We start from the raw sequence: 121,896 nt of genomic DNA, 5'->3' as shown, positions 1-121,896 counted from the left end.
ATACAGAAGATTATAAACAGCTAAGCATTCTATCATTTGCAGTTTCATTCCTGCTTTCCCTTTGCTTCTCCTTGTTTTAAACTTTAAACCCCCACCCCCACCCCCCCAAACCCACTAAGATAAAATAGATCTATTTGTAAATGCCTAGATTTTGGTAATTACTTTGCTTCATGTTTTAACTAGAGAGCCTCTGTGAAAAAGTAAATTACTATAGTTAAATAAAAAAGGGCAACAGAGCACATACAAAAGAATCAATTACCTGCAGAAGTTTTTAGCTGTTCTCCAAGAATAGTATTTAATCAGAGAACAGTTCTAGTAGCTGAGCAAAGCAGTTAAAAGACAACCAGTTTTAGTACCCAAAGTGATTATGTACTTAAATTGTAGAGGTTTTCTTAAGGAAAAAAAAAAGCACTTACATGAACGCAATATATGGACTATTATTCTAGTGCTTCAAGAAATTGGTTATATTACAGAGTAGCTTAACAGGAGCTTTAAATCTTTGAAATGGTTAAGAGGGTAAAATATAAACTTTGAGTACTATTTGAGTTCTTTCTGGAATGCCATCTTCCATCAGTTTGAAGTGTAATACAGAAACTCCAGTTACTTCACATTCTTTTAGATCAGTTATGTCAATGCACAAGTGCAGCTAGCTGTCACAAATCCCACACTTTGAGGGACCACCATTAAAATTTTGGTAAGTTTGATCACCTTTAAGTGCAAGTTGCTGTTGTGTATTCATTAGAGTCAGGGCAATCTCACAGAGGGCTGCCATGTTGCTGTTGCACAGTGAGAAGGTGGAAAGGAATGTATGTGGCTTTCCCTCTTCATTTTCCATTCCTAAAGTTTTGGTGGGTGATGTACATCCTGCTTAAAGTGGATGGCTAATAATTATGTTTGTTAAATATGATTCAAATATTTCAAGGGTAATACCATATTCATTTTCTACTATTTTGGGGGTGTTAACCTACATTTTGAGCACTACTTCAGTCTGAGGAGGTGATCTGCTAACCTGAACACAGGAGGCTCTTGGACATGCACACACATTGGACCAATGACTCATGAAATTACTGAAGTTGGGACTAGGAATTGTAGAATTTTAGAATGAAGGAGAACATACCTGTTTTGCATGAAATGCAACACTTAAAAGTAACTTTTACTGAAAAGAAAATCCCCAAATTTCTGAAAGTCAGTGGAAAAAATAATTTATTGCAACTTTTTTTGCACATTAACATGAAACATTTATACATATATATTTTGTGCTGATAAGATATACTAGATACAGACAATTTTTTTTTTTACACAAAAGTAATTGCACTGTCCTATTTTATAATGCAAATATTCAGAAAATATCAGATAAGAATGGATATTATTTGCACAAAAATGCACTGTACATTGAAGCTATGGAATGTCTATGTGTCTGAAACCTTGACCGCTTTCACCAACTGTATCAGCTGGTCAAATAAAAGATACTAGGTCTCCTTACAAGCCCTACATCCCTTAATTATGATGTGATGTCTAGAATATTACCAGATCCTTCCAAGGAATGAAATAAGATTATTTCTGAAATTAGAGAGACCAAAACAAAAGGCAACCATGACAACCATGTCCCAGCAGTATGCCTTTCAATTCTGGGGGCTCTATCAGAAAATAATCAAAGCATTACAGGTGGTCTAAAATTGTCCAGCAATCTATTATTAACAAGGCTACTTAATTTAGTTAATATAAAATCAATGAGAAATACATTGCAAGTGAACAGTGTTTCAGTAAAAATACATTGGCACATGCTTCAAATGGCAATATCAGACAAAAAACTGCCTCCTTTTAATATAGAAAATGTATACATAGTGTCTACAAAGGGAAAATGAAGGTTGACCTCAAAAGAGGCACCTTGTTCTGACCAGGAATTAACACAGTGCATCAAGTGTTATTCACAGGATGAATGTAAAGCATGATGATAGCAGAACTAAATCTGATAGACAACATTTATACAATAATTTTCATAATGATGCTTTATGTATTATTATTATTAAAAATATTAGGTTTTTTAGGTTCATCATTCTGCCCAACAATGGAAACACCTATCTTTCCAGAAATGTCACTGATTCACGCAACCATTATACTGCAGAAATGAAGATGAAGAGCACATATGTGAAGCACCAGACTGAAGTGGTTAGCTGTGGCAAGCATATTACAAAATGGTATTTGGTATTATCTAGTGGTAAGAAGGGCCACATGACTGACACACATGCAGACACATCTTAAAAAAAAAAAAAGCCCAAAATACATGCTCACTGCAGAGATATAACAGCACAAAACACTAAGACAAAAAAACCAAAAAACCAAAAACAAACAAACAAAAAAAACCAGCAAGAGACCCTGGAGGAAAATGGTGAATATGATTTCAGGATTGGGACAAAAGACAATGATATTGCACATGGCAATGGGAGATATGCAGTGAAGTACCAAGTAATATCCGTAACAACCTTAGTGCCTGACCCGCTATTTGGAGACAGTAACGCACCCTATTCAGTGTCCTCTTCCTCTTCCTTCAGCTCAGAAGGCATCTTGCTTTGTTTCCTTGAGTGCATGCAAGTAAAATTTGAAAAGTGAGGGAATTTCTTTGAAGCAACAACATGGTGGGTCAATGCAGTGACAAAATACATTTAAGAATATGCATCTATTATCAGTAAATAATAATAATAAAATAGATCATTGTTAGCACACACATTTCTTTTGTATGTTTTATGTAGAAATGTATCAACTCACACACATTTCTTGAAGAAGAGAATAAGCATCTAAAAAGATAACCAAGACTAAACCTCTGTGTAAAGCAAAGTGATTACTGTAAAGTGATCAAATGTAAAAAATTGGTTACCTGATTTTTGCTTTTGGATTACAACTATTATGTACAGCCTATGCAGTGCAATGTGAAAAGTATGTTCATGAGACTAAGAGAAACTACAAACAATTTAGAAAAATCTTAGAGTAAAGCTCAGTGCAACTTCTTGTGCGTGGACAGATGAAATTGTGCAGGGAGTGAAAAAGAATGAAGAATTCTCTAAAGGATTATCTTCTTTCAGCTTTCAAAATCACCTCAGACAAAATGATCATCAGTCTAATTACCAAATGAATGCATCCTAGTCTCCCAAACATGCTACAATATAAGGTAGGTAGCTGGGAGATGGGAGAAGTCCCTCCATGTATGAGAATTATATGTATATCCGAATTTAGGAATTAACAAAAACTAACAAAATAAATTACATCAAACAAATTACTGAGAGTCTGGTTTGAGACTTTGAGTGTGATTGAACTGTGATTTTTAAGTGCTCCTGAAAATCAGGCTGACAGTACTTTCTTCCATGTTTCTTTCTGCCTCTCTGTCCCCCTATATGAAGCAGGATTATTAAGTAGTAATACGACCAAGTACCTCTCAGGGCTGCAGTGAGGATTAACAAAACCAACAATTCTACAAGATCTCTAAAACAAAATTGCTATACTTAAAATACTAAACTATCTGAAACCTAATTTCATAATAAGCAGGTGTGAGGCTGGAGCAAGGAAAATACCCACTTGACTGAGTAAGCCTCTGAAGTTTTACATTTAAAATTACAATGTGCCCTTCTATAAATCATAGAACAATTTATAATGCAGAAAAAAGTCAAAGGTGTCTCATTGAAATATGGTTTAAATACAACTGTACGTTTGAAAGAATGGCAGCCCTGTGAAATCATAGTTAATCTTGCAGTTGATACAAAACAAAATTAGAAAGGACTATCAAAAATGGCACCCGGAATATTATTACAAATAACATATACTAAAATATAGAATTCAGCTGAGTTAAAGTACAGACTCTCCCCTGAAGTTTAATACTGTGGGATAATATTGCAGGTTACCATTAAAAAGTCAGAATTCATATACTTGGGGTACCAGTGGCAATAAATGCAGTCTACACTTTCTGAAGAGCCTACGTGGTTTAACAGGCTAAATTTAATTTTCAGAGGCATGTGAGAATTTAGATGCACAAATAATTTCTTGCGACTTAAAAGAATTATCAGGCATTAGTTGAGCCATGGTAACTAATGAATTATATTATTTTAGTCTAGTGTATTTTTAAAATAAAAATGAATTATCCTAAGTTTCTCTCTTTTTGTATGAATCCAGGATAAAATTCAAGCTATGCGAATTACTTTTACTCTTTCCTACCTGTTTGCAATAGGTGAAATGTATGCATCTGCTTAAATCATCTGGTACACAGTAACCAGATTACATGTCCAAGTTTGTAGTGCACTTTGAGTCTAAAATCTCATTGACTTCTGGTGAGATTTAGGTTACTAGGTGCCGAAACTTCTGAAACTGAGATATAAGCTCCTTAGCCCTTGAAAATACTTTACCCTATATGTCTTTTTGAGAAGAGGATTTAGGTTTGTATGTCATTTAGAAGACGTATTTTTCACCTTGTGTATTTCTAAACCAGGACCTCTATCATGCAACAATTTCTGAGCAAGCATATCCATTTGGGGATAACAAACCACACACATCAGGAGGGAACCTGGCTGCAAGTAGTTGCTGGAGTGTTGCCTAAATATTGGAAGGTACATTTATTCTCATTGCAAGAAAGCAAATGGTAACTTTTCAAGTGGTAATAACCAGACATGTCAGCTCAACAGAAACGGACATTATATTGCAAAATCTAGTACATTGGAGAAATCTGTAGGAAGAGAGAGACAAAAATATTTAAACACTTGTCATTCCCTCAAGGACTTTTTAAAATACAAAAAGTATTCTTTCAGGGACTGAACAAACTCCAGAAACAAATCATCAAGGACTTTAATCTGCTGTAAAGATAGTAAATGCATTAATGAAACAATGTTGTACAAAATGAACCATTTCTTCTAGTGAACATTTAGTTTTGCAAAGGCAAATGGATCTCAGTGGTTTAGATTAAACTTGTAGTATTTATGCCTTGTTTAAAAAAAAAAATTACACTTTGATTAGTCATACCTCTGTCTCTGTACTCTTTCTGGACAAAAACCAAACCTGCATTGGTTCTTTTTTACCCTTCATAGAAACTGGACCCCTGTACTCCAGGTGGAACTGAGGATCTGAATTTTCTGGTGCCATAAGACACCTGAAATTGAAAGAGAAAACATGTAAATGTATTTACTATGCATGCACGCACTGTATAAGATATTAAACATGCTACAGATGCGTATCATATGAAATAGAATGGCAGACTTCATTAAGAACTCATGTACTTAAATAAAGTGCCAAGGGGGTCCTGTCACTATCACCTCTAAAGACACTTTGACATTACACTGACAAAGTGGTTTCTTTTAAAATGTCAGCGTCAATAAGATACTGAATCACTCACCTATAAGTATACTCAGAGACATTGATCTTCCCCTTTTCTCCAGTAGTTTCTGTTCTGCTTGTTAGATTGACAGTATTTCCAAAGAGACAGTAACGTGGCATCCTTTGGCCTATGACACCTGTGACTACCTCACCAGTATGGATTCCTATTGTTATCTTTAGAGAGAAAAAAAAAGTTTGAATACTCAAAAATCAACATAACTAATTTTATGTTTCTGACAAAATACAGGTATTATGTAGCTTCTATCCACTAGTTTAATTAAAGTGCACCAGTCCTGCTTCTTCAAAGTCTTCATTTTGTAATTTTGTGTCATGTTTTGTTATGTAGTGTCGCAGCCCTTACTCTCACATGAAACAACAAACCTCATTTTTTTCCCTGACATGCATCATGCCATGCTGCTATCGCATACCCAGAAAGAAAAAAGTTGAAAGAGTGGCATGCTCTGTAGGTCTGTGTTTAGGTCTGAGCATCTGTGTAGGTCTGAGAGCTCAGAAGGTGCAGAAATGGATGGTATAGGCCAAGAAAAAGGCTGTTTCTCAGAGGAAAAGCATCACAGTATTTTGCCCGTGAAAGCTCAAGTACCCACACTCTGTATATGTCTAAGATGTAGGATAGGGGTTTTGAGAAACTCATTCTTACAGCACAACATTTACGGCAAAGCCCCAAATCAAACCTCACTTCTTTGTCCACTGACAAAGCGATATACACAGACTAGGTGTTAGGAGGAACAATGTCATTCATGTAAATAGAAATATGCATCATACACGTTACTTATTTTGCCCTCAGTGTCTTCTGAGGAAGACAGGTCAATGCAGCCTCTCCGATTCATCTTCATAAAATACCACAATGAGTCAACTTCCACTAATGTACATTGTTGCCACTAATCATTGCCATAAATTCCTATGGAACTGTACTTTTCTTTTTAACAAAGTATTTTCACATGCTGACTTGAGGATCTGAAGCATGATCAAAATGTCAAGGAGGGAATACTATTGTTCTGTTCACTGAGATGAAGGAGACCCAACTAATTGTATTTGATGTGCAGAGGGGATTTTTACAGAAGTAATTAGAAAACAAACATATGTGATGTGGACCAAGTTTAGTCCTTTAAAATGTTAGGCACAATAATTAGCTTCTAAAGGTCTGGGAGACTGCATGTGACTCTTCATATTATTTGTACAGATCCGTCTAAATCTAGCAATAACAAAGCTTGCACAGACTGGGACTTTAGCATTATCATATTTCAAAGCACTATCATTATATCAAAGAATGAGTTCTTCATTCAAGCTCACACATTTACTAACCTGTACAGGTTCACCATCTACTTGAACTTGGCCTGCTATTTCCATCATATCCAATGCCAGGTGGCAGATAGATCGTGCATGATGAATGCAAGGCTCTGGTAGACCACTCACTGTCATATACTTGTCCCCAACTGTTTCCACCTATCAAGACATACATTTTTTCAACTACTTTACTATCTTGTGCTTCAGAGTGCTAGAATGGATGTACTGCTACCTTCAAGACTGCCTGTCCTTTCAAATAGTTTCCCTTCACTTTCATTCAGATCGTCCTAATTCCCCCATCCCTGCTCATTACTGAAAAAAAATTTATTGTATGCCAAGAATGTAACAAACACTAAGATTACCTGAACTCTTTTGGGGTTTTTCAGTTTCTGTGGATACTGAGCTCTATTTTTGTCTTGTTGACTCACATCCTTAATTCACTTGGTTCAGGACATAAAATTGATTCCTGCTAAAAGCTAGGAATCAATTTTACACACAAACACACATGCATATACATGTACATATATACGGGATATAGTTTCAGCTTTGCTATCAGGCATATCTGCAACTACACTTCATTCCTAGTGAAGGAATGAAATTCACATTGGAATAACTGACTAATAACTTACAATTTACAACCAAGAGAGCCAGGTATATGGCTGAGAAACCTAAAGCACAAGGTGAGGAGAACTACAAAAAGCTTCCATAAGAGTTCAAAATCTGCTAAATGTGGATACAGACTTATGTATCCATCTAATGGGTACCTGTGCAGAGTCCTGGCTGAGAACTAAACCCTTTATGTTCCCTCACACATTTAGAAATAAACAACATAGTCTTCCTTAGATATTTAGTATCAGGTAACATAATTCAAACATTTCCTTTCTCATAGCACAGTACAGCATAAAAAAAGTTAAGAACAGAGCTTTCAAGGTGTCAATAATCATAGGATTTGTGATTAAAAAGTTTGTAATTCCTGGCTCTGAAAATGTACCCAAGTTACACACCACATTTGATAGCAAGGATTTTACAAATTTAGAATATCTTTATTCTTAAAAAGAAAACCACTGATCGACATGTTGGTAAAACAAGCAATTAATGTGGGTTTTTGTCAAAGACTGAGAATATAGCAAGTATTTTTGTTTTTTAAAAAGCATGAAGCTCAAAGGATGAAATAGAGTGACATGATAGTAAATTATTGAAAAGTCACAGATTAAATTATTAAAAAAAAATCTTTTGTTTACCTTATAAACAAATGGATTCCTTCGTGAATCGGTCAGAATATCAAATCTTGTGTAAAGATCATTTAAAAGATTAACAATCTTCATTGCTCCCTCTCCAGAGGCATGTTTACTACAGAAGGTATTAAATCCAACAATGCCGCTAAAGAGAATGGTCACATTGTCATATCGCTTAGCTGGAACAGGGCGCTTGTGCCTCAGCTCATTTGCCACCGATGGTGGTAGAACAGAGTACAGTAATCTAGATATTTAAGAAAAGAAGGGGATAAGCAAAACAGCACATGGAGAAAGGTCTTTATATAAATACTTTCAAATATTAAGTTAGTAATTCCCATAGGGTTTATAGCATACTAGCATCATTAAAGAGTGATATAAAAGAGTTTCTACTAAAGTATTTGGTATTTGGGAAACAAGACCTGAGCTACATCAGTATGCCTAAAGCCATGACATTTCAAACACATTAATATGTCTAACTTACCAACTAAAACCCCTATGTTATTAATTCTTCTGACACAATCTGTTAATAGTGCCTTGGATTATTTTTGCTTAAGCATTTCTGCCACATCCTCGACTAACATATTCTGGTTTTGCTCACAGAACCATAAAAGCTGCATAGAAGAACCTGAAGAGATCACACAGTTCTCCACCTGTGACCCACTCCTGAATTGCTAAACATTTCCTCTTCTGTTGAGAATGTTCTTAGGGTTTAATGCATTTTTTCCAATTCAATTAATAGTCCATATGGCACATTAACACTTGCAAATAAAATCCAAACCACACACACAGAGGTGCACCCTACTCTAATGTGGATTCTGTCAATTCTTTATCTACAGTCATATAGTACATTTTCCCTTCTTACACAGCTGAGTAGGCAAGCTGAAGATCTCTGAATGCTTCAGAAGTCCTGAGCATCATGTGGGTAGCCTCCTGCACAAGCTCTCATTAGTTGCATTTTCTTTTTCTGGCAAGTTCACTACTGCGTGAGTTATAATTACTGAATACTTTTGGCACATGGTATAGTAACTGACACTGTCTTTTCCAGTGGCTGCCAAACAGGTTAGAATTCCTGAAGATAAAATGGCTCTACAGAGCAAGTCAACAGGAATGAATAGAAAAAAAAAATACTTTTAGGCTTCTTTGCTTTCCAACTCCCTCATCCATTCCTTTGAAGTCTTATTACAATAGTTTTCATTACTCCACTAAAGATTAAAAAAGAAACCCAACTGTAAATAGATTTCATAGCAAACAAATGTTAATTTTACTACTAAACAAACATAAGTCACAAGAAATCTTGCTATTACAAAGACAGGAACTATATTTTATACATGAAAGTTGACCATCAAAATCCATGCTGGTTATCACAAATGTTTATTTAACATGCTTGCCAATAGTCCTTGTTCTGAGCTCTATATATAGATAACTATTTAACAATAATAATGTATATGCATTATGACCGAAATCTGTCTTTACAGAGAACTATAAAATCCATTTTTACAGGGAGCTATAAAATCAAATTCACAGCATTGGTCTATGGCAAAACTTATACTATTTTTGAGGGTTATAAGACAGTAAACTCTGATTATTCTTTCTGCCATTTTTGCAATTTTTTTTATAATTAATTTTTCATAAAATTACATGCTGTTTTTTCATCAGTTCACTTCCTATTGGCCTGCTCCATTCAGTCTCTCTTTGGGAGCTGAAGGGCCCAGTCCAAATTATAAAAGAATTTCTGAAGCATCACCACATGTATGTTGGTCCTGGCTACTGGCCTTCAAAACAGTGTTTTTCTGTTTTGTTAACCTGTGATCATGATGGTCAAGAAAGACAGTAAGTGGTCTGTAGGTGGTTTACAGAACTCTGTCAAATAGTAACATTTGCACAATCATCAAATTCATCTGGGTACAGAGATGGCATGTAAGCATAAAGTTTGAAAAACTACTGTTTTAGGTCATTTGCAGAAAAAAAGAATTGCCAGTTCACTTCCCTTCATAGTTATCTTTATCAAGGAAGGAGTCACCAAAACACCTGTGTATGTAACAGACTGCAGATGACATTTGACAATCTAGCTTAAAAACAACACTATAAGGACTGAAAGAAGTGTTCTTTCTTGACTCCAAATTTATTGGCCCTGAATCTCTCTTAGTTTTTCCAGAACTTTTTCTTTTTTTTTTTTTTTTGAGGAACTTAGCTATAAATAATTCAAATAATTGGTTCTTACGTGTCTGTCTTTTTCTTCTCATCTTCCAGTGCCCGTAGTGTGTGTTGCAGTCTGTCAGTGAGGATCTCAAGCTCTTGAGTCAGCTTATATTCCTCTCTGAACTGCTCTCCCAAAAGAACCAGATCACGGGTAGCATCATGCAATGGAATATCACTCAGATATAAACCTCTTCTGGTTAAGTCATCCAAGTTCATCACGCTGTAATATGGAGCAATTTATTACAATAAGTACAGAACCTGAGTGCAACTGAACTTACCTAAGGAACATTTAAAACTCAGATCAACAGCAGAGGCTGGGCCTAACTGTGAAAAGATTATGCTTTAATCATCAGATATGCTGTACAACAAATTGAAATACAAAATATCTTATTTGTGTTCACCTGTGCCAATACATGGCTCTTGATTTTTGCATTTGAATAGAGAATTCTCACTGAGGAGTTTTATGAACACGTGAAACACACATTCCTCAGTACCCAAATGAAAGCAAGATGATGTTAAGGTACTCTCTCCCATTACTTTCTCCACTCTCTCTCTCCCTTTTTTACATCGGAGATTAACATATTGAAACTGTGATATCTGGTATGTTAGTTCAACAAGCTGTTAGTTAAAGAAGCCCTCCATTCAATCCCCCATTCCAACCCCTTCTTTATAAGCATCTTTACACTATTACACTGAAACTACTGCAAAAATATATAATAGAAAACTGAATTAGAGTGATAACTCTTAGCATCATCAGATTAAGAAACAAAAGGCAAAACTTGTTAAAAGTCACTGAGTCATGAGGAATTCTCATTCTTAAAAACTGAGCCAGAGCATCTCAATGTTTATATTGAATTATTTAATAATTAGTCAAGTTCTAATATTTAAATATCCCTCCTGCTTTTAGTATAAAACCAAAGTCACTGGGATCAATGTTTGAGCCAATTAATCTCTGCAGCCCTACCCTCATAAGTGTTCTTAACTGCACTAATGTGTAATTACATTAGTGGCTGCAGAACTGAAGGCAGTATTACAGAACTCTTATAGCTTAAAGTACCTGGGCGAACAAAGAAAAAGAATGCTGTCTGCTTCTGGCAAGTATATCATTTGACCTTTCAGGCGTAAGCAGCTGATTTCTGTGCCAGTCAGTTCATCTTCACACTCTAGCTTTTCTACATCCAACAGCCCTTCCTGGTGATGAAAAAGTCACAATCACTATATAAGGCTAATGGTATGTGTATTACTTATCAGGCTGTGTATGCAAATGCCTTCATTATGAAGGCAGTCAGAATGCTGGAACAGAGCTGCAAAGCACAGCCTACATTAAAAAGCAATTAATTTATCATTTGACCACTTTACCTTTATTTTATTGTGACTTGCTACCTCAGGCAGCATCCTATCTTTCTTTACCTTCATGTTCACTGTTTCTTGTTTTCTTCTGTGTGATTTCATCCCACTAGTTTGACAATAGGGTTGCCTATTGTCATGTACAGTTTTCTATAAATAAAGAGATGCCTTTACATGGTAGGTACTATTCTACATGCTGCACTGGTTTATACTCCTCCTCTCTTGTCCTCTCTAGAGGAAAGGGCACAGAAATGTGTATGAATGTACAGGCCCAAACAATGATACATCTCATATTTGTCTCCTGTATTGTAATGAAGAATAAGAAAGTGCAATTACTCTTCTATGCTTACTTCGGTACAATGCCATCCATATAAGAGGGTGGCCCTTTACGGAGACGATATGTGAAGTACATGCACTTCTCCATTCCTATAAAGCGTACCACTTCACTGCTACACATGAATTCACATCCCTTACTTTTTTGGGCTCAAGACTCAAAAGGGACTGAGCTTACAACTGTGTAAAGTATCTTCTCTGAAGAGTTCCGAGTTTTCAGCACTTATTCTTATGTCTCCAAAGCATAGTTACTTAAAGAAAAGCCAAGTGAATATTCTCTAGTTACCTTGGTCCTCAGTACAAAGACAGTATTGATATGCGAGAGGATCCCATGGAAACTAATATCAATATGAGGCCGAACCAAGGAGAAAACTGACAACAGACTGCAATTTCCCGGCTGCAGCTAAAATGTAAACAACAATGAAACAGGAAACAAAGGACTTTTTTCATATATAATAAAAATACACATGGAGTACTTATATTCAATTTGCTTAGATGACAATACCAAATAGAAGAGAACATATACTTTATACATTTATCCATTAAAACACAAGGTTTTTAAATTAAAGTTTTCACATCAGAAGTATATTGACTTCAAAGTACAATTCTAATCTGCAATATGACATAAAATTGCATTGGACTGTTTCACATTGGTTATCTGTCAAACTGTTCCCGCTTTACAGTAAAAAGAATAAAAATGTCTTTTAGTGTTTTCTTCTTAAATGTCCTTCTCAAACTCCCCTTTCAATAACAAGCCATGTTCTCTTATGCATCATCTCTGCTAATAAGGATTTTATGGCCATTATTGAAAGCTAATAGTTATAGCTGTTCAGTGAATGCCATTGGGAAAAGTCTTGAAGAGCTACTTACAAAGCTCTTCTTTCAAATCCTTCTGCAAAACCCAGAGAGAAAATGCATAGGGAAAAATGTAAATAAAATAAAATTACATTTTAAAATATGTCAGTGATTCAGATGCAACATGGTATGTTCAATATTAGCCTACATAATTGTAAAGATCATTTCATGTTTTCACCATCCTACTTCTGTTTCTCTTATATTACTGCTTTTACCTGTTGCTTATTTTTAGAAACACTCTGCCAGTTCCTTCGACAAGAACTGAGGTATCCTATTAACATACAGAATTATGACACTAAGTGGACCTCTGAGTGGACCTTCTACTGTAAAAAAAACAGAGGAAATTGCACTAACACTCAGTCAGAAACACGGACATGTATCACAATCAGAATTTGGCTCATCTTAGCTAATACTGATATTTTTGATGCACAAGCAAAAAGAGTATACAGCTTCTTCTGTTATGCTGCATCTGACAGTTCTGCAATGCTAAAAAGCCTTCAAATATTTGTTATTGCCAATTTATATATATAGACTAAGTACCTGCTGCTACAGTATACAAGTAGTACGTGCAAGACCATTTCCTGACCCCTGGGCCAAGTTACAGAATGTCTCTTGTCCACACTAGAGAGTTACCTGCCACTTTTATAGCACATATATCTTGGAGTGGGCTAGCGGCAAGTCCAAAAAGACTCAAGTATCAAGCTAACACCTCAGTTGTGTGGGTAATCAGGTATTCTCTGCTCAAGCTTATTCCTTGGTCTCTTTTACATCACATTATGGATGTACTCATAGGGAAAACAGCTGATGTAGAAAAGGGCTAGTTTTCACAGTCCTTTTTCAAACAAGAGCAGCACTATATAGCAAATGTTGTTTAGACAGAAAATTCTAAAACTATTTTATTAATCTTCAAAATAAATCTGTTCACCACCTAGCATAAGGACTCTTTAGGACTATTCATGTATGAGAATCATCTAACCTGTGGAAGGACTCTGTATATAGCATTACCACACTGCGTGACCACCAGATCTCTGTCAAATATTATGTGGAAAGGAAAAGCCTTGCAGAAAGTATAGGGACTGATGCGAGATTCTTGGGTACCATTTTCTTCAAATCTGTCAAGGTCTTCATAGTAGTCCTCCTCTTTAGACTCTTTCTCTTCAATTAAAAATTGAATGTGGTCACACTCCTCATTTCTCTGTTGAATAACCTAGAAAAACAAGGGAAAAGATCAAAGACTGCAATCTCTGTTACTCAGTAATAATTGGAATGTTATTATGAAGACAGGAATACATTAGAGCACAAAGACAAATTAAAAAAATGACATTTGCATCTTATAAAAGTCTGTACTCTAACAAGTATTTCTGATTTTAAAACATCTTTATAATTCCAGGGGAATAATTATACCTTTGCTTAGCCACAGTTGCTCTTCGCATGAAAAGCATATTGAAGATCACTCAAACATGATCTATAAAGCCTGAGATGTATTTCCTAGAACCAGGTGTTCAGGCTCAGATTATGCTTGCTTTTACTGGACAACAGGACTCCCTCCCTTGCCCCCCACCTTTGAACAAACCTGTGGCAAGTCTTGAATTATGCAAAACGCTTGAATCCTTATTTTGATGAAAGCTGTATGCAAGGTCAGTAGCACAACAGCAAGTAGTACTGACGAGGGGGTGGGCATGTCATAGCCAGCCAGAGGAGAAGCATATGGAGCAGAAGTTTGAATCTACAATCCTTACCAAAGATCAGGTCCAGTAGTTAAAATTAAAAGCAATTATAATATTCTCCCAGCTGCATTCCATATTAAATGAAATCACAGCAAAACCAGAGTCATCTGCCTCAGTCAAATCTCAAATAAATGCTTTGAATATAGCATTTCACTTCAGTAATTTTACTTAAAGTTAGTCAAAATAAAAAAAATAAAAGGGATAATTTTGTTTGTAAGGAGAGTCATGTATTGCAGTATAAGTAAAGCAAATACCTAATAGAAGAATGTAATTTACCTTGAGAGGCCAAATTCACCTCTTCTCAAGCCTAATTAGATTTAATGACTGGAACAGAACAATTCTATTTACACAGTATTGTTTAGAGGCAATTTTCTGGAACATGTTGCGCCTGATTCTACTTTCACATAGAGACTGATACTAAAGTCACTGAAGCAAAAAAACAAAAAATAAAACAAAAACAAAAGAAAAACAAAAAACAAAAAACCCAACCCCCCAACTTTCAGAAGTCTCTAATGCACTCTGATTCTGCCCTTAACACATAATGTAAGCACATAGATTAACAGCTGCAACAGGAAAACAGAAGAATGTAGATGCATGCAAACACTGTAATGCAATCACTAAAATGTTTAGCTTATTAAACATTTTCCCTCTATGATTGTCAGTCAGCTAGCTGATGGGTTGGGGAAAGTTGATACCTGTATTTGTTTCCATTTAAATGTAGCAGTGTAGAACAGCAAAACAATATTTTATTGCTAAAAGGTGCTTAATTTAGGGAGGTAGTGCTCCTTGATCTCCTATTTAACTATTCCTTTAAGGGAAAGGCAGAAGCTTTTCTGGAAAGCAATTTGGAGCAGAAGCACAATTCAAGGGCTCTACACCACGTGCTTGATTCTCTATTTGCTTATGTAAGTAATGTGGAGAAAGACTGGCATACTAAAGCTGCCAGCTAACGTAGGTACCTAAAGCTGGACGTACAACAAGCTCAAATATTAATGATGATGACTATTTTCCTTAAAAATATAGTGGTAATCTATGTGGCAGTGTGGCGAAGAGAAGTGGGAAATTTTGAGTAATAAGAGGTAACCCAGAGGAGGAATACATGGCAATCATTTGATGAAAACAAATTATGTGGATTTGTCTAGGAAAATGGAACGTAATAAATGCATACCTAGTTTTCTTGCGAATTCAAGGCTTAAAAGACCTCCACATCTTCCTCTTCATTTAGATCATTATCCTTGCCATTGTGAGAGACTGCGGCCATAATGAGGACTGACAGAATGGAGTTAGAATCTTAGCTACTCTCATTCATACACATGCCCACAGGTTTTATTTTATTATTATTATAATTGTGGCCAGGGATAGCTGAGATTATACACAGTAACTTTTTCCAAATTCTATACAGTTATCACTAGAATTGAGCTATGCTTCCAGATGATTTCCAGAGTCTTAGATCTCACTTTAAAGAGTCATTTTTGTCATGACTGGAAAAAAATACATACTTTGGATGAAAAGCTTCTTCATTTGGCAAAGCAGTCCTAAAATTTATTATTAAAAAAACCTAATATTTTTTAAGGAAATGTCCACATTAACAGCACATCACTTTCCAGCAGTATTACTGGTATCACCTAAAGACCATACTAGTACTCTGCTACCATGCTCTACCTGTACTTACAGGTTTTTCTGCTACCATGCTGCATCCTTCATCACTTCCTATTTTTATTAGAAATTAATGATGCTCCAACAAACAGGACTCAAGTGTTAGTTAAAAAGAACCTATAAAACTAGAACTGCTACATGCTTCAAAAAACGTCTAGCTAATGTTGATATGACCATCCACAGACACTGCAAGCTTTCACAGTGTAGAAGTCAGTCTGTTACATGACGTGCTGTTTTCCTAGATTAGAAATGTGCCAGTAACAGTACAAAGCTGCAAGATTCCCAGCCATCTTCAAGTTCATTTGCAACACTATTTTTGACTAGACTCCAGGGCATCTAGAAACGCTTGTTATATTTATGCATCACATTAGTGCAGCAAATGTACAACAGGCCTAACACATGGAAATGTGTCAGATTTACAGGATAGCCATTGTGCCAGCTGCACGCTCCTGGTAAACACGATATGCTGTAGATATGGCAGATTTACTAAATTTGGTTTAGGTCAACCATGCAGAGACCCTTATTAATAGCAGCTAAAATCATATCCTTCTCCAAGCTAAAAGAGCTATTGATTCATCCTTAAGTAACTCCCTACTGGATATGTAATTTCATGATGTCTTTCCTGTTCACATTTTTTATGCACTAGCTGCACACACTACCTACCTCATGATTTTATCTACCTCAAACAGCTTGCAACCCTCCTCTTTTCTGAGGCATCTGAGATATAGATAAAACTCCATCTTAAAAAACTTGAGAGAGATATCTTGGTTTTGCTATCCTAAAAAATAAAAGCCATCCTAAAAATGTAATGAGGTATTTCTCCTCCACAGAATAACACGAGCTTTCTGCAGATAGTGTTGTTCAATTATATTCATATTCACAGTACCTAAATTCTGGTCATTCTTCCTTGAGCTCCTTGAGCTTTTAACTTGTGAGCCAATTTAAAACCAATATTTCCAGCCATTAACATAACAGATTAAATTCTACACTTTCACTCTTGTAAATACAGGTTCAACCTAATTGGCTAGATACTGAGTTGGCATAAAGACACTTTCAAGATTTTAGCCTAACTGCTCTGGAGTAAATATAACTAGAACAGAACTTGACAAATGAAAGTGCAGCAACAGCAGTGACAAAGGCAGGAATCACATTAATTCTTTTGCCTCCCCCTGTGGTCTTAGCTCATGACTGACATCAGCTCACCATGTTGAAGAGCTCAATCACCATAGTAACTCAGTTAAAAACTGAAGACAAATCACTCTCCTGATTTCAAAAAGAATATATAATATCTAACTGGCTACCTGCCTGTGCTTTCCAGAAGATGCAACTTCAGAATTTTTCCTTGGTTAGCTAAGTGAAAAGCCATGTCAATATTTCAGCGAGGGACAATTCAGACAATGTACAATTCAGAGAACATTTATTTTAAAATGACTATTACTGGTTTAATATATTTGATGAACCTCATACAAGAATTAAATCAAGCAGTATCATCATTTGTCTACATACAGCAAGCATAATGAACATACGCTATTTGTTAAACTTTCCCTGACGTACCTGCAACATGAGACAATGCTACAGATGTGTCCCTGAGATATGCTCACATCTCGATGCCAAGAGAGCGACAGAGTATCTTTGGACAGGGATCTTTTTCCCTCACTTTGTGAAGATTAATACAAAGCGTAGTAGGTGTAATCCATTTAAAGCTTAATACAGGATGAAATCTTTGACCTCTTTCATCAAAACTGGCTGTTTAATGCCACTTGACAAGTTTGCAGCTGTCTCAGGGTGGTCCTGAGCCAAAGCAGTTCACTGTAGAAATGATACTGTCTTCAGTTTTGCACAACAAAGGTTAAAGCTGCAGGGATGTTCCCACCTGGCAGTTGGTTTCAAGGCAAAGACTGCCTCACTGCACTGCACCTCTGAGCCTGGAGCTGGTGAATTTCTGACTGCTCGAGTCAGAATTACAAGCTGATTATGCTTCATGATTGCCTTATCTTCATACACAGCTATCCCTTCAATGTCTGGCTCAGTACCACTTGGCCTCCATGATGACTGCCTAAGTAGTTTTTAGGTCATCTCTTCAGCTGGTCACATTCTGGCTTTGCTTTCTGATTGCCGTTAGTAATTAGACAATCAGAAATTATCACCTTGTCAAGGATTTCCTCTGGCCCTTTCTCTTTTGGTATTGTAAACCATCTTCCCTGCTTGTCTAAAAGACGGATTTTTATGGCTTGCTATCAGATAATAACAGGACTGCAGAAGTCTGTTTTCTCAACAGATTTTTGGGCTTTGTAGGATTTTACAACATTCTTCATTGTCCTTTACCATTTGTAGCCCTGAGAGAATCTCTGTGCTGACTTCACCTTCACAGGTCACACACATTTATACACAAACCCCTGTGACAAGTGAAGCAAGAGAAGGCACAGCCAGAAGGCTACTAACACAGATCTCATGCCAAAGCTGGTCACCAGTTGCGTGAACACTTTTTAGTTCTCATACTGAGACTGGCAGAAGTTAAGTATTCTTAGTGTGTTTTCAAAGTCAGGAACAATTCTTAGGACAGGCTGAAAAATGATATGTTCCTACCTCTATTTAGCTAAAATGGACTAAAATAGCAGGGAAGATAAGGCAAATCGGATTTGGACTAATTAGCTGATTAATTTCAACCTAGGCTTTCCTGAATTACTTAACTGAAAATGGGAACCCAAGTTCAAACCAAATTGCTAACACAGTTCAGAGACAAACTCAGAGCTTTTTCATCCCTTCAGCATACACAAACCCTAGGTCTAAAAAGAAAAGGCACGTTTCCTGAAGGTCACCACTCGGGAACAAGAAAGTCCTGCTGTAATGTACAAGAACATATACATAATGGTTTCTGGGTGAAAATCCAGAAAATTGATTAAACTACACATTTTTTTCCCTCTATTTAGCTATTTCTCCACTCAAAGAAACAATTTGAGACAAAACAAGAACAATATATTTTTCTCAGTATTTCTTTTTGCCATACGATCGTGAGATTCCTTAGGTTTTCTTTTCACCTGATAGGGCAAACATTGGAAATGTCTGCAAATTCTATTGTTGCAGGAACTCTCAAAAACAAACTAACCAGGACTGTGGTCCAAGTAACTCATGAAAACAAAATCTAATCACTTAATGAAATAAAAGCTTTATTATTGTAAAAGATCAATTCAACTCTGCTACCACCTTCACAGAAACTGGTAATGTGTAAGACACCTTCAAGCAAAATTTGATGAAAACACTTAGAAAATGAAAAGACTTAAAAGCAATCTGCTCTCAAGCAGACTTACGTAAGCATTCGTTCTAAACAGCTGGAGAAGAAGTGGGTAATAAAGTAATTAAACATCAGATTGCAGATATTAACTTTACACTAATATAAAGAGAACTACAGAGAGATTTTAGTAAAACAGTCCCATGCTGGATTGTAATGTAATGGTAAAATCGAAGATAATAATTGAATAAATAGATCTGGGAGAACAACTAGGAATCTCAGCATTCTTCTTGCAAGTAGGAAGGCACCTCCCATAATAGCAACAGAAACACAAGCTAAGCACTAAGGCTCTTACCAGTTCCTAAAATAATCCTTCCTTAAGCAAAATTCTGACTAAAGTCCAAAACAAAACTTCATAGAAGAAGAGGCAATGGTTGGTCCGCAAAAACTTAGGGGATGAAAAGCAAAACCATTTTTCTTCTATGCTTTGCCATTTCAAACAATGCATTACTAGCAGACTGAAACATGCAAGCACTAATTTGCTAAACTATGGACCAAGGGATTGAGATGAAAGAAAGCTGTCTGATTTTTTTTTCCTGTTCTCATTTTTCTTCACAGTGTAAAACTAGCCAGGTACCACAACAGCAGACTTAATCATTTTGCTGAGGTTTTAAAATGTTCACTATGCAGACATTAATGATTAATAGTTGACCTTCAGTGTAACGAAGGGAGATTTTCATTGTCTATGTGGATAAGCTGCAAATTTTGGCAGTCTCACCTTACAGAAACAGAGTAACTTTTTATTCCCAGCATATGTACCACTGAAGTTATTTAGGAACTATGGAGCAAAGTATTATTTAATGTCATTATAGGTGTTAAAAGTTAGGCTCTATTAACAAGCAGAGATGAGAAAAAGTTCAGGGTTGAAGGCACACAACTTTCTGATAGCGGTAAGGGAACAATATTTCATGAAAAAAAACACATTCGCAGGGTAACTGGCACAACAAAATACACACACTTTCTACAGTTTAGAAGTAGCATCAATTTTTATGGGCCTATATGCTTTTGGCTCTGACAGTCTGGAAGAACAGCTTTGATTAAACTTTGTGCCCTCTTACAATAGATTGGACTGATATTATTAAATTTCTATTTAATTACAGTATAACAGTAAAATCTCCAGAAAACCCTAACAAAGTTAAATGAAAATTAAAAGTAAATTTATAATCAATATTTAAACCTCTTTGGAGCATTTATTATTTGTGAGAAGTACTAGATGGATATCAGTACTGCCCAATACAATCTTCTCAACAAAATAACAGACTATGGAGACAATTTGACAAAAGTATGTTTTGATAGCTGCTTTGAGCAGCCACCATTTCTTGTCTGCCCCACTGATCACTTTTGTCTCTGCATGACTCTGGCTGTGCTTGCAGAACTCACTGATAGTCAGCAGAGCAAACTACATAAGGGAACAGATATGGGTAAAAATGACCCAGGAAAAAAAACTGTTATTTTGAACCCAGTTTGCTTCCTCAATCTAGTTTATTTTATAGCTTCATGGCAGCTAGAAAGACACAGCTGAAGAAGCTATACTAGGACAGCTTGAGCAGAAAGAGCTGGGGGGCTGTGTAAGCTGGCTGTGCTACCAAAAGAAATGCTTGTTAGGCAACAGCTTCAGCACTCTTACAGCAAACTTTCCAGCATGGCCCTCCTAGTCTGTCTCAACACTGAATAAACAGGAGCCTAAGAAGGTTGTTTGTTTTGATTCTGTTGCATCTTTGTCTAACTGCCTACTAACACCTGCTGTAGAAAGTCTGAAATACTTACAAACCAGGATCTAAACAAATAACATCAAGTATGTCGCTACTGCAATATAAAAACATTAATTCACTATAAACCTGAGCTAGCTTATAAAACAAGATACCTAAAAGGCAACACTCCAACGCAGCATTACAAATACCTTTGTTATTGAGTACCTTGTAAATATCTTACATAAGCTAGATCATGTTTTTGTGATACACTCATTGAATTGGAGCTTTTTGAGCAAGCAAACAAACATATTTTATGACAATGACAGCATGAACATTACACTCAAGTATTCTTTTGTTTTAGGCTTTAGCCAGATTAAAGCTAAAGCAAAGTATTATTACTTCAGGTGAAATATACAGTGAAACTGCACTAGAAATGTAAGATGACTAGAGGATATTTAAGAAAGCTTGTTGTAGCTGCTTAGACTTTTGTATACTTGATGAAAAGTATTTGGTATTAGTTGCAAAATTTCTATCACCAAACAGCTTTTATATTGCTGTTTTTCCTCCAGATCCAAAGGCTAACTATGCCTTGGACCATGCCCTGATTTTAGATATGCAGAGCCTGTTTCAGCAATCAATTAAATCTTTGTTGCTCTATACAGACACAAAGCAGGGGCCTCATTCCAGTTTCTCAAGTGACTTAGCACACATGGCTCTATGTAAACTGCAAGACTTGGGGATATTTCTCTATTCTTGGGATAGAAGATATATCCAGCTGCATTTCCACTCCCTGATGGTATGAGACCCACAAACACATCTTGGTTCTGGGAAGTAAAACCCGGCATGAAGACTGGAAGGAAACCATTGTGCCTCAGCCAGGCCCCATCAGTGCACATCAGCCTCACGGTTTACAAACAGATGAAGAATCTAGGACACAGAAACAAAATGTCCGTGTTCTCACAGAACACACAGTAGACAGTAAGAGATATATGCCAAATTCAAAAGAAAGTAGACAAAAAGTGCCCCAATAGCTCAGTACATAATTTCCATACGTGTCTTCTTTGAATAACAGGGTAGTGTCCTGAACTGTTACTGATTGGGCCTGTTTGCAAAGTAGTGCTGGCCTTCTCAGTACATGGTTGACCTGCCTCTGAAACAACCCAAACGATGGTGGCTCTTCCTGCATCAATACTAAAGCAGTGCTTCACAGGGGTCACTGTGCTGGTATGAAAATAATTCAGAGAAGCAATAAGATAAAGAAGCAGTCCTGTCATTCTAGATCCTATGGTGCTTTGTCCAAGAATGAGCTTTTGCTTCCCATTTTTCTGACTAAACTGTGGTTAACTTAAAGTCTAACATCCTGCAGTTCTCTTAGTAGCTTGACTACTTGAAAGCTTGAATACATACTACCTGGCTTGGGACTTCTGAGAATCTGTGTTATTCTTGGTGACAGAAAGCAGACTTCAACCTGTCATATACAACAATGGGAGCTTCTTCTAGTGCAAAGGGATATAGTTGGCATGGTAGCTTTTACATCATTCTATTTTTTCACAGCCAGCATTGATTATGACTCAGATGAAGGTTGGTGATTACAGAACAGGGCTGTTAAGGAAAGTGAGATGTCATGGTCTGCAGTTGATACATAGACTTGTTCAAAACCCTGACAGCTAGAGCCCTGTAGAAAGAACAAAGGATACAGAAACAACAATAATGACTGTCTGCCACCATTTGTTTTTCTTGATTTTGTCTTAATGACATAAAACTTCCAATGCGTACATGCCTTCATACCTTCATATCTATTTCTGTACCATGGATCTGTTGAGCTACCGTTTTGATGATTCCAATGACAATATCCTGAAGACCTTCTCTTTCTGAATAGTAGTGCAGAATGAGTCCCTTCCCCTTCTCTGCATCAGTGCACCTAAAGGAAGGGGCTCGCATACCTGGGTAAATAGTAGCAAGGTGGTCATGCAGAGCATCCAAGTTCTGGAACAAGAAATTAAAAACATGATTATAAGCGATTCGCATATTTGTTTTAAAGAAAGTAAGTGCATGTCATGTCTAATCTGGCCATCCCCTTTCTCACACTGGACACATTGTGCATTAGCTGTGTTATTTCTAGAACTATCTTAATAGCAGCCCTCTCAGGCAGCTTTTGATGTTCTCTCTGCCTACTGTACAGATGTCTGAACAATGAATGGCATCAAAAGTAGAACCAATAAAAATTACTCTAGACAGTAAAAACTCAGGCTTGACTATGCTGTATTCCAAAACATTCAGATGATTAAAGACCTCCTACATGTTTCTCAATCCTGTTCATCATTCATTTTCCTCCCTTCCTAATTCTAGTCTTTATAATCTCCTCTTCATAAGTGAATTTAGGTGTGAAATACAAATAACCTTGTCTGAATAACCACAAGTCTTTCCCCTTATTCTGAATGAAACAGGCTTGTTCTGACATCATAACAGTCAATGCAAGTGTATAAGGCCTAACAAAGTTACAAATTCTAAAGTACAGATTTAAATAATTAAAAGGCCAGGCTCAAATGTATACTTTCTTTGAGAGTAAGAGAAGGAATCCCACAGAACATATAGAACACCTCACAGCTGCTGTAAAAATGTTTCAGAAAAGGTTGTTCAAGAAAGGGAAATAAGTCTTTCATTTTTCCAACTGATGTCCTAGACATTTATTTAACTTTAAATTTTGACAAAACAAATTACTACCTGGAGAGGAAAGCTAAATGACTAACTGATAAGCAGAATTTATGAAGAGATTGAAGAGAATAATGAGATCAAAATCACACAGCTCCAGCTCCAACTTTGATTATGAAGTAATTATCATGGCTCCATGTTGCTATTTACTGTATATTTTAAGACAGAAAGCACAATCTGGTTTGCTGAATAGTGTTGCAGCCCAAATAACCATTTACCTATTTTGTAAACTGTATGCAATTCCTTCATATCTTAAGTCCAAAACACTACTACACATTTTAAACATTGTCCCTCACCCCCAGTCATTGTTAACATCAGGTTTTGTGTATTGTTTTGTCCCAGGCAAGGAGAAGTGAAATGAAAACATTTTCAATGTGCTGGCTGAGTCATTGTCCACCTTTCACAAGCATCTGTCGATCAAAGTTGTGGAAGCATGCGGAACTTGATTTCATGCGAGCTGTGAAGTGCTCCAACAGCTGCCTTTTCTCTTGGGAGGCCTCCAGAGGAAATGAGGCTCTTATAAATGAATTCCGTAGGAACATCCTCCTTCATTTTTTTCATTTGTTTTAAATTCATGTTTTTGTTGCTATATCAACACCTCTAAATTAAAACTTGAAGGAAGAGTCTGGGACTCAATTCATCCCAGCTGTTAGTGGGCATTCAAGAGAAAAAAGTATAATGCTTGCAGTCAAATTCTGGAAATCTTTGTGGGATTCAAGAAAATGAGATTGAAAGAGACTGTTCTGAAAGAGTGTGAATGAGGGAAAAAAACAAGAGAAGTGACTAGCTCTAAGAGAGTGCCTCAAAATCTTAATCAGGTGCAGAACTACAGTGTGTGCTCCTCAGAAACAGCTGGGATATGTTGACCTTTTGGAAAAAAACTCTTAAGGAGATGCATAGAAAAGGCAGGTAATCTTCCAGCTACACAGTCATCAACACCTGAAGAGTTTCAGAAGGAATTTGCTATGGGAGATGGCCAATGTCAAGTACAAATTTTTTGTAAAATGGGTATCTAAGTATGAAAATTTAACTCCAGTACAAGTGTTGGTAAGGCAGTAGCCCCATTGTGCAAGACCACTTTGCTACCATACCAGCCCATTACTGGGGGCTGTTATGTCTGAACAGTGGGACAGGTAAACCTTGTGACATGCCCTTCAGTCCTGACTCCCTAAACATCCAGGGTGGGGGACTGGGCCAGGGTGTACTGCAGCTGCTTTCCAGTCCCCAGTGTCTCTTTTCTTCTCATGCATACAGATCAAAGGGTGAGGAAGGAACTTAATTGTATCCAGGTCCTTACTCCAACACAGAGTCCAGAAGCAGTGAAGATGGGCATACAGATTCAGGAGCTAAAAGCACTCCCAAGTCTTGCCATTCAGGTATTGTTATTGTCTCCTCTAAACCCATTCTTACTCCTTGTTGTTTTTGCTCCTTTCTAAATTGATATTGCAGCTTCTGGAAGAAAAATGTTTCTTTTTTCTGGTTTGTTCACCTACTGTGGGCCAGAAAAGCGATCAGGTACAGGTAATGCATCTTAAGCTCTCTCCCTGAATTCTTGGCTCCTAGACCGCTCAGATGTATGCCAGAGCTTGTGTTGGGACCAGAGACGCTACTTCTAGAGCTGCTGAGAGCAGTGACCAGCTCCTTGGCGAAACACAAAGGGATCTCTGAGCAGGAATGAGCAAGGACCAGTGACACTAAAACAGGCAGGTCTTGGCCTGTCTGAAAGTAACCAAGTTGTGACTGGCACCTGACATACACAGATATGCCATTCAGGCCTGTGCTGTATGGCATTTCTGGAAACTTTTCCAAAAGAGAGATTAACCTGCTTACATTTATTGCACTGCAATTATGAACAATTACATAGCCAAGTAAATGATTCCCTAAATTGGACCATATTAACCACTACTCCAGTGTTTGATTTTCTTTCAATAGAGAGCTACTGAACATAACATAAAAGCACACTTGGGATTTCTTAGGAGGTATCTCTTTTCACACTGCATCTCTCTGGCATAGTGTCTTTCAATAAGATTTGTACTTTTTCCAGGCCTGTGTTTTTCACAGAGTATAAATATTAGTTTTGGTTGTGCTGTCTTTTCCTCCTTCTTGAAGCTTGAAGTACCTGTGTTTCATCTACGGATAAACTAAATTCTCTCCGAGACACCAAGGGAAGTAGAACATAAATGTCAGGCTTATTTTCACAGGCTTTAAAAAACTGAAGCCCTCAATTATTTCATAAATTCTGGGCTCAGTACAGATTTCAAGATGCACTTTGCACCTTTTGGAACTATCTTTATTATGCATTTTAAGAATCTGACAAAAGCTCAGCACAATAAACTCAATCTGTAAAAAGGTTTATTTTTTTAATAGGTATATAAATTAGTTTCCTGACCTAGTCTGATTGCTGGAAGCTGCAACAACAATAAATCACAGATAATATTGATTTTCCATCATAATAACAAGCTAGAAAGTATACTGTTGGCACAGCTACTAATACATTAGTCCAGCCAGAATTTACAGGAGTACATACTAGTGAATGTCCTCTGTTAACACTGAAATTCAAACAAAGCAGCCTAAAATATTATCATTACAAGAATATAAATGTAAACTGTTCATGCTTTTACAGAGGTTGGGTGCACACTACAACGTGTCCAATTTTCTCATCATCATTCTTGGTAATGAACAGAAAGAGAAATATATTGTTTGGAAAAGGGGAAGGGGGAAAGAAGAGGAAACGACTGGTCCATCACCTTATAAAAGTGATGGAGCAATGGGTCAGCTATATCTTTTAAATGTTTTTTTCTTCCTCCTTTATTCCTACCCAACCCCTAACTGCAACTTCATTACCTGACTCTCCTTTAAAAATTGCATTTACCTAAAGGGTTGCTTTAAGGGCAGCTTGTGAATGGAGCTATGAAATAAGGATGTCACATCCCACACACAGACCATGGACCACATGTGGCATGCACCACTTGGAGGATACACATATCCTGTTAGCCTGCCTAGCAGTTACAGTCCATGGGTTTTGAAAAAGAAGTCTGGATTGACTAAACCTAGGATGTTCTGGAATAATACAGATTTTGCAGCAGGTAGTGAGACATCTACACTAATAATCCAGTATTTGCATCACAGAGAAGTATAAGCAAACTACGCACTCCAACCTTTCCACTTACTATTGGAGAGATTTTCAAAGGAACAGACGACAAGAGTGTAGTAAGTTCCCAGCGAAAAATCAACAGGCATTTGATACTCAGCTACTGGGCAATAGCTCTCCCAATTCTCACTCCCAGTCTAAGCTGTTGACTAGACCATATTTCTGTCTTGTCCTCTGTATCTGGAATACTTCAGCAAAAAAAACAAAAAAACAAAAAACAAAAAAACAAAAACAAAAAAAACCCCATCAAACCCACACACTTACCTGCAAAAACTCTCTGACATTCGAGCCCAAGACACGTAGAATTGTATCATAACCAGATTCTTGACAAAACACAAAAAACATCTTCCCAAACATCTGAAGGATTTCCCCAGCATTTAGATCTAGTTAAAACAGGAAAATGGGATTCAGTACAAATACTGTATTTCATGTTCTTCACTTACCACTTTAGTCTCTTTTGCATAAATAAAAAAAGACAGCGCCTAAACTCTACCCAGATTCAGCAAGTCAAGAATATGAGGAAAACAAGATTCATGGTCAATGTACCAAATAATGTGTGTTAAATATAAGAATTTCATGGGGATTTACCAATTACCATTCTGATTATGCTGCATTTTGAAAATGTATAGCATTTTAAATGTTGGTACAGATAAGAAAGTATTCATACTCATGAATAAAAGAACTGCGTAGTTGTTAATGCAGACTTCAGAGGAGTTTTCTGGTTTACAATAGTGTGAAACCACATCAGTTGCTCCAATTCAACGCGACTACTACAGCCATCATGGCCTTATGGGTTCTTGGTTGACTACTGATTCATACTGCATTTGGGGACTGTAAATAAAATAATGCTGACAGGCATAATTCTACTTTTTAAATTCCAGTCCGAGCTGCAATGACTGAAAAAATCAATGCTACCCAAATCAGTGACAGATATGAAATGAGATGTACCCATGCCACAAACAGCTTTGTAATGAGGCATGCTTGTTTGCACTTCCAGCAGAGAGATCAAGGATCAAGCAGTGATGGACCGCTCTTGCAGCTGGGGCTGGAACATGGGTGTAGCAGGAGGGTAGTTTTGGTGGCATATTGTTACTTGTACTGCTTGTAACACTGTCCATGCTCTGTGGATGAAATGTATTACTGTAGTTTAAGCTGTACCTGATGATCTGGAATACTTTACAAGTAATGAAAATCATTTCAAGAAATAAAAGGAATAAAACTATTTCAGCTAAATGAAAAAAAAAAAAAAACCTTTCTTCCAAGGACCATGTTTCACATTTCAGAGAAGTGCACTAAATCCTGTTTCGCTGTGCTACATGGATGCGTGATTATTATCTTTTATGTGGTGAGAGGGAAAACTAGTGCATTTAAAACTATGAAGAAATCGGACCAGGAGCTGGCCGCTAAGAGCAGACAGAATTCCTAGAAGATATTCCTATTACTTACTAAGGACCTTGCTAGCAGCTGCAACCAGATCATAGGTTTTGGAATCATCATAAATTATTCTGACAAGAAATTGTCCTTCTTCATCCAGCTGTGCTTCCTTCCTAAAAAGAAAATATGAAAAAATTTTTTTGATTATAGGAGAAGCACCAAATCTATAAATCAACTACTATCATGTGGAATTTGTCCTTTGAATAGAATAAGTGTGTAGGTTCCACCTCTGAGAAGTTACTCACTTTTGAAAATCAGAACTAGATTTGTCTCCTATCTCATAGCAATTAAGGTACAATACGAAACCATTACTACCACTTGTGTTCTGAAAAAAATAATGAATTGGGGGAAAATAAACATGATTTTTCAGTACAGAGCTTCACAAAGAAGTTGCTGAACTAATAAAGATAGAATTTGTATTTTACAATATGCAAATATCCAATAACCCAGCTCAAGATTTTTTTTTTAAGTGTTTTTATTCTTTCCAATTTTGATTACATTTTATTTATAGAAGGCATGAGATGTTTTTAACAACCATTTGCTTATATCTTCCAAGAGACTAAAATCAAGATGTAGGTACCTAATCAAATGGCCTAATCAAATACCCCTTTTTCTGAATTCTGGACACTCCTGGTGGATTAAAAAAAAAAAAAAAAAAAAAAACCTGCAAGGATTTTGTAATGCCTTGTTCACATGTCCGTTTTTCATAAGTAAAGCATTACCAGTTATTTAAAGCATAATAAGAATACACATTCTTTTCACTAAAGAAAACAATTCTCAACCACACGTTTAAAACAAGACCACTCATATATACAAGCCTTGTATTTGACACAAGTGAATAACTAGGAAGGCTTCACAACTGTCTTCCTCCTTGTTCTGCCCCACACAGTTAACACAGGCACCAGGCCACTGCTGCTGCACAGCAGTGCCAGAGTTCCTGCTCTCTGTACAAGGACAACGACCGCCTTTGTGGGAGGCAGTCCCCTGGACCCCCAAGTGCTAGCTGCTCTCCACTGCTGGCCCACTGCGCGCAGAGCGTGCCAAGGGACGTACTCCCCACCCTGCCCTTTGGTAAGGGTAAGTCACAGGCTGAATTTGCTCAGCATCCTGGGGCACATCCTCTTCCAGCGGTGAGATGTGGATGCTCCAGGGGGATGCCCCGGTCTCTGATGCAGTTGTGCTCTGTTTGCTGAAGTCCTCATAGGTCTCCCCAGGCAAATGAGCAGCATCTCCTCTGCCATGTGCAGCAGCAGCACCTTGAGTTTGCCTTTCTCATGTCCTGTGCATAGCCCTATTTCCTTTCTCACTATATTTTTATAGTAGCTGTTCACCTTCTGTGGTCTTGCCTATGATGACTCCCAATAGAGACAGTGTCCTTTGCAGGACCAGTGAAAAAGAGGAAGTATTTATACATACTCATTCTTCAATTCATGCACCTAAAATGTATTTTGGCTCAACAAAACTAGTATTATCATGGCATCAGTAGTATTTTTGCGGGTGAGCGTCACAGCTGCCTCATTAGAAGAAAAGATATCCTTTCATCTAAACACAGCTCCGTGCTACAGATCACTTCAGAGAGACAGAAGACAAAGTAGTAGCAAAGTCTACAAGAGAATGACTGAATCACACCATCTTATGTTACCAAAAAAAACCCCCAAGCCCCTAATACAGAGAGTTGTTCTTTAGAAAAAGCCTTAGAATTAGAAAAAGTATCAGAAAGGCAGATGATGATTTGATGATTTATAAAAACTCAACTTATGTCATATGAATTAAGACACATATCAGCTTGGGACTGGAATCATCACCTTTCTAGTGTACAAATGAGAGAGAACCACAAGTAAAAAATTATTTACTAGTACTATGGTAATGAAGGGCTTTTACCAGAGTAGGACAGAAGCACTACTAGCGACATAGCTGAAACATACTGTTTAAGAGTTGGTATTTCTAAGTGCTCTAAATTTCTAATGATCATCAGAGCAGTTATATAGCTTTAAAAAGTAGATTCTAGATCTACTATTTAAAATCCTCCATTCCCTTTCCATCAGTATCTTTCTCTCTAACATCATAACATGAATAACCACCAATCAAAACAAAACTCTTTGAAATTTAAATTATAATTTTCTAGAACTGGCATAACCTGCTTTAAAATGAAATAATACAAAGTAATAATGCCTACACAACAAGTAGCAATTCAAGCAATTACCTTTACACTGGAATTATCCAGTCATAAAAACACAGAAACATTTTTTGTTTTACTCAAAGGGGAGAGAGTTCTGAGAATTAACTATTCTTGTTCATCTTAAAACTGCTAAATGACAAATGGTACTGCTGATCAGGCCTGATTCCAATCTTATATGGTATTATTCTATTGACCTAAATGAAATTGCTCCTCATTTTACCCTACAATTAGTAAATCAATCTTTGTCAATCTGACCACTTATCAATGGAAGTCTTGAACCCATTCTTTTCTTCTTCCTCTTCATCTTGATGATGTTTGTTCATCACAGTCTTATCACTTACCAACAAATATGCTACACTATTTCAAAAATCTGTATTTTTTTAAATTAATTAATGAAGCCTCCTAACTGCTACATGGCATGCACATTTATATACCTACTCTACAAACGGACATAATGAGCTAAAAACAAGTTAAGCAATCTTCCCAAAGCAACACAAGGCCATAGAAGAGGTGAGACGAAACATCCTATAGAATTCAATATAAAAAGAACCTCACGAGGCGGGGCACGCAGGTCTTTGCCAACAGGTTGGCCAACCTGGTAAGGAGGGCTTTAAACTAGGAAAGATGGGGGAAGGGGAGAGTTATAGAGACAGGGTAGTTGGCAAAAGACTGCTCAAGTCAGGATGCCTCCAACAGGTGAAAGCAGCCAGGGAAGCGCGCATGGGATGTGGCTATGGAGGACCCTCTTTTACCCCTCCTGGGAAACCTGCATGCTCGATCACCTCCCTGAAATGCCTGTACACCAATGCACGCAGCTTGGGGAACAAACAGGAAGAACTAGAGATATGTGTGCGGTCGCAGGGCCATGATCTCATTGCCATTACAGAGACATGGTGGGATAGCTCGCATGACTGGAGTGCTGTCATGGATGGCTACGTGCTTTTTAGGAAAGACAGGCCAGGAAAGCGAGGTGGTGGAGTTGCTCTTTATGTGAGAGAGCAACTGGAATGTGTTGAGCTGTGCCTAGGGGTGGATGAAGAGTGAGTCGAGAGCTTATGGGTAAGGATCAAAGGGAAGGCTAGCATGGGTGACACTGTTGTGGGTGTTTACTACAGGCCACCTGATCAGGAAGAGGAAGTCGATGAGGCCTTCTACAGACAGCTGGAAGTAGCCTCACGATCCCAGGCCCTGGTTCTCATGGGGGACTTCAACCACCCTGATATCTGCTGGAAAGACAACACAGCTAGGCACAAACACTCCTGGAGGTTCCTGCAGAGCATTGGTGACAACTTCTTGACACAGGTGGTGGAGGAGCCAACAAGGAGAGGTGTGCTGCTGGACCTTGTACTAACAAACAAAGAAGGACTGGTGGAAGATGTGAAGGTTGGGGGCTGCCTTGGCTGCAGTGACCATGAGCTGGTGGAGTTCAGGATCCTGCAAGGAGGCAGCAGGGCACCAAGTAGGATCGCAACCCTGGACTTCAGGAGAGCAAACTTTGGCCTCTTCAGGGACCTACTTGGAGGAATCCCATGGGTGAGGGCCCTAGAAGGAAGGAGTGTTCAAGAGAGCTGGTTAATATTCAAACATCACTTCCTCCAGGCTCAAGAGCGGTGCATCCCTATGAGTAGGAAGTCAAGCAAAGGAGGCAGGAGACCTGCATGGATGAGCAAGGAGCTCCTGGCAAAACTCAACCAGAAGAAGGAAGTATACAGAAAGTGGAAAGGGGGACAGGCCGCTTGGGAGGAATATAGGAACGTTGTCAGAGTATGCAGGGATGCGACGAGGAAGGCTAAGGCCCATTTGGAATTAAATCTGGCTAGAGATGTCAAGGACAGCAAGAAGGGCTTCTTCAAATACATCAGTAGCAAGAGGAAGACTAGGGAAAATGTGGGCCCTTTGCTGAATGGGGTGGGTGCCCTGGTGACGAAGGATGCAGAGAAGGCAGAGTTACTGAATGCCTTCTTTGCTTCAGTCTTTACTGCTCAGGCCAGCCCTCAGGAACCCCAGACCCTGGAGGCAAGAGAGAAAGTCTGGAGAGAGGAAGACTTTCCCTTGGTGGAGGAGGAGTGGGTTAGAGATCATTTAAGCAAACTTGACACCCACAAATCCATGGGCCCCGATGGGATGCACCCACGAGTGCTGAGGGAGCTGGCGGACGTTATTGCTAAGCCACTCTCCATCATCTTTGAAAGGTCATGGAGGACAGGAGAGGCGCCCGAGGACTGGAAGAAAGCCAGTGTCACCCCAGTCTTCAAAAAGGGCAAGAAGGAGGACCCAGGGAACTACAGGCCAGTCAGCCTCACCTCCATCCCTGGAAAGGTGATGGAGCAGCTCATCCTGGAAGCCATCTCCAAGCATGTGGAGGAAAAGAAGGTGATCAGGAGTAGTCAGCATGGCTTCACCAAGGGGAAATCATGCCTAACCAATCTGATAGCCTTCTCTGATGGAATGACTGGCTGGGTAGATGAGGGGAGAGCAGTGGATGTTGTCTACCTTGACTTCAGCAAGGCTTTTGACACTGTCTCCCATAACATCCTCATAGACAAGCTCAGGAAGTGTGGGCTGGATGAGTGGACAGTGAGGTGGATTGAGAACTGGCTGAATGGCAGTGCTCAGAGGGTTGTGATCAGCGGTGCAGAGTCTAGTTGGAGGCCTGTAGCTAGCAGTGTCCCCCAGGGGTCAGTCCTGGGTCCAGTCTTGTTCAACTTCTTCATCAATGACCTGGATGAAGGCACAGAGTGCACCCTCAGCAAGTTTGCTGATGATACAAAACTGGGAGGAGTGGCCGATACACCAGAGGGCTGTGCTGCCATTCAGAGAGACCTGGACAGGCTGGAGAGGTGGGCGGAGAGGAACCTCCTGAAGTTCAACAAAGGCAAGTGCAGGGTCCTGCACCTGGGGAGGAATGACCCCAGGCACCAGTACAGGTTGGGGGTTGACCTGCTGGAAAGCAGCTCTGCGGAGAAGGACCTGGCAGTGCTGGTGGACACCAAGTTAAGCATGAGGCAGCAATGTGCCCTTGTGGCCAAGAAGGCCAATGGTATCCTGGGCTGCATCAGGAAGAGTGTTGCCAGCAGGTCGAGGGAGGTGATTCTCCCCCTCTACTCAGCCCTGGGGAGGCCACATCTGGAGTACTGCGTCCAGTTCTGGGCTCCCCAGTACAAGAGGGACATGGCACTACTGGAGCAAGTCCAGCGAAGGGCTACAAAGATGATTAGGGGACTGGAGCATCTCTCTTATGAGGAAAGACTGAGAGAGCTTGGCCTGTTTAGCTTGGAGAAGAGAAGGCTGAGAGGAGATCTTATCAATGTGTACAAGTATGTGAAGGGAGGGTGTCAAGAGGATGGAGCCAGGCTCTTTTCAGTGGTGCCCAGTGACAGGACGCGAGGCAACGGGCACAAACTGAAACACGGACACTTCCATCTGAACATGAGGAAAAACTTTTTCACTGTGAGGGTGACAGAGCACTGGAAGAGGTTGCCCCGAGAGGTGGTGGAGTCTCCTTCTCTGGAGATATTCAAAACGCGCCTGGACGCAATCCTGTGCAATGTGCTCTAGGTGACCCTGCTTGAGCAGGGGGGTTGGACTAGATGATCTCCAGAGGTCCCTTCCAACCTCAGCGATTCTGTGATTCTGTGATTCTGTGAACGTTCTCTATTAAATGGCATGAAGAACATTAATAAATCTGATGTTTTTCTTGAACTCTCAGGGAGTTTCCCAAAGGGGATGAAAGAACAGACACTGGTAAACAGGGCAAACTGGCTGCAAGACTGTTCTCAAAGAGACAAAAAAATAAACATGGTACATCTTTTTTGTAAACGATCAGTTACAATAATTTTAGTGATTACTTGAAGAAATAGTGTATTTCTAAAAAAGCAAGCAGAAATGGTATGTGTACACACAGTCCCTTAACATACTCTTCTTTTCATAGTCAAGAATAGTACTTTTGGTCCTTTCTCCCCAGCTATTCTCTAAAAACTTCAAATCAGCCTGCAGGATATCAAACCTCACTGACTCCTGAAATCAGCTCCCATACCACATATTCCTTCTTCTCCTAAGCAGGAGAAGAGCTGGATTTGTTAGTGAGAAATGTTGTCTTGGACCATATGAGGTCAGTCAGGGAGGCTGGCGTTTACAATTCCTAAGAACTGAACTGAAATTAATGTGAGAAAAGAAAACCATCTTGATTCTTTCATTCTTAGAACATGGTATGCAACTAAGTCAGATTTAGTTTAGAGGAAAGCTTGCAAAGGGTGAACAAACTTTCCTACATTGCTGATATACACTGTGCTTTCTCTTAATCTCTCCTTCTCAGCCAAACCACAAAGGATAACACACACATCTAGAAATGCAATGAACATCCTCAAAATAGTGGATACTTGCACAGTCCAGTAGACATTTTTTTGTGTGTGAGAATTTTCTCTATTAGAAGTTGAGCCAGTTTGATCACTTGGGTATCGCCTTCAAAACTTCTTACATTTCCTCCAACTACACTGACTGAAACTTCTCCTCTTTCCATCTCTGTGCTTTTTTCTTTTTTTAGTTGTCTTTCGTGTACTTTGTCAAAGTTTTCCTTCAATGTCTGCAGCTTCTCTAAGCCACTGCTTTTTAAAATCACCATCGGTTATTTTTATGCCTGCTCCATTTAGATTACTTCAGCCATTTTATTTTTTCTCCGGTTTTCTCTAGATGCTTTGGATTACTCAGCAGCCATCTACACTTCTCTGTAGCCTTAATTTTGTATTTTCCATTAAAATAACTTTATTTGCAAAATAAAGTTGAACAAGAAATAGTTCAATTAGCAATCAAGTCTGCATTCGCTGGATATAATTTTCTGGGGCGAAGCTCACCTGCCCCTAGGCTTCACTCTCACTAAGCATCAGCAGTCTTGCTGGGCATTTAGCAGTACAGGAAAAGGACCCAGCATTTGTACTGGAGGTTAATCACGCAAGAGAGATTTTTTAGTTACTTTTACTTAAAAGAGACAGAGAATAATATTTTTAAAAAATTGTAATCCAAAAGAAATCAACCTCATTTAGAGAAATTTCTTTTTAGAAAATTCACCAAATAAAGATTTGCTCCTGCAGGGGACTAAACTCCTCACTCAAAGCCATGTGGTTAAAAACATTTTGTTCGTCCTACAGTTATGGCAAATCCTTACAACAAAGTCTGATCTAAACCTGCAGCAAAAGCTAAAAAGCTTTTTAAAAGCCAATGCTTGAAAATTATTAGATCCCAGAACTCTCTTTTTCTTCCCTGAACCATTCCTTCTCTATACTTCTCACCCATTTTGTGCTGGTACACCCCAACTCATTTGACTACATGCTGAGCTGAAAAAATTATTCAGCCAAATAGTTATTTTTCTGGCTTATTTTTCTGCTGGATGGATTTCCCAGTCAGGTTTGTCACCTGGTCACAGAAGCTGCTGTGCACACAGAACAATATGTAGCTAGCTAGATGGCTGAGGACTTGACAGGAGGTTCAGTGAAGTCAGTAGAAGGCTTTCGCCTGTCTCCAGTGAGCTGAGACTGCAGCTTTTGAAGCCTTTCCAGCACCCTCGCTAATCTGATGGCAGCGAGAACTTAGAAAAATCTTTCTCTCTGAAATCCATGATTAGCCTGAAGACTACATGAGATAGGGAAATGCTGCTGTAAGCTTATCCAAAATGGCCAAAGTAACATGAAAACACTCTTTTTTTCCCACAAAGGCATTCGTTCCTCAGCAAATCTACTGAATTGCAGGTCAATAATGCCTCTTCCTGCATGCTTCAATACAATACAAACTGCATTAGACCTCCTATAAACCTAAGTGCTGCAACTGCCCTTCCCCTGTGGGTACACCTAAAGTCTAAATAATACAACAGTCTGGAAGTGGCTAGAATAGCTATCAACATAATAGCTATCAGCACCAGAGAGGCTGACTGTGATGTGAACACCAGTAGGCTAGAACACAGGACAAAACCATTGAAACATTCATTTAGGTGAACAGACAATCCCCAGGTGGTTTCCTCACGCCTGCAGTTTTCTCACCTAATTACCTGACCCCTGATCTATCAGCCTACCTGCATTTACACTAAGGAACTGCAAAAGAAATATACGAGAGTGTTTTGAAAACAAGTATACCCAATACTAAAAGTGAGGCTGCTTTGTCAGCTTTGCAGAGAGCTATTGTGATTGGCTGGCCATCGATGGCAACTCCTCCAGCGTGATACAGCTGGTTTTACTCCACTATCTGAGTATCATGTGTGAAAACACATCAGTCAGTGTAGAACAAGGTATAGCTATAAACTTGAAGATGTGAACTTTAAAAGACCAGAGGCTGCAACTGTTCTCATCTGAACAGCTTCTGCCTCCTAGCTGACAGATGGTTCATAAGCTGAGAGTACAACTGGGATATAACACGGCACCCTTAGACACACAGAATTTACATTTGGTTGACTACATATTATAGAAAACTTCATATTTCACAGCTTAATGGAAAATTGGGAAATTTCCCTTGAAATGTTTTGCTGCAATCTTTATTCCCAGTTTTGGACCAGATAAAACAATCAGAGCATGTTAGCATAGCTATAACATTTTTTGCGGACCCTGGTGTCTGACCACAAAGGTATTAACACAGCAATAACATGCGGTGACTTTAACAGCTTGACTGGAAATGAGCCAACAGCAACAACTTTTGGCAAATTCCCAAGTCTAGCCTTGGTTAATTCCTTAGTGAAGTAGCAGCACTACAGTAGCAAACTTTTAACTTTTATATGGCCTTTCTTTCAAAACCACTTCCAAGTCAAACAGAACATGATTACAATTCACGTCACATTTACATTTCTAAAACACAAAAGAAGGGTGTGCTTTGTTCCCAATAAGTTTATGTACAAAACTTTGAAAAATTCCAGGAGACTGATGCTCTTGCCTAAACTGACTCCTCTTATCAGCACATGGGCCACGGTATTTCATGATTCAGAATTTACCTCCCAAGTTATGCCTGTCCTAACTGTTAGGGTCTGGCAACCCTTTCTATTCACTCTAGACTAATTTTAAATGACTACACAGAGCTATCCAAATTGAGGGAAACAAAGATTTCAGCCAAGTCTTTTCTAAAATGCATTACTGAACTCCAAAATGTATGTATTAGCCAGGTTAACCTGAGGAAGTTCACTGTGGAAAAAAGAACCTTATCTGTTGCACCATGGAAAATAACACTGCTACATGGAGGACAGATTTCTCACGTACATGTTTGACCTTGACACCATTCAAATCAGTGGAAAAAATCCTACTGAGTAGATCAAAGCAGAATCAAGTCCTAAAGGAGCCTTTCCTCCCATTATCTGGAGGAAGGGAGGCTGCTATTGGTCATGCTAACACCCCTATAATTGCTATTAGTCTGGCAGCACAGAATAGCATTACAGGTGATACTACATGTGAACAATGGGCTCTTTGAAAATCTTTCCCATTGTAAAGGCAGTTTATTATTTGAAAACACACTACTAATGCTCAAAGGCAATGTTAATAATTCACAGAGAGTGAAGAAATATTAAGTGCTAGCAAACTAAGTGCAGACAAAAATCATCCTTAAAATCAGATCAGATCTTGCACTACAGATTTTTAAACTACAGACTGTGCACATTTTTATTTCTCAGATTTTACACTGTAAAGCTCAATGAGATGTGATCTAGAAGTGATTCATTTTTGCTTAGTACAGAGATTCCTAATCCGTATGCCTAGAAAGAGACCTGCTATTTATGTGGGTCTTTAAAATTCTGAAAACACAGAGGAAATATTTGTTGATGTGGTAAGGATTTTTTGCCATTTTGAGATTTCAAATGCAACTTAGTTGGACAAGATGCCATGTCAAGATGGTCCTGTACACCTTTCATTTACTTATATAGTACACCCTACACAAAGTGGATTTTAATGTAGTTTTGCTGTCAGAGTGTAGCATGTAAAGACAACTGGAATAAGTCATAATCAAGCTGAAGGCTGCTACTTTCAGAACTTTTATTCTTTTGTAGTAGCACTTGCTGGTCTAACTCTGTAGTCAACCATAAAGCTGGAATTTAGAAAGAACATTTCTTCCAGAAAAATACATTTTCTCAATATTTACTGCAAGCACAGTTCCTTGATGAGAAAGGTAATGCATGCAAACAGGAAAAAAATATGATACAAAACTCTATGGAACAATTTACTTTGTATTCTGAAGATACACAGGCTTCTCTGTGATACAGCTGCATTATTATTTAGAAGCTGCTGAGATCACTTTTACAGATCATCTAGTGCATCAAAAATACAGCTGGACCTCTTCCTATCAAAACTAGTCTTAAGTGCATGCCTTGGGTGTGTCACTTGAAAACCTCACAACAACAGCTACTTCCAGCACCACCTCTAGGACTTCTTCCATGATAGGCATTGTTTCTGCTGGGACTTTTGCCACTATTGTGCTTAACTACACTTGGTGCCAGGGATGGAAAAAGTGCTCATTAAATTGAAGAGACCAGTCAAAACAATATTAATGACAAAATAACACTACCGCACCTAGACATCCATCATGATTCTGATCTCACTGATGAGAGCACGTCAAGTTTCATTCAGTTCCAAGAGTAACACCATTAAATAATTACATGTGTCATAACTAAATTTGGTATCAGTGAAGTCAAAATCGGTGTTTCTGCATCTCTTTTACATTAAAATGGCAAATTCACTGCTCATTACATTACTTTACTGATGGTATGTGTTATTTAAAATGCTACTAATCTTTTTTCATATATTTCAGAAAGGTGCTTTGCTAAAAATTATTAAAAATATTGATCCACTCTTCCCACTCCCCCCAGAAATAAAAAAAAAAAGGGGAAAGAAAAAAAGATTGTGGATTGTCTAAAGATACTTGAAACACCACTGGGAAAAAACATAAATTACATGGAGTTACAAGATTAAATAAAAATGGGAATTTGTCCAGGAAAATGATGTTCTGGCTAAAGTAAATAGGTATATATATAGACTTCAGAGCTCAGAGCTGTTTCGCAGTTTTACAGGCTGGAGATGAGTGTTTAATGTAGGCTTTCAAAACAAGATAATCTTAGAGATACAGTCAACTGCAACAAACGTACAAGTTCTTTGTTACTGCTCCAAATACTAAAAATATTACAAAAAATACAAAGCTAGTAATATTTTGCTTCCCTTTACCTAAGTGGACTAAAAGGAATGCTATTTACAAAATAGTCTTTTAAGCATTTCATTTATAAGAGCAAGTGATATAACAGCTGGTATCCTGAAAGATCTCAAAGTACTTCCCAATTCTGGGAAACCTGCAAAGTACCTGAGAGAGAGCACATACACACCTCTGTTTCACATCATGCCACTAGTTTTTTTAGCCAAGCCTTTCCCAGATGAATTAAAGAATTTGACACCCACACGGTTTAATCTCCTGACCTCCTTCAAACTGGTCTTTCCACTGTGAGGAACTGAAGGAGCAGGAAGTATAGTGTCCAGACCCTACAAATCCTGTGAATAGTAACGTCCAGACCCATGGAGAATCTATTCAACACTGACTATTTGTTTTAAGAAAGCTTTTTTAAAAAAAATGTTTAAAACTTTGGAATAATATGAAATAAAGACTTAAAAACAAACACTTAGAAACATAAACAACAATGTATGTTACTAAAAGCCACTTTCTGAATAAACACTTACTAATGTTAAGAGGAATGATGGGTTAAAAAAAAAAAATCTATTGTTCTTTCATCACTAATGGCTTTTCAAAGCCCCTTTCTGACATCTATGTACGTTTAACTCATTTTTTTTCTTATGAGATTGATTGAACAGATTAATCCTCCCTCTTCAGCACTGGGTAAATCCACACAGTACTCAGGAGGCAACAACAAAAAAAAAAAAAAAAAAAAATTCATGGCTTTTCACAGATCAATGCAATTATATTACGCCTGAACATATTTTGTTTTTTAATCAGGTCCCACACAAACCAAAATAAATAAGGTCCTTCAACCTAAAACTGTAGTCAACGGTCTATTTTTTCCTCAGTGTTCATGGTGAGATGATGATTAAGATAATTAACACAGCTTGCTTGTAACATCTTTGAGCATGATGGAACCAGTAACTTTAGGTACACTGTAAAGTTCTTATAATAAATTCTTTCTTTAATAATAAAGTTTTTTTTATAAATTCTTGTTCTTTATAATAAATATATCAAATATCTTTATAATAAATTTCCCTGGGAAAGGGAAATACAGAGCAAGTTCCCAACAGTTCAATAATGCACAAGAGATGATTCACACAGGACTGATCATCAAGCAATATATAACTACACCTGTTTATGTAGTACAATCCATAACCCACTTAGGCACCTGGGCTTTTTTATAGACCATGGGAAGAGAAGTATATAAGAAGGAATAAGAAAGCCAGCAACCTGACAGGAGAAATACTGAAGGCATCAAGACATTCAAAGGAAATTCAAAGTCCTAGACATATCCAAACCTAGACTCAGGTGTCTAAAAGAAGTTGACACCAAGCTTCTTTGCAAATCAGGCCTTGTTGAAAAATACCACAAATAACCAGAAGGACTCTTCAGCGCTTCAGCTACACATGATGCCTAACTGAAATGCCACGCCTCACATTTTGCACAGATCTTTGATTCTTATCACCTATTTGCTTTGCATTTTTATTGCCCAAGCCACACTGTGGTTAAGTAGATATAATAGACACACACACACAAACATACACATACATGTATATACACACAAATGCATATTTATATGCATATGAATAAATATATGTATATACACACCTACACACACACATGCAAATACATTTTCTCCAAATACATTACATTCTAAACTGATGATTATCTATCTTCTCTCATATCAAAAGTGACACTGCTACAACTGTAGACAGATTGGTACAGATTATGGAACTGTTTTACATGCTTTTTAAAGGGTTTCCTGATATATGGAAACTACAGTCAGGGGAAATCTTAGAGAACGGGAAATCTTCCATAATGTCTATGAAGAAATAAACCCAGTGTCTTATAAAGAGCAATAAGCATTTGATGAGCTTTTTTTCCCCCTGTGCAAGCAGCAAAGACAGACACACACACTACTCATAGCAACCGCAGCGAAATTTGCTCCAAACCACATTTCACTGCCCCTCCCTGAGCCTGCATGAACCTACCAATCACATCTACGTGCCCCCAGAACCCCATTCTTTTCCCCAGGGCTGCTGCTTCTTTCAGTACTGAGGAGAGAGCCTACTCAGTTAATGTGCAACTATTCAATATTTTATTTTATCCCATTGCTCAATATATAACCTCAGGCCTCATTTACAGGACAGTTTTCAAACCCAGCTCTGAAGACAGAATTACTCCTCTCTAATAAGCCTTTCTGTGGAACTGGTCCCTATAATATACTTGCATGGACAAGCATTATTCTCTCTTAACTAGCTAGTGAGGCCAATTATACCTTTTCCATTTTAAACTGACAACACAGCCAAGCTCAAGAAACAATCTGAGAGCGTATGTAATGATAATATAATGTATCAGATGTAACGATAAAGGGTCAAAAGGCTTCACTGACTTTTGGGTGCCCCATTTGAGACACGTGGATGTATTTTTTCAAGGTATTTAGCACTTTTTATGCTCAAAGCACAGATTCCATGCATTTGAATTGCTACCAGCCAATCAGACCTACAAGCCACCTTAATTCCAGCATCTCTGAAGCCTTAAGAACTTATATTGCAACTTGTAACAAGTCTTTCAACACAGCTTCTCTGCATAATTTTCTACCTTTCTAAAAAGGCAAACTGTAGCATAGTTTAAATTACCACTAACTCTAATCATTTTGCTGAGCAGCAGTAATAGGTCAAAACTTTGATTTTTCACAGGATTTGTCAACAATAACAAATTGTGCTTTTCCATAGAAGCAGAGAAAACCATCTTTGACAAGTTAACATTCTGAACTGAGTATACACACACAAGACTAATGCAGTTATTTTGTAGACACAAAGACTACTATTATTTAAGAAGCATAAAAGCAGACAGTTTTTGCTATGGTAGAAATTCGCAGAAAACAATGCGAGTTCAAAACAAACTTGACTCTTTTCCCTGTAAAGAATTAATACATATTCTTAAAGGCATAGTTGATTAGAGTTTCTATTATTTAATTCTGTATTATTTACTGTTTTGGAATATAACTGCAAACAGAAAATTAATCAGAATATTACATCCTTCCAGACAGTTTGGAAGTATCTAAATTCCACTGAAAGTCAATGGAGAACATTTTAACAACATAAATGAATTATCTTTGACTTAATCAGCTAATCTGCAACAACACTGATGTACCTAAGTGCTAGGAATGCCTTTGAAAACTTATCCCCCAAAATGTATATTCTTAAATCACCTACGTTTTACTGAAAAAGCCCACACTGAGTAACTGAAATCTAACATATGCTAATCTTTACTGATATGAAGTAGAAGTTGCTGTGTGTCTGTATAGTTTTCTAATGGATATAACAGCACTACAGTTCACTTCCCCAAACCATACAGGCCTTTCTACCACTTCAGCTGAAACCAATCTTAAGCAGAGGACAGAAGCATTCCACTTATATTACACCAGCATAATTATCCAACCCTCAGTGTTTCACCATTTTAACCATAACACAGCAGTTACAAAAGTCAAACTCTGATGAGTGAACTAACCTAGAGGCTTGGTAGGTGACAATGTGCAAAGTCTGAGGGAGAACAACAGAAATTTCCTTCCTCAAAGGGCAAGCAATTGAGTTTTGCTCTCCCTTTGTGTACACTTTCAATCACTGGGTCCATATATATTTATCTCATGCTTCCCAGCACATCCTACTGTAAAGCCCAGGAATCCAAAGGGAGAAATCTTTGATCCAGGATCTGCATATCATCTTTTTATCCTCTCATTCCTTTCCAGTGGAAATCAGGGCAGTAAGAGTGTGACTGTGCACAATGAAGTCTCATGCTAACACACAAGAACATGGCCAGAGCAGGCATGACAACCCTAGGGCTGAGAAGGGCTTACCCATCCTGCTGTTTAGTTTCAGTAAGGAGATGATCAAGGACAACTGTGCCCGTCAAGCAATGGGACGGCCTGGACATGGGGGTAGCTTGGGAACAGTTTGCAAGGAACATCAGTGTAGGATTTGCTATGCAAGGAGCCCAACAGTCAGTGGATAAGGCAGAAGGATAGTGGGATTGGGGAAACAACTACTTCATTCCCTGAAAAACGTATTAGAAAAATGGCATCATTTATGTCAACATTCACCTACACAAGGTTGCAGCAACCTACTACTGCCACCATCTACCCTTTTAGTAGGTGAAGGAAATATGCCTTGAATTCAAGGGACAGAGGACAGTCAAATGAATCTAGGGGCTCTTGCCCTATGATAACAATAAAGGTGCTAATGTGGTTTCCAAGGGCTAAAAGACTTCCTTTTGTAGTAAGATTATTTTAATTAGAAAATTACATGCCAGAATTATACTACAATTAAAAGACAGTGCTCAACAGTCAGGAAAGACCAGCATTATGATTAGCTGTGCAAGAGAATTTCATTCTTCTCATCCTCTTCTTCCTGCTTATCCTGCCTTCCTTCACCTTACCCTCTGAGGGACTTCAACAACATGACCTTTTTCCTTCTCTTCTTTCCATTCATTCATGTGGCCTTCATTCAGTGAACGCATTTGTCTACTCAGAGCTGCCTGAAAGACCCAAGATTTGTCCAAAGGACAGAGGGGATGAAGCTGAGGCTACGGGCTGCATGGATAAAGCCATTTGGGGATAACCTGGAAAATCAAATCTTCTACTTTCTTCTGTCAAGGAAGGTTTTTGCATCTAAATGAGTTACTTGAACCACATTTTTTCAGAGCAAGTGAACTGTCTGTTCACTTTGCTCACATTCAGGACAGCATGGTTGGGCTTGATTTATAAAAGTGACAAGGACAGCTTCAGTTTTAATTTGAAATAAGATGGAACTTGGACAAAACACAATAGGCTCCTCAGACCTTGAGTCTTGGCATTTAAGAGCACATGCCAGCCTGATCCACAAAAGCAGTACAAAAAAAGGCAAAGGAAGGATGATGCCTTGATTCCACACTAAGCACTGAGACAGCACCAGGAAAACACAATACTATTTCTTGTTTTCTGCAAGCCAGACTAAGGTACAGAACAGCAAAGGAGACGTTGCTCTTGTGGCATGAGACGCCTGTTTTGCTTTTGCACAAGTTTCAACACAGATATTCTTTTCTAGAATCAATTACCAAATGGTTTGACTTCTTTAGGTGTTTGGTTTTTGCAAGCACAGAGTTTTCAGCTTCTGGTCTATGCTCATCAGGCCACATATATTTTTGGGGGGATCTCTATCATAGAAACAGAAGGAAGAGGGAGATTGCAGTTGAATAACTGTCATTTCATCTCCCCAAACCAGATCTTTCACACACATATGGTAAAATACTAACTTATTCCACAATCTTGTGATGAAGCATTTTAAATGTGTTTTTTAAATAAGACATTTGAGTTCTCAGTCCTTTTCTTGACAACATATTTGAAAGCAACAAAGTTTGAGCATCTAACCTGGCCTAAATTCATATTTAGGAGTCAAAGGGAAAATCCTGTACTTGTTTAACAATAATCAAACTCAGAGGCAAACTGCTGGGAAACACAGGATAAATTATGTATATATTCCCTGCTTGTAACATTGCCCTAGCTCCCACGTATGGTCCTGAAGCTGTGGTTACTGTTTCAGGAAGACATTCCTGGTAATGCTTCAGTTCATTAAGTAATTAAACCTTTAGAGCTGCTGAATGGAGTGCTCAGGATTTCACATGTATTGGCTGTGCAGCTCAGCTAGATGTGATAACTGTTGCAGAACAGCTCACATTTTACTATCATATAAGCACCTTTTAAAAGCATGTAACCACACACCTATTTAAATATATTCACCACAAGAACATCTCTTGAACATACCAGAGAAGACAGAACTTTACAAGCCTTCCTTATTGGTTTTCTTTTTTGTTTGGTATGTGGATGACTCTTTTGTTTTGGCTAGATACCTACACAGTAGTTCTATGAACACCACTTACTATCAGGTTCACACATTACTGCATCACCCAGCAGTACGAATTTGATCTTGATCAGACACGAGCACACAACTGCATGTATGTGAAATCGGTCAGTGCTCAGAATTTTTTTGTTTATATTAGCTAGTGTTTATGTTGGCTGCAGGAGAATTAAAGCTATCTAACACCGCGGGAATCTTGAGAACCATCTTTTCAAGCCAGAACAATTGTGGCCGCACAGTCTGAAAAACTGTCTACATGTAACAATGACAAAATAAGGGATTTGAGAGAGGTTCTTTCTTAAAGAAGGGAAGCAACAAATCAAAAGCACCTTCTCAGCAAAAATGTGGTAACAGTTCTAAATAACAGTTCATTTAGCAAGAAAATGACTGCTTGCAAGGTTAGCAGAGAGCTGATTAAAGGAGCATTTCTCCATGTGGATTCCAGGTCCCACATCTCTCCTTCCCAGGGCTGAGAAAATAAACTGAGAAGTGCAACATGCAGCTTACAACTGCCAGTAAGCAAAAGAAATTATGCTGAATCATCCTCACTTTCCACTAAAGCAAATCTGCTACTGTAGTATTCAGCAATTGCAGAGGGATTCTCCCAAGTAGCTCTCACTCGCCTCCCTCAACTATCCTAGCTATAACCCTCTAATGCTATAATAAAGTAGGAGGGCTTCAGAATGCCCTTCAGAAGAATTCAGAAGAAACTGTCTATCAGCCCAACTTCTCAATTCTGTGAGTGGTAGTCAGAGAAAAACTAAGGAGAAAAACTTCCAGGACTTTGAATAAAGACTGATGATAAATCAAGATTACTTTTCATCAGTCATATGCCAGCTGTCTTCATCTTACTTTGAACTCAACCTCTTCAGCTAAGTTCAGGCCCTGAATTGTTTTTGTTTTTTTATGCTCTTCAGTTTTTTGTGTTTTTTTTTTTTTTTAGCAAAACCAAGCCACATTTCCACTGAGTCATCAAAACTGCTATTCACTCAAATTTCACAGCATGTACTGTAATTTTTCCATGAGCTTAGTGTCTCACCTTAAGTCATCTCCTGTAGAAAGAAATGTGCTTTGTTTAGTCATACTCTGTTTTATAAATGGATGAAAACATGCAGACTAACTTTCCCAAGAATTCCACTCTGCGACATTTAGAAACAAAATCAATACACATCTTTTTCAGACTGATGATGGTTTCACAAAAGTGTTAAAAAGCTAATGAAATACCAGAAACAGACTTGAAGTTATTATTCTGACTATAAATTAATAATAAATTATGGCAATGAAAACAGCACTCTCACAAGTGTATCAAATTCAGCTATTTAGTCTCCCAAACTCCATAGTTAAGAATTTCATTCAGTGTCACTTTTGATTGAAGAAGCCACAGAAGACAAGAAGGAATGCTTTTGATTCAGTATTTAACTTTTCCAAAAGTACACATCTGTTTCAAAGAATGACCTGTTTTCATTACTTCAGTTTATTCAGTTGCATGTTTTCCTATCACTTCTACCGATGTTAAGTAGAAATCCACCCACTGGCATTTGAGAATCACTCAGCAAGCACAACCCACCACTCTGCAATGCTGATTCATAGCTTCTGCAGTGACTTTGGGAAGAACAAAATAGCAGATCAGTTCAACATGGAAAAAAGAAAAGATTCAAAGATAAACTTAGCCATCTAATTCTGTACTGATTCCTGCTACCAGAGGCCTTTCTGCTTCACAGAAATGCTTAAGTTCTTGCAAATTCAGTCATACTAACTGTGCAAAGTTCCTTTCATGCCATTTTTTTAAACAGATTGTTGACTCCAACAATTACCCATGTCTTCAATCATCAGTGATTCAATCCAGCATGCCTCAAAATTGGTCTATACCTTCCTAATGCTTCCTAAGTGATTAACAGTTTTAACAAAAACTTTGCAAGAAGTCTGTATTTGCTTATATACAGTAAAACATTTAACCTCTTCTGTGACCTCTTTATGGTAAGTATACCACAGGAACTTATTGAACCTAAAACAAGTAGCATTTAGTGGCTACCAGTGGACCTTCTAACAACCCCTAAACCAGCACACTCACTCTAATCTGCTCCAGTGAGATATACAGGTGTTCATTTGCTGGTTTCTAAACTCTGGGGTATATTAGCTTTTAAGATGAATCCTGTTGAATAAATACTCTGTTGCAAACACCTTTTGCATAAGGAGCTATGGCTGCTGCTGCATATACATTGGCTTTCTCACAGATCACATTCTATTCTTCTGTTCAGGTGGTGTTATGATAATTTCCTTCCAGTAAGCAATCTTCTCTCTGAGCTGATAAGCACAGTCTAAGTATTGGACTGTTACAAGACAGAGAGCAATGTTTCTCAGCTGAAAGACAGAATCTGGATGTAGCAGCTTCCTGAATTTTCTAAGCATAACTAACCTTCAGCAAAACATTTAATATCTTTCTATTAATTTCCCCAAAATGTTAAGTGAGTAAAACTCCTCATATGCTTCAGAGGATCTTCATTATTCTATCATGTGTGTGTAATATTTTAAAAATAGGATGCATCAGGAATCATGACTGGGTTCTGACAGTCTTCAGCATGCTTTTGTATTAGAGCAGGAGACCTCATATCTTCTCAGATGGACTCGTCTCAGGTGCAAGCTCCCTTCAATGGGTAATTTGGACAAAAGGACCCATCACAATCAAAAGCATGTTGGTAAGGGATGACATGCTACGGAATGGTGAACAGTCTTTATTATATTTACATGTTTTACCATAATTTTCATGAGAAATGATTAATGTCTCACTAATTTTTTTTTGGACTAAGTCTAACTTACATGTGTCAAATAAAATCGGTATCAGGTCATAAGAATTCAAAATAGATTGGTGCATTTAGGTAAAGTATGCAAGAAAAATAAATGTATACAACTCTCACTTAACTTACAGTCCAAAACTATATGACATTCACTAAAGACTCATCTATGGAATCTGTAGAACAGCATTAACAAAGTATAATCCACAGACTAACCATTACGGATTGCTGGAATAGTGACTATCTGCAGAACCAGAACCATGGACTCTCCATCCTTGGAGGTTTTAAAGACTCAGCTAGACAAAGCCAAAGCTAAGACCTGATACAGTGTTCGTAACAGTCCTGGCTGGAGCAGAGATTGGAAGGGACTTCTGGAGGTCATCTAGTCAACCAACATCTCTATGATTTTCTGATTTCATGGTACTGTGCAAGACTATCACATTTTTAAGGAACGGATTAATGAAAGAATGTGTCACGGTCACAAAAATGTCACAGTGAAAAGCAGTCCTTTGGCTCCAAAATTGTGTTAGGACTATGGCAACACAGCTACATTGATATATTATTAAAATTGGACCAAAGTAAGCGGGAGAGAGGAATATGGGGGAACGTGTCCCATTGAAAGATTACTTTTTCCAGGTTGGATAACTTACTTCTCACTTAAAACATACTGTACCTACAGATCACACCCAGTCATCTGTTTTTCAAAGGTTTCTCCTAACTACATAGTTACTTGAAGCCTTATAAAGTAAGCTTACAACTCCATACGCATTTATGCCTTTTTAAAAATATTTCTATATGCAGTGCCTTTTTTAATTTCAAGCTGAGTATATAGAAATATATATACATCAAAACTTATGTTAGCTTTACATAGAGTTTATTAACCAAAAACTATACTTCCATTCCTTCAGGAAAGGACAGAGATGTAGCTGTTGCATCCATCAACTAGTAGTGTGACTCCAGGGGGACTTCCGTGGCGTCTGGGACGCTCTGCCTGCTCATTACTTCTGCCATATACTTTGTATATTCGGGGGAACGGCATGGACCTATTTTATCTCTGTTGCGACTCCGAAACTCTGGACAAGGCAAGTCGCCGCTGCTTTAAGCCAGGCCCCAGGCACCAAAAGGCGAAGAGCCATACGCACAGCTGAAAGACCTCTGCCAGCCGCTGGCAGAAAGCACGTTTGCAGAGACCCCCCCGTTAGCAAAACGCCGGAGCGGGCGGCAAACCGGGCCCCACCGGGCCGCAAGCGCCCGGCCCGGCGCCCCCGGGGGGCGGAAGGGAGCGGAAGGGGGGGAGGGACGACGACGACGACACTTACTTGATGTTCTCCCAGACGGCGGGGCCGTAGTTGCGGATGACGAGCAGCTCCAGGGCGTGATTGACGAAGCCGTACTGCGGGCGGGGAGAGGCGGCGGCGGCGGCACGGTCAGGCCCCCGCAGCATCCCACCCCGGCCCGACCGACCAACCGACCGCTGCGCAACACCGGTCCTCCCCCGACCCTCCCCCCAAAAAACGGCCGGGGCCCGGCTCCCCCCTCCCCGCTGTCTTCCTCCGGACCCGGCCGAGCCCGCCAAGCGGCGCCAGCCTCCCTCGCCTCCCCGCACAGACGCGCCCCGCCGGCCCGCGGGGGCGGTGGGCCGCGGCACCGGCGGCCCACGGCTCTCACCATGCTGCTGCTGCTGCTGCCGCCGCCCCGCGCCCGCCGCCGCCGCGGAGCAGAAAAGCGGCCCCCGGCGCCGCGCCGCCTCCCCCAACCGCCGCCGCCGCGAGGGGAGGCCGCCGGCAGCCAGTGGCGGGCGCGGCCGCCGCGCCGGCAGCCAATCAGGGCCGGAGGAGGGACTTCGGGGGCCGGGGGGCTGCGGGGGCGCGGCGCGCGGCGCCGCGTAACGACCGCGCACCCGCGCGCCTCGGCAGCCGGGCGGGCGGCGGTTGGGGCCGCCGCCCTGGCAGCCAAGTGGGCTACCTGGGCGCCCTGCCCGGTGTGCGGCGGGGCCGGAGCGGGAGGAGACGTTTGCAGCCGCCGGGGGTGTGGGAGAGGGCAGGAGGGACGGGCCGCGGGCTCTGTACCCCTCCCCCCCCCCGCCCGGTTGCGTTTGGCCCCGTGTTACAGAAAACGCTGTTAGCCGCGAGCCTCGGGAGCACGTGCCCCGCTCTGATGTTTCCCCGATGTGGTCAGCAGGGAGCTGCCCGCGCCTCTGCCTCGCCCTGCGCTTTGCATCAGCAGGGCTTTCACCGGTGCTCTGAGGCCAGCTGGAGACACCGGGACCCGCCTGACGCCGAGCCCGAGCCGGGTGCCCGCAGCTAGGTAGGTCGGCCCGGGCGCCCTGATGCCTTGGCAGGGACAGAAATGCTGTTGCATACCCCGATGCGACCACTTAGCTTTTAGGAAGATACATGTCCCCCTAAAAAGTGAAGAATCTGAAGGCCACACTGATAACAGATGTATCTGTCTCTGTGCATTGATTTTTAAAAGATAAATGGAATGAAAGCATAATAATAAATGCTTTATATATATATATATATAAAATATGTGTGTATATATATATATATATATTTGCATTGGCAGGTCATTTTCAGTAGCCAATGTAAAAGAAACACTGCATCGTAGCAGTAACCTACTGAGAAAGGATTGTCAAAGGTTTCTCCAAGTGAGGCACAACGCTTACAACAGGAGTTTTGAATAGAGGGCTGGGGACAACATGCCAAGGACAGTTCAGAAATAACACACTGTCAGCATTTGTGATAATGTACATGGAATAAAAAAGATAATGTGGCACACTAAAAACCCATTTAGTTTAAACCGCTTTGCACTGCCTAAAGACCTGGCCTCCATATGAAATCAAAATCATAAGGAATCTGCTACTTTTTTTGCTCACTCAAGAATAATTAAAATACATTCTAGAGATAATGAAATTATCTAGGGATTTAGGGAACCAATATTTGCTGGCCTACTACAGTAGTGATTCTTGAGCAATGATCTTGTTACATAGAAGTCAGTAGAGCTGTAGATGCTAATGGATCCAGATTTTCACTTTCTATCTTTTTCTAGTTGTAAGAAAAATTATAAACGTTCAGACCTTAGTAAGATATAGCAACACTTACACCCAGAGACAGATATGTGCACTTTCAATACTGTAATCATATGCGTTGTGTAAACAGCAGGACCAACTACTGATTCATGGTACAGAAAATTATCAGCAAGTAACACAAAATTAGATAGTTTCTTGTTCTACCATCAAGGAGGGACTTCTGTTTTTGAAGTTCATGCTCAAAAAATATATAGATATTTAAATTACCAGATTAGAACACAAAATTTTTTGGTTCCAGTTCAGCAAAAGTAAGAAGATATCTAATTAATGCTGAAAATAGATTTTCCAATGTCTGCTAAAATTCACAAACTGAAAAACCATTTTATTTGGCTTGTAGAAGGATAGATTCTTCAAAAAACGTTTCAGGAGATAGTGCAGCTAGTAGTGGTGTATTAATTCATCCCTAAGGCAAATTTCTTTTGGAATACAACATGTTTGAATTTAGGTTATGAGCCAAAATATGAAGATTAAAGTACTCATGAAATAATTGTTTCTCCTATTTATATGCCTTTGAATACTCGTATTACCATTTGAATTTATTTTTGCAGTGAAGAAACTGGAAAGAGCCTTCTGCAATATGCGTCTGAAGTTTGATTACTTAAACTATTCACATGCTTTCTGAAAAAATAAAGATAATGTGTGTTGGAACTTAAGTGTAATTAGCAAATGACAGCATTTAATATCTTTTTCTCTGCTGCTAAGCGAACTTTTGAATCTGTGTTGAGACAAGATCTGTTAAAATTGTTAGTAAGTGAGAAGAGAAATTATGGGTGGATAAGCACCAGAAAGCTGGCAAACCTCATCTCAGTGGGCATTCAAAGGACAGCAGAGATAAACCCTATTTTTAAGCCAGGCATAATAATCAATTCTGCTTAGTTTAACAAATTCCAAATCTACTTGGAAAGACAGTTTTAGACTTGTTTTGAAGAGTGACCAAAACCACAAGTTTCAGTTGAGGCAGTTAACACCATACAATTAATATGCTAATTTTGAAGGTAAGAAATACATTTTTAAGAAAAATTGAGGAGACTTTTGTAGAGAACCAAACAAAAGAAAGAGATACAGATGTCCAGGAATCTCTTCAATCTCCACAAATTTCTTTGTTAGAGGTCAAGTAATAAATCGTGCTGTTGTAGTCAGGCAAAAGGCTATGTTTGCCTGTAGCTTAGGAAAGATCAGCTTGTCACCAGTTAACTAGGATTTGAGTACCTCTGGTCTTCGCAATGGGAAAACATATCCTGCAGTACTATTGTTATAGCCCTCTATAATCTTCCTGTGCTTACTGGTGGTAGTGAGTCTACACCACAGGAAGAATCTAAGACAACACCTAGGAGTTTTCCCCTCTGATGTTGTGTAGCCTTCCTCTTCACATACCTATAAAATGATTTTGTGGATACAAAATGGCAAGGAAGTCCTGCCAGCACATCTCAAGCCAGAAAAGGACAAGGCTGGGTTGAATATCAGTATTAACAACATCCTTATTCTGCTCAAATTTCAAGGGAACCTACTTGTTCATTCTGTATATGGGATAAAGTCTCATGTTCATAAAATTACACTAGAGAAATTACATAAAATTCTTTTCAGATACGCTTTTCAGGAAGTAGATTAGCCTGGTTGTTTGGTATACCTGAGTTACACTTTTTTCAAAGTGCTAATATCTGCAAAAGTCAAAATTGCTTCATACAGTTGTGAAATTGCCTTTCTTTTGCTTTGATTCGGGCTTGCTAGGTTGTTTTGCAGCCTATTCTTGGTGGTAAGCCATTATAATACAAGTGGAAGGTTTAGCCTCTGAGGTGAGATTTGTAAAATGTAATCTGAAAATTGGTAGACTATTATCAGCATAGGCAGAGTTGAAGCAGAGTTGAAGTTGAATGATTGATTTCATTTTCTAAAACAATGTTCCCCTTTTAAAAGTTTGGAAAACGCTGACTTAACAAATTCAACCAACCAATTTGCTGAGAGGGGCCAGCCTCCATTCCAGGTGCCTGCTGAATCTAGAAGATTATCTGGTAGGTCCTTGGCATGATTTGGTTTCAGCTAAAGGGCAGATTCTAAATCAGCGAAGTAAAGTACATGTGAGACACTTAATCTGTTAATACTGAACTGTGCTTTCAGGGCCCAACCCTACCAGTATCAGGACTGTCAAGTCAGATGCACTGTGCAGATCACTCAACTGTTGGGCTGTATCTGATACACTTCCATAAAGTCTGTAGCTCATTCACGATAGCATACAGTCTCATTCCCATTTTGGGACCCCTCATGCACTAGATGCAGCTCTTGACCTCCTTCCCAGCAGCTCTTTGGTATTCAGGAGCAGGAAAGTGGCCATGGTACTGAGCCACAACAGGGACATGCATGGAAGGGGATGGTGGGGTGAAAGGAGCCTGGTAGAAAGTGTTTTCCGTAATTGAAATCTCACAAAGCAGCTTCTCTTTATTGTGTCCCCTGAACCCTTACTTACTTGTCAGCAGGAGTTTCCTGCCTTGGCCAGCAAAAAGCCAAAAGGATTGCTGTCTGACTGTAGGAGGAAAACAACTGCTGTACTTTTTAGGTGGCAGTGCATATGTTTTTTCGTGATGTGAGATGCTAACTGCATTTGAGAATTGCTGTTGAGCTCCATGAAAGCAAAAAGTAGCATAGGATCCTTTTGTGCTGTATGAAAGGACAGTTGCTGAGACAGTAATTCTGAGAAAGCCACTAGCTGGCCAGTAACCTCTACATTCAGTTCAATGTGGTTTGTATTAATATGCAAGTACTGTAAAACAAAGTAAGTATTTTAATAACTTACATTTTTTACTTTGAACTTTGCTCTTACAGTTTATATTGTTACTAAAAGCCTGAATAAAAATGCAGCCTTATATGGTATTGTTGGATTTCACTTATTGAAGATTGAGTTACTTTACCAACATCAAACTGAACTGTGGTTGTTTTCATCTATTTCAAATCATAATGGTCTGAGACTTGACATTTGGGATTGTCATAATGTATTTCTAAGGTGTGCAGATATGCCTTTATTTTTTTAAGACCGCTTCAGTAATCATTTCTACTGAAGCAGCATGCCATTAAGTTCTGTTTCTAATACTGGTAGTGACAAGCTGTAACTGAAGCAGCCGTCATGATGTCATACTTTTCTGTGATGCAGTAACCCATGTAGATTTGGGAAACTCTGTGGGCTCTCTTAGATCCTCCTGTAAGGGTAATAGTTAGCAACAGTAAAGTTAGCAATCTGGAGCTGCATCATATCACCAAATCTTTGGTAACACCATACACAATCAGTAGGAAGACTTCTGTTGATTTTTGTAGACTCGTAGTCCAGTGCTCCTGGGAGCATTGTCATCCTTGGCATTTCTTTGCAGGTTTTGTCTGGGCTGAACAGATCTAAAAGAGTGAAAGTGTATCAATGACTTAATCTTTTCACATCCCTGAATGTTACTGCATGTATTCTACTAGGTTATTTCTCATTACATGCCTTGTGTGTGCAGGATACACTTGTAAACATGGCATTTGTTCGTGTAGTAGCAGCATTATCTCAGTTTCAGAAATGTATACCCTTGTACTATTCAGAAGATGAGAAACAATTTCAGCATAAATCTTCAAAGGATGCCTTATACTGGGGCTGCAAAGCAATGTGCTTATTTCCATTTAGATTAGGAAACTGCTGGCTCCACTTGACTGTCAGCATTAAAGATCTGAAGCACACGAGACTCACAACTTCATAAAGTTGTTTACTTTGTTTTAGATTCTTTCACAGTTTATTATTTCTTTGACTGGCTCTCCAGTTTCATGTTCCAGCCTAACTGCATAGTTAACATTCAGATCCTACTGTTTGTGCTCAGGAGAGTACATATCTTAACCTGTTGTGTCTGCATGTAGCAGAGGTTCCAGAAGAACTGATTATCTTTCATCTTTTATTTGTGCTTCAGTATCTGAGCATTGCTGCGTAACATAAGACAGTGAGTTTTACTCTCTCCCTGTGCTCTGCAGAAAAGAACTGCCAGTGAATTCATACAAATAGAATTGGGGGGTCGAACAAAAAAGGCTTTTATCTAATTTTTCTCCTCCCTATGCAGCTGTGAGCAGCCATACCATCAGAGATGGGTTTCAGGGATGTCTAAAGCCTGTTGGTGGCACACATCTTACAGGTTTCAGAGGCAGAAAACAAAGTCCAAGTTTTCATTTCAGAGAGAACCTCAAAGTTCATGTGGTTCCTGGCAAGCTGATTCCTGATAAACTGGAGCAGGCTTTGAAATTAACTTAGTCCCTTGTATGCTATATGGCAAATAGCCACAAGAATTATTGCTATTCCAGGAAACAAATACTCCACTTCCACTGCTTTTACAGAACAATGAGCAGGCATAAAAAATGGTAGCAGCTAGCATAGCCCAACAGATTATAGGATGGGTGGGGTTTGAAAAAGGGTCCCCTTGCCAAGATTTAAGAGAAATTCCCCTTCATTCAGATGTCTTTCTGCTTTCAGCTGGAAATACTGATTTTGCCTCCTGTTCTGTTGCTGCTGCTTCTGCAGAGAATGCAAAGGAAAGTGATGGGAGAAATAAACTGGGTTTAGGGAGGTCTGAATTCCTCCTCTGTGTGATTTCACAGGAAGAAGTAGATCTGGCCCAGGGCTGGACTATCTGTGCACTTCATTGTTTTGTTGGTTTCTGTGAGTTCTTGTTTGCTTTTTTTTGCACAGTAGTTCAGGGAAAAAGAAAACACCAATGCCAGACTAATTGCGCTTCCTCTGGCACCAGCAATGAGAAAAATTCTTCCAACATTTCCCTGAAATCCTATCAGGTCTTGTCTGAATGAAGTACAGTTAAAGGAATTCTTTTGCTATATCTTTTACTAGCTATATCACTATTAGATTCAGAGGACCCGATTCTTATTTATTCCAAGGGTCATTTACACCTTTTCAGAAGAGAACTTACAGTGTGCTAAGAGCATATCTTCCATCACAAAGTGTAAATGTGAACAAAAATCAGCCCCACAGAATCTTCATGAGATAATAAAATAAAAATTCCCATAATATCAAAAATGTTTCTGGGCATAATATTAAGCTATTTTTATATTTATATCGATGGCATTGCATAATCTCCGAAGACTTTCATTAGATGAGCCAACACAATAGTATACAAGGCATCAGCTTAAAAACAACTCTTTTATTTGCTTGCAAAATCTCCTGATACTATATCAGTTAAATTGTCTTGCTTTTGTTTATCTCAAAAATTTGCTTATTGGCTTTCTGATTCCTTTCTTTCCATTGGCTTTAATTTAAGTGAAAAGATTAGTTACGAAGTGAAAAATTTAGTTAAGATCTAAGTGTAAAGATTAGTTTAAAATAATTGCCATGTATTAAATACATATTCATTCAGCAAAGAACTTAAACAGAAGAGCAGCTTCAGTGAGACTTAAATTCTTAAAAGTTGCACTTAAAGCTAAACATAGACTTGTTTTGTTTTGCAGAAGGGATCTGGACACAAGAATACTTTATACCATTTCCTGAATCAGTGTCTTAAATATGCGCCTAAATCCTGTCTACCTCACTGAGAATCAGGCATATTGCATAAATTTATGTGTATGCTTAAGCACCTTAACAGGATGCTTCTCTGAAATAAGGCTGAAGAAGGCGTGGGAATGTTTTGACATTTTCAGAAAAAAGGTCACTTAAATAAAAAGGAATTCTACAGCAATTTATCCTAGCTGATAATGCAGCCTAGGATATATTAATAAAGAGCTATAAAAAGAAACATAGAAAGATGAATTTGGTCTGCAATAAGAACTTTGTCTTAGGGCACATTATATTTTACAGAGATACACTTAGGAAGGGGTCAGGAGCCTCCATTACCATCCTCCAGTCCAGAAGCAGTTCTCACACAGAGATAAAATGGAATTCTTTCCTAAGAGTCTTTCTCATTCTGTAGATATAGGGAAAATAATCCTTTTTATTTAAAAGCCTATTCTTTTTTAATGTTCAATAGATGACTTAGGGAGGGATAGATTCCTACTGACTTCAATAGTTACTGGATCATGTCTTAATATCATGAGCCTATTAAAGAGTCAGTAATATAATTTCCTCACATTATTAGGTCTAGGAGCACCCACATGAGATTACTACTAGTCTATGGATATTACTTTAAGCCAGGAGAACTAAAACTTCTCACCAAAATAATACTGCAAAGATCACTCACCAAGATTTGCAAAGTTCTTGTTTTCTTGAAACACTGCTGTTAAAACACTATATATATGTGTGTGTATGTATGCATATGTATACATATTCTCTTTCGGCTTTCTTTTTGTGTTACACAGTTGTAAGCATCTTGGATGGATATAGGACATCTCAAGCAATAGCAGGATACAGCGTTTCAAGTCTCTTTCATATGATCCTTACAGGAAAATATGAATTAAAATATGCTTTTAAAATGTTCTTAATGTTAGGTCCCTTGTAAGGACCTTTCTCAGGCTCTGATGGTACATATTTTGTAAAAGTTACTACTGCAAAACCAAAGGACAGAAACAATACAGCTTCAGAAATGAAGCAGTCAAGGTCAGAAAATTAACAGGATGGCAGCTTAATCTAATATAATTGCTCCCTGTAAATATTCACAGAGGAAATGTCATTCAGTGGCAAGTAGTGTGAAGACTTATATGGCTTGGTATGATAAAAAGAATTTAAGAGATTAGAGTAATAACTAATAGTAGTTGATACTACTGGAAATACTTGTACATGTGTAAGCAATGTAGTTCTCCAGCCTGCAGTTGGGGCGAAACTGTGCCACACAGACAAATACCAATGCAGATGAATCTGCTTGTTACAGAGGCAGAGTCCTAAACTCAGGTCTCAGTAGCTAACACTGTTCTGCCCGCACCAGAGGCAGACCCCTCAGGGGTCTCCGCACATGTTCCACCATCCACTATGGAAAGGCTTCTACTGTAGTAATACTAATACTTCATGTATGTGTTCATATATTTTAAAGCATTTCCCTTCACCTGTAGTTCCCTCGATGACTTCAGTCAAAGTGAGCGTACCATGTCATGTCCACGTTCCTCTCCTTGAGTAAGGATCGTAGCTCTAAACAAGTGTGTTTCTGTTCCATATTATACAGTCTGGCTGGAACTTATTTTCTAGGTAAACACTCCAAAGCATGTTTTATTACCCTCCTTTTAAAACATTTTCATTTTAAATGGCCACAAAAGAAAACATTTATTGCTATAATATGTAATAGCAGGTTGTTATTATTATTTTTTGTAAAGTATGATTTAAAAACCCCAAGAACTAAAATATTGTTTGGTGAGTACAGAGACTTTAGCTGTGATTATACAGTGTTTTAATCTATAAATATTCATTTTATGCACAAAGAAAATAAAGTTCAGGAAACAGTAGGCAGCAAACTCTGTTATGTATATGTGTATTAGTTACAATTAAAAGCCTTATCCAGAAGGTGCTGAGCACACTCAACAAATTGACTCCAGTAACTGTTAGGAGATGGTCAGCAACTTCTAGGATGGGACCCAAATGATGCACTGGAAGGAGTATGTGATAGCAATGACAATATTTCTATGATATTTTTCTTATGGAGTCACTAAGAAAATATATTTTTAATAGTCATTGGTAAGCACCAGCTCACAACACTGCATGTGACTGCATCACTTGCACATTACATTTCCTGACACACTGCATGTACAATACGTCTAGAATTCTCAGCACAGGTAGAACTGAGACAGCTGTTACATAGCACACACTTACACATTACCACAGGGAAAATACTGTACTTTTAAGTAGCATTTTAAACAGTGAAGTTGCAATATTATTTCAGTGACTATATTTCTTATGAAAAAGAAGAAGAAAAAGTCAGTGACATACTTCCTGAAATTTTAATACTGGCTTTCAGGTATTAACAATCTAAAGTGCTTTCATGTTTCATACAGTTTTTAAAATTTTCAATTTAGACAAAAAATCAGAATATTTATAAAATTACTCTATACACTTGTGAATGTACACTTTAGTCTATTCCTGTTTCCTCGCCCAAGAAATTGGCATTGCCGTCTCCAAAATCTCTCTTTTGAAACCAAGTCTGTGAGTTTGTTCCTTGAATATAAGCATCCAGAAAATAACAAATTCCAGGGATATTGCTGGGAAAATTTGGTGGAAGTTCTTCTCTTGAGCGAGGTGTGAACACAAAACCTGGATAGTCCTTTAACAACCTGTAAGAAAAATGAAACATCTTGATGAAATATGAATCAATCACTAATTGTTACTACAAGTGCAGACTTTCAATAATTCTTCAGATATTCTTTATAAAACAGGACAGAATCTAATGTAAGGTTTATATACTATTTACTGAAAAGGTTAAATAAGCTATTTATTTGGTAACCCATAAACTCATGTACCCATGCAGACGAGAATATTGCCTCTTTTTTGTTTTCTCAATGCTTTGAACGTAGGTGCTACGTTTGTTGTAAATATTTTCAAATATGATTTAGTACTGAAAGCTAGCTCAGATTATCACATGAACTTGGCACCAGAATTAATGTTTCAGCTAGTGAAATATTGAAAGGCTTATTAACTAAACTATTCAGTTCCTCTTGCTAATTCTAATCATTTTGCTATTTCACATATAGGTCCACTAAACCCAGTGATCTTCTACACCTAAAACATACATTGCCACTCCTTAGGGATAAATATTGATAGTTGGTACTTAAGCTTCCAAACAATTACTGCAGTATATAGGAGTTGTGCGAGGTGTAGTAATGTTATCAATATGTGATTAGAATTAATGTATGAATCAAAAAGAAAAAACACTAAGCACAAAGGATGTTAACATATCATTCACTCAGGAAAAATACCTACAGTGTCAGTAGTAACAACACTTTACCTTATAAACAAATTGCATATTTTCTAGATACTCAGAGAACTAATTCTCTTTTTTTTGAACAGCGTGCTTATAGCAAGAATTCTCTTGAGATGAAATACACAACTATGCAGAGACCTGCTTATGCCTTAGAATATGCTTTGCCATATGGATATGGAAAAAAAGAATCACTGTTGGCCATCACTGTTATTCTGACATACAAAAGCCAGGGGGATGCTAAAGCTATGTCTTTATTTCTTTGGAGTGCCTGATCCAAAAGCAGGTTACTTACTATGTGGTCTAATGCCTGTGCTACATGTATCTGAATCACCTAATGAGATAGTCTGTGGCTTGGCACCCTGCAAGTCACATAGCATGTGCTGCAGGTCATGTCAGAGGATCCTGTGCCAAATGGTCTGTCTGACACTGGCCACAGGCCCTTGCCACAGGGCAATATCAGATACATGGCAGTGGGTAAAAGCTGATTAGGAACAGCTGACTGTCCAGGCTACAGTGAGAGGTAGCAGAGCTTCCTTAAAGGGAAACAATTTCTGTCATTATTTCCAGTTATTTTACCTAGCCAGCATTATCACTTCCTACCAGTGGATTCACTCTCTACCGTTCATTCTGATAAAAACTTTGGCCACTCTGGAAGAAACAATAGTCTATACCAGCTCAGTGGCCTAAATTTCAGACCTAGACCTAGAGCTCAGACATAGACTACTGTTCAAATTCAAAAGTTTCTTACTATTTCCTCTGGCAGCCATAAGACCCTAGTACTTAGCCATGAACATGCTACAAGATAATTTGTAAGTACAATTAAAGGGGTAATGCAAAGAGAGTGTTAGGTTGGGAGGATGAAGGAAAGAAGAGAGCATGGTTCTTCATGCTGTATTCCCCGTGGGAGAGCCCACTAGCTGTCTGCATAATCACCTAATACCCATCACCAAAAAGTGTCTGATCTGAGTGGATAAACAATACAGCCTCGGTTCCCTATTACAGGATTAAACGGAATTGGGATCAGTATAAACTAAACACTAGCACAGTTGATTCATTGCAACTTATTCATTCACCTTCCCTAAGCAAGGAAGAATGAAGATGCATAAGGAGAAGTTAAATAATTGTTCATTTAGGTTGTTAGTTTCAAGGGCACCTGTGTAAGTTTGACACCCAGTTCATACAGAAAGCCACATGGTACAAAGAGGAGCCAACCATAAGAAAGAAGAAAAAGCAAGAGGTATACAGCTTCAGGGTAAGAAGCAAAATTATCCCAGATCTTCAATTTATTTTAAATGTAACATCTGAAAAATACATATCAGCTGTTCTGCTTCAGCCTTTTTCTTACTGCTGCTGGCTGGCTTTTGACTAAAAATAACCACAGTGTGATCATGAGCAGTCAGATAAAAAGAGAAAAAGGAAAATAAACAGCAGTACTGTAGAGGAGGGGAAAAAAAGAACAAGAAGATAATGAAGAACTATTACATTAACTATTTCTGGTGGATGTTTTACAGATGTATATTGTAAAGCACTGTACCTGTAAGTGGTTGGGCTGACATTTATTTTTCTCGGTATACTGCAAGATTCAAATTTATTGGCAAGGGTTACATTATTTCCAAAGAGGCAATAACGTGGCATTTTAACCCCAACAACTCCAGCAAAGACAGATCCAGAATGAAGGCCAATACGCATCTTTAAATAAAAGACAGAAGACAGCATTATTAGGTAAAATAAATAAAACTGTTAAAGTCAGTTGGTTTATAAATTCTTCCTCTATTAAAAAAAAAATCCTGAGATGCTAATATAAATTCAGTTAGTAATCTTATTAAAATATCTGTGTTTTCTGGTCATTGCTGCTGCTCTAGCCTTACTTTGTACTCATAGTGAATCATCCTTCATCTGACATAATTATGATAAAGTTGGTCTCTGTGGCAGTAAATTGATCTAGAAACATCAGCAGGAGTCACTACAACACTTGGATGCTTTTCTGAAAGAAATTAAACAGTACAATGTTAGACTGGTGACAGGGTTAATGAGTAATACTGGCTTTGTTCTTAAGGTCAGAAGATTAAGTCTTAGGCAACAGCAAAGAAAACACATATATGCTGCAGTTCCAGTTGAACTCTATTGAGAGTGTCCCACCTAGAGTAAATCCCAGTCACAGGGTACAGAATTTAGGTATTTAATCAAATTTATGCAGCAATTCAAACATATTGATACCTGTTTTTGCAACTAGTACTCAGATGTGTGAATTTTGCCTAGCTGGTGCTGCTTTCTATGTTCCTTCTTTTTAAAATGTATTCTTTTCTTACATGCATTATACATACATAGACATGGTTTCTTCAGAACAGCACCCTGACAATACAATGGCATGAAGTTTGCTACTCTGTACTATTCTTTACATATCCAGAGAATTCCATATCTTTATGAAGAATTTGTAATTTCTAATTTTGAGTAGAAAAGCAGAAAAGCCTGCAACAAAAGCAAAATCCACCCAAACAGCAAAGACAACAGATGGCCGAAATATGTATATTGATATAGAAGTCTGATTTAAAGTAAGCAGTTTGCAGCCAGGCATCTTTCTTAGAAAATTCATATATAAAATGACAGTAGACTGTGTGACAGATTTGTTATTTTGCAAAACCACCAATGCTTTCATGAAGAGATTAAAAATAGAGAAAGATTCAGTTTTCTTCTAAGAAGCTTCTACTAGGTGCTTATACAATAGAAATTATTTCCCATAATTTTTAAAATACTATTTAAATGCAGTAGCATTCCTCATTCAAAATTATAGAAGCAGAATTTGTGTGGAAATTATAAACATGTTTAACATTGTCAAGATGTTTCCAGATTTTGTGAAATACAGAATGTCATTTATTTATAATACAGTAGTGCTGTTCTCTGTGATAGATGTAGAGCATGTAATCCTCTAAATAACCATTTTCTTGGTCATTGGGATAAGACACATGAATAGTCTTTAATCTAGAATCAAAGAAGCCTGAAGTTTTTTAAAGGAATGAACAGGAAAATGTTAAAAGTGAGCAAATGAAAGACATGATGAACTGAGACATCTGTATACTAAATGTAACTAGGACCCCATTCCAAGACCTTTGAATTTAGTAGAAGGCCCACATCATTTGTCATGCACACAGGTCTCTCTCTTTTTTTTTTTTTTTCCAATGAGAGGTAAGCCTATATGTAAAATTCAGTACATGCTTCTGTCTTCATTGAAAGCAGGTCATAATATAGCTACCACTGAATCTAACTGTAGCTTTGCCAGCATTAAGGCTATCATTTTATGCCAATGGTTTAAGTATCTGACTGTAAAACAAGAACAGCAGCAGAATACTTTCACGATGTATGCATTACTGCAATCAGACCATGTCTTTGGTTATTCATATTTATACCTGTTTTCCCACTGAAGACTTTGATGTTCTCACTGGTTCTAATTTTGGGAGAGGATTAGTCTCCTAGTTAGAACACGATAACAGAATATTCCATGCCACTGGCAGATTTATTGCTACTGAGACAACAGCAGCAGCATGTCAGTGTGCCGCTATTGATTTCACTGCATTTAAGTCTTTTGGATTGATTTTCAGATCTCTGTTTCATCTTTGCCTCTCCAAAAAGCTCTCATTCATAGAAATAACAAAGTCAGCCTCTCTAGCTGTACATACTTGCCTTCCCAACTTGTTTCAGGACGTTAATGAGAAATTTCCTTGATGACAAAACCCCCCAGACCAACCAACCAACCAAAGATGCCCACCTTTACCACGAAGCCATATAAAAATACAATAAAATATATGACCTTGATAGGCTCTCCATGGGGAGACATCACCTCATCTGACAGCTCCATCATCTTCAGGGCCATCAATGCTATTTGAACAGCATGGGTTTCACTTTCTTTGTGTAAACCTCCTGCCACACAGTAGGCATCTCCAATAGTCTCCACCTAAACAGGCATATTTGTTCCTTAGTGTTACACTGTTTGATATATAGTAGAATAGTCTGTGGCTTTAGTAGGAATTGTATCTTCATATAGACTGAGTGCTATAGACTTGTCATGCTAAATTATATAAGTCCTAGGCAAATCCTGCAATATCATTCAAAAGGAAAAATTGCACAGTGCTGGGCATGACGCTAAAATTCTTTTCCTTGCTTACCTGCTGTCAGGCGCCAGTAGCTACTTTAATCACCTGTTTACTGCAGAATCATAGCACTGTAATTGAAACAAGACTTTTGACCTACAAACTCTAACTTTTGATAGTTTTCTCACTTGGCTGCATGCCTAGCTGTTTCTGTTGATAATTTTTTTTTGTTTTGCAGCTGATCTTAATACAGTTTTATTATAATGAATGCTTATGGCAAAATAATTTGGGGGCTTCTATTATCCTCTGTGCCATTTAGTCGCTCTTTCTCTTCCAGCCTCAGAACCCCAGAGAAATGTAATAAATTCTGTACCTTGTAGACATCTAGCTCTCCACACTGGTAATCAAAGCGAGTATAAAGCTCATTAAGCATGGTGATAACCTGCATAGGTGAACACTGGGAACAGATGGCAGTGAATCCAACAATGTCAGAGAAGAGCATTGTGACATTATTAAATTTCTTGGCTTGCACAACTTGTCCCTGCCACAGCTGCTGAGCAACCTCTCCAGGAAAAATAGAGAACAGAAGATCTACAGTCTTCTTCTTTTCCTCTTCAAGTGCTTGATGGGCCTGCTCAAGGGTTGCTTTTAGCTTTCCTAATCTCTTCTTCAGTCCGTCTTGAGCTCTGGCTTGCTCTCCTATCAGAACAACATCTCTCAGTGCATTGTGAATTGGAATATCTGAGAGGTACAATCCACGTCCTGTAAAATCTTCTAGCCTATCCACACAAGGAGATCCCAAGAACAAGATGGCACTGGATTCAAAAATATAGATCATTTGGCCTTTAAGATCCATAACCTGAAACAGTTAAAGAAACAAGAATTCATGCGCAATGTTCACAATTCTGGCAATGGTTTAGAAACAAGATTTAAAGGAAGTAAGTTTTGTTGAAGCATAGGAGAATCAGACAGGTCCTTAGTCATTACATTTTCATTTAGTCACTTAAAAAGAAAATACGTGGTGTTAAGTCATAGCACTGTTAAAACTATCAAATAAGTTAAATTTGTTTCACTTTAGATTTTACTTGAGTCTTCTGATGCAAAAGTTAAACCACAGCTTAATGATAAACATCTAATTATGTTTGGGTATCAGTAAGTATCAGTTTAAACTTAGGAAGAAAAGAAAAATCAAAAGAAGAATTTTGTGCATTTTATCTGTATTTATTGATTAGTAGCCTATGGATTAGTACTAATAACTGTAGTGTTTGGTTCATGCACTACTCTTTCTTTGTAAGATAAAGTGAAAAAATCTGCTTCCATTTTATTAGAGAATCTTTAGGAATTGCTGCAATTTAAAATTAAAAGGCATAAATATCAGAAATAAATATACCATTTTAATTATCTAAAAAAGCAAAAAGTATTTGTATGAAGTGCTGCTTTTAGCTCTCTTCTATATTCAATCGTGTAATGTGCAAGGTGCTGTAAAGCACTGCTTAACATTGCTGTGAAAGACCATTTTTTTGAAGACAATCTCTGTTGCTTGCTAATAGACATTTGCATATATAACTACCTGCAAAAGCAAAGAAGACTGTACTAGCCTTGTAATCATTAAGCTGTTGCCTAACACAGAAGTGGATCTTAGAGAAAGTAGCTAATCAGTGCTACATTTTTTCCCATTTCATTAATAACCTGGTGAAACCTTTATTACTTTTCTTCATTAAAATTCTTGCAGTGTTATGTCTGAAATGGTAGTTCATCCTCGAGTGCCTCACATATATTTGATTTGGAATTCAGCTGAGGTCAGTGATGAATAAAAGCAGTTGTTGAATATTCAATGCCCTATATTGTCCCAGGTCATTTGCCACAGACTGTGTCTGCACAAATAATGAATAATCCCATCAGCTGAAACTATGTGGTATTTTTGGTGATAGCATGAGTGAAGATATCAAAATATCAAAGATACCAAGATAACAAAGGCTAAATGAGCACAGGAAATATCTACTCCTTCCCCCAAATCCTAGAGCTGTTGTTTCTAGACGAGTTAAAAGCACTTTGGTAAAGCTTTTCCTGCCACTAGCTCAGTGTTGGAGACATTTTTGTTATCAAGAGCATGGCTCATCATTGGGTTTATCTCAGTTTGTTGACTTTATCTCAATATTTAAGTTATTCTTTTTTAATAAAGTCAAGTTAACAGTCAAATTTTACTTGAGCAAAGAATAATTTTGACTGAATATTAGCTTCAGAATCTGAATTACATTTTGTTAGATTAATTTAAGAACTTTGATTAGCATAGACCCTAGTCTTAGAGTGTCTTTGTAACAAATCATTATCATTTAATTGTATTAGCTGTTGCAAAATTCACTGTTATGTTATTTTTGTGGCTATTTATTTTAACTGTATCTTGCATGTCCCAAAACAAGAGAACAAAGTACTCACAGAAGTAATAGTTATGAAAAGCTGCTTACCATAGATGATTTTGTGTCAGTATTATCCCATCTTCTCACTCGTACAGTAAATTGCATATTCAGCATTGTCATAATTCCACTAAAAGTGCAGCTTATTTTGGGGGTAAGAATTTCAAAATACTCTTCAAAATTAGGCTTCGCTTGAAATTCTCTCCTAGTCAAAAGTCTTCTTATCCCATTTCCAATTTGTAGAACAGACATATCCTTGTCAAACATAAAGTGAAATGGGAAAGTCTTACAGAACACAGAGGCAGGAATCACAAGGGAAGACTCTGGTTTACATGGAGATAAGGAAGGTTTTGCATTTTTAACTTGAATAGAGTACAGCAAATAAGGCTGATTAACAAACTCAGTGCAGTCATTATGGAAACAAGGAGGCATGAGCATCACTTCTACTTCAGTTTCATACAAAATATGAGCTGCTGCTTTAATAATGCCAGATAGGATAAGACTCGTGATTTTCTTAGGAAAGAAATAATACACATTTAAGTAGTCTTGGTCTTTCTCCAGGCATAATATAGAGGCTTCTTCAAGCCTGTCCTTTTTTCCTGCTTCTTGGCTATGGCCACTCTGCTTCAGCAGAGTAGTAAAACTGTTCAAGAAGTCCTTAAGAGTTCCTCCAATAACCCCTAATATGTGTTCATCCTCTTCATAGCATATTTTGAATAGCTCTTCACCAAGAGATTCCCTTAGACTGTCCACGGGAATACCTGCATGGAACCACATTTCAGTCAGAACTGTGCTCATTGTGCTGAATCTTAGACTTTCCCCAGCTTTTTCTGTCCCAGACCAAATCAAATTAGCAATATTCTTCCCTGGTCCAGCACCAGGGCCCTGAGGGGCCTCTTATTTAGGAGGCCAGCTGTGACCGATGAAGGCGTACTACCTGGTGCCTAGAAAACAGGGAGACTAGAGGTTGTAGTTTGGAAAGATCCAAGACTCAGTGTTCTTTGTCAAGATGTAGACTAAGCCAATTTCAGCTAAAATTGAAAGCATATTTTGGCATAGCCTTTAACCCAGGATATTAAGCTTGCTATAAAGAAATAAAATAAGAATAAAAAATAGAAAATAATAAAATAAGGATTAGAAGTGGGAGTAAAGTAAGTCATTCAGTTTAGTGTTTGTGCACGCATGCAGACATAAGTACTATGCCTGATGCAGTGAATTAGATGACCCTAGGAACATTTTCAGGGCACTGAGGCCAATGGACACAAAAAATTTCACATCTTTGCTAGTAAGCTCTTTTAAACAGGATAGCTGCATGCAATCTGACTATTGGGAATGTCCCAACTCCCCAAACACTTCCTAGGAATCATTTGGGAAGGTGCTATCTGGCATGGGTCATATGTGTGCCAGGACCAGTTTAACAGTTTAAGAGTATAGAAGACCATGTTTCAGTTCCAGCAAATGTTAATCTAGTAGTATAGATGAAGTTAAGGGGGTCCATTATTGTAAATTAAAGCAATTCTCTTCCCACAGATTAGAATAAATTGGCATTCCTTCAGAAGATGTAATGGATCAAACAATAACTTATTACTGAATGTATATTACAGCTCCCTCTAGACGTTGAATCTTAGAGGTATATGAATCTATGACAGCCCAGGCTTGAAAAACTTGGCTCTTTAGCTCAAATTTTGACACTCTGGGCTGTTAATTGCAGAGATCGCAGATTAGCCTCCATGATGTCAGCCATCACTGCAGCCATCACATGAAGGAAATTGTTTGTTAGAAACAAGACTAGGTTTTTTTTATATTATTAAACAAGCTTACACTACCTGCTGCATTAGCATGGTCACTGATTATTTTTTCAAAATCTTCTCTGTCCCCAGTGTTTCTGTAAAGATCAGAAAAATATAAATAAACCCCCCTGAAAATTAAGACAAACATTATAGTGAAACTAGTATGTAAGAGAAGTTATCTATCCTGTTCTTACTGTGTCAAGATCAAGTTTTGCTGATGAAATAGGCATTTTTTTATTAATACAAAATAGGGTCATGATAAGATATTAGATTACCCTATGCATTTGCGATAAATTTCACCAATAATACCAATAGCAGCTCTACTTCAAAATTACCCATTCATTGATAGTAATCCAGATTCCTGAGATACAAGACTGTAGCCCTCTGAATTCTCTGAGGTCAATGAACATCAACCCAAATGTCAGACCCAAAATGATGAGAAGGAGATGTAGCTTAGATCAACCTGCATATAAGTGATAAACCTTTGATACATGTTTTCTGAATATCTTCACCCAAAATATCTTATATATATTTATATACAAAAGCAATACATATGTTTAGATGTTTGCATTATTACTTCATCTGGAATAGCATACTGATTTTCAAACTAATACTCCAAGAAGCAATACAGAATTAAAGATACAGGAAATACTCCTATCAATAACCCCTTCAGCAATTGTAATATAGTATCTGACTGGCTATCTTTGATTTAGTCAATATATGTAAAGTACTTCGAAAATATCAAATATAATGTGCATGCTATATTGTAATTATCTATTCTTATTGTGGTGTGTCGTTTCCAACTTGATTGTTGTTCTCCTCTTTGGAAAGAAGGTTTAAACTAAGGTGCATTAAGTAAAGGACATCCTCAGTATATAATGAGATGCTAAGAATTTCTCACTCTGTATTGCGGCTGAAATGATTAATTTTGGGTTAGTACTGAGGAGTGCTGAAAATCAAGCCCAGAGTTCTTCAGAAACAGAGAACGGAAGCCAAGTGAGCCCAGTGAAAACAAGTACTACCTCAGTGTCTGTAAGTGTATGATTGCTCATTGTATCAGAGCCAAAATTTTTCTTTGGTACTGTACATATAAATAATAATCATCTGCATTTAAATGTCTTTTCTGAGTATCTTAAAATACTGGGCTATATTCGTATGTTCTTTTATTTACTATTAGAGGGTCATCGGACTGTTGTGAAATAAGACAACTATATCCACCTTTCCCTCCCATGTCTGAGTAGTCTCTAAGTTCCTCCAAAACACTTCCCATTCTAGACAAGGAAAGTCCTTGCCTTTGTCCCTGCACAAATGTGGCTAAATTTGCCCATTAAATCAACTTTGTCAATAATTTAAATATTTGTGAATATTTTAAAATAAACTAAATCATAATTGATTTACATGACATGAAATGTCACATACCAGATTAACAAGGTAATTTAAAACAGATTCCAGAAGTCCTGCTTCCCGGTCACTACCCCAGTCCTTAACAAACTCTGCCAAACATTTTTGCTGTGAAGTTTAGTCGCAAACCCATTACACATACTTACCTGCTTTCTTTTATTCTGTGTTTTGCTAATGTTCTCTGAAGTGCAAGATTTAGCCTTTCAAACTGGGGAAGAAAGAAAGGTATGTTGATTAAAATGTCACTGCTGAAAATCTAATCATGAGAGTAACATTTTTATGCAGAGAAGAATTAATTTGCTTTATTCAGGACTAACATTTTTTCAAGATGGTATAGGTATTAAAAAGGCATACCCTTTCTATATTTGTGGTTTGGTTTATGCTGATGTCTTCAACTCCAGTACCACTATAATTAACCCCTCTTAGCTGATGTGCCACTCTGGTTGTGCATTTTAAATACAGTGATGTGCTTTACCTCCAAGTTGTCAGATAACAATAAAGACAGTGCTGCTAAAAAACAAATATAATCACCGCAACTTTACATTATCACAAAGCACAAATCAAAAAAAAATTACCCCGCAAAAAACTACCATAAGAAATACAAATGCCATGTAAAAAGAATATGTTTTCAATTTAAAGTATATTCGCCTAAAAAAACTAGTTATATTCTGAATTGTACCCACAGCAACACACAATAAAAAGTGGCTCTCCTAACTACTAACTTTTCTTGGAATATTCAGAGTGAAAATATTTTTCAGGGCAATTTTAGAAAGTGTCAAGATAGAAACTGGAAAAGTTAACAAATAGCGTTTTTGAAGTAGCTATAAAAGATCAAGAGAGCATTCTGTGCTTCAGATCACCTCCTTTTCTGTTTTCAAGACTATAACATTTCAAGACAATGTTTGAACCATTTATTTTACATTTGTATAAAAAGAAGAGTTTTGGTTGTATACTCTGCAAACCCAAATAGCCTCCAGATGAAAACCTAGTCATAGTACATAACCTTTGTAAAAGGATTCAGTAATAAAAGACCTTTTATTACTTTATCATGAAGATACAGTACAATTTACCTCAATTCATGCTTCCATATCCTTTCTGCAATTCCTAACTGATACAGATGTTACGCTTTCCATACATGCATATTTCAAATAGTTTGGGGCCAGTGAAGCTGTCTTAGGTATGTATTCTCTGAGCATTCAAAACCCAAACTTCCCACACAGACACGGTCATACTGCTATGTTAGAATTTGTCTGTGAGGGTTTCTTTGGTCTGGCTTTTCTCTGGTTCTCATTCCCAGAGGAAATTAGCCTTCTCTACTACATCTTTTGCTTGTTATGTTTCCAGAAGGAAAGTTCCCACACCAGAAGAAAATACCATATGAAAGAAAGGTGATATATTCTGAAGTCTTTTTCCAAACAAAATTTAAATGGAGCAACTGTTCTACCACATATGTAAACACAATGTAAATCACATCTGTGTATAAACAGTTGCAGTAAGTGCAATGTCATCCAAATCATTACCTATCTCCAAGCAGTGTTCTCTGTATTCCTGGAAAAACCCCAAACAAGAAAATAAAACAATCACATGTATGACATTTTATCTTAAATTTGTTCAAAAGTTATTCTGGATTATGCTCTGCCCTGGTCTTCCATGCACAACTCATTGATGTCATGAGAAGTTCATGAATCGATTGGGGTCATGATATGGTTCCATGTTTGGGAATTTCCAATTGGAAAGAAGGTAATGCTAGTCTGTCTTGGTAAGTAGGGCACCACAGAAGTGTCTAGGCAATGAGAAATATGCTTTTAAACAAAATAAACCCTTCTATGAAGGAGGATGATTCAGTCAAGATGCTTAGGTCTTGATCCCAAAACAGACAGCAAATGGATTGCTATACTTGGATAAAGTTCCAATGGATATGATTTCAATAACTGCAAATAGCCTTGAACTACAGCAGCTCCTGGGTTAAATAATCCTAATATCTTTGACTTTACCCATCTTTTGTCCCGGTTGATAAACTAGCCTACTGTGTTTCTATAATAAGCAGTTGCATACATTTATATTGCTCTTTAAAGAAAAGATATCAGTTATTTAGTAAAAAAGCCCACCAAAAACTATATATTAAAAATAAAATTAGATGAAATAGAAGGTTACAGAAAAGATCTTACTTAAAATTGAAATCATCACACCGTAGAAAAGGGCACTTTGCCAGTTCATTTGTGAGTCAAGAGTCTTTTCCTTTACATTTACAAGTTTAAAGTAAAGATTGGTTTAAAGGGATTAATGTCTTCTATGTAAATACAGCAGACAGAGGTAAAATGTAGTCTATCAGAAACTGGTGGTGTAGAGTTATAGCAAAAAGACAAGAGGTGAAAGAATTGCAAAACAGATCTGCAAATGGATTTAACAACATTCCAGCACTTTTAGTAAGATATGTTGAATGTCTTTAGTACAAGTAACAGAATTACAACTAACTTTGTGATTGTACAGTGATGACCATTCACTGTGCAGTCCCAATATGTACCAGAGGCTTCCTTCACACTTCCCACAGAACCTGAGGCAAGCTCCAAGTATTGAATATTATGCAGGTGCTTTTTAAATACTGCTTCACCAAGTTCTTTTGACAAAGGCAAACAACAGTATTCGTCTCTACTCAAGCAAACCACTGTGCATGCACTGTGCCTGTTTTTAGTGGAGTTGAACAGGGACATAAGAATCCCTTTGTGAAACCACTGTAGGCCTTTTTCATTTTACTTAAAAGGTATTATTATTTCAGTGTTTCAGTATTACTGTTGCATTTCCTATTTGCACAACTATTCTCTTCAGTCTGTACAGGACAGAGAGTAAGAAATGGCTCCTGCTGTGGGGAAACAGGAACCTAGGTGTCAAGTTCTGTAATCCTTACTCATTTAAGTCTATTAGCTTCATTAAATCTCACTCAAGAGGGAAGTTGTTAGTTTTAATTGAACTATTTGCCTGAATAAATGCTTTGTATTTTCTCTTGCATTAAACAGACAATGAAGGTTTTAAAAATAATATATCAGAAGTCTGTATCACAGCAGATGAAAACAGCTGTTTTAATTTTTTTGTGATAAGGGCTAATTTTCATAGCAGTATGGATTCAGTTATGTGCATGTAAGTTAAGTAATTAGGTAACGAGGTGGTGTTTCTCTCACTGTATCTATACATTAAAAAACTGTTACAGAAATACATGTTTTAAAGAAACAATTAAGATGATCAGCGGAAGGTTGCAAATACAGTGTAAAAATATAGGGAAACTTAATGGTTGGGATGGTATGAGAGTGGACAAAATTGATTGTGGTAAAATTGTATCCAGAAAGAATGGAAAAGGATGAAATGAGGGTTTAATATATGGAGAACTGTATAAGAACACAAACTTTGAAGCCAAAACAACTTTGAAAAGGCTTACATCTAAAGGCTTGTATAAAATGTATTTTAAATATTTTTACTGAAATGCTAGTAAAATATCATTATCAGTATGAGTATCTATTTACCTCAGGAAAGATTAGCTTGCAGATGCTTTCCGTTAATGTATGCAGATACACTCTGCTTCTGCTTGTTTTCCTTTGTGGAAGGTTTCCATGAGCATCTTGTTCATGGACTTCTTTGCAGATGGGCTGAGCTGCTTTGGAGCTGTCTTCTGTGCAGTCCTTCTCATGTTCATCAGTAATGTGACTTTGAGTCAGTAAGGAGAAAGGACATTCCCCTGTGATCTTCAAGTCTTTCAGTTTTGTACAGAACATACTGTATGAAGTCTCTCTTTTGAGAATAAGAGTAGTTGGCTTTGTGTTAAATATTTCTCTTCTGTTTACTAACAAGAGCAGAATAAACCAGAATAGTAGATAAGGCAACCACTGTTCAAGATTATTGGTAGTTATAAATCACCACAGGAACAAATGCATGCCCCTACAAAACAAGAGAAAAGAAAAAAATTAAAGAATGAAAAAAAGAAATTGTTTATTCTTTTAAATTCCTGTGATGTGCCAGTTTTACCATGCCTGCATTAAAATAATGGCTCTTCTAGGACCTTACTGTGGAAGGCTACATTTAGGCTCATGTAGCATTTTAAGCATGTAATAATCCCTATTGACTTCAATGATTCAAGTAATTAAAGTTGTGTGCATGGTTAATTGCTTGGCTGAATTGGGGCTCTAGTGATTTAAGGCAGAGGAGCTGTTTTATCTGCTTATATCTTTGATCACATTGATGAATGAGGTTTCTGAAAGAGCAGAGAGCAGACTGGTAATTCTAGCCAGAAAACATTTTAATTCTTCATAAGCACCTATTAAAACCACTTGATATGGCACAATGAAATTGGTTTGTTATGGACACTTAGATCTCCAATTACTTGATGCCCGAGGTATACTTTCTATTATAGAGAAATGTATGATTAAAGTTAGTACTTGCTGGAACAAGTAGTACTAGTTAGTACTACTGGAACAGCAGACCATCCAAGACCAGGGGTTAGCACCCCTCATAAAAGCCACTGACTGGTAACAGCTAATACCATGGGAATCTGACCACATAACTGGTGCAGTTGCTTGGAAATACCAAGGGATTTTATGCTTTACAGATGATATCTTTCAGACAGCACACTGAAAACACAGTTGAACTTTGCATTTTAATAATTGTTCCGTTTGTTACATTTATTTCAGTAAGACTTAATCTGAAAAGGCTCTTTGCTTGAAGATTTTATTTTCTATGGACTATCTCATTGAATCAGATCCCCTCATCCTTATATAATACTCTTAACAAGGTAATCCTTGAGAGCCCTTGGTGAGTCTGCAGCTGAAATGTTACATTTGTCTCTCTGGAGATACAGTACAAGTATTTCTTTCAGAGGCATTGTGGCTTTAACCTGCCTATGCACCATAGCACTTATTCCTGCCCCTGAGACACCCAAAGGGCTTCTAGGGTCACACAGCCACTGGACCAGGGTTAAAAATAACCCATTCCCTAATACAGATTATCCACTGCATTTTTTCAAGCAGCTGTAATGGCACAGCAGAGGAGTGCTGCAGAGCCATCACAGGTGGCATGGATAAGAGGAGAAACAGGCAGAAGCCACTTCAGCTGGACCTGCTGCTGAAAAAAATGTTTGGCAGAAAAGGCCCTTGTAAAATATGCCATAATACTGATGTTGTCAAGCCAGCTTCTAGGGGACATCTATCAAAATTATTAAAGTATTATTTTAAGAATGAATAAACAGAATGCTAATGACAAGGGAGCAAAGAATGCTTAAATAATATTCTATATTTCTGATTTCAGTTTTATACAGAAAATGCTCATTTGTTTCTACTGCATGGATATCAGTAATGTCTTATTTTTTACTGCTGCATGCGGGGCAAATGAGGCAGTGCAAATTTTCAAGCAAGAACCACACTCAATATGTATATATTTATTTATATATATATATATATATATAAAACTTTTCTTATAGTATAAGTATTGTTATGTCTATATAAAAGCATTTTTCTTCAGGAGTCATTACATAACCTCAAATTACTTCAGTAAAAAAAGAAAAGCAGAAAAAAAACCAAAGATCCACCTTTTCTATACTTAATTGGATTGATCTGTGTACTGAAATAAACTGTTAATAATAAATAATAACATAAATATGTACATGAACCATTGTTGAGGAATAAAAAGTTCTATGGCCTTGATGGGTCATATTTTTATACTGATATGCTTTGCTGAAATGCGGCCTTAAATTTCAAGATAAAGTTTTAATTTATCAAATGCCACCACTGAAACTTTTTTTTAAATCAAGTCTGCTAGAATTTCGGGGGGGGAGAGAAAACTTTCTGAAAGATGTTTTTGAGAAAAAATGTTTAAGTATAATAAGATAATAAGACATTTAAAGTATCTCCCAGTGCATGAAATACTACATTTGCATGTGCTTCTATTAAAAAAACAATGTTATCTGTCTGTGAAAAATGAAAGACTGCATTAACAATGGTTAAATTAGATACCAGCAAATATTTAGTGCATTTGCATAAGAACAAAGGCAGTGACTAACCTTCAGCAATAACCACTAGATTCTTTTCCTGCAGGTGGAACTATTTCTCTGTTTTGAGAAGACAATAATCTGGAATTATTTTGGGATTCACTCCCACACTACCATATTGTTTTTTAATTAAATTATATTTGATGTGGTAGGAAGAATGTCTTGCAAGTAGAATCATCTCAGTGAAGGCAAAGATGCCGTCATTATACTTCTGGAGGCCTGGAGCCTCCAGAAGCTGCCAGGCTGGAAGCAAAGGTCTCAGAGGGTGGCCATGGGACAGAACTTCTTTGGTTAAGTGGCATGAAGATCCCTGAGTCAGCAGAGCTGCCTGACATGCAGCTACTGTGGCTGCAGCTTCTTGTTGGGGTGTAGTCGGCCACCCTGCAGTGCTGCAGTGGCCTTGGCCTCCTCATCCCCTGGTGGGGACTGGAATCTGTGCCCTTGCTCTGAACATGACCTTGGGCTCCTGCTACTTGCTGTTTATGACCAAATCATCATTGACTTGCAAGAAAGCGCAGTGAGAACCATGAAGTTTCTAGTATTAATACTCCTGTACAAAAATAGTATTACTACAATACAAATCTTTAAATTCCAAATAATATCAACACAGTTCCTAGTGGAGGTTCCCTGCAGAACTGTTTTGTAACTATTCTGAAGTTCTTGTTTTTCCAGGAACATGGCACGGTCCTTTGGCATCATATATCCCAGTTCTGGGATAAACTGGCCTCTGCAATGACAAGACACCCTAGATCAAATCTTCAAGAAAGCAAAGTAGAAAGCCTAATTCTGTGACACTTCAGAGGATTCAAATAGTGAAAAAACATACTAACTCCTCCTTAATTAAAACACCAGTTCTGCATTTGGTATCTTAAATGCATCTTGCACTTAATATAACTAAAATTCAGAAAAATGTCTATTGTGTTACAGAAGAACCTGCCTCACTCAGTAATGAGACAGTGATGTTTAAAGGTCTGCCAAGAGAAAGGCAGTGAATCACCATTGTAGAATTCACAGAAGGATTTTCAGAAGTAGAATGGTCCTTAAAAAGGCATGAGAAAGATGAGATATGGGATTCATCGCAGGTTAAATCAAACCGTTCTTGATGTGTTTCCAGAATGATGAACCCCATCCCTCCCATTGTTCACAACATTTAAAGAAATTTTCTGACCATAAAAACAAAATGAGAAACATGAGGAAACTGGGAAAAAGTTTCTGTGCATACATTCTCTCCAAACATGCACAGCTGGTTGCACAGCTGTTCAGAGGGACTTTGACAGGCTGGAGAAATGGGCCAACAGGAATCTGTTGAAGTTCAACAAAGGGAAATGCGAAGTCCTGCACCTGGGGAAGAATAGCCACCTGCACCAGTACAGGCTGGGGGCCAACTGACTGGAGAGGAGCTTTGCAGAGAAGGACCTGGAAGTCCTGGTGGCGGAGTTGACCATGAGCCAGCAACATGCCCTTGTAGCTGAGAAGGCCAACAGCCTCCTGGGCTGTATTAGGCACAGCATTGCCAGCAGGTCAAGGGAGGTGATCCTTCCCCTTGACTCAGCACTGGTGAGGCCACATCTGGAGTGCTGGGTCCAGTGCTGGGCTCCCCAATACAAGACAGACATGGACAGACTGGAGCAAGTCCAGCAAAAGGCCATGAAGATAAGGGACTGGAGCATCTGTTATATAAAGAGGCTGAGAGAGCTGGGACTGTTTAGCCTGGAGAAGAGAAGACTGAGGGAGGATCTCATCAATGTGTATAAATATCTGATGGAAGGATGTCAAGAAGACAGGGCTAGACTCTTCTCTGTGGTGCCCAGTGACAGGACGAAAGGAAATGGCAACTTAAAACACAGGAAATTCCATCTGAACCCAAGAAAACACTTCTTTACTGCAAGGGTGATCGAACACTGGAACAGGCTTCCAAGCGAGGTTTTGGGCAGCCTGCTCCAGCTGACCCTGCTTAAGCAGGGAGCTGGACCAGGTGATTTCCAGAGGTCCTTTCCAGCCCTACCTATTCTGTGGTTCTGTGAGAGAGTTCATGCCAGGGGAGCAGCAAGGTTTGATGTGAATTCTCTGTCGCTGCCATAATAATTGCTGTCATATTTATATTTGGAAGCAAATTGAAAATTAAAATTAAATAATCTGCTCTAAAATCAAACTACAAGCAACCAGTGTCTGGCTGAATCCAGCATGGCACTGTGCCACACAGAAAAACGAAGACAGATGACCTACATAGTATAGTCATGGCACTACAGTAAATTACTTAACAGTGCTCAAAATGCTTTATGTAAACATTTCACCATATACTTACATCTGTACTTGTCCCAGCCAAAATGCTTTTCTATATGCTTATTTGTATTAGTTGCTTCTGAATGTTTTCCTCTACTAAAATATTTCCTTGATAATAGCATGAAATACAACACAGTGAATCAATCATACAGTAAAACTGCCTAATATTAAAACATCCATTTATAAGATCTAAGCCATACTGCTTGCTAACAGTAGCTAAAGTTGTTTTATAATCTTAACTCATAGAAATGGGACAAAAATTAGAAGTGGTATTAAACATCTTTTTCTTATTACAAGATGAGTCCTTTGCTTAAAATGGGACAGAGTATAATATTATGCTGTACTGTCACTTTTTTATTTTGAACTGTACCCAGCTACCACTTTGTTAGGTAAACTGCTGCATGTTGAGCAACAATTAAAAAAAAAAGTTTCTGAGTTTGTTTTGCAGTACTGGGAAAATATCACTGATTGAATCTACCTTTCTGCAGCACCGGAGATACTGCAGTGCCTGCAGGAACTCAGCGTGGTCTGGGAGCTGTTGCTTCAGTAGAAGTAATTGTTGACTTCTGTCTTGCCTTTATATAAGACAGAGGCTTCAGATTCCCACTGAGCTCTAGCCTCTGTGGCGTTCAGAAACCACTGCCCCTTGCCAATAGGCCAGTAGGCCACTGCACAGAGCTAGGCAGGAACTGTTACTTTATGCATAGGCAAAAACACAATCGGCCAACTCCTTCTAGCCATCAGGGTACGCGTCATCCTATCTCATTGCAGATTCAGCACTTGTGCCTGTCAGCAAACAAACTCAGGGAGAATAACTACATCTTATCTTTTTGTGTTATTAACCTGAAGTGCAATATCTGCACTTTCCTTTTTCTGCTTCAAATACAGCACCAGAACCAGAGCCTTAGTGATCTGAAAATACGTGAGAGTATTTTGTCCATTCCCAAGGATCTTAAGCAGGCATCTAAAATAGAGAAAATTGCTCACGTCCATATCAGAATATAAGTTCATACTTTAAGAAGTCACAGTAAGCATTTACTAGTGTTGTTAAATCCTGTGAAAGTAAGTTAACTTTCTTTAGCTGCTTCATTGCTAATTTGAACACATTCAGAGTGCACGCACTTTCAAAACGTTAATTTGTTTGGCTGTTGATGCTTTGGAGAGCACAAGATATAAATAACTGGAGGAGGTAGTCAAATCTGTTTACAAATTTCTAAGTTCTAGTGCATCATATCAAATAGAAAACTGCCAATTGTTGAATTAGGTAGAGGACATTTTGGAGAAGATGAGTCCTTGTGTACAGGAGTGAGATGTTTTCCTGCATCTCCCCAGCAGGAGATTAACCCATCCACTGAAGTCTACCTCTTGCCAGGAATTTGGTCCTGCCTTTAGCAGAGCAAATACATTCACTAAACTACCTGAGGACAACTTTATTATTATGCAAGAATAATTTAAAAAATATATCATGTGTGTAACGTGCCTATTAGGTAAACGGCACAATAGTGATGGGGTTTCTAATTCTGCAGCTGCAACAAAAATGTAATTAACATATTCATCAGACCAAATTAGATACAGAATACAATTCTGTAAGAAGTTGCAAAATCAAGGACTTGAGCTCTAGGAATTCCTAAACATAGGTGACCATTCACTTACAATTCATTACTGCTCTTGTGTGGGTATTACTGCACAGGCTTTACTTTCATGATGGATAGTGCTTTTTTTTTTTTTTTCAGCAAGACTATAGGCTCTTTCACTGCACAGATTTTTGCTACTTAAGCAAAGGCAGCAACAAAGTTGTTATCCTCTCTATAGATCAGGCAAGATGAAACATGCTATCTGACGGTGGACTTCCCAATCAGTCAGTTTCTCCCCATCTAATGTGGAATTTCCTCACCTTTCTGCCCTTTTTATTTATGAAATATGTTTTAAGAAATACAGAGAAAACACAATCAAGATTTTTTTCTGTGCTACATCTCTAATGGATTGTGTTCTGTGTTTCTGCAAAACTAGACAGCTACCAAGCCAGGAGATTAAGAAAGTAAGTACATAGGTTTTCTGAGAAGAAAATAAGTTATCTCCTCTTCCCCCTGTGGAATCATCTCCTGGTCCCTATTGCAGTCAGCAGAAAATAAGTTTTGTGGAATATATAAGTAAACATTAAAATTGGTAATGTATTTCATCTTAAGGTCATCATGAGACATACATTTCTGCTGCTTGGATACATTATGTTAACATTTGTGTAAGAACACCAAGCTCTATACCTTGATTCCAAAACCATTCTTGGAGACAGACAAAAACTCTAGTTTTAAAGTATCACTGTATTTCTGATACTGATTTTGTGACTGACTCATTTTCCTCTAATTGGCTGAAGTAAAGCCCTGGATCCAAATATAGCCGAGAGAGGCCCAGACTCCAGATGTGAGCTACATTGCAGCCACATCTCTGGATTCGATTAAAGGCACAGGGGAACTCTAGTTACTGCACGCATGTCTTGGCATGTGGCTAAAGGAAGGACTGATTCTCAACTCTTACTTATATATATTTGTCATTTTAAGTATCACATGTACTTTCATAGGGTAAATATTTTTTCCTATGCTAGGACCAAATAACAGGGAGGCATGCTGAGAGGATAGCGTGGGAAAAATACTCTCTTCCTTTGAGTCAAAGCCTAGCTGTGAAAACAGTCCATAGCGAGCCCAGCAGGCAGTCTCATAGCACCTGATTCTCCGCTTCCCCCCTCACGCTCCCCGGGGGAAAACAGCAGCCTTTGGCTGTGGCACATTCTCTCACCCTCACCCCTGTGGAGTGTGGCTAGCTCCACACAGCTAAGCAGCTTGTAGTGGAAAAGGCCCCTGGAAACCCCAGCCTCCTTACACCATGGGAGCTCTTCGAATTGCCTGTTCACGGACATTTTTGCTATTGCTGAGGCAGAGCTAAAAATACCTCATAAACACTACAGACAACCCCTTGTGTGTGTGCACAACACATTGTTTCAGTCGATTTTTGGTTTGAGAATTCCTGTTTCTGATACCAAACCGACCGAACTGGTGACACCACAAGTGATCCAGCTACACAGATGAGGAAGCAATCAAAACAGAGGGGGTGCTGCAGTAAAGACAAGCAAAAATAAAAGCAATCCAAATGTCTGGAAACTATTCTCACACTCCTAAAGGAATGTATTTTAAATACAGTATTTCCTTTTTCCTGTATTTGCAGTCTGCAAAAGTACAATATGTTAATGAACATTGTAAGAGGAAAGGAAAGAAATAACTATATAAATGTTCAGAACTGTTTCTGGCTTTTCAAGATTTAAAAATTGTCCTGAGGACGCAGAGCGTTCATGGCAGTTAGCAGGAATTAAATGAAAAGATCAGCGTTTTGCCCATAGTCAATGAAATGTAAATTAGAATCCACAAGAAACAATGTGGTTCTAAAATATGAAGTAATTGTCAACACTTCTGCTTACTGATTCTTTCCAAATACCTACTTATAGCTGGTTCTCTCAAACTGACCAACACAAGTAACTTTATTCATTGGAGTCGACCTATAATTTTGAGTGTTTGCAAAACTGATTTTTGATTATCTCATAGATTGAAAACATTTTTCTAGGAACAAGGAAAGTAAAAATTAATTGCAATTATTCTGCTATAATAAAATTGAAAGCTACTGACTTCTTTTCTCATAGTATTTTTCACTGAAATCTTTAGCTAGTATTCATGACATCTTCTATAATAAATGAAACAATAAACTGTTTTAAAATTCCAGATTTCTAAAGCATAAAGTAACTTTTCCTTTGAGACATATTCTGGGTTAACTGCGAAGCATCTGCTAGATATAAAAATAATTCTACAGCTTCTTCAAAGATGCTTATCCTACTGAGACTTGTACATGCATATATTCATTTAATTGAAGTTGAATGTGTATAATTGTTTACGCACCTGACACACAGGTTTGCACAAGTAGCATTGTTGTTATTGTTTTCCCAAAGATACCACAGCATTGTAGAGCAATATAAAACATTGACTGCAGTGTCTGATGACAGTCCCTATGGTTAAATATTTCCTTTGTCATTGGTATTGTTTTCATAGCTTTAAATTATAATAAACAGCAAGTTTTGGCAATAATGGAGTACTAAAAGTTTCCCTGAACTGTACAGACCTCAGAGAACTGTTTTCAAAACTTGGTTCATAGAAAGCAGAATGTTTCATTAGATTTCAGCTGCAAAATTTTCTGACTCGATATTTGCCACCTGCCACTTCTGTTTATAATGTCTACAGTACAATTTTCACACTGGAAATCACTGGCAACTGGCTTTCATATTTATTCATAGTTAAGCACTCATGCCAACTCCCATTGAAGTCAATAGCAGTTTTCTGGATATAGTAGGGATTGGACTAGAACCCTACTAGTTCTGCCACTGTTGTCATAGAAATACTAATTTGCATGTTTTGTATTTTTGAAGCAAAATGCACCTTGACTTCTAACATTCTGGGATTTTGCATGTAGGTGTGTAGATGTGATGGTAAATGAAGAATTGACCTCATTTGAGATTCTAGAAAAGTTATATGCTAGGCTGCACAGAAAACTAATAAGAGGAATTTCTAATTAGAGAAGATGGTTTATCCTGCATCAGCAAGGACATGGCCTTGTAATTTTTCTGATGAGGAAAAAAAAACTGATTGAAGGGGTGTATTCAGCCAGAATAGATGGTTGAAGATGTGTTTTCACAGCCATCATGCAGCTACTGATACTGCTTTATGTAGAACCCAAGGAAAAGAAGGCAGCTCTGAAGAAGAGGAGAGACTTTTCCAATTGTTCTCTTCCATGGTATCTTCAGTGCCGGACCAGCAGGCTCCAGATTAGCAATCCTTCCTTTTGATTAAATGGTTATAGATGGTTTCTGCTACATGACATAGTTAAAATAATCTAAATTGCTGGTTTGGTCATTTGTACTGTAAATTAGTACCTTCATTTTTTATTTCACTGACTGGCCTGTCACTTTTCACACAATGCACTGGGCATCTATAGTTCTTCAGAGCCCATCCTTTTCAAAATCTGCTGATTTTAGAAAGGATTTGACTACACATCTTAAATTTGTAAAGCACAGATCTAAAGGCCATCAACACATCCTGTGAGACTGAATGCTCTAAGAATACATTACAATACCAATTTCACTGTTGAACTGTATCATTTAGTTGCCTTCTAATACTCTTCTGAAAAATGGAGGAAATATGCAATTAAAGCAGTGAATGCTGGGTAAGTCTGTGAATGTATATTGTATTTAAAACAACCAGGTTTCTTTTTTCACTGTAATAATGAAGCAAAGTAGAGTTGAGATGTTTCATGAAATACTGGGATACTTAATGTCTTACACATGTGGTATTAAGAGGAATGAGTATGGTTAATTAGTCACAGTAAATATGCACTTAACGACTAACATTAACCTTCAGTTAATGTATACCACTTCTGTAAAAACTGAAAATTAAATAAATCAAGAGGCAAATCTTGGCATCCTGTAGAATGCTGAATTTCTCTGATGTTTGTTATTGTCTCCAGTGCAATTGCTGCAGTTATCACAGCTGCTGATCTTTCAAATCTTTCCATTCCGTATATTCTGCTTTTCTCTTAACCATGTGAAAGAAATCAAATAGCACAGTGCATTTCTCAGATGACTTTTGCACAGAAAAAGTCAGCATATGCAAATGACAGCAGCAGGCAGAAGGCACGCAAAACTAACCCAGTGCTAATTACCGTATTCACCCCTTGTTCTATATGTGGAGCTTCCCCTTGGCATCGATAGGAGTTTGGTGTAGACACTGAGGTGAAAATGTGGCTCTGAGGAAAAAATATGCTGAAAATACGTACAGGTGGCAATTCAGCTCTGACACTTGAATTTAAAAACAGAAGGAACCTGTGGGAGAGACTATAGCAGAAACCTAGCTTATTCAGGTCTAGAAACATGAGATTCTTTACAGCAAATTTCTCAAGTCGCTACTAAAAAATGGCTTCATGTTTTAAAAATATTTTCAGTGAAAATCAGAAGATCATTGAAAAATGAGGCAAATGAAGATACATGACATATATGCTACTCTTTCAAATTTTCAGATGTCCTGAACAACAGACAAAAGACTCATCCTTATTTTAAATCTAAAAAATATTATCAAATGCTAGGAGCTTTGATCAGTGCTGCCTTCCCAGCTGTAAAAACAAACATATTTACAAACATTTAGCAGGTTCCAAACACGCATTATACCAATTCAAGTGTGTTATTTGTTAAACTGCAGTTTGTTGTAGCAATACTGAATTTGAATATTTAATCCACAGAAATAATTTGGAATGGTAATATCACCCAGCCTTTTTGAAACTCTAGTTTCTGCTTCAGTTCTGGATATTTTAGTGACAGATTGCCAGGTACAGACTGGCTAAGAAACATAGCTTAGCTTAGCTTGAAAAGCTTTCCAAAGTTCCTTTGTGGCATGCATTTCAGTGCTGTCCTGAGCAAGCATGCTTCCCTGAACTGGAGCTGGAGAAATGCAGAGAAAAGGAAGCTCTACCAAGGGAAACAAAACAGATTAAGATTTGGAGGGATGGAAATCCAAGAAGGGGTTAACAAGAATACAGTGGAGAATCTCTGACAGGGACATACCAAACACTGGCTTCTAAGTTCAGGTACCAATTCAGGTTTTAATTATGGAGGTAAATGAAATGTAATTTAAGCATAAGGATTCTCCTGCTACTTTTCCCACAAGCTTTTGTGACTTTCTGGGCAAGGCTCTGAGGTCTTTCTCCCATTAGTAAAATGCAGATAATTCTTCCATAACTCAGAAAGGTGATTTCACTAGAGGACTTGGATTTTTCAAAAGACTAGAATCATATGACTAGCTTTTAGCAAGAGGTATGTTTGTGATCAAAACCAATGTGTTTGTAGGATACAGAACCTGAACTTTGTCTATAGCGTAAACCACAGGGTAAGCTTCCTAGAGCTATTCTATATAGAAATACCTAGAACTGTCCACAGTTCTTGATGTCACATGTATAATTGCCTTGACTGCAATGATATTGACATCGTTGTAAACTTACCAAAGTCTGAAAGATCAAAGCTCTGCTCCATTTCTCAGATAACATAGCTTTTCTCATTTATCATTGCATTATTTTGCAATATCTGCTGCTTCTGATGGTGAGAGAGAAAAATGGAGAGAAAGCAGATAGAGACAGGATAAAGGACCAAGAAGGAAAAGCAGAAGAAAGTAGAAAATGAAACCTAGAGGACATGAAGATTAAAAAATCCATAAGAAAGCAGGAAAGCATGGTCAATAGAACAAAATAATTTGCAAAAGCACAGACAGTTCCCTTACTGATATATTGCTTTTTCTCCACTATGATCCACAGATGTGCTATGGGTATATGCAAATCATTTTTCTATAATCTGTCAATAGAGCTGATAAAAAATACTGAAATTATCATTTCAAGGAACTTTGCAGCAATGTTTAGATTTTAGGGGGAGGTTGTGGTAATTACAGCTTGTATTTAAACCAGTGCTGTTGGCTGCATGTTATTCTCTGTTGCATGATTATGGGAAGATACAAGTTTATCTTCCTGATTTGGCTGCTAACATCCAAATTCTAGGTTCAGTGTTTTGCCTCACTAGCTTCTAATGGGAGGCAGGGAGTGAAGTACCTTGTTTTGTTGCACTGCTTAATGAGGTAACCCTGTTTTAAAAAAGAAGTAAGAATTCTCTGGAGCTGGACATTTCATATGTTATTTTCTAGTATTTTGTTTTAAACTACATTGATTTGTAAGCTAAAGGCAAGGTATACGTTGTTACTGATTAAGATTTCATAGGTTTACATTTTATTTCTTAAAGATATTTCACTTTGCTTTTATAATATGTCCATAAGGAATCTCTTTCCTCTCTCTATCAGACTTTCTGAGATAACATTTAGTACTGCACATGCCTCTGACATCCCAGGATGGAAGAACATGATTTCCTTAAAGGTTCTGATCTCCACCCCAGCAAGGCAGCATGAACCTGCTCTACCATCAGCAATCACCTCCCTGCCACCACAGAAGGTAGGAAGCTGTAAGAGCATGTGGTTCTTTGTCAAGGTGTGGTAATTTATGCTTCAGTGCTGGAATTCTTTGGGTCTCAGTTCCAAGGCAAAACGAGCAAGGAACAAAGTTTGAGAGTCTTGCTGTAAAGGCTCGGGCTCCAAATAAGAGTGTTAGCTAAAGAGAAACAGTAGCATATAGGCTGGTGGAAATGACAGCTGACCGATGGCTCTGAACACTGAAATCTGAACCCTAAAGTGGCAGGCAAGGACTCTAGAGTCCTTACCCTTACTAAGGTAATGCTTTCATCTCCTATTTACTTTTTTTTTAAATTTACATTGTGAACCAAAAGTAATATCAAATATAATTGGAAAATAACTTCTTTGTCTCAACACTTAGCTTGTGCAGTGATTGATGTGCTACCCAAATATCATAAGACTCACCTGTAGTGCAGGAGCTGTTCCACACCAAAGGCCCTTCAAGCACTTTTTGCAACCAAAATGTTAAAGAATACTCACTCTGTTTGCTGTTCTCTAGATCTCTTAACAGAGCTAGATCTGGACGTACCACAACTGAACACCTGTTTTTTTTCATTATTCTGAGGAACCATGTTAATTAAAAAAATCTTACCACATTGGAGAATGAAATAATAAGCTCATATCTATTTGAAGCTTTGTTATTAAAGACCTAAGTGGTTCAGGGAGCTGTCACTGACTTTCCTAGGTACTTACGCCAGGTCACTTGTAAGCACCAGTCCAAGGCAGAGACAAATTTTAAATAACCTTTCATGAGGGTGGCCCATACTAGGAGGTCACAGACTTGCAGTGTTGCTTTACTGACTCATACTGGTGCTCTGAATAGTAGCTGCAAGCCAGCAGGAAAAACAGTTCAGTTGTTTCTGAGGTTAAAGGGCAGGGAACTGAACTGTGGGAGAAAACTCTAAAAATGAACCAAAATCAAATTCTGGCACTAGCAAGTCCATACATACTCAGAACACTTCACATAGGTTTCAAATGTCATTTATCCATTGTCATTATCCAGAAAAGAAATGTTCCTTTGTTTGAAAGTAGAAAGTTAATTTTATTGTTATCTGAGTTCTTGATAAGAGAAATTGCACAACAAGTAATTAGGTTTCACCTCTGTGTTTGTATATGTGCACAGAAAGAGGATGCTACGTAGAAAGTTCTCTCTTTTTTGAGAGATGCATGAAATGTCACCATGGAAAGGCTGACAAATGATGTGTATAGCTGGGCTGGAGGAAAGGGATTGAAGGCATGGCCTAAGCTTGAGTTCCTAGAGGATAAAATAGAGACCTAAATTTCAGGATAATGAGAGGCAGTACCTCTTTCATGAACAATTTCCTACCTAAACTCCAGATGCCAAGATGAAGACAACATCTTTTTTAAGCCTTTTGGTATACTGGGGCATCTGGAAGCAGCACAAATCTTGTGAAGTATGCACTGTCAGCAGGTTTATAAAATGGGGAGGAAAGGAAGTTTGCTACACTGTGCCTAGTCTTCCTTTACACGGGGTCAGAAACCATTGACATTTTTGCTTGCAGCTTAGGTGATGCTGAAAATTCAAAACATTTGTTTCAAATGTTTGTACGTGGCAATTTCTAATGAGACAAAAGCCTTAATTTTCCAACTATCCTGTGACAACAGAGAAATGAAGTTCTCACAGTATTAGAAGTTATCTTTACAGGATATTCATATTGTAAACCTTTGTTCTGAGTTTTCAACTCTGTTTATGGCAGACAACTAAATCGCACACTGACCATAATATATCAAACTGACAACAGGATTGCATTCCAAAGTAATGCAGCTCCTTTGCTGGAAGCCAAATTACCAAACCGAAGTTTAGCGTTAAAGATCTGAATGCAATTATTAATATTTGAGTTAAAATTATGAGTGTTTTCCATGGCTGTAGAGTAACAGTTGTGGAAAAAAAAGTGAAGAAATGTTATATAAATACCTGTATAAGAACTCTATTTCTTGCATATTTTTGCTAGCATTAGATAGACTAACCATTTGCAATATAATACATTACAGCAACTGCAATAAAACCCCAGCTGTATCTTTTTTTAAATGATATCAACACTGCTAGGTGCTTTTCTGACTGTTGCTCTCAATTTCTTATCTCATTTTTTCCACTATTCCAATTTATTGCTAACCAAAATCTGTGCACAACTTGAGCAAGGATGGATGCTCTTTTATAGCTTTTGCTACACAGAAGTAATAATCCTGTATCTCTCCCTCTGCTCCTTCTTGCTCTTTACCAATTCAACTCCTATTTGAAAAGATTCTTTTACCTTTTAACTCCCCTCTTATCTATTGTTTAAATCTATTTCTGTATTGTTTAGAACTGCAAATCATTTTCAGAGAGAATCTGGAGGGAAGATATAATGAAACCATATTTCATATACTATATTAATCAGCAGTAAAAAGCATGCACATATTTTCTAGTGCCAGTATCTGCTCTTCTAAGAGAATAATATTTACTCTGTCAAGATGCCCACCATTATCTTAAGCACAAGACACTTGCACTTTTCCAATTTTGACTAAGCCATGTCTCTCTTATTTCTAAAATTTACCATTGTTATGGTCAATTACTTATTCTACAAACGCTCAGCTAACATGCTGCATCTCTCACAGACCTGGAGCATGTGACATGCAGAGTAAGTGCAGGGCTGATCTAAGCTGATGCTCATTTTCAGATCAGCTGAAGCTTTTCCGTGTCAAAGTACAAATAGAGTTTCTGCCTCATGAGCCCTATGAAAACATTTTGCAAGCCATGCCTAACTCATGAGTGAAAGATTGATCTCCTCTATGTTATTTCATTTCCTCCACACAACTGAATGTTTTTGGCTGGGAAAGGAACTACTGAATTACTTCTTAGCATTCATGTAGGCCACCATTCAATCAGTGAGATTGCTACTTGGTCAACATATGAAAATTCTTTTGGAGCCTTTGCTTAAACTGAAACATTCTTGTTTAACCTTCTGTCTGGTGTAGTTTATGCTTCTTGGACAGATTGCTCAACTGAGAAATTGTGCTAATATTATCTTGAATTTTGCTGGAGTTAGTGTTTTTTCTCTATCGCCATTGCTAGGTGTATTATTTGTTTGTTTTAACATCTCAGAAAGCCCAAATTATCATCAGGGCCATACACAAATATATACTGAAGTACAGTGTTTGACCTGAAGAACTTACCATCTAAACAGCTAAGACTGAAAAATGGGATATGAAAGGAAATGTCACTATGCCTCTTTTAGAAGTGCGGAAATGAGGCACGCTGGAGACCACAGAAGTAAGACTACAGCAGAGCTAAGAGTCAATCTAAATCTCTTGAATAGAGTTGCACAAGTTTTTTGGTCAGGAATTTATTAGATCTGAGCGATTTACAAAATCAGGTCAAATCTTACTAATCTTTGCAGCCAGAGTCTAAAAATAAGTAATGGAACAAATCACTTGCACATATCTACAAGTGAAACTCAAATAGATTTTGCAGGTAGGATTCACAAAAAGATGTAGGTGCTATTCATAAAAACAGAACAGGGAAGGTATCCTCACCCTGTGGCTTCATGCCTAACTCACATCAGTGTTAACTTCATTCTCTCATTCTCTCTTCATTGCATGAAGGCCCTGCATTTTCATATAAGAGGAAAGCATTTCCTCTTGGCTGGTTTTATTAATATCATATAACCTGTTTGGGAAGCTTTATCTTTAACGGCATCAATTAAAGCATTTAATTCAATCTAAAATTAATTGTAATTATTCCTCTTGTGATTTGCTGAAAATGACAAGGAGAAAATTGGTTTCACTTTAACCAAAAGCCTTACTAAGTTTCTTAAGCCACAAAACTATCCTTCCCTTCAAAACATTCTTCTTTGGAAATGTTAAAATTCTACTTCTAAATATGCTTTGTGAATTCTGTGGACTTAGGCTATTTTCACCAACATTTGAAGTGTTTCATTTCACTAAATTTTTTTCTCAACCTGAGGCAAATGGTTTTACACTTTCAGCTCTCCAGTGCAAACAGACAACTATGAAGACAATTTAGGCAAGGGAAAAAAAAAGAAAAAGAAAGGAAATTAAAAGTTAGATTGATATGTGCTTTCTCCAAACACATGGAAATTTGGCCATTTTTAGCAGTGCTATTTAAAACTGGAACTGCAATGAGTATTTTAGGCTCCAGAGTGCCTGCAGTCAGGACTAGGGAGCCACATAGCTATTAGTGTAAGCAGGCACCCCTTCCTATGAATAAGAAAGCAGCAACTGGCAATGTAGTCTTGTATTTTCAAATCATAAAAGTAATTATGGGCAAATGAAAAACCCCAGTTTTTCCAAGCAACAAACTGGAAGTCTTGCTGAGAGGTTCTGCGCTTGTAGTCAGCCTTTTGCTAATGCTCTTTCGTGTGTGAAGGGTTTCTGTATTTGCTGAAGAGGGAAATCAGCTCTCCCTGAACAGCTTTTGTCAGTTTCCATCTGTATCAAGTGCCAAGTGAAATGCAAGGTTAAAATGAAATTAAACACACATTTACCTTGGTCAGCATTAGAAAGGCAGTTGTCACTACAGCACATTGCTGTCTAACATACCATAGAGAAACCCGTGCCTGAGATCTCAAAAACAATCGTGCTATTATAATTGAGGAGTTTAGCAGCAACCACTGCGTGTGATATCACAGAAACCATAAGTTTTACTGCACCCCCTGGAATCTGTGACATTATGGAATTACACTGCACTAGAATCACCAGGAGGATTCCCACAAAATGTATTTCCCCAAAAGAGTCAGATGTTTTTGTTCTGAATATCTTTAGAATGTGGTTAACGAAGAGATTCACATCATAAGTGTATACTTATTTCAATTTCCATTTGAGGAAAAAATAATTGAAGGATTTTAGCACGTTGCCTTATAACAAGTAATTTTTATCCACACTAAAACAGCTGGATGACTTGCATGGGATATTCCCTGTATCTCAGTAATACAAATAGCTCTCTAAGGGCTAGATTCTACAATGCTTGATAAAATCTTTGGACCTGGCTCCATCCCCCTCCATGATGATGCACACACCCTGCTTTCTAGATTACAACCCACACAATTAAAGCTCTCTTTCTGAGCCACTGCATGGCTGACCTATTTTCTATATGGACTGAGAGCGCAAGGCATAGGCAGACAGTCCCAAGATAGGGTGCAGACAGCTCCATGCCCCATGGCCCCTTGCTGGGATGCAGTTCCTCAGGTGTTTACTCAGGTATTTCTCCTCTTACCCTAGGACAGTGAAAAAGTGGCTATGGTACACAAGCAGGGACAGCATCGCTTTCCCAACACATCCAGGCAAATACATGTGCATGGGAAGTACATCCAGGGGTCTCACAAAAGAAGTGCTCCCTCAGAAATAGTACCCAAGGTCACAACTTGCTTCTCACATATATCCTAAAGGCTTAGTGTGATACCTACAAGAAATTAGCCTACTGGTGCTGACTTGCATGAGGGGCTGGCTTGTTTGAATACTTCTGTTAGCAGGCCACCATTCACTTTGGAACAGTTACTTCTAGGATAAATACACAATAAAAAAAAAATCAATTCACAGCTTAGCTTTAAGTAACACAAAGGAGCTAATATAAGGAGTGAGAGCAGCCAGATCAAGAATAATGGTTACCACATTATGGCTAGGTTCAAGGAGCAGGGGGGTTGCCTAGAAGTAGCATTGAGACTCTGTACTGTAGAAGGGGGCAGGAGAACATTAGTCAAAAGACTCTGCACTTCAATGTGAAAGCAGTAATGTTCTTAGCAGGGGCATTGATTCCACTTAACAAAACTACCATATCGTAAGAAATGTGAATGAAAAAATAAGTGCAAGTGAATATCACAAAAAAATGTGCTCTGATACAGTGAGATTCTTCCAAAGGCTGAAGGCCTGTGAAAACTCTAAAGCTCAAATTTACTTGAGGTCTGAAGCAATGAAGGGGACTTGGTGAGGTCTCTCTATGGTGAAGTAAAATTTATTCCTAGAGGACATCATTCCTCTGACTTAGGTCAACTGACAGCAGTGGCATTGGCAGTCCTTAGCAAAACACCATGAAGGGAGTAGGTGTCAGCTTTCTCAAAGCTCCATATCCAAAAGTAAATGAACATCCCGTACAAGCTATAGGAAATAAATGAGGAGCCAAAATGACCAGGAAACACTAGCACTGATCTAAGAGTGGCATCACCTGAGTAGGAAGACCAAAAGACTGGAAGAACAGCAAGTTACCAAATCAATAGAAATCAATACCTGTTTTACAATAAAAGGCTTCATTAGAGGTATTAATGTGGTCTTTTCAATTGTTTCATTGCAGGTGGGTCAGTAAACAAAAACCTAATCAAGAAACTGCTGTCTGTCTAGCAAATTTGCTGTCTTTATTACAACAAAATTACGGGTTTAAGCCCTAGCCCAAGAAGTACATACACATGCACTGAAAACCTATTGGAATTATGAGATTAAATTCTGTCCTGAACATTGTTGCTCTCTTGGATAAAGGTGTAAGCTCCAAACATTGACTTAAAGATACTGTACCTATCCAGTGATAAATTTGTTTCTCTATCACTGGTAGATCTAGTCATTGAAGACTTACTGAATATATGTCATACAGCCACATCTTAAATACTCAAAACATGCCAGAAGTAATCATCAAAGTAATGTCAAAGTATCTGAGATTTGGCTTACTTTAAATTTGAAGTGCTAAAAATCTTAATTGCAATGTTAAGATTCTGAATAAATGCAGTAAATTTTAATAAACCTGTAGACAGTAAAGATCTTAAAAGAGGAGATAGTACAAAATGCTCAAGGAATTCCAGCAAAGAAACTCTAATGGGAGCTGTGAACAGCTCAGTTTTTGTTTACTAATAAAATCAAATATGCCATGTGCCACTTAATGATTTCTAGATATCTTTACAGTAAAATTCCTTAAATCATATCCTATAGTTTCCAATAACTATTTAAAAACACTTAGTTTTACCTCTACTGAAGTATTCTTAAATAAAGAAATTTGTATATAAAATGCAAATTGCTGTATATCTACAAAGTAGATACAAAATAGTGCCAAATACTTTCTAATACGTTTTTCCTTTTAAATTAAGACATAATTTACAAAATCTTTCAGTTTTAACAACCAGTTTTAGTTAAAGGAAAAATAATCATGTTTGCTATAGACAATCCTATCATGAGTTTTTGGACTGCTTGTTTTGCTTGCTTGCATTATTTTTGTATTTCGAATAGATGGCATATGTCTTCATAATGGCTATGATATTTTACCTTCTGTTACATGACATAATGAATGAGGTTTGGATTGTGTTACTGATGCTTTGAGTATTATATTTATTATAAACTCTTTCTTATGTTTTGATTTCACTATGGGATCTGTTTTGAAACAGGCTGACATAGAATGGTTAAAGACAGATTATTTAAAAAACATTAATCAGAATTAGACAAATATGCAAGACTTTTTTCCCTTACATATTTACTTTTTATGGACATGATACAAATATTAACCGTGAGTTCTCATTTTTAAAGGTCTTTTTCATCAAAAACTTAATTGCATAATTTAAGTGAATACTCAGATAGCAACTGAATCAGTGGTAGAAGGGATGGTGAGCTATTTTATTGATAATGTCAAAAATGGATAAAAAGCACTGTATGACAAACTTCTTCACTTTCTCCTGTGACGTTTGCTTCATGGTCTTGCACTGTCATGACTCATAATAACTGCAGGCTACATAATACCACAGAACAAATACAAATGAGAGGTCTCAAGATGTGATTTCCTTCTTTTCTCCTTTCTTACTTATCCTGTCTCAGCAAGATTTCAGAAATTGCTTTTCTCTTCTGAGAATGTGGAGCCTAACATCCTTTATATTGCCATTACACTATTCCTCAGGCTTCCTTACAGTCATCTACTTCACTTAAAGTTCTTGCTCTTTGTCAAAGCAAAGAGAATAGTCATCAGGGATGCAGAATCCACAGCCTTCTGTAGGGCCCCAGAGCTGCACACTCCAAGGAAGAAACTTCTTTACAGTAAGGAGAGCATCCCATGATTGCGTTTATAGCCTGTTTGCACCTATTTTCTGGTTGCTTAAATGGCTTAAAGTCTCTCATGGGTAATTATTTAAACTATTCTGTTACTGGAATCCATTTCTAGCCTGGCTGTCACCGCCTTTTGTCCCTAACCCTAGAAATGCAGTAGACCCATTTGTGTGATTTAAAGTGCGTGTCTCTTTGCCTCTGCATTCTATGATTTGGAAACAAACTGCCCTGTCCTAACTACAAGAAAAGGGAGTGGCTCCACTGGGAGTTTTGCCTTAGGAAAAACTATAAGATTAGACCATTTCCAAATAAGTAAAACACTTTGTTCTACTAATGGAAAGATAATTAACACCCACACTTGTTCTGTTACAATTTATGCATTCTTACAAAAAATTCCTCCATTAAATGCTTCTGCAGCTCTAACCCTGAGACTTCAGAATGGAAAGTCTGAGTAAGTAAAGATTTCTTTTTTCCTACTAGAATTTCAACTATCAAAAGTCTTACTATTTCTCCTCAGACCAGCCCAGATACAGTACAGCATAACCTGCAGCCCAGTGAAAGGCTACGGAGGCAATACAGCATCACAGAGCAGTTCATTGCACCGTAATACTCATTTCTGTTAATACTGTATCTTTGCCTAAGATTTTTTCTTCTCTTAGTTCATCCTTTGTGCTTAGAAAGCCATCCCACTACATGCACAGAATAAGCAGCCACCTCTGAAAATACAGCCATTTTAGGACGAGAAATAGATCTGCTTGGCAGATATACTTGGAAGATGTACTTCTGTACAAGGAGTAAAGTACTCCTTGATATCAGAGAGAAAAGCTTTTCAAGTGTCTCAAATGTTTATATAGAGAGATGATTTTTAAAAGGGACTGCTAGGCCTGCACTAGTAATGTTTCCTGAACTTGAGCCACAGAAGCAGAAACAACTCTGTCCACTCAGAAAAGGAATTACAAGCATAGGTCTTGAGAAATTAGAGAAAATTGTGCAGCTAATAAATTCGACTGAAAAAGTAAACTGCCAGTCATAACGACTACAGTGCATCTTGGGGTTTCATGTATTCTTCCTAGAAAAAACTAACTGAACTGGCAATGCAGAAGTGCAGTTACTGCTAGAGCATCAAGCGCATGAGTAAGTGCCAGGCTTTTGTCTAATTCACGAGGCGCAACGGCACCAACTCTGCTGAAAACCGCGGCGGAAAGCTGCCCCGCGTGCCGCGCTCCGGAGCTGCTCGCAGGGGCGTCCGGAGGCCGGCGCGCACCCCGCAGCACGCCCGCCCGCGCCCGGCCGATCCCCGCGCCGCGCCGCGCCGCGCCGCGGAGCCGCGGAGCCGAGGGGCCGAGGGGCCGAGGGGCCGCGCCCCGCGGCCGCGCCAGCGCTGTCCAGGGTCCCCGCCGCGCTCCGCGCTCCGCGCCCAGGGCCGCGGCCGCCGCTCACTCACCATGGCGCGGCGGTGCCGCGGGCGCGCCGCGCCGCCGCCGCGGGGCTCTGCGCAGGGCGCCGCTGCCCGCCGCCACCGCCCGCCGCCACCGCCGCCGCCGCCGCCGCCGCCGCCGCCAAGGTGTATTTGGGGAGCGGGCGCGGCGGGGCCGGGCGGCGGCGGCCCGGCGGGAGGGGCCTCCCCGCGGGCCCAATCAGGGCCGGGGCGGGCGGCCCCGGGCGCGGGGAGGCGCGCTGCCCCCGCGGCCGCGCCCCGCCGGCGGCCCCCGCGCTGTCGGCCGCGGGCGGCGGCGCTTCCGCGGGCTCCGAGCGGGCCGCGCCCGGCCGCTGCCCGGCGCCCGGCCGCGGTTGCGCCGCGCGCCCTCGGACGCCGCGGCACGCCGGGTCCCGAGAAGCGCCGGCTTCTGCGCTGGGTCGGGGGCGCCCGCTTGCAGATGCCGCCCGAGGAGCAGGCAGTGTCGCCTGAGGTGGCAAGATGGTACCTTTGTCACACGCGCGTGTTTCCAAAATACTCTTCGAAGTGACAACTGGATGCTGCCGTATTTGTTTGCTCTGTACTTGTGCTACTACAGCTTTGATTTACTTGTTGCTGTATATTCTGTGCAACCTACAATGCATACATATTTACCCTAGCTTCGCAGTGTGATTACTAGAACTATGTAGCTAAGCATAGGCAGAAGGGAAACAAGATAATACTTTTCCAAATAAGCACAGTAAAGAAGAATACTTCAAATGACTTCAGGAGATGCAAGCACCAAGTTAAGATCAATTCAGAACACAAATTCATAAAATAGTTTTTATAGAGCTGCCCAGGTCTGAAATAAGGCTCTTAACTCTTGAATGCCACCAGCAAAATCGAATGAGGAGGACTCCAGCAGTTTTAAATTATCACAAGTACCATAGCATATTCACAACGAAAAGGTTTGGGGATACCTGGAGTCAGAAATAGTTCTTTTGTTGGACTGGGACAATTGACACTGACTGACCTTGCAGAAAGATTAGTTGGAAATCACATGGAAGCCAGCAAGATTTCACCAAGAAATACAGCAGTTGTAAGCTGGAGGGTGAGTTTGGAGGAGCACCCTACCTCCATGATAAGAAAAGAAAAGGTAGCTCGCCGTTGTAGCTTACCAGTCTAGGGCTGAAGACAGAGGTGAGATTGGCCAAAACAAGAGCAACAGATCTCCATGTGATTTTGAAAGGACCAGCTTTACACAAGAGAGGATATCAAAGTTCAAGGTGTGAATGATTTGTTGCCTCCTTGAATGTCAGAGCGGAAAAATGATTTAATAAGTATGTCTGCTTCACACCATGCTTCCTTCCCTGCAAGACATAAAGTCATAAACCAGAATAAAGCAATTTATGAATTCCTTCAACCACCAGGTAATTAGTATGATGAAAATAATCTGCCAAAGCCCACTTTTTTGCCATTTCTGAAATTCTTGATGGGCAATGTGAAGCTTAATTGAATGCTAAATAGTCTGGGGCATAGTGTACCTGATACAATGGCTGTATTGATAGAGAATTTATTGATACAGTCCTTTGCTACCAGAAACTAAGATTAGTCTCAAGGCAAGGTGTAGTCTTGCTAATATTTGTCCTCATCTGCAAACTACCCTAATGCTTGCTGTTCAATCTCCATTTTCTGACTGCAGGGAACCAGCTCTTTTCCAGAAGTTGCAGGACTGTCTTTGCCACCTGTATGCCTCTGGGCAACTGATACAAATAAATTCCAGTATCAACTTGCTGTACCAAAAAGGAGTGAGAGCTTCTGCTGCTCAGAGAGTGCCTGTTCCAGCACGCACTGTGCGAATTTAGAGATGATGATCACAGCAACGTAAACCCACTGTGTCCAGTCCAACAAATTAATGCTAGACAACTGATACAGAAGTGAATTCAGACATTTGGTGAGTAGCTGGATCACCAGCACCTAAAGGTTCATGAAAATGACACTGTCCCTATCACATCAATGGTTATGTATGCACTAGTAATGGCTCATGAACTTGTACCAAATAAAAGACAAAGAAAAGCCTTATGTGCAAGATCTTTGCAGTGGGGATTTGAAAGAAGAAAATAATATTTCAAATAGTATTTTTGGAAATATTAATCTAAGACAGTATTCATTTTACTTCACTGTAGCCATTAAAAAGTTAGTTCTCCAAACAAAATTAGGTAGGATACATTTCTTTCATAGGATCTTACAAATACTGAAAAATACCATGGTTCCATCATGAAACACTTATGGTACACTTAAAAATGGCTGTATTTTCTTCAGTTTCTTCTTTAAATTAAAGGTCTTTTTTTGACCTGTAGACGTGCAAAGATTAGGTGTAATGATGTTAACATATATTTATCATCAAATATAAGAACATTATCATTTAGAGCATAATTAGCAATCCTAAGCTGCCATTCACCAGCATCTTCTCTGTATTCAAATGAAGTTCTCAGAAACAGATGTCTTCAAAGAAGCACCTCTGAAATTTGTCACCTCCCCTGTGGCAGCTGAAATTTCTGATGCTCTCTGAGTGAAGCCACAGGAAGTTGCAGCCCGGAGTTGTAGAGCTGAGCACTTGCTCCAGGCCTGGATGGCTCCAGGCACCAGCACTGCCAGACAGCAATGCTGGCAGATTGCAGGTTGCAGAATTGCTGAGGTTGGGAAGGACCTCTGGAGATCACCTGGTCCAACCCCCCTGCTCAAGCAGGGTCAGCTAGAGCAGGTTGCCCAGGACTGTGTCCAGATGGCTTTTGAATACCTCCAAGGATGGAGACTCCACAACTTCTCTGTAAAACCCGTTCCAGCATTTGATCAGCCTCACAGTAAAAGAGTGCTTTCTTATGTTTAAATGGAATTTTTGTATTTCAATTTCTGCCCATTGCCTCTCATCCTGTCACTGGGCACCACTGAGAAGAGCCTGTCTCCATCTTCTTGACACCCTCCCTTCAGGTATTTATGCACATTGATAAGATTCCCCTCAAACCTTCTCTTTTCCAGGCCAAACAGTCCCAGCTCTCTCAGCTTTTCCTCATATGACAGTTGCTCCAGTCCCTTCATCACCTTTGTGGCCCTTTGCTGGACTCACTTCAGTATATCCATGTCTGTCTTGTACTGGGGAGCCCAGCACTGGATCCAGCACTGCAGATGTGTCTTGGCAGTGCTGAGTCGAGGGGAAGGATCACCTCCCTTGACCTACAGGTGATGCTCTTCCTAATGCAGTCCATATGATATTTTTTGCAGCCCAAATTATGTTTAAGCTATTTTGTATTTACCACTGACACTGGAAATAGCATTGTTGCAACTGCAGTGCTCCGCCTGAGTTAATAATCCATTAATAATCCAAAAAGATTATTTGTCTGGATTTGGTGCTATGCATATTTAGGTATCTAGCTTTTAAATCCAAACTTGTGAGCCAGAGCCTTCATGCACTCGCTGGCTCAGTTCACCTCTATTTTGTGGATAGTTGAACCCAGGCGTGATGTGCTTGTACCCTGTTTCTTTTTTCAAGACGTGGGCAAATTTAATTCTTGCATTAACCATAATGTTTGGCTTTCTGACTTTCTTTTTTCTTTTCTTTTTTTTTTTTGCCACATGTTTCTAGTTTAGCCACCCCATAATTATACATTTTCAATATTGCCATTCAACCAAGCATATTGGAGACTCACATGAGGAACACATTAGCTTTTCATTCCAGTGCAGAGGCGGAGTACCTGACACCACCAGAAAGGTGACAGTCACCTGATCCATTGCATTTGTAATCAAATTAGTCTTTACAATGGAAGAAATGACAATTATTCCTGAAGGCGGTTGAGAATATTGTATCATACCTAAAAAAAAAAATTGTATCATACATTGTATCTTTTGAAGAGCCTTCTAAAATCAGTGTTGAGTGCCAAAAGGTATACTACCAACTGGAGACCTAATTTAATTTTGCACTATCTAAAATGGATCCAATCTCAGATTAACCTTGGGTTTTGGATTCCTCCCCCCCTCCTCCCCTTCCCCATTAGTATTCTTCACAAGTTCTTGCTATAGGGAACTGCAAACACTGTGGAAAGCATACTACTGCTGATATGCCCAAAGGGACCAGCCAGACCTCTTATTAAATTTATGACAAATTCAGAGGAGGTTTGGGTGATTTGCCCACCTCTAGCTCAATATGCCCCTTTCTGGACAATGTTAAATCATCTTTGTCAGAAATAACTTATTTTTAAGTCTCATGAATAGCTTTGTTAGGAACATGGTTCTTGTTGTTTGGAATACATGAAATACCTACACTGCATTTCAAAAGGGAACCAATATAAAATGTATTTCCTTCTTCCTTTTCCACTGAAAGACTCTGGCTTCTTTTGTTCCTTTCAAAAATAATGCCTATAATAGTGTTATTCAGCTTTGGTCAGTCAGATATGAATATTTTTTTCAGGAGTAATGTCTACATTTTCACCAAAGAAAACTTGTTTGCAAAGAGAGTTTCAAGGCTGCCTTAAAGAGAGGTTTTGTTTCAATGACTGAATAAAAGTGCAGGTTTCCCATTCTTTCATGGACTTTGTGCACAAGCAAGCAAACTGTCCTGGGACACAAGATTTAGGGTATAATGGATTTTTGTTGCTGTTACAAATTTCCTTGGTGAACTGCTGTTTCCTGAAGGACTGTCTAGATTTACCATCTGCCCTTTGACAATATGTCTGTATCCTGTATAGAGATACAATTTTGTAAAGTTCTTATGATGACTTACCATGGAGTATCACAGAAATATTGCAATGACTCTAACAGCAGTGACAGATAAATAGGTTTCCTAACCTTTTTCTTTATTGGAAGTTACAGATAGTCACTATTACTTACTTCCCATGGAAACATCTTGCTGACAGTCAGATTTGCTTTCTTTCTCAATATTCTTGTTTTCAGTCAGAAAATGGGTGTAATACTTACTTATACCTATCAGTTATTAATACTGCTTTTTAGATCAGGAAGCAGCAACAGTTGGCCAGAGGACAAGTTTTGTTCACTTTTGGAGTCATATTTAGGAAGCTCTCTGCTTAAAATACAAGTTCCAGCTTGGGTAATTGCGAACTCCATGCATCCTCCTCTAACTTAAATTGTTATGGCATCCTTCCTGTCCTGAGTGAGTTGTTATGAAATCTTTGTCATGCGTTCTACTAAACATTGGCTATGTCTCTGCCGTGTGATCCACAGTTATTTCCAGCTCCCAGGTCCAGGTGCATGCCCTGATGGCCCTGACTTTGTTTTGGATGAGCTCTGCAAATGCACTCTCTTCCGTCATGCCTGGATTTCTATTCAAAGGAAGCCTCAGCAGGCACGGAGCTGCACAGCACTCCCACAGGGAGCACAGAGCTCAGGGAATTAGGACTGCAGTGAACAACACCATAGGTGCATTTACGCTACAATAAGTTATAGTCTTTTTCACATCTTGTCTTCAGGTTCACAGATTGATCCCTGTAGGTACAGTTAGTTATTCAAGCCTGGAAAAAGTTTTGGTATCTCTTTAGATGAAACTTGATATATAAAAGATAGATTCAATGCATCTACTCCATGCATTTCTTATAGCCAAGGAAAAACACTGGTGGGAAAGAAAAACATTAGACACTGGTGAAAAATGTGCTGAGACAATGCAGCTATTCCAAATTGATTTCATCATCTTTTAACAGTCTTTCACTGATATTGTAAGTCAGTCAGTTATTATACAGGAAAAAAAAGTTATTTCTTCATGCTCAGTATTGAGAAACATATGTAATGTGTAGTTTACTGCGGTAATGCCACCCTTCCTACAGTCTCCGAATATCAGCCTAAAGAATCCAGATCTTAAGTATATTGATGTAAGGTGAAAAATTTGCGCACAGGTTGGCACTCACAATCTGAGGTGCTCATTTTATCTGCCGTCTTAACATTACTGAAAATCAGATCAAGTATTATTCTTGTGCACAGCAGTAGTTCTCATTCAATATTTCAATCTCTGATCTTCTAAATTAAATAGTCTCATAATTAAACCATTACAGAAATTACTTGTTCACTCTTTGTTGATGAGAGTCTGTTTGCATTGTGTCAAGTGTGGTGGCTTCCAGTCATTTTTTATGTTTGGATGCTATGAGAGTACAAATGTATGCTAAGATCCAACTTCCTAGATACATAATCTCTCAATTTCCTACAGATACAATCACTCATGAAAACATTCTTGAGCGATGTCATGAAACTTCTCTTTTGGATACTGTTTTGCAAACATCTGGATCCACTCTTGATTTTGTGGAAAACTATCATGAGCAGATAAAGGGATTTTATTCCAGAAACTCTTCTGTGGCAAAAGAAAATGGAACACAGTACTAAATCATTTTCGTTAAGAAAACAAGAACATTGGTTGCAATAAAATTAGGTTGACCACAGTTCTGCAAACACTGGTTTGTGTAGATAAAGGGTTCTCGCTTATTCTAGTTACCAACCATGACTGACTGTACTGTAAACAAGAGAGGGTTTCTTATTGTCAGTATTTGTTCTTGGATTCCCTAATCATTTAAGTTTGATTTCTCATGGCTTGGTTCACATGAAGTTAAAGTGAACGGACTACTTACAGAGCAAATTATCACCAGCAGAATCTAGCTTTCAGCAGTTGTTACTGAATGCTGGAAATGTCTGAAGAGTCTTGGTGTGTTCATACTGCAAAGAACTGATTGCTCTTCACTTTCTAATTCATCCAAAAAATCCTGCAAAGCTCCAAGTTAAATTGTGTGGCTTAATTTTAGTAAATGCGAATACATACTGGGCTAGAGTGACCTCAATAACCTCAATACATCTAGTCAGAGAAATCATAGACCAATAATGGAGACCTAGCTCAAAATTTATATGGAGAAAAAGAAAATCATAATTCAGTCTTTTTTCAGGTTTTTCATCTTTTTTTCTTTTTGAGAAAAACAGAAAATCCCAAAGAAAGGAACCTGTTTTTCAAAGGACTTCTTATGTGGACTAGACACATGCAGGCAGTCCCATTTTCTTCTGTGGGAGCACTCAAGCAAATGAGAACTGCAGTCTCAAAGAGCTTCCTCTAGTTTTCCTCCTGTCAGATCTTTCCCTTTTTGTCTCATTCATTTTTCGCCCCTTTATATGGATTTACCCATCCCTTTCTTTTCCATTTTGCTTCCCAGCAATAGTTCAGGCTATTGTCAGGTGACTTTCCTTTTGTTTCATAGCTTCTTTATTCTCATTTTCATTTTCTGGTAAGGTACAATACATTTATTGTGGGGAGATGATAGAAACAGAGTGGCTAACAGGGAGCTGACAAAGGAGCTGCCTTGTCCACTGCAGCAGCAGAGCACTTCCTATAGAATGACTCCAGGAAGAAGTTATTCCAATCTTCTTTCTGAAGCTCAATGCATCATGTCAGGTGAGTGCTGATAGTGTAAATACAATGATATGCCTCAGACAGGCACATACTCATTAGTTCAAGACTGACTACAGCTGAAAATATATCATCACCTGTGTATTTTCTGAATTTGATACATTAAGCACATTAAGCTTTGATTTTCTATAAAATAAAATGTTTTTTCATTTTATATATATATAATATATATAAAATGTATTTTTCCTCACTCAAAGACTTTCTAAGTCATTTTTATCTTGTCCCATATTACTGCAAAAAAATTCTTTTTTTGTGCTAGGCATGAACCTTTACCTTACAGCTGTATTCTGTGCAAAGAATTAGTTCTTTGCAGTACACATTGTCCTATAATGAGCCTGACACTCCTTTTGTTCTGTAGACCTTTCCATTCACCTGTTAGAATAAGTCTATGAGTAGATTTTTAGTATAAAATCAGTACAAAGTAACACTTACACTCTCAATGTTGAATAATTAAATATGGTAATAAGAAGACAAAAGAAGGAAATCTGACTTCATATAATGACTAGAGCCAGAATAATGAAGAGAAAAGAGAAGCAAGTTCTGAAAAGCCAGAAGTACTGCTTGGCAACAGATAAAAATATAGGTGAACAAAGACTGTGAATAGCAAAAAGAGAGCAGTATCACTTGAGTGATTTCATTCTTTTACTTCTGAATTTCACCTTGCATACACATTAACTGTTCTATGAAAACTTCCACTTCTAAGTTACAACAAATGCAACTGCACTTCCTACAAAGTGGTCACTAGGAAAAATACATCCCTGCACTTGTACTCTCCAAATTGCTACTCACAAAGGCAATGGGGAGAAATTCCAAAAAGAAGAAAAAAGAAGGCGCAGTCTGAAAGACCAAAAGGCTTTTATTGATCCACTAATAATCATCCTTAAAGAGTGTTTTACTGAGCTGTTGCATTGCCCTACCTATTCTGTCCATAGGTGAGACTGATGGAGGAGACTGGGGATTGGTCTGAGCTGCATCAGTACGCAGATGGCATACATCTCTATGTCTCATTTTCATCAGACTCAGACATTATTTCTAATTTCCTTGACTGACGTTAGATTTTGATGGCAGAATATTTCATCATTTGCAGAGACTATACAGTTCTGCAGTATGATTATCTCCAAAATATGCAGGATTGAGATGAAAACTGCAGTGTAGTGATAGGTACTACTCTATAGTAGACAAAGCTTAAAGCACAGAAAAGTCAGCGTACTGGTTTTTCAAAGGCTGGAGAGGTTTTATAGCCTATGTTCTTGTTATTCAGCTTCTCCTTAGCTGAATGGGTTCAAAATTGAAGTTTCTTCAGGTGAAAAATCTTCTTCTTTTTTAGACCAGTCAACAGTTTACAATAAAAATGTTTAGAATATGGACAACAGAATTACTAACTGGTCAACTTTAAGCCATTCTGTGGCAAAAATATGGCCATGGTGGACTGATGAGTACACTGGTGCACTAGAGTGAGGTAACCAATAAAGACGGTACTCTTCACACAGTGATAGCATCTCTACGGTGCCCAGGAGGAGAAAATCAAGTAGTAAAGTATTACACCTAAGTATGATTTAACTTAACATTATAAAGAAAATTAAGGTAACCAAGGACAAAAAAAGTAGCTCACTACTATAATAAGAAGTAATTTTTTTAGTCCTGGATAGGTTGTTACAGCTTCTGAATTTTATATTGCAATCTCTAGATCTTAAGTAATGTTGAAACGCTTACACTAAAGAGTATGGAATAAACAGAGGTCTGTTTCTAATCTAGTCAAGCAGATACATAGTTGAGCAAGTTAACTCCACATCATAAAACTTCAACGGTGTTTTCTGATATTGTTAATCTTATGATAACTGGCTTGGCACGAAAGAGGTCGTGAAAAGTGCGTTAGAGCAATTTTGCACAGCTGGGCCATGCATCCTTCAAAATGAGGTAAGAAAATCCTTCATCCAGCAAGCTAAAAGTTATTCTTCCTCGAATAGTAGAGATCATCAGCATCTGTTCTTAACAGCTTCATCACCTCACACACAGAATCACACAGAATGGTTGAGTTTGGAAGGGACCTCTGGAGATCATCTAGTCCAACCCCCCTGCTCAAGCAGGGTCACCTAGAGCACGTTGCACAGGATTGCGTCCAGGCGCGTTTTGAATATCTCCAGAAAAGGAGACTCCACAACCTCTCTGGGCAACCTCTTCCAGTGCTCCGTCACCCTCACAGTGAAAAAGTTTTTCCTCATGTTCAGATGGAAGTGTCTGTGTTTCAGTTTGTGCCGATTGCCTTGCGTCCTGTCGCTCGGCACCACTGAAAAGAGTCTGGTCCCATCCTCTCGACACCCTTCTTTCAGATACTTATACATGTTAATAAGATCTCCTCTCAGCCTTCTCTTCTTCAAGCTAAACAGGTCCAGCTCTCTCAGCCTTTCCTCATAAGAGAGATGCTCCAGTCCCCTAATCATCTTTGTAGCCCTTCACTGGACTTGCTCCAGTAGTGCCATGTCCCTCTTGTACTGGGGAGCCCAGAACTGGACACAGTACTCCAGATGTGGCCTCCCCAGGGCTGAGTAGAGGGGGAGAATCACCTCCCTCGACCTGCTGGCAACACTCTTCCTGATGCAGCCCAGGATACCATTGGCCTTCTTGGCCACAAGGGCACATTGCTGCCTCATGCTTAACTTGGTGTCCACCATGACTCCCAGGTCCTTCTCCACAGAGCTGCTTTCCAGCAGGTCAACCTCTCCTAGCACTCATTTTGTATCATTAGAGTTAACTTGATTTTCTTGAAAACATCCTAATGAGAGAGCATCTTAGGTTAAAAATAGTGGGGTGAAAAGTGCATGTGGGGTGAAAGTGGAGTGAAAAGTACATTTATGTTATATTTGTTATATTTTCAAATTCTATACTGTACAGTAGTGGATTGGAGACAAATTCACCAATATTCGCTTTCCTCCTGCACACCGAAATGCTGCCACCAGAATCACCCTGTGATAGAGTGATTCTCAGAATCACTCAGAATAACAGATACTTTTCCTCAAATCTGAATAAAAAATCTGCACTGTAAAAACTCACTGTTTTTAAAGTGAAAATGTGGAGGATGGAAAGACTATCCATTAGGTATTATCTAAGGTTTTGCTCTGTTCATGGTGGGTTTTGGTGTCTGGGTAGGTAGAGGAGGCTGGAAAGCCAGCTGACCTGCCCACTGAGGAAATGAGCCCACTGTTTAGCTATCACAGACAGCATCACCAGGGACTGAGTTAATCTCAAAGCTATGGATTTCTCAATTAACAAGGCACTATATAAATACCATTGTAGCTTAATTAGTATCATTTGGAGGTGGCATGTGAAAGCTTTTCTTTAAATGCTTTCCTAGCCTCAGAAGTGCATTTAATTGTCTTTCCCTGTTAGAAGAAAAAAAACCATCAAAACAAGCAAAAGCAAAAAAAAGTTGATGAAATTATAGATATTTTTATGATCCAAGTCTGTTCTGGTCTGCTTAGGTTTGATTTCTTGGTCCGAAGACTTATTAATAAGCCTTCCCAGCACATACCCAAATATGTAAACATGTTTCAGAACCAGGGAGAAAATGCTCAAAAAGAATGTTTACCTGCCCTCCTTTTTTAAAAAAGTGTTTAATTTAGTAAGCTATGGAATGAAGAAATCACTTCTGAGGTTATGAAGGTGGTGGCTCCTCTCCTTGAGCAGCTGCATATAGGAATGGAAGCTTTACCTTGGTCATGCAGGACATGAATACCAGGCAGTGATTTCATTTTCATTTTTCATTTTTTGATATGTAATATAACTTCAAATATAATTGAAACATAACAGTTTAATTTTATTCAAATCTGTAAATGCAGATGTCCTGAATATCATTTTCCTAAAATACTCATTTCTGCATTTTCTTAAAAATTATTATCCTGATAAGAGTGAGCTGGTGAAAGCATGGAAGAAGAGGTGTGGATAGGCAGCATGCAATGAACTGGATGCTAACATTTCTAAATGGGAAGCCAATTGCTTTACAAATCTGCCATTTATTACTCCTTCTGATTCATCCTCAGCCACAGGCAAGTAATTCCTTGTTGAAGGTAAATTTCTGCAGCACAGAGCAATGTGAGTTTTCCTGGTTCAAAAAGGGTTGAACTAGGTAACCTTGCAAGTGAACCTACTAGGTAACACTTATTTGTGTGTGGCAGAAGCATGTCTAGAATCAGATTGTCATTTAAATAGTCAGTATATTCCCTATCCTTTCCCACCCCCAAGGCAAAAAGCCTGGCAACATCTGCTCTCCCCCTACATCTAGTAAATGCTTACAGTAGTTTGTTATGTTCCTTCACTCACCTGCACAGATAGGCAGTCCAGTTTATGATCAAGTCTGTAGTGAATGGATTATTTATAACTGTTCAGAAAAGTTTATGGGGAAAAAATAATCTTGCTGTTTTCAGGAATTAGCTGAAAGATAGAACATTTTTTCTGGAAGGGCTTTACTATAATCATTTTTTTCCTAGTAGCCACAATCAAAACTGAGATGCTATTGCCTTACTTAGTTTCTTTTAATCTTGATGTTGTCACAGAGCTCAAAATAATGAAGAGCTCTCAAGATGAGACAATTTATGTGCATAAGACATTCCCCTAAGCAGGGGTCAAGTTTCATCGATCTGCTTTAATTCTATTTCAGTTATATACATCGCCTCAATGTACAACCTGCTGCTGTCCTCCAGGTGATTTTGTCATTGGTTTTGCAAAAGAGCTTCTTTTTAATAACTCTCTAACAGTGCTAGTTTGCAATTGATGGTGTCCTGTTGTAGAAATCCATAAATGAGAAACTTCTGAAACAGATCACTAGACTAGACTACAGTGTGCAGTTTTGCTGTCTACCTCTCTCTGAGGGTATGGAGCTGTAAAGCAACAGCTGAAATTGCTAAATGACTTTCCAGCAGCAATCTGAAAGCATCCAATTTCCTGCCTTGGGTCCAAGAATGACACTGACTTATTCATGCACCCAGTAATGCCAGGCAGTGTTCACATATGAGCATATTTAAAATAAAATATTCATAGGTGGGTGAATTTGAGATAAAGAAGCAAAAAATGTTTGATGCCTTGAAAAATCACAGAGGAATATATGCAATTAAAAAGCTATGTTCCAGTTTTAGATTTTAATATAGGGGGAGGAAAAAAAACAACTACTGTTCTTAATTATGTTATGATTTATGATCTTATGTGAGTACTTGAGACATTGCAGAGAAATAGTCATTATCCCTTGATAATGAACTAAACTGGACGGAACAGTATGTTGTCTTCTAATCAAAGCATAAAAGATCTATTTGTTTTAAACAGCATCACTCTGGAAAAGGCTGATGGGGGAAAAAAGATACCAATCTCCCATCTATTTTTTGTTTGTATGTTTCCATTAATCAGTCAGTTATATTATTAACATACAAGTTACTTTATTATCCATTTTGTCAACATTATGAGTGGTGGCTCAGTGTAGGATCCGGTGTTCAGCAGATTAATGCAGCTGAAGCATACTGGGGACCATGCTCACTATGGACTGTGTGTGGCTGTGGAGGGTGGGCTATGTGTGTGGAAGGGCTACCTTCAATAATAGTTTTCTAAATAAGGTACAGACATGCAGCAAAATATGCAAGACAGTCTGTTGTATTTTCTGTTGTACCTCTTGCTAGACCTATGGAATATCAGTCAGAAAAGAAGGGCACTGAGTAACAATGAAGTTTATATTATGGAATTCCTTTCTACTTGCTTGATTACTTGTTCCTTTAAATTCAGAAAAGACTAAATAATGAATTCTAAGTTCAACAACAAAAACACCAAGAACCCTAGTCCCAAAGAATGCTTTAAAAAAAATTCACCAGTTTGCCTGTTCCTAATTTTGGAAAATGTCAAAATGGCCCCTGAACAAGGGGAAGGAAAAGAGGGCAGCAAAATATTTTTAAATAATCAACCCATATTTAGGGGAGGCTACACAAATAAATGGCAAATGAAGAAACCAACAAGTTCTCACAAGTAAAAAATAAAAAAATGTTCATCCCTGTCATGGCAGAATTGCTCCATACAATGCAGTTTTCAATGTTATCCTATGCTATTTTAAATATTAAGTAAGATTGTCATCACCTTTTTGTGATGATTGCTAAGTGATCTGTCAGAAACTGGTATTCAGCGTAAATGCCGTATTTCTACCTACGCTTTATTTTTTGTGTAAAATTTGGATATTAAATCAACCAGCCAGTTCTATTCATGCCCTGAATCAGACCCAGCCCAAACTTAAAAGGATACTATTTTGTTGTTTTAATGTCTTGATAGGATAAAAGCACAGGCAGAACTTGACCCAGTTCACTGTAGCCAATGGAAGAAGGACAAAAATAAATGCAAAAAACCCTATCAAAATATATAATTGAATATATAAAATATGACATATATAACTATACAAATAGTATACTTTGAGCAAGTTTCCAAACAAGAAGGGGACAAAATGAACTGAGATTTTCAAGGGGCTATAGCATCTTTTACTAGGAATGCATCAATTTCTAGAGATATCTGTGAAACTGCACAAAAATGTATTTCAGGCTGGAAGGCAGATGAAGTCAGCAACCCCAAAGTGTGCAGGCTCAGTCTGTTCATATGCAGCTTCCATGCCTCTTGCTCAAAAATCTCTAACCTGAATCTTGGAATGATGAACTAGTTTATTAACTTTGGTTTTGGTTCAGTGAATATATTTTCCTATGTTCAATTGTAATAGATTACGTAGTTGAGTTTGGATTATTTTTCCTAGTTAAAAGAAAATAAAGCCAGCAGAAAAGTACATTTAAAAATGTAATTACGCTCTTCTATGGGAAATATATTGCTTTGTGAAATAGAGAATTTAATATACTAATTGAACTGGAGTACTGATGGGTCCTATTTGAAAGCTTATTGTGAAATTTCAAAAGGACTCTGTTGAAGGAGAGATAAAGGCTTTTAGTCATCAGCAAAAAATGATTTTTTTCATTATCATGTAGGGTGCCAGCACTCTTTTGTACCTGTCATATTCCCATCTGTGTTTAGGAGAGCATTGCACAAAATATTCAGCTTAGCACGGTGAGGCAAGCTCTTTCATGAATGTTAACAAGACACATTGAGATGAACATAGCACGTAATTGGGAGGAACCCTCTGTAATCTCTATCTATTTAACTTCTTTAAGTGATATTTCTGAGTGTCAAGCAGTTTTATGACTTTTGGCCTCAAACATCTAGCTGCTGAAATTACTTGGTCTATTCACAAATGTTGAGTTTAAAGTAGTATTTGAACAGATTGGCAGTGTGGAAGTTCAATACAAGACTCTTGCCTAATAAGGCTAACATAAGGTCCAAATTTTGGCTCTTCACTGAAGGTCCTAGAGAATTAAAAGAACTAATTGTTATAACCATGAAATATATTGTTACCTGGTAGTATTGCTGATCCCATGCACTAAAAAGAAGGCTTTACATTTCAAATATTTATTATATTAACTTAATAAGAAAAATATTTTAAATTGCATTTTGAATTTTTATCAAATTACTCTGATTGCCTTTGGTTTTTCAATTGAAAAGTGAGATTTTGGTGTAACCTTTGACTCTAGAATAAGAGGCTAAAAGAAAAATATAAAATATCAAAACACCATGGAAGTTTAACAGTAAATTTTGTTTAGAGGGCATGGCATGTGTATCTACTAATTGCTGAAATGCAAGAAACTTAATTGGTGTTACCTATAAAAGATAACTAAGTTTCATGGAAGTTACTGACTATGTGATTTGTGGGCCATGGCTTATATTTGTGCAATTAACAGAAATTCTTGACCTGTAGAATCATTATTATCAACAGTAAACCAGAAAAAAAAATACAATATGAATGTCAGATCTTTGGCTGAATTTACAAGGACATAGATTTACTAGAAACAGCAGAAATAAATATTAAACAGAACTGACAGAAAGCAGACAGTGTGAAAGGGAAGGAAAATGAAATAATTCTGAATATTTTTGGTTCTGCTCTTTTACCTCCTCTAAAGACTCTATAAAATATCATCAGCAGAAAAATCACATACAAAATTTCACAGAAAGAAGAAAGCAAACCCAGGTTAGAAAAAGACACAATGTTCAGAGGGGATTTATCATACTTTCTGCTGCTTCTTGTAGTTAAAGGCATGCACAGAGATCTTTCAAAATGTCTTTGAGAAATGGCTGCTCGGTACAGTTTTCTGATCACTGAACTTCTTGTTCATTGGAAAAGCTCCAGCTGTAGCCTCCTGAGGGGTTAGCACATGGGCAAGCTATTTTTTAAACGTGATTAGGGAAATATGCTCAATGTTGTCATAAAAGCTTAGGAAATGTAACCATTTGTGTATCTGGGGCAAATCCCATCATTTGACAATGCAGCAGATTGGACTCATCCTAATGCCCAACTGCCTCATCCATGACTGGTCTTTTCTGCTCCTGCCCTCCCATGCCCCAGACCTCCCAGGGCTTCCACCCACCTGAGAGAAAGTCACCAGATGTTCTGCATTATTGGCCTGTCACATGGCTGCGTTCTTTCAAACAGAACTTACACAATAAATTGTACATGCTGCTCCTCCAACTTACATCTGTACAGACATCTTTCTTCCCATTTGCAGCTGCTTCAGGTTCCTGTGACAATAGCAAATTTTTCCACAGCAGATCAGCTTTAGGAAAGCATTCTTTGCATTTCTAGCTGTCTTGCAATAGAGCAAGGGGCTAGAGAAGAGGAGTAGGTAACATCATTAGGTCAGCTTAGTATCTACAAAGTACCAGAAAGCGCTCTGTGGAGCCCTAGTGGTTCCTAAGCTATAGTTTGTGAATTCTGGTCTATGCAAAATCTTGTGGTCTGCCCACATGGGGCTTAGGGGACAAATTTGGGAATAGTTGGTTGCATTCAATGGGGAGTTTAGCTTTGGTGTGGAAGAAGGTAGTCCTTACTGTGATGGGGATGGTTAGAGGAATCCTTGCTGAAGATTGTGCCAAAAGTAAACTAGATATGTAGGAGACAGTCAAGATTCCTGCCAAGCCATTTCTTACTGTACCTGCATTATTTGGATAAAAGAGTATTGCTCTTCTCCATTGTCTCCCTTAGAGAAGTAGGATACATGACAGCACTATGCTTTGCACCACAACACAGCATGCTGTATCTCAGGTTGCAAGTGAAATAGTTATTTCCATACTATTTCTCTGTCCCAAAAGGTTATGCACTGTCCTAGTCTGGTATACACAGAATTGGAGCAGTGTATGTATTTCTTCTACAGATGAGAATGAAAATGCACACTGTGACACTCATAATGAATGACCTGTGTTTTTCCATGTAAATGAATACTTCCCAGGATTGAATGGGGTTTGCTTTATACAAGAGAATGACAAGCATTGACTAAAGTTATTTAACATTCCTGTCCCTGGATGATATCAGAACAATGAGTTTATTTATTATTTTGAAGGAAATATTTACACTGTCCATAATGGAGATAAAACCTTGGGTTTATAATATATAGTAATAACTTGAACTGTATTTGGAGTACTTGTGCTCATATTGCCTGATACTTCATTATGCAGATAATATACATGAAGTGCTTTGATATTCCTGATGTGTGGGTGTGGGTATTTACAGCTCTGGCACAGGCTGAGTCATGTCACAACTAAATGCTAACCTTGGTTTATCAATCTTAGACCATGAAAAACTATAAAGCTCCACTTCAGAAATGTTCAGGCTGCTTTCCCACCACTTCTCATAACAGGGAGGACATCTGAGCACTATTCATCAGTCAGCATATACTGTATTGCTATAATTATCTCATTAGATCTCATCTGTAGTCACTGCATCATACTCTGAGAGGCAAATACTCTTAAGAAAGAAATACACCCATTCAGTTTCGCTCATGATATACTGCTTTGGCATCACTAAACATTTTACAAATGTTTTTTTCTCATGGATTTTTTTTAAGAAAAAGACCCAACGCAACAAAAGTCGGTCCATTTCTGCAGTTTCAGGTCTTTATGAACTTGCCTCCATTTTTCTGGCCTCAGCTCAGGTAATTACATTTCATACTTGGAATGACAAAGACTGTCTGACGCCATTCATTTATGTTGTCTTCTCTCAGGAAGCCATTCTGGGCATTGCAGGCACACTAAATACAGTTTATATAATATATCACTTCTTACTTTCATCTTATTTTTGGAAAAAAAAAATTTGTGATTGATGTGAAGAGCTATTGCTTATGGGCTGGTTCCAATACTCACCTCCTATCATCACTATATTCAAAGAGACTGGCCTAAGAAATTGAAGTGCAAATCTCTCTTCACAGTACCGAGATATTAGTTTCAAGGCCAGTCACGACATGTACAGACAGATAAGGCAAAGATATTAACATGGAAATTCAATATCTGATCACTATTTTATGACTGAATGTCATTCTTCGTTGACTTCAGTAGTGCTACTCCTGAGATAGGTGGATGGTATATATGAAAGAAGATTCATTTGTTCATTTGTCTTAGAAATTTTAACTATTGAAATGAGAAACACAAACTGTCAGAGGCACAATATCTCTGTGCCTGCTGTTACACACTAGAGTAACTTGTAGCACTGTGTAAGGCACACAGCCAGTTCTGCAGGGACGGAGCTCAGGGAGATATTGTAGGCTGTCTCCTTTTTCCTGAAAGGGAAGGAATGCCTCCAGAGCTGCCATTTGGGAACTCCTGTACCTCATTATAGTGTAGCCTAACTAGTGAGCATCCAACCAAAAACATTTTATGAGTTTTCTGCATAGTTCTGTTGCTGGCAGAAATTAAAGCTGAACACAAAACAAAAGCTTAATTGTTTTTTTCCAGTATCTGTGACTATAAATACCCAGTTATGATCACCACAGTTCTTTTATGATATACTTTGCTTAAAAAGATCATTTCTTAAACTAAAGCTTGATGCTCCAGTTTGTTCCTCCCAATCCCTTCCTTTTACAGTTGGGTTTTTCAATTTTGTTACTAATTTCATTTCAGCAGAGCAGTGTTTTCACAATTGTTTAGACAATACTAACGAAAGCTCTTGACTATATGCTAACAAAGAAAGTAGCTGTCAGTCTTATGTGGCAAGCCTTAGCACATGGCCTTTTTCTCTAAGGCCCAGCAAGTATCTAATTGCATAGCAAATCCTGAGTATTTCTCTTTTAGAAAGTAAATATGCATTGATTCAATAGCTCTTTATAGCCTTTTGCCTTAACTATTGCTTAAGAAAAAAAGCTGTTGCAAATGCTAGAGAAATCATCTTTCTCATAAAGCAAAATTGAAAATGAATGATTTTGTATATTTGACATGTTCCACTTATGCAAACTTGTGCAGTCAATTGAATTTGTGCAATCAAAACTTCATTATACCCATTTTGTCTTTACTGATTTATTATTACATTAATTAATCTGCATTTTGATGATTGTAGGAATGTTGATGAGTGTAGAAACATTAGCCTATAATTTCTACCAATCTCATTAGGACTTGAAGGCATGGATTTATGAAATATACCTCTTCCTCTTTCTGCTAGCCTTTATCTGTTCTTCCCCATCTCAATGCTGGAATTCATAAAATCCCAGTATAACTTCTTGTGAGCATTTCAGCTCCATGTGCAGATACAGCTAACTAAGTTAGTTGTATTTGGCATGCAGGTGCCAATGCTGTGCCTCAGAGCATTTGGCAGCATATGTGGAGTGTCTGTCTTGTACCATATGTTGCTGTCCCACCATAAAATGTGACCTAACATCAAAGACCCTGTGCCTTGCCGGAACGCCCGGAAGAAGCGGCAGGTGATTGTTGTGGGGGACTCCCTGCTGCAGGGGACGGAGGCATCTATCTGCCGACCTGACCTCATGTCTAGAGAGGTCTGTGGCCTGCCGGGAGCTTGTGTGAGAGATGTCATGCAAAGACTGCCAAGGCTCGTCCATGCTTCGGACTCTTACCCACTGCTGCTCTTCCATGTGGGCGCCAACGACACCAAGGGCAAACTGGAGACCATCAAGCAGGATTTCAGAGCTCTGGGGATGGTGGTCAAGGGTCTGGGAGCCCAGGTCATCTTCTCCTCAATCCTGCCAGTGAGGGGGATGGATGGAGGAGGAGGAGACGGACTTTCCAAGTTAACGACTGGCTGCGCCACTGGTGTTGGCAACAGGATTTTGGTTTCTACAACCATGTGACCCTGTTTGAAAATCGACAGCTGATGGCGAGAGATGGGATCCACCTCTCAAGGCAGGGCACGCGGGTCTTTGCCAACAGGTTGGCCAACCTGGTAAGGAGGGCTTTAAACTAGGAAAGATGGGGGAAGGGGAGAGTTTTAGTGCCAGGGTAGCTGGCAAAAGACTGCTCAAGTCGGGATGCCTCCAGCAGGTGAATGCAGCCAGGGAAGTGCGCATGGGATGTGGCTATGGAGGATCCTCTTTTACCCCTCCTGGGAAACCTGCATGCTCGATCACCTCCCTGAAATGCCTGTACACCAATGCACGCAGCTTGGGGAACAAACAGGAAGAACTAGAGATATGTGTGCAGTCGCAGGGCCATGATCTCATTGCCATTACAGAGACATGGTGGGATAGCTCGCATGACTGGAGTGCTGTCATGGATGGCTACGTGCTTTTTAGGAAAGACAGGCCAGGAAAGCGAGGTGGCGGAGTTGCTCTTTATGTGAGAGAGCAACTGGAATGTGTTGAGCTGTGCCTAGGGGTGGATGAAGAGCGAGTCGAGAGCTTATGGGTAAGGATCAAAGGGCAGGCTAGCATGGGTGACACTGTTGTGGGTGTTTACTACAGGCCACCTGATCAGGATGAGGAAGTCGATGAGGCCTTCTACAGACAGCTGGAAGTAGCCTCACGATCCCAGGCCCTGGTTCTCATGGGGGACTTCAACCACCCTGATATCTGCTGGAAAGACAACACAGCTAGGCACAAACAGTCCTGGAGGTTCCTGCAGAGCATTGGTGACAACTTCTTGACACAGGTGGTGGAGGAGCCAACAAGGAGAGGTGTGCTGCTGGACCTCGTACTAACAAACAAAGAAGGACTGGTGGAAGATGTGAAGGTCGGGGGCAGCCTTGGCTGCAGTGACCATGAGATGGTGGAGTTCAGGATCCTGCAAGGAGGCAGCAGGGCACTAAGTAGGATTGCAACCCTGGACTTCAGGAGAGCAAACTTTGGCCTCTTCAGGGACCTACTTGGAGGAATCCCATGAGTTAGGGCCCTAGAAGGAAGGAGTGTTCAAGAGAGCTGGTTAATATTCAAACATCACTTCCTCCAGGCTCAAGAGCGGTGCATCCCTATGAGTAGGAAGTCAAGCAAAGGAGGTAGGAGACCTGCATGGATGAGCAAGGAGCTCCTGGCAAAACTCAACCAGAAGAAGGAAGTATACGGAAAGTGGAAAGGGGGACAGGCCGCTTGGGAGGAATATAGAAACATTGTCAGAGTATGCAGGGATGTGACGAGGAAGGCTAAGGCCCGTTTGGAATTAAATCTGGTGAGAGATGTCAAGGACAGCAAGAAGGGCTTCTTCAAATATATCAGTAGCAAGAGGAAGACTAGGGAGAATGTGGGCCCTTTGCTGAATGGGGTGGGTGCCCTGGTGACGAAGGATGCAGAGAAGGCAGAGTTACTGAATGCCTTCTTTGCTTCAGTCTTTACTGCTCAGGCCAGCCCTCAGGAACCCCAGACCCTGGAGGCAAGAGAGAAAGTCTGGAGAGAGGAAGACTTTCCCTTGGTGGAGGAGGATGGGGTTAGAGATCATTTAAGCAAACTTGACACCCACAAATCCATGGGCCCCGATGGGATGCACCCACGAGTGCTGAGGGAGCTGGTGGACGTTATTGCTAAGCCACTCTCCATCATCTTTGAAAGGTCATGGAGAACAGGAGAGGTGCCTGAAGACTAGAAGAAAGCCAGTGTCACCCCAGTCTTCAAAAAGGGCAAGAAGGAGGACCCAGGGAACTACAGGCCAGTCAGCCTCACCTCCATCCCTGGAAAGGTGATGGAGCAGCTCATCCTGGAGGCCATCTCCAAGCATGTGGAGGACAAGAAAGGGATCAGGAGTAGTCAGCATGGCTTCACCAAGGGGAAATCATGCCTAACCAATCTGATAGCCTTCTCTGATGGAATGACTGGCTGGGTAGATGAGGGGAGAGCAGTGGATGTTGTCTACCTTGACTTCAGCAAGGCTTTTGACACTGTCTCCCATAACATCCTCATAGACAAGCTCAGGAAGTGTGGGCTGGATGAGTGGACAGTGAGGTGGATTGAGAACTGGCTGAATGGCAGTGCTCAGAGGGTTGTGATCAGCGGTGCAGAGTCTAGTTGGAGGCCTGTAGCTAGCAGTGTCCCCCAGGGGTCAGTCCTGGGTCCAGTCTTGTTCAACTTCTTCATCAATGACCTGGATGAAGGCACAGAGTTCACCCTCGGCAAGTTTGCTGATGATACAAAACTGGGAGGAGTGGCCGATACACCAGAGGGCTGTGCTGCCATTCAGAGAGACCTGGACAGGCTGGAGAGGTGGGCGGAGAGGAACCTCCTGAAGTTCAACAAAGGCAAGTGCAGGGTCCTGCACCTGGGGAGGAATGACCCCAGGCACCAGTACAGGTTGGGGGTTGACCTGCTGGAAAGCAGCTCTGCGGAGAAGGACCTGGGAGTGCTGGTGGACACCAAGTTAAGCATGAGGCAGCAATGTGCCCTTGTGGCCAAGAAGGCCAATGGTATCCTGGGCTGCATCAGGAAGAGTGTTGCCAGCAGGTCGAGGGAGGTGATTCTCCCCCTCTACTCAGCCCTGGGGAGGCCCCATCTGGAGGACTGCGTCCAGTTCTGGGCTCCCCAGTACAAGAGGGACATGGCACTACTGGAGCAAGTCCAGCGAAGGGCTACAAAGATGATTAGGGGACTGGAGCATCTCTCTTATGAGGAAAGACTGAGAGAGCTTGGCCTGTTTAGCTTGGAGAAGAGAAGGCTGAGAGGAGATCTTATCAATGTGTACAAGTATGTGAAGGGAGGGTGTCAAGAGGATGGAGCCAGGCTCTTTTCAGTGGTGCCCAGTGACAGGACGCGAGGCAACGGGCACAAACTGAAACACGGACACTTCCATCTGAACATGAGGAAAAACTTTTTCACTGTGAGGGTGACAGAGCACTGGAAGAGGTTGCCCCGAGAGGTTGTGGAGTCTCCTTCTCTGGAGATATTCAAAACGCGCCTGGACGCAATCCTGTGCAATGTGCTCTAGGTGACCCTGCTTGAGCAGGGGGGTTGGACTAGATGATCTCCAGAGGTCCCTTCCAACCTCAGCGATTCCGTGATTCTGTGATTCTGTGAAAGGAGTGTTCCCATCATGTTGCCTGATGCAGAGCTGCAAGAACATACTTGTAACATGCAACGTGTCAAGGTTATGTATCTCTTCAACCAAAGAATGGCACTTCTGTCAGGCATTCGTAACTTACAGAAACTAAATGACTTCCATTGTAGTTAAAATACATATTGCATATCTTCTTGCCCATCTGCAAGACAGGTTATATCCAATGTTAGGATAAAACTGTTTATTGAAAATCTGTGCGGAAATATAGGCTTTATACCATCTCTGTAAATCCAAAATGTGACATAGTGTGTGTTTTCTGAAGCCAAAGAGGTATCCATGAAGGATGCCCAATCTGCTAGCACTTTCATGCAATGTGTGAAAGGCCAACTTTATAGTCAGAACTGTGACAAAGAAACTGTTTCACTGTGAGGACAGTCAGGCAGTGGAACAGGTTGCCCAGGGAGGTTGTGCAGTCTCCATCCTTGGAGATTTTTGAGACCTAACTGGATAAAGCCCTTAGCAGCTTGGTCTGAGCTCATAACTGACCCTATTTTGAGCAGGAGATTGGACTAGAGACCTCATGAGTTCCCTTCCAGCCTGCATTATCCTATGATTCTATGGAAGATTAACAAGGAGGCAGATCCTAATCCAGCTTCATGGTCTAACAAATTCACTTTTTTACAGTGAGTCTACATTCTGAATCATGGGGATGACACACCTGCACCAAGAAATTCTTCTTAGCACTAAACTGCACTGCAATACACAGCTATCCTTTGACCCACTTGCATTTGTTGTTCTGGTTCTCTACTTTCCACAGGTGTCAATGGCTTTATTCCTCTGCCTGCTGAATGCATGAGCAAAGGTGAGCATACAGTCAGAGCACAAGAGGGAAAGGATGCTTTGGTCACGTCACTGAACTCTCCACAGAACAGTAAGTAAAAGATGGCTTGTTTGGTTAATAATGCATGTGGCAGCCATTACACTGATGGAAGTTCACCTCATTACTGAAGTAACCTGAACCTGGAGAACGCTTCCCCCACACTTAGCAACCTCTCAGCCCTGCTATCAGGGAATGGAGTTACCTGCGGCCAAATTGCTGTTATTAGTCCCTTTCAAATATCATGGTTCTTATATTTATGAGCAGTTGTTCATTTGTGCATTGGGCTCAGCTATACACACATTCTTCAGCTACCATGCCCTGGCCATGCACTGTGAGTGAGGCTTCCTGTGCTGCCAAGTTTGCTCGCAGTCCAACAGGAGACAGATTCATGTCTAGCCTGTGAACCCCCACATCGGAGAAGCATCCCCCTCACCTCCTGACAACACTCCAGGTTGAGACCTGGGGTTCACCATCTACTTATTGTCCTGCTGCCTTCTTTCCATTGGAAATGGAAGTTGCAGCATGCTCCAGTGCATCCCTGATCTACATGCTTGGGGACAAGGTACACTTCAGGGTGCTTCTACCCATATTTCAGATGCCATCTTAGGGGCTCAGGTAGGTGAAAAGGGGCACTTTCCCTACCCATTTCTTTATATGGTCATACCAGACAAGGTGCAAATTTTTCCCTCATAAAAAGCTTGGTATTCTGTGTTTTAATTTCCAAGAGGCTTCTAAATGTAACATTTCCCATGTGAACAAGGGTGACGTAATTATATCAGAGCCTGCATTAAAAAAAAAAAAATCCACACAAATACAGATGTAGAAAATTTCATCCAGTGATGCAGGTGCTGGACAAAAACCCTCAGGATCTAACACTCAACTTCTTGACCTGTTTTGTAAGAAGAGGGGACAGTGTGCCAGCACCAGGTGCTAATACAACTCCACCACTGTGCATGACTATCGGCCCCACTTGATGACACTTTCTGTTTGAAGTTGCTGGCTTCAATTAGATACAAAGTTGGAGTCAGCAAGAGCTTACTCATTTGCCATGTTTGGATAGGCTCAAGGTCCTAACCTAGCCCTGCTGAAATTGATGTTAATGAGACCAAGATTGAACCACTGTACGCTAGCTAGGTTTAGACAACATAGGTAAAAAATGTAAAAAAAAGGAAACAGGAAACATAGGAGGTTGAGATAACTATAGTTTTTAGGGATTCAGGAATATGCACTTCTCCTTTATTTGATTGCTCAGTCAAAATTGATTAGTTTAATGTTTATTTTACATAATTCCACCAATTTTAATGAGCTGATTTGGCATTAATACAGGTGCTACAGGTATTTCCAAGAGCTATTAATTCTAATTGCCCTTGAATAGTGGACTCCACATAAACTGTTCCCAGCATCAAATCAGGCTTGGCAGCTGCAACACACACACACACCAGATTTCTGTCCCTTCTGGGGGGTGAAGGGAACTCTGAGCTCCTAATCGCCATCCTGAGAGATATCCCAGCCAAAAGCTTGCTTCGGCCATATTCATGTCATTGTCAGCTAGCTGTCTTCACATAGCTTATCTTCTTATATTGTTGTGTTAGTTTGACTAAGTAACAATAAGTTACATAAGCTTTACTTAATCTGTGAAACCCAAAGAAAAAAGGATTTGATCATCAGTTTGCAAGAGCCTTGTCCAGAAGGTTATAATTATGGTGCGTGCCATTCCCCTTGTTTCCAAAATAGGCTTTTAAGGCTGCCCAAAAATGTCAGATGAACCCGGTGTACACCAAACAGAATTGGAAAATGTTAGTCTGAGCTGCTGGGTCCTGAGGAACGTGCTGGCTTGACAGGCTACACTATCCTGCAGTCCCTTATTGCACTTGTCTCTCTCTCCCTTTCCGCAGAGGAGAAAATAAACTGGGGGGAGGAATGAACATTTCATGTGAGAACAAAATATAAAATGAGAATAAAAAGCATCACATTTAAAATCCCAATGCCACAAGTGTTATATTCTCCTCCCCTTTTGAGCATTTGGAAAGTATTAGATAGAAAACATTTATAAAAGATAGCTCAAATTACTTCTATGGAAGAGGGAAAAGAAGGACAAAAGATATAAAATACTGTAGTAGTGTCTGTGTCTGTTATGTCTTCTGTAAAGCTTCAAGGAGTTTAAACTAAAAATGGAGGCTTTTTATTTCCTTCTTTCAGAACAATGGAAACATCTTTTGCCAATCTGGTAAAATTCGATAAAATGAAAGCAGAAAATTAAGAAAAAAATACCACTGCCCTGACTACCCTGGTCCATTTAGGGATATCTAATTTTTATTATATAAGAGAGGGATAATAGGGATATATTATGTAATAGAAATATTCTAGCTCAACACTGCTCCCTTTTTTCTGCAATGAATAACATGCATGTTGCTAGGAAAAAAGAGTGAAAGACAGTAGTTCAGATTTTCTTATATGTGTGTTACTGAAATAAAGCTTAC

General features: G+C 38.8%; 2 protein-coding genes and 1 long non-coding RNA gene across 5 annotated transcripts; 1 reads left to right on the top strand and 2 right to left on the bottom strand.

Annotated features, from left to right (window-relative positions):
- Window positions 1-1,186: 1,186 nt before the first annotated feature.
- Window positions 1,187-50,073, bottom strand: GUCY1B1 (guanylate cyclase 1 soluble subunit beta 1). 2 transcript variants are annotated; one of them, XM_067297842.1, is made up of 14 exons: window positions 50,000-50,053; window positions 49,651-49,724; window positions 28,299-28,399; window positions 27,117-27,235; window positions 22,778-22,975; window positions 13,603-13,833; window positions 12,058-12,174; window positions 11,149-11,282; window positions 10,114-10,311; window positions 7,899-8,136; window positions 6,676-6,816; window positions 5,372-5,526; window positions 5,002-5,128; window positions 1,187-2,577 (listed from the first exon to the last, which is right to left on the bottom strand). In XM_067297842.1, the coding sequence occupies exons 1-14, from the start codon at window positions 50,000-50,002 to the stop codon at window positions 2,554-2,556; spliced, it is 1,860 nt and encodes a 619-aa protein (XP_067153943.1). In that variant the 5' UTR covers window positions 50,003-50,053; the 3' UTR covers window positions 1,187-2,553. The 2 variants fall into 2 exon arrangements, with proteins under 2 accessions (XP_067153943.1, XP_067153944.1); XM_067297843.1 differs by lacking the exon at window positions 49,651-49,724 and having other exon boundaries at window positions 50,000-50,073.
- A 258-nt stretch (window positions 50,074-50,331) lies between these two features.
- Window positions 50,332-97,849, top strand: LOC106492054 (uncharacterized). The gene is made up of 3 exons (XR_001293915.2): window positions 50,332-50,638; window positions 86,195-86,342; window positions 97,486-97,849. It is a non-coding gene; the product is annotated as an uncharacterized lncRNA (long non-coding RNA).
- GUCY1A1 (guanylate cyclase 1 soluble subunit alpha 1) lies at window positions 58,731-95,910 on the bottom strand. Of its 2 annotated transcripts, none has more exons than XM_067297841.1 (9): window positions 95,832-95,910; window positions 73,477-73,888; window positions 70,108-70,169; window positions 68,597-68,655; window positions 66,822-67,531; window positions 64,730-65,215; window positions 64,077-64,220; window positions 61,806-61,960; window positions 58,731-59,624 (listed from the first exon to the last, which is right to left on the bottom strand). In XM_067297841.1, the coding sequence occupies exons 2-9, from the start codon at window positions 73,723-73,725 to the stop codon at window positions 59,423-59,425; spliced, it is 2,067 nt and encodes a 688-aa protein (XP_067153942.1). In that variant the 5' UTR covers window positions 73,726-73,888; window positions 95,832-95,910; the 3' UTR covers window positions 58,731-59,422. The 2 variants fall into 2 exon arrangements, 1 of the variants encoding a protein (XP_067153942.1); XR_010884385.1 differs by lacking the exon at window positions 58,731-59,624 and adding an exon at window positions 62,140-62,255 and having other exon boundaries at window positions 61,877-61,960.
- Window positions 97,850-121,896: the final 24,047 nt, after the last annotated feature.

This window comes from Apteryx mantelli, chromosome 5, assembly GCF_036417845.1.
Source record: "Apteryx mantelli isolate bAptMan1 chromosome 5, bAptMan1.hap1, whole genome shotgun sequence".
Taxonomy (NCBI): Eukaryota; Metazoa; Chordata; class Aves; order Apterygiformes; family Apterygidae; genus Apteryx; species Apteryx mantelli.
Note: the sequence above shows the minus strand (reverse complement) of the source record. Positions and strands in the feature narration are given on the sequence as shown.

Coding starts and splice junctions, on each gene's coding strand:
- GUCY1B1 (XM_067297842.1), bottom strand. Junction 13,834..22,777: donor GTACAGAAATAGATATGAAG/GTATGAAGGCAT, acceptor TTGTTTTTCTAG/GTTATTCAACAGAGAAATGA. Junction 6,817..7,898: donor GGAATCCATTTGTTTATAAG/GTAAACAAAAGA, acceptor ATGTCTTGATAG/GTGGAAACAGTTGGGGACAA.
- GUCY1A1 (XM_067297841.1), bottom strand. CDS start 73,725: ATGTTCTGTACAAAACTGAAAGACTTGAAGATCACAGGGGAATGTCCT. Junction 68,656..70,107: donor CACAGAATAAAAGAAAGCAG/GTAAGTATGTGT, acceptor TGATCTTTACAG/AAACACTGGGGACAGAGAAG. Junction 59,625..61,805: donor GTCAGCCCAACCACTTACAG/GTACAGTGCTTT, acceptor TTTTTCTTACAG/GTTGTTAAAGGACTATCCAG.